This window comes from Lagenorhynchus albirostris, chromosome 9, assembly GCF_949774975.1.
Source record: "Lagenorhynchus albirostris chromosome 9, mLagAlb1.1, whole genome shotgun sequence".
NCBI classification, from domain to species: Eukaryota; Metazoa; Chordata; class Mammalia; order Artiodactyla; family Delphinidae; genus Lagenorhynchus; species Lagenorhynchus albirostris.
This window is the reverse complement of record NC_083103.1, coordinates 44,565,422-44,691,515: the sequence shown is the minus strand read 5'-3', so window position 1 is coordinate 44,691,515 and position 126,094 is coordinate 44,565,422. Positions and strand designations below refer to the sequence as shown.

The window sequence follows — 126,094 nt, the reverse complement described above, 5'->3', positions numbered from 1 at the left end:
CTGTGCTCCGCAACGGGAGAGGCCACAACAGTGAGAGGCCCGCGTACCACCAAAAAAAAAAAAAAAAAAGATGACACAAACAGATGGAGACATATACCATGCTCTTAGATTGGAAGAATCAGTATTGTGAAAATGACTATACTACCCAAAGCAATCCACAGATTCAATGCAATCCCTAATAAATTACCAAAGGCTTTTATTACAGAAGTAAAACAAAAAATCTTAATATTTATATGGAGACACAAAAGGCCCTGAATAGCCAAAGCAATCTTGAGGGAAAAAATGGAGCTGGAGGAATCAGACTCCCTGACTTCAGACTATACTACAAAGCTACACTAATCAAGACAATATGGTACTGGCACAAAAACAGAAATAGAGGTCAATGGAACTGGATAAAAAGCCCAGACATAAACCTATGCATCTATGGTCAACTAATCTATGACAAAGGATGCAAGAATATACAATGGAAAAAAGACAGTCTATTCAATAAGTGGTGCTGGGAAAACTGGACAGCTACATGTAAAAGAATGAAATTAGAACACTCCCTAACACCATACACAAAAATAAACTCAAAATGGATTAAAGACCTAAATGTAAGACCAGACACTATAAAACTCTTAGAGGAAAACAGAGGAAGAACACACTTTGACATAAATCACAGCAAGATCTTTTTTGACCCACCTCCTAGAGTAATGGAAATAAAAAATAATAATAAACAAATGGGATATAATGAATCTTCAAAGCCTTTGCATAGTGAAGGAAACTATAAACAAGACAAAAAGACAACCCTCAGAATGGGAGAAAATATTTGCAAACGAATCAACAGACAAAGGATTAATCTCCAAAATATATAAACAGCTCATGCAGCTCAATATTAAAAAACAAGGGCTTCCCTGGTGGCGCAGTGGTTGAGAGTCCGCCTGCCGATGCAGGGGACACGGGTTCATGCCCCGGTCCGGGAAGATCCCACATGCCGCGGAGCAGCTGGGCCCGTGAGCCATGGCCGCTGAGCCTGCACGTCCAGAGCCTGTGCTCCGCAACAGGAGAGGCCACAACAGTGAGAGGCCCGTGTACCGCAAAAACAAACAAACAAACAAACAAGACATACAGATGGCCAAGAGGCACATGAAATGCTGCTCAACATCACTAATTATTAGAGAAATGCAAATCAAAACTACAATGAGGTGACTTCCCTGGTGGCACAGTGGTTAAGAGTCTGCCTGCCAATGCAGGGGACATGGGTTCTAGCCCTGGTCCAGGAAGATCCCACATGCAGCAGAGCAACTAAGCCCGTGAGCCACAACTACTGAAGCCGGTGCGCCTATAGCCCATGCTCTGCAACAAGAGAAGCCACCGCAATGAGAAGCCCATGCACCGCAATGAAGAGTAGCCCCTGCTCACCGCAACTAGAGAAAGCCTGCACGCAGCAACGAAGACCCCACGCAGCCAAAAATTAATTAATTAATTAATTAATTAATTAAATTTAAAAAAATATCTACAATGAGGTATCACCTCACACTGGTTAGAGTGGGCATCATAAGAAAATCTACAAACAACAGATGCTGGAGAGGGTGTGGAGAAAAGGGAAGCCTCTTGCACTGTTGATGGGAATGTAAATTGATACAGCCACTATGGAGAACAGTATGGAGGTTCCTTAAAAAACTAAAAATAGAACTACCATACGACCCAGCAATCCCACTACTAGGCATATACCCTGAGTAAACCATAATTCAAAAAGAGTCATGTACCACAATGTTCACTGCAGCACTATTTACAATAGCCAGGACACGGAAACAACCTAAGTGTACATCAACAGATGAATGGATAGAGAAGATGTGGTACTTATATACAATGGAATTACTCATCCATAAAAAGGACTGAAATTGGGTCATTTGTAGAGACGTGGACGGACCTAGAGACTGTCATACAGAGTGAAGTAAGTCAGAAAGAGAAAACAAATATCGTATATTAACGCATGTATGTGGAATCTAGAAAAATGGTACAGATGAACCGGTTTGCAAGGCAGAAATAGAGACACAGATGTAGAGAACAAACGTATGGACACCAAGGGGGGAAAGCAGTGTGTGTGGGTGGGGAGGATGAACTGGGAGATTGGGATTGGCATATATGCACTAATATGCATAAAATAGATAACTAATAAGAATTTGCTCTATTAAAAATTATATTAAATTTTAAAAAAAGAAAGGAAAAAACATATCAAGGAAAGGATACATGAAGAATCCAGTTTCAAGGAAAATATGCCCCAAGAAACAAAAAAGTTTCCCACAAGTGCTTCATGCTTTGGAATAAATGAATGAGAGCCAAAGTCTATAAACCGAGCATTCAAATAGTACACATTGATGGGGTTCAGGACACACTACCCCAAAGTATGGCATCTTGGTGTACCGTATATTTTAAGAAGAAATTTGAGAAAATGATGGAAGCAAGCAGGTCACTCTGACCTTCCTCTGCCCTTCTCCCTTGAAAGAAGCATTAAAACCCTCAAGTGAGAGGAACATCCTTGTCTCCAAAGACAAAGTGACACCTGGAAGAATCTGAACAAGCAGGCCTTGTTAGATTTCCCCAAGTTTACTATAATTACCTCTTACTTCTTGACCTATCATATTCCTCCACGACTGTGTACTCTTGATCAAACCTAGCATAAAAAGACTCAGGTCTAACTGTCAAAAAAAAACCCCACATTTCAAAAAGACACATGCACCCCAACGTTTATTGCAGCACTATTTACAATAGCCAGGACATGGAAGTAACCTAAATGCCCATAGACAGACGAAAGGATAAAGAAGATGTGGTACATATACACAATGGAATATTACTCAGCCATAAAAAGAAACAAAATTGGGTCATTTGTAGAGCTGTGAAGGGACCTAGAGGCTGTCATACAGAGTGAAGTAAGTCAGAAAGAGAAAAACAAATATCGTACATTAACGCATATATGTGGAATCTAGAAAAATGGTACAGATAAACTGGTTTGCAAGGCAGAAATAGAGATGCAAATGTAGAGAACAAATGTATGGACACCAAGGTGGGAAAGCAGGGAGGGGCGGGTGGTGGTGGGATGAACTGAGAGATTGACATATATACACTAATATGTATAAAACAGATAACTAATAAGAACCTGCTGTATAAAATTAAAAATAAATAAATAAAAATTTTTTAAATGGGCAGAAGATTTGAATAGATATTTTTCCAAAGAAGACATACAAATGGCCAACAGACATATGAAAAGATGCCCAAAGGGCACAGGACCAGCTGCTATTTTTATATACTTTTTACAACTGAAGCTTGGGTTTTGGAAAACCTGGGAGGCTTTGGGGAAGAAGCTCAGGTTACGGGGATCAGGCCCGAGGATGGAATTCATGACTCTTGGACTCTGGCACCTGAATAAGGACAAACCGGAAAGACAAGGTAGCCCAGACACTTGCTGATCTGACCAAGGGGCCTGAGTATGGAACAGAATGAAGAAAGTGCCCAGTCAAAATGCACAACTAGGCAGGATCCATAACAGAACTGCTGGCTCCAGGCTACTTATCTGGAATTCCAGCTGTTGCCGACTTGGGCTTCCCTGTCCTCAGGTTCACCGCTAGAGATGCATCACCAACTTACTTTAGATCCATGCTGTTGAGGGACAATGAAACAATTGCTGCTTACCCCTTGGTCACTACACATGCCAATCAGAATCCACAGTGTGCACCTGCCATTGGGTCACTTCCTCTAGCACCTGCCCAGCTGGGGGCTTTGGGGAAGAAAGCAGGTAATCCTGGCCTCCAGCCCTCCTGCTTATCCTGCTGTAAGTAATCATTCATCCACTCTGACTCCTGACCCACCCAGACGTCTGAGGCCCCACCTCATCTCTCTCCTGGACTACTGCAGCAGCCTCCAGTTTGCCCTCCCTACCCCCAACTCCTACCACACAAATCCACTGCACAGAAAGCTACTCCATCAGTTTTCTTAAGGCGCAGTCAGGATCAGGTGCTCAAGCTGGTCTGAACCTCTTCAGTGTCATCCTCACTGCTTAGAGAATAAAGTCTAAATCCCTCAATGGGACATCAAGATCTTACACAATCCAGGCACAACTTTCCCTTCTCATTTCATTTCCCATTGTAGTCTCACATGGATCCCCACCCTGTGCTTGAGCCATATTTAAATTCTTGTTCTCCTATAATGTTCTGCATGTTCCAACCGTCCTATCTTTTCAGCCTACTCTTTCCCCTCTGAAGCCCTCCTTTGTCTCTGCACTCATTGAAATCCTAGCTATTCTTTACAGCTCATTCTTTTTTTTTAACATCTTTATTGGAGTATGATTGCTTTACAATGGTGTGTTAGTTTCTGCTTTATAACAAAGTGAATCAGCTATACATATACATATATCCCCATATCTCCTCCCTCTTGTGTCTCCCTCCCACCCTCCCTATCCCACCCCTCTAGGTGGTCACAGAGCACTGAGCTGATATCCCTGTGCTATGTGGCTGCTTCCCACTAGCTATCCATTTTACACATGGTAGTACATATAAGTCCATGCCACTCTCTCACTTTGCCCCAGCTTACCCTTCCCCCTTCCTGTGTCCTCAAATCCATTCTGCGTCTTCATTCCTGTCCTGTCCCTAGGTTCCTCATAACCACATATTTTATTTATTTTTTATTATTATTTTTTAAAATAAATTTATTTCTTTTATGTATTTATTTATGGCTGTGTTGGGTCTTCCTTGCTGCACGTGGGCTTTCTCTAGTGGTGGTGAGCGGGGACTACTCTTTGTTGTGGTGAGCAGGCTTCTAATTGCAGTGGCTTCTCGTGTTGTGGAGCACAGGCCCTAGGCACACGGGCTTCAGGAGTTATGGCACACGGGCTCAGTAGTTGTGGCTCGCGGGCTCTAGAGCACAGGCTCAGCAGTTGTGGCACACAGGCTTAGTTGCTTCGTGGCATGTGGGATCCTCCCAGACCAGGGCTCGAACCCATGTCCCCTGCACCGGCAGGCAGATTCCTAACCACTGCGCCACCAGGGAAGCCCCATAACCACATATTTTAGATTCCACTTCCTCCATAAAGCCTTCTTAGTTGGAAGTAACTTCTCATTTCTCTCTGCCTCTAAGTACTTGTCATCATCTAAGTAGCCATCCTTGTCGCTCTCTGCCTGTGTTTTCAGTTTAACCCTTATTTGAATGTCAACTCTTTGAGGGCAGTGCCATGTATTAAATTGCTAGCATGGTGTGTATATTCAATAAATATTTGCTGAAGCTGAACTTATCTAGAGGATGAAATTAGACAGGGAGTTCTGGGGCAGTTAATAGAAGAAAGAAAGAATAGAGATCCTGGCCCTGTGTCCTCACAAAGCCAGCACGCCCTCAAGAATGAGGCTGGGGAGGAAGTCTCAGTGCCCCTAGGCGTGGCCACATCCCAAGGGCTCACTACTGTCTCCAGCCACATAAATCCTGCCGCAGTGTTCAGAGACAGAGCCTTGACCTGGTGAGAAGCAGACACAACAACTGTCCGAACCCAGGTCACCTGGGTGTTAAGATGCTGAGACGTTAATGCCAGAAGCATGCAGCCCAGACTCAAGCACCCACGTTCGTGTGTCCTTCTCAGGGCATAATATGGCTCTCTTGGAGGAGGGGCAGGGAGAGTCAGCCATGATATTACATTGCGCTCCCGTGAACAGCATCAAGATGGCTTGAGGTGTGCAGAAGTGATAGAGGTCATGAAAAGGCTTCTGTTTCACTCTGCACAAGCCCTGACGTCTTTGGCTTTCAGCTTCCCCACTTCCTCTGGTCTGGCATAAAGAAGGCCCAGTTGTCAGCTCTGGGCACTGCTTGCACTCCTGCCCTCCCATAGGAACCCAGGTTTCCTACAGAACAGAGGGAGTCGTGAGCTGTCATCCCCTGAACTTCTCAGGGAACGAATTCCCGGAGATGTGGGAATTTGCCATGAGGCAGGAAGCTTCTTCCTAGTGACTTGGGTTGGAGGTAGGAGGAAAAGGAGGTGAACAGAGGATCTGGCCTTGGCCCTAGCCCTAGGGTTCCAGCATGCACAGCAGGCTCGGGGATAGCCTGTGTGACAATTGGGAGTCCGCCACCCGACCACCACTGCCACCACTGCTCAGGGAAAAGGGAAAAATAAAAACCTCTGTAAGATGAGCTCCTACACACAAACCTGGAGGCTTATGGGGCCCCACAAACCTGCCACTACCAGTGAGTGACTGATACAATAGGTATCTCAGTAGAACGCAGTTCACTTAGAAGGTTGAATGGTTACCATTGAATTCCACTAAAATCCCATCAGTTATCAGAGCTTTATAAGAGCTCCTGACAAATAATGATAACTTACTGTTATGGGTTGAAGTCCTAACCCCCAGTACCTCATAATGTGACCATATTAGAAATAGGATCGTTGCAGATGTAATTAGTTAAGATGAGGTCACTAGGGTGGGCCAGATTCAATGACTGGTGTCTTATAATGAGGGAAATATGGACAGATACACACACACACACACACACACAAAGGAGAGCACCATGTGAACAGGCACAGAAGATGGCCATCTACAACCAAGGAGAGAGGCCTGGAATAGATTCTTGCCAAACAGCACTCAGTAGGAACCAACACTGCAGACATCTTGATTCACACTTCTAGCCTCCAGATCTGTGAGACAACTTATTTCTGTTGTTTAATCCACTCAGTTCATGGTACTTTGTTATGACATTCCTAACAAATGAACACTCTTACCATTGAAAAATTCTCACTATAAGTCATGATCACTTATTTCAGTTAGCCCTAAAACAACCCAATGAGTCAGGTACTTTTATTTATACTCATTTTTCCAAACGAGGGCTCTGAGGCTATGAAAGGTTAAGAAATTTGCCCAAAGTATTAAGTTGTGGAGCCAAGATTTGAACTCTGCTGCCTGACTCTGAAATCCGTGTTCTTTTCTGCACCACCCACCACTGCCTCAGAAAGAAGGAAAGTCCTGATGAATAATTCTGTCGTGGGAACCAGGCCCACGTGAGCTCTGCCTGGTAGTCGTGCTCCCCATGTGGACACATTCAATTCATTGTTGTCAACACAATGGGCTTCCAGACATGCCACCGGGGTAGACAACACCTGGCAGCTCCCAGATGGCCATACAGGAGCCAGGGTGGATGACAGGCCAGCAAGGGCCGACAGGTGAGGCCCAGCTGACAGGATTTGGCAAGAGGGTGAGGCCAGTATTCATGGACCTGACAGGTTCAGTCATGGTTCTACAGGGTGGGTGGCACTGGGCACTAAGAGAAGCCAATGAGAATTCTGTGAAGGCAGGAAACAGATGGGCAGTTATTAGGAATTGAGCCTGAAAAGGAATAAGGACAAGACAGGGGCAGAAATGCAGGATCTGGGACCCACGGAGACCAAAGAGGCTGAAATTCAAGGCCAGAAGGTGGAGAGAGACTACAGGAGCCCCTCAAGGAAGATGCTGTCCAAGGTCAGAAGTAACTGGTCTCTGAGGATGATGCCCGTAGGTTTGACTTTGGTGAGAACAAGGTAGAGTTGAGAAGAGGCTTCTTGTCTAACTACTGGAGAAATAACTTATCTTGTGCAAATGAAGCAAATGGGGGAAATCCCGTGTAAGGCAGTTGCCCCAACTGCAGGCTTAGAGCCATCCTGGCTTTCATTTGGGGTTTCTCCACCCTACTCTGCCTGGTTCAAGTCCAAGGGTCATGAAAGGCCTTTAACAGCTCTGGACAGAACACGCCTTCCTCATTTCTCTCCTGATTCTGAGCCCTGACTTCCTACGAGATAGGGTCCTAACACTCCCAGCAGATGTGCCCCAGCCACTTCCCAAGTGTTTCCTAGCCACTATCAGCAAGCCACCATCGCTTCCCTGAGTGTCTGGGGTCTCAGATATGAGCTTATGGGCTTCGCCAGTTGGGACCAAGGCCAGCTTTCAGGAAGTTGGTGGCAGGGGACTTCCTTCCCTTCTGAGCTCTATTTACCCATCTTCACACCATTGCAGGACTTCCTCACCCTACCTTCTGTGGGACATGGATAAGCATTTTAAATGTCATTATTTGTATATTCTAATCTAATGTACATTTTGAAAAGGTAAAATTTTATAAGTAGCAGCATAATTCTTACAGCGCTTTGGGATAAGTTTAACAAACGATGTCACAAGAACCGTAGAGAAATTCTGCTTTTTGACCCAGTAATAGCACCCTTGCAATGGCATTCTAAGGAAACATTCAAGAGATGAGGAATATACTCATTCATGAATTTAGTAAGCTTGCTAAAGATGTGAGGGCATGTGAGGGATCACTATGCAGGGCACTCTATTCCATCTTGCCAGCAACCTCTGACTTCCTGCATTCCCCTCACCCCTTTTCATTTGTCCACCCAGATGACCTCTGAGGCTGCAAATCCCGCCCCCCCCATTCTAAAGAGCAACTCAGCTCTCCATAACACCTTCCCCAACACTCCCCCACCCAAACCCCCCCAAATGCTCCATTCAACACTCTCACTCCCCACTCCAGAGAAGGCAGTGAAAAGTGGTTATCCTTAGCATAGTTTTCCTCTTCCTCTCACATATACTATGGAAATTAGAAAGCTATTAGAAAAGAGAGAGGGTTAGCTCTGTATGTGCTGACATGAACAAAAGATGTTGATGATTTATCATCAAATGAAACAAACAGACAAGTTGCAGGGCCATATATACAGTGTGATACCTTTGTATCCATGAGGTCTGGCAGGCTCTGTGTCAATCTGTTAGCTGTAGTTTCTTTCCTGTGGGGAGGAAATGGGATTGAGGTTATAATGGAGAGCATTCACTTTCTTACTCCATATAAATATATTATTTGAACTTTGTTTATTTTACAATGAAAATGTATTGATTGTGCAAGTAAGAAAGAAGATGCAGGATTTCAGCATGGGGAAAGCAGGCCAAGGATTGGCAAGACCCTGCCCTCTTGGAGAAGCAAATTTTTACCCTCAGCTAGTTTGCTCATTTTTCCCCAACTGCCTCAGGAAGCTGAGAGAGAGTGGGCTCTCCTGTTGGAGGCATTGCTCAGAAAGCCAGGCTTAATGCTCTTCTATTACTGCTGGCTAACAACCCTTCTCCCTCAGCCTTTCCAGACCACTCACCCGCACGCAGTGCACCAGGGCTGTATGGGGCCCGGAAGACCACTCCTTGATAGGTTCTCCTTCCTCTGGTGAGAGCCATGCCAAAAAACCTGGGGTTCACCAGGACCACAAGCTCCTCTTCGACAAAGAGAGGTGAGGGGATTCTGAGTTGTCGATATCTCTTCTCACCCTTCTCGGCAGGATTAATCAGGCTTGGCCAAAACCAACCAGTAACACTGAATGAAAACAGAGAAGACAGAGAGCCTCAGTTCTATCTTGTCCACTGTGCCTCAACTCATAGGAAACAAAGGTAAGTCAACAAGCTGTGGTTTGTAACCACTTTAATGGATCAGGGGAAGTAAGAGCCTTGAATGTCCTCCCAGGTTGGATGGAAGTTTCCCTCCTGGGAGAAGAAAATTCCTGGCAAGTTAGTGCTGGTTGTTGGCAGGCCACCTCAGGTCCTTGCCTTGTGGCCCTCTCCATAGGGCTGCCTGAGTGTCCTCACAACATGGCAGCTGGATTCCCCAAGAGCCGGTGATCCAGGGGTGATCAGGCCACATCTTTTATGACCTAGACTCAGAAGTCACACATCATTTCTGCCACATTCTATTCATTAGAAACAAATTAGTAAGCCTAGCCCAGACTTAAGAGGAGGGGAATGAGGCTCCACTTTTTGAAGCAAGAAGAAAGAATTTGTGGGCATATTCTAAAACCACCACAGTCATTACCTATCAGCCCTTGTATAGCTTCAAGAGACACAAAAATGAGTCACACAAAATCCCTGCCGTCAACCGCAAATCAATCAATATGATACACCACATTAACAAATTGAAGAACAAAAACCATATGATCATTGCAATAGATTCAGAAAAGCTTTTGACAAAATGCAATATCCAGTTATGATAAAAACTCTCCACATAGTGGGTGTAGACAGAACATACCTCAACATAACAAAGGTTACATATGATAAGCATATCATATGGTCACATATGATAGGTCACATATGATAAGCATGTCATATGTGACCACATATGACAGTTAACATCATATTCAATGGTGAAAAGCTGAAAGCATTTCCACTAAGATCAGGAACCAGACAAGGATGCCCAGGCTCGCCACTTTTCTTTTTTAAATAAATCTATTTATTTATTTTTGGCTGTGTTGGGTCTTCATTTCTGTGCGAGGGCCTTCTCTAGTTGCAGTGAGTGGGGGCCACTCTTCATCACAGTGTGCAGGCCTCTCACTGTCGCGGCCTCTGTTGTTGTGGAGCACAGGCTCCAGACCCGCAGGCTCAGTAGCTGTGGCTCACGGGCCTAGTTGCTCCACGGCATGTGGGACCCTCCCAGACCAGGGCTCAAACCCGTGTCCCCTGCATTGGCAGGCAGACTCTCAACCACTACGCCGCCACGGAAGCCCTCGCCACTTTTATTCAACGAAGTATTGGAAGTCCTAGCCACAGCAATCAGACAAGAAAAAGAAATTTAAAAATCCAAATTGGAAAGGAAGAAGTAAAAGTGTCATTGTTTGCAGATGACGTGATACTATACTTAGAAAATCCTAAAGATGACACAAAAAAACTACTAGTGCTCATCAATGAATTCAGTAAGCTGGAGGATATAAAATTAATGTACAGAAATCTGCCACATTTACATATAGTAACAATGAACTATCAGAAGGAGAAATTAAGGAAACAATTCCATTTACAATTGCATTAAAAAGAATTAAATACCTAGGAATAGATCTAACAAAGGAGGTAAAAGACCTGTACTCAGAAAACTATAAGACACTGATAAAAGAAACTGAAGACTAACAAAAACAGATAGAAAGATATACTGTGTTCATGGATTGACAGAATTAATAGTGTTAAAATGACCATACTACCCTAGGCAATCTACAGATTCAATGCAATACCTATCAAAATACCAATGGCATTTTTCACAGAACTAGAATAAATAACTTTAAAATTTGTATGAAAACACAAAAGAGCAAGAGCAGCCAAAACAATCTCGAGAAAGAAGAACAGAGCTGGAGATATCCCTCCAGCTCAACACTGCTAATCATCAGGGAAATGCAAATCAAAACCACAGTGAGATATCACCTCACACCTGTCAGAATGGCCATCAGCAAAAAGACCACAAATAACAAATGTTGGCCAGGATGTGGTGAAAAGGGACCCCTTGTACACTGTTGGTGGGGATGTAAATTGGTACAGCCACTGTGCAAAACAGTATGGAGGTTCCTCAAAAAACTAAAAATAGAACTACCATATCATCCAGCAATTCTACTCCTGGGTATATCTCTGAAGAAAACGAAAACACTAATTCGAAAAGATGCATGCCCCCAATGTTCATAGCAGCATTATCTACAGCAGCCAAGATATGGAAGCCACCTAAGTGCCCATCAACAGATGACTGGATAGAGAAGATGTGGTATAAATATACATACAATGGAATATTATGCAGCCATAACAAAGAATAAAATTTTGACATTTGTCACAACATGGGTGGACCTGGAGTCTATGCTAAGTGAAATAAGTCACACGGAGAAAGACAAATACTCTATTTTCTCTCTTATACATGGAATCTAGAAAATAAAATGCATATAACAAAACAGAAGCTGAGGGCTTCCCTGGTGGCGCAGTGGTTGAGAGTCCGCCTGCCGATGCAGGGGACAAGGGTTCGTGCCCTGGTCCAGGAGGATCCCACATGTCCTGGAGTGGCTGGGCCCATGAGCCATGGCCGCTGAGCCTGTGCGTCCGGAGCCTGTGCTCCGCAACGGGAGAGGCCACAACAGTGAGAGGCCCGCGTACCGCAAAAAAAAAAAAAAAAAGCTTTACACAAAAATTTATAAAAAAAAACCCAGAAGCTGACTCACAGATATAGAGAACAAACTAGTGATTACAAATGCGGAGAGGGGAGGGAGGGGCAAGACAGGGGTAGTGGATTAAGAGGTACAAACCACTCTGTATAAAATAAATGTTACAAGGATATATTGTACAGCACAAGTAATATAGCCAATATTTTACAATAACTTTAAATGGAGTATAATCTATAAAAATTTTGAATCACTATGTTGTACATCTGAAACTAATATGAGATTGTAAATCAACTATACCACAATTAAAAAAAAAAATTCTCTGCCCTCAAAAAACTTTTCGGCTTGACTTCCCTGGTGGTCCAGTGGGTAAGACTCCGTGCTCCCAATGCAGGGGGCCCGGGTTCGATCCCTAGCTGGGGAACTAGATCCCAAATGCATGCTGCAACTAAAGATCCCGCGTGCCACAACGAAGATCCAGAGAAGTAAAAATAAATAAATATTTTTGAAAAAAAAAAGAAAGAAAGAAAAACCTTTTGGCTTAACAAAGCAGACTGACAAGTCATACTGGATTATATAAGCTGTGGGAACACAGAGGACAAAGTTTTCTCCTGGGGGAGGGAGGACAGTGGGAGAGGAGTCTCTGAAAGGAGGTAGAATCTGATGTGGGCCTTGAAGTGTGAGTAGGAATGTGTTAGATCAGGTGAACTGATGCTCAGCCCCCATTCCAACCTCCTTCTGGCGTTCCCTGCTCTGCAGGAGCTGCTAAGATAAAACTACATTTCCCAGACTTCTGTGCAGGTGACGCTCTGGAAAGGATTTAGGTTCCACTCTGTAAAACACACAAAAGCAAGATTTGGAGGGCAGGAATCAGGTGTGAGCCAAGCTCCCATCCCTTCTGCTATTTCTGCTGACGAGTCTGCCGTGGAGGTGTTTGCTTTTCCTACGGCACAGGTGGCAGCAGCCCCAGACACTGGCTCACGGGGATATCCTTTTGCTGTTGAGACTGTGGCTAGTGTGGCATAGTTCTGGAGTGGCAGCTATGTGCTTCCTGAGGGTAGAAAATGCTCAGGCCTTCCAGAACCTCGTCTAGAGTTGGAGTGGAAGGGCTCAGAGCACAGGGACAGCTTGCCTCAAACTCTCCCTCCTATGTCTACTCCTCCTGGCCCCCTTGACTTCAACTCTTTCATATCCTTAAATGAGTGAGAGGCCACCCCTTTGCAAGGACTCAGAGGTGATCTTACTTTGGCAAGTGGCAGGATCTTGGAGCCTTAACTACAACTGGGACTGAAGCCATTTCATTTTAACAACCAGTCGCTCCAAGTTAAAAACCATAAAATGCCAACAGAAACTTAAGCTGGCCCTCTACAGTCTTTTACTGTCTCCTTCACTGAACCCATCCACACATGCAAAGTTGTCAGCCAAATGGAAGTGTCGCTGGACTCATTTAAGGGATAAATGTGGGACCTTTAGAAAGTCTATAAGCCCAGCAGATGTCAGGAAGCCAGCAACTGATGTTTGCCTGTGGTTTCTGGGCTGTGTACCTGGGATGTGCAGGTTAGAACAGAGCTCATCTCCCCCCAGTCCTGGGCTGCAGAGACACTGACTTGTGATGGGGTTTTTATTGCTCTTGTTTTCAATCATTAATGTACCAACATCACGTGCCAGCTTCCACAGGGCTCTCATTCTCCAGCAGGCTCCCCATCCCTGCGCCCACATACACATACACATACACAGTGCTTCAGATACTTGGGAGACTGACCTTCCCGCATTCATTTGATAAATATTTATAGCTTAAGAAACAACAGGCTGGAAAGCCCACAACAGCCATCAATCCCACCCACAGTGGGACTTGCCTGGTGTCAGCCTGGCTTGTAAACCTCTCTGAGTGCAGGGCAAGGCGTCCTGAGCAAGAGGCAATAAATACACACTGCTTGGTTGAGCCCCTAATTGACAGAATCTTGAAACCAGAAACCAAGTCTAGGGTTCCTGCGTAGCCCGTGAGCCTTAGATGGGAAACAAGCATGAGGACGAGATGGATTTGACTTCTGAATGATGACTCTTTTTTGAATTGCAGTAAAGAGTCAGTGTCCAGATGTCCCCCCAAAGGCCTCCTTATGCAGCTTCTAAACATTTTCTAGATCCTGGACCCCTTTCAGAATGTGATTAAAGTTCTGGGTATTCTCCCCAGAAAAATACACACAGGCACATACACACAACACTGTGCATGTAATAACTTCAGAGACAGGCCTTCCAGAAGCTAAGAGTCTCACAGAGAAGGTAAACAAACAAACAAAAATGCACATGAATATGGAGGACAACATGACGGGCACTCTGAAGGATTGTGGCGCTAAAGTATTTTGAGAGTTCATGGGGGAGAGAGGTCAAGTTGTAAGGTAAAGAGTCAAGCATAACAAGAAGGAACCAATCCTGAATGCATTCCCACGTCCTCCAGACGTCCACCGAGGGCTTCTGTATCTTGATGTCCAAGTGAGGTGGCCTGGACTTCTGAATCCCGTGGACCAGAGAGTTCCACGTGCTCTCGAGCATTTCTGCTGGCTCCCAGTGGGGACCTCAGTCTCCTGGCCCTTCTACCTCTTGAAATTCTAGCTTCCTCACACACCACTTCTGTCCCCATATGACATCCCCCAACCCCAACACAAAATTCAGCCACTCCTTTGGCTTCCACGATAGAAAAATTCAATCCCACCAAGCATTTATACATACAGGTTTTACAAAATATGGGAGAATGGGTCCTGGGAAAGGGTCATATTATACAGCACCTGGACTTCTGCCATCACTGAGTCCCTCTGCCTTCTCTCCACACTTTTGTCTCTTTCCCCCTTCTTTTCAGAAGCAGCTTAAAGAGTTCCTGAGCCTTAGTGCCCGCTGACACCTAGGTCCGGGGTGAGGGTGGGGTGAGGGTTGGTGGGGAAGGAGAAGAACCCGCTCTCCAAGGACGGATCAAGGCATCCTTCCAAAGCACACACGCAGTGACTTCTCTAAGAGGAATTCAGCAATAAAAGTCTCTCCATCCCATTTGTATTGGTGAGTTGAAGAGAACAAAATCCACTCCAGCTAGATCAGGCAAGAAGGGATTTATGACAGGATATTAAGTGTCTTACAGAACTACTAGGAGAAATGTAGAAAAGACTTTAGGTTGAGCTTTCAGAAAAGCCTCCCAAAGAAGATCTGGGCCACCAGGGAAGCTGCTCGCTCCAAAACCACCAGTGCTCCTGCCACAAGGTCACCAGCAAAATGCATGATCCTGGCCTCCCAACATCCATGAGGCTAGAGACAGGACACCGGGATGCCTGCTCACGCCACCAGAGAGAGCTCAGTCAGTCCCTCAACTGCAATGCCAGCAGAAAGAGCAGGGGCAGCAGAAGTATGGCCTCTGCCTGGCTTCCACCCAGATCTCTTCTGCCTCATACGTTGAGGTCTGATCATCCATCCAAGGAAAGACATCCGAGAGTCCATTACAGCCAGGATCCACAGGGCCTGCCCAACAGGTGGGGACTCTGATCTGAGCACTCATCCTTGTAATGTGGGCCACACACACTTGTGTGCCCTTCTCCTTGCCCCCAGGCAGAGCCAGGACTGGAATGAGGCAACGGGGCTCCAGGGGCACAAAGTAGAAGGAGGCACTCCCTCTATGGCTCATGCAAGTGCAAGGTCAGCACCTGCAGTGAGTGTCTCCTTAAATATTTGTGCACTTGGTGCCTTGCCTGCCTCATCTTAGTTCCAGCCAGCTCCCAGGGGATACTAACCTGCACTCCTTCCCCAGCCTTGACAATCTGGAAACAGGTCCTGGCTGGACATCGTGGTGAGATTTCCTGCCACCTCCAGCTTGATTCCTAGGCCAGATGTCAGAGGGGGCACCAGGCTGTCTGAAAGCCAACATTTCTAGGCCCAGCTTCCCGAATCCAGGAGTCTTCAATAAACTGATTTATTTTGTACCTCTTAACCCCCACCCTTATCTTGCCCTTCCTACATATAACATAAATAAACTATAATGACATATTGTACAACACAAGGAATATAGCCAACATTTTACAATAACTATAAATGGAATATAACCTTTAAAAAGTGTGAATCAGGGACTTCCCTGGTGGCGCAGTGGTTAAGACTGCAAGCTCCCAATGGAGGGGGCCCAGTTTCGATCCCTGGTCTGGGAACTAGATCCCACATGCATGCCGCAACTAAGAAGTCCTCATGCCACAACTAAGAAGTCCACCTGCCACAACTAAGAGTCTGCATGCTGCAACTAAGAAGCCCGCTTGCCACAACGAAGATCCTGTGTGCTGCAACTAAGACCTGGCTCAGCCAAAATAAATTAAATAAATAAATAAATATTTTTAAAAATTGTGAATCACTATGTTGTATACCTGAAACTTACATAATATTGTACATCAACTATACCTCGGGACTTCCCTGGTGGCACAGTGGTTAAGAATCTGCCTGCCAATGCAGGGGACATAGGTTCGATCCCTGGTCCGGGAAGATTCTACCTGCTGTGGAGCAACTAAGCCCATGCGCCACAACTACTGAGCCCATGTGCCACAACTACTGAAACCCAAGCGCCTAGAGCCTGTGCTCCTCAACAACAGAAGCCACCGCAATGAGGAGCCTGTGCACCACAACAAAGAGTAGCCCCTGCTCACTGCAACTAGAGAAAGCCTGCACGCAGCAACGAAGACCCAACACAGCCAAAAATACATACATAAATAAATGTATTAAAAAAACTATACCTCAATTTTTAAAAAACTAAGTAGAAAATAAGCAGCTGTATTTAAATCCCTCTGTGCTGAAGTCTCATGAGGGATGCTACTCTTTTGTCTTATGGAGTAAGGAGTTCCTTCTCCTTTTTCACACCAATAGGCAATGAAAGAGGTAGAATATGGCTAAGCTCACCCCACTTTCCACCAACTTACTCCCAAAGGGATAAAAAGGAAGAAAAGCATTGTGGTAAGAATAAATAAATTAGACTATATTAAAATTTAAAACTTCTGTGCATCAAAGGACACAATCAACAGAGTGAAAAAGCAACCCACAGAATGGGAGAAAATATTTATAAATCATATACTATCTAATAAAGAGTTAATAACCAGAATATATAAAGAACTCATACAACTCAATGACAAAAAAAATAAACAACCTGATTTTAAAATGGGCAAAGGACTTGAGTAGATATTTATGCATAGAAGATACATAAATGGCCAACAATCACATGGAAAGAGGCTCAATATCACTAATCATTAGGGAAATGCAAATCAAAACCACAGTGAGACACCACCTCACACCCATTAGGATGGTTACCTTAAAAAAAAAACAAATAACAAAAAAGCCACCAGAGGGCTTCCCTGGTGGCGCAGTGGTTGAGAGTCCGCCTGCCAATGCAGGGGACACGGGTTCGTGCCCCGGTCCGGGAAGATCCCACATGCCGCGGAGCGGCTGGGCTCGTGAGCCATGGCCGCTGAGCCTGCGCGTCCGGAGCCTGTGCTCCACAACGGGAGAGCCCACAACAGTAAGAGGCCTGCGTACCGCAAAAAAAAAAAAAAAAAAAAAGCCACCAGAAAATAACACATGTTGGCAAGGATGTAGAGAAATTGGAAGCCTTGTGCACTGCTGGTAGGAAGGGGAAATGCTGCAGCCACTATGGAAAACAATATCATGGTTTCTCAAAAAATTACAAATAGAATTATTGTATGATCCAGCAACTCCATTTCTGAGTATATACACAAAAGAATTGAAAGCAGGGTCTTGAGGAGATATTTATACTGCCATGTTCATAGCAGCATTACTCACAGTAGCCCAAAGGTGGAAGCAACCCAAGTACCCATTGATGGATAAACAAAATATATACATACAGTGGAATATTATTCAGCCTTTAAAAGGTAGGAAATTCTGAACATGCTGCAACATGGATGAACCTTGAGAACACTAGGCTAAGTGACATATGCCAGTCACAAAAAAACAAATTGTTTGATTCCACTCACCTAATCAAATTCATAAAGACAGGAAGTAGAATGTTGATTCAGGGGCTAGGGGATGGGGAGAATGGAGAATTTAATGGGTATAGAGTTTCAGTTTTGCAAGATGAAAAGAATTCTGGAGATTTTTTTATACAACAATGTGAATGAACTTACCACTACTGAACTGTACACTTAAAAAGAGTTAAGATGGTAGATTTTATGTCATGTGTATCTTACCACAATTAAAACATTTTTAATTTAAAAAAAAAAGAAAAGCATTGTGCACGAGCTGCCTTTCTCTGCCTTCTCTTTATAACAGTGTTTGAGGATTACCATTTGGATGAGAAGGGGCCTTTAGAATACCTGCCCAAATCTGCAGGAGCGCTATGTGTTTAATATAGTATAACATCTGCCATTGGTGGCGGAGGGGGTGGGGCACCAGGCATTGTGCTCAGTACGGTACTTTACTTGTGGTTCCTTTTTCTTTTTTTAAAATTTTTATTTATTTACTTATTTATTTTTGGCTGTGTTCGGTCTTCATTGCTGAGTGCAGGCTTTCTCTAGTTGTGGCGAGCAGGGGCTACTCTTCATTGTGGTGCACGGACTTCTCATTGCGATGGCTTCTCTTGTTGTGGAGCAAGGGCCCTAGGCGCGCAGGCTTCAGTAGTTGTGGCACGTGGGCTCAGTAGTTGTGGCTCGTGGGCTCAGTAGCTGTGGCTTGCGGGCTCTAGATCACAGGCTCAGTAGTTGTGGTGTGTGGCACACGGGCTTAGTTGCTCTGAGGCATGTGGGATCTTCCTCGACCAGGGCTTGAACCCATGTCCCCTGCATTGGCAGGTGGATGCTTAACCACTGTGCCACCAGGGAAGCCCCATGGTTTCTTATTTAATCCACATGAAGACCCTAGGGGGTAGGTCTAATTATTAGGGATGAAACTCAGACTTCAACGGGTTAAAGTCACAGTCTGTGACTTACCAAGTCACAGAGCTAACACATCAGTGACCCTGAGACCTGACCCCAGGTCCAGTAGGGCTCCGAGGCTGGGTGGCCAGCACCACACCACACTGCCTCCCTGGCAGAGGCTGACTTTTCAAGGTCCATTTCAGGCTCCTTCCCAGCACGATCAGAACCCTGGTGTAAGAGGCTCTCTATCTTCCCCACTCCTACCACTGCCCCCATGAAATGTTAAATAAACGTACAAGGATAACTTTCCTCTTACCTCTTTGCAGCCGCCGCCCCAAGAGGCCCACCCAGACCAAATCACACACAGGAGGCGGCCAGCGGTATGGTAGGTGGTATGCTGCCCTGGAAGGGAGACCGACAGCTTTCCAGCCAAAGGGCCCTGGGTTGAAAGCCCAGTGCCACCGCTACGTAGCTGTTTGACACTGAGCACGTGACACCCTCTTTGAGCCTGATTCATTATCTGTAAAATGGGATAAGTGATCCTCACCTTGTAGGGTGGTTAAAGGGTTTAAATGAGTATGTATACAGTCCTTCCTCAGCATCCGCAGAGAATCAGTTCCAGGAGCTTCCTCGGACGCCAAAATCCACGCATGTTCAAGTCGCTTATATAAAATGGGTACAGTGGGCCCTCCGTATCCGTGGGTTTTTCATCCATGGATTCATCTAACCTAGTACTGAGCGGTTGGTTGAATCAGAAGCTGTGAAACCCATTTAGGTCTCTAATCCATTTTGAGTTTATTTTTGTGTATGGTGTTAGGGAGTGTTCTAATTTCATTCCTTTACATGTAGCTGTCCAGTTTTCCCAGCACCACTTATTGAAGAGACTGTCTTTTCTCCATTGTATATTCTTGCCTCCTTTGTCATAGATTATACCAAAGGTATAAGGCCAGACACTATAAAACTCCTAGAGGAAAACACAGGCAGAACACTCTGACATAAACCACAGCAAGATCTTTTTTGACCCACCTCCTAGAGTAATGAAAATAGAAACAAAAATAAACAAATGGGACCTAATTAAACTTAACAGCTTTCGCACAGCAAAGGAAACCATAAACAAGAAGAAAAGACAACCCTCAGAATGGGAGAAAATATTTGCAAATGAAGCAATTGACAAGGGATTAATCTCCAAAATATACAAACAGCTTATGCAGCTCAATATCAAAAAAACAGACAACTCAACCCAAAAATGGGAGGAAGACCTAAATAGACATTTCTCCAAAGAAGACACAGAGATGGACAAGAGGCACATGAAAAGATGCTCAACATCACTAATTATTAGAGAAATGCAAATCAAAACTACAAAGAGGTGTCACCTCACACTGGTCAGAATGGCTGTCATCAAAAAATCTACAAACAATAAATGCTGGATAGGGTGTGGAGAAGAGGGAACCCTCTTGCACTGTTTGTGGGAATGTAAATTGATACAGTCACTATGGAGAGCTGTACAGAAGTTCCTTAAAAAACTAAAAATAGAGCTACCATTCAACCCAGCAATCCCACTACTGGGCATACACCCTGAGAAAACCATAATTCAAAAAGAGTCAGGTACCACAATGTTCATTGCAGCTCTATTTACAATAGCCAGGATGTGGAAGCAACCTAAATGTCCATCAACAGAGAAGTGGAGAAAGAAGATGTGGTACATATATACAGTGGAATATTAGCCATAAAAAGGAACGAAATTGGGTCATTTGCAGAGATGTGGTTGGGCCTAGAGACTGACATACAGAGTGAAGTAAGTCAGAAAGAGAAAAACAAATATCATACATTAACTCATATATGTGGAATCTAGAAAAATGGTAGGTGATCTTATTTGCAAAGCAGAAATAGAGACACAGATGTAGAGAACAAATGTATGGAAGGAAGGGGGAAGGGGTGGGATGAATTGGGAGATTGGGATTGACATGTATACACTATTGATACTATGTATAAAATAGCTAACTAATGAGAAACTACTCATTAGTTATAGTAGTATAGCACAGGGAACTCTACTCAGTGCTCTGTGGTGACCTAAACGGGAAGGAAATCCAAAAAAGAGGGGATACATATATACATATAGCTGATTCACTTTGCTGTACAGCAGAAACTAACACAACATTGTAAAGCAACTATACTCCAATAAAAAATTCATTTAAAAAAAATAGAAGAAGCAGCTGCGAAACCCAGCAGATTCAGAGGGCCAACTGCGTATACAAAATCTGTGTTGTCAGCCAAGGTTGCCTGTCCTTTGAAATTCAAAAACACTGGCTTGAATCTTATTTCAGCCTCTGCCAGGGACAAGATCCATCTAGAGATTTATTCCTGCACAAATCGGAATTGTGTCACTTTCCTTCGAAGCCAAAGAGGCTTGGTTTTAAATACTATTTTCTTCTCTGTTATCCATGAAAATTTCCAAGAACTGTGCCGGGTCCATCATAATCACTTTGAGGACCAAGAGGTCAAAGGAGGGGTAGAAAGGAACAGTCCTCCTTCTTAAAGCAGAGCTGGACCCCTCCACAGATGACTTCCGGGAGGACTTGATCTGTTCTGAGGTTTTCTGATCTAAGAAACAGAAAACCCAACCTGAAGGCATTAAATACCAGGCAACTTATTTGTCCCCAAAGCCTAAAGTTCAGAGGCAGGGTGAGCTTCTAGCACTGGGCTGTTCAGAGGCTCCCAATGTTTAGCAGGCTACACCTCTGTTTGCCTGAGTCTCTCCCCTCCCCCTCTCACCCCCATCAGCTCTTTCCAAACTGGCCTCTTGGGGTAGCAGGAGGGCTCCTGGCAGCTTCCAGGGCGACATGCTTCCTCATTCACAGCTAATGGATCGATGTGGTCACATGCCCACTCCTATGCCAAGGGGGTTGATATTATGTTGATGACTTAGGTCAGTTGGAACCTACCCCAAAACCAAAAGTTGACTTGATCCTTGACTCAAACCACATTGTAGTTATACACGGTGGGATAGCTACTGGTGGGCAACCGTATTATCTGCTACAAAACCCTTTATCAGTGTGCGTGTGTGTCATCCTGTATGTGTGATATGCCAGTGTGTGTAAAGTATGAGTGTGCTATGTGTATGTGATGTGTCTGTGTGAGAATGTGTGTGAAATGTGTGTATATAAGTGTAGGTGTGCTTGGTAATCATTTTGCAATGTACACAGGTCAAATCATTACGCTGTGCACCTTAAACTTATACAGTGCTGGATGTCAATCATATCTCAATAAAACTGGAAAAATTTAAAAACCGTACTATACTATGTGATTGTGTGTATATGTGTGTATGTGAAATGTGTGTGTGTGCTGAGAAGAACAAGTGTCCAAATTAAGTGTCGCTTCTGTTTGGGGCCTTTCACTCTGATCTCTGCTGCTATCACCTTGATGGCCACTAGGGGCACTGTGCTCCCCTTTTAACCCTCTGGCCAATGTGTGTACAAAATGCTTTTCCCCTAAGCACAGATGAGAGGTTGGAAATTTTTAAAACAACTATACTAACAAAAACGAACAGAACGGAAATCAATTCAGAGAGCATAAGAAACATTCAAAGTTGTTTCTTACAACGTACATTGCGGAGCCAATAATTACCTCCTGTTTTCCGCAAAGCGCTGTCTGCCTTTGAGTCTTCCCAGCTCCTGGCTGTGACTTAGGGACACCGTCTCACTCCCTGCTTTGCAGAACAGTCTCCAGGAAACCTGTTCCCTCGCAGCCAAGGCCAAAACTCCCATCTGTGCTCACCATTTCACCTCAGGGCCCTTCCTCCCCACCCCCTCCTCTCTCCCTCCTTCCATCACTGTTCCAGGAGACTGCCCTTCCCAGCAGCAAGGGGCCCACAGTAAAACAGCTTCATTATACTCTGCAAGCTAAGAAGCAGCACGATCTAAACACAGAAAGGTGGCCTCATGCTCTCCATCAGCGCACTTTAGACTCCGACGAGAGACCAGAAGGTCACCTGCTCCCCAAGCCCTAGTCTGGTGCGGGTTCTAGCTGCCTGGCCTGCTGTCCAGCCCCTCCCCTTCCCCTTTCCCGTCCCTGTCCCCTTCCCTGCCCTCGCCTGGGCCCTGGCCAATCGGGCGGAACCAGTCCTGTGCAGCCCTCTACTGCCCTCTACTGGGGTTTTGCTTACACAGCCCTGGAGTTCACCAGCACCCCGGGACTATGGGACTCTCTTCCCCAACTCTTTCAGAGTCCCCCTTTGGTCTGGCCGCTGGAACATAACTCACCAATATTTTAACCCACCAATCGCTTCTCAGATGCTTAATTAATCTTTTTAAAGCTGTAAGGGATTTAAAACTCATTCCCCAGGGCCAGGGTGAAAATTGAAAGAACTTACTTTTTCATTCATTCATGATTCAAATGTTTATTGCATGCTGTTTGCTAGACTCCGTGCTGGCACTAAGGACACAAAAAGGAATAAGAAAGAAACTATCCCAAAAAGGAATAAATAAGATGCTGGGATAAAATATAACAAGGAGAAGCTACTTGGATGAAGAGGAAGCAACTCTTCCTCACTGCAACTTTTGTTCTCCTCCTGCCCATCTCCACGTAACAGCCAGAGTGACAATGTTATACACCGAGAAGTTGGAACATGTCACTTTCCTACTTCAAATCCATTAAGTGCTTCCATTTGTATTTAGGACAAAACCAAGCTGTCCCTACAAAATCTGGCCTATCTTTCCACTCCATCTTGTGTCCTTCTCTCCTGTGTTTTCATGTGCTCACCACACTTGTCTTTTTTTAGCTTCTGCAAATAAGCCAAGCTGTTTTCTGTCTCCCCACCTTTGGATATGCAGCTCCCTCTACCTCGAATGCTCCTACCTTCGTCTCCATGAAACTGGTTACTTCTTATTCTTCAAATGTCAGCCTAAATGTCACCCATCAGCAAGACCTTCTCTGTCTTCCCCATCCAAAACATGTCCACTTCTAGTTCTATCTGATATCAAAACATATTTTGAAACTTCAATTAATAAAGCAGTTTGATATGAGAAGAAATTAATGAAACCAAAGAAAAATAAGAAATAGACTCTAACGCACAAGGGAATTTACTGTAAAGGTGGAAAGATGAGATTTCAAATCATTGGGGAAAAGAGTAAATAAAATAAAAGTAAGTAGTGGTAGCACAACTAGTCAGTACCTACTGAGATAAGAACAAAGCTGAGTTCTTATTCTCACTCCTTACACCCAAGTCAATTCCAGATAGATCAAATATGAACTGTAAAAAATAAATCATAAAATATCTCTAAAAAGGGGGTTAACTAAATACTAATCTAAGAAAGTGGCTTTTCTGAGAAGGCTATGAAATCCAGAAGCTAGAAGGGGAAAAGTTAGTCAACTTGTCTAGGTAGCAATGTAACTTTGGTATGAAAAAAAAGGAAAACAACAACAAAAACTGAAACTTAAATGAAAGGCTAGGTTCCAAAACAGGGAAAACAAATTTAAAACATATTTGTCAAAGAGCTCTTTTCCTTAACCTAAATAGAACTGATATAAATGAATATATATATATATTTAAAAGCCCAACAGAAAAGTGTGCAAAGGATAGAAAGAGATCATAGAAAAGCAAATTCAAAGGATGATTAACATGCAGAAAGATGCTCTCACTCATGTATACTTAAAGAAATGTAAATCAAAATGGTAAGAAAACATTTTTTTTTCACTTATCAAACTGGTACAAGGCTTCTCTGATGCTGGCAGGGATGTGAAGAAATTAATCCTCTCATCCACTTTTGATGGGAGGGGGGTACAAATTGATGCAATTTCTTACTACAGGTAAATCTGATAAATACAAAAATTTAAAAGGCACATGTCTTTTCATATAGCAAAAAATATGGTTATACCTACAAAATTTCAGTCACATATGTACAGTTATCTTTCTAGCAGAATTTTTATAAAAGCAAAACCCAAAGTGCCCATTAAAAGTGAAATAAATTATCCATCATCTATGATTCCATACATAGAAAATCCCAAAGATGCCATGGAAAAACTACTAGAGCTCATAGATGAATTCTGTGAAGTTGCAGGATACAAAATTATTATATATAGAAACTGTTGCATGTCTATACTAACAATACACTATCAGAAAGAGAAATTAAGAAAACAGTCCCCTTTACAAACCCATCAAAAAGAATAAAATACCTAGGAATAAATCTAACCGAGGAGGTAAAAGAACTGTATTCAGAAAGCTATAAGACACTCATGAAAGAAATTGAAGATGACACCAACAGATGGAAAGATACACCATGTTCATGGATTGGAAGAATTAATATTGTTAAAATAACCACACTACCCAAGGCAATCTACAGATTCAGTGCAATCCACATCAAAATACCAATGGCATTTTTCACAAAACTAGAACAAATAATTTAAAAACTTGTATGGAAACACAAAAGAACCCAAATAGACAACAATCACAATCACCTTCACTTCAGACTATACTACACAGTCACAGTCATCAAAACTGTGTAGTACTGGCACAAAAGCAGACACAGAAATCAATGGAACAGAATAAAAAGTCCAGAAATAAACCCATGCACTTATGGTCAATTAATCTACAACAAAGGAGGCAAGAAGATACAATGAAGAAAAAACAGTCTCTTCAATAAGTGGTGCTGGGAAAACAGGACAGCTACATGGAAAAGAATGAAATTAGAACATTTTCTCACACCATATACAAAAATAAACTCAAAATAGGTTAAAGACCTAGGTGTAAGACTGGATACCATAAAACTCCCAGAGGAAAATATAGGCAGAACATTCTTTGACATAAATCATAGCAAGTTTTTTTGGATCTCTCTCCTAAGGCAAAGGAAACAAAAGCAAAAATAAACAAATGGGACCTAATTAAACTTAAAAGCTTTTGCACAGCAAAGGAAACCATCAACAAAATGAAAAGACAACCTATTGAATGAGAAAATATTTTCAAATAATATGACCAATAAGGAGTTACTATCCAAAGTATATAAATAGCTCATGCAACTCAATATAAAATAAATAAACCTGATTAAAAAATGGGCAGAAGAACTGAATAGACATTTTTCTAAAGAAGACCTACAGATGACCAAAGGCACATGAAAAGACACTCAACATTGCTAATCATCAGGGAAATGCAAATCAAAACCCCAATGAGATATCACTTCACACCTGTCAGAATGGCTATCATCAAAAACATTACAAATAAATGTTGGTGAGGGTGCAGAGGAAAGGAAACCCTCTTGCACTGTTGGTGGGAATATAAATTGGTACAGCCACTGTGGAAAACAGTATGGAGTTTCCTCAAAAAACTAAAAATAGAACTATCAAATCATCCAGCAATTCTACTCCTGGGTATATCTCCGAAGCAAATGAAAACACTAATTTGAAAAGATACATGCACCCATATGTTAAAAGCACCATTATTTGCAATAGCCAAGATATGGAAGCAACCTAAGTGCCCATCAACAGATGATTGGATAAAGAAGATGTGATACATATATACACACACACACATATACATACAATGGAATACTACTCAGCCATGAATAATAATGAAATTCTGCCATTTGCAACAACATGGATGGAACTGGAGGGTATTATTCTTAGTGAAATAAGTCACAAAGACAAATACTGTATGTTATCACTTACATGTGGAATCTAAAAGATACAACAAAGGAATGAATATAACAAAACAGTAACAGATTCACCAATATAGAGAACAAACTAGTGGTTATGAGTTGGGAGAAGGAAGGGGGGATGGGCAAGATAGGTGTAGAAGATTAAGAGGTACAAAATCCTATGTATAAAGTAAGTAAGCTAGAAAGATATATTGTACAGAACAGGAAATGTGGCTAATATTCTATAATAATTGTAAATGGGGTATAATCTATAAAATTTTTGAATCACTATGTTGTATACCTGAAACTAATATCAACTGTACCTCAATAAAAAATAAATAACATTTTAAAAAAATACATTATGGTACTGGCACAAAAACAGACACATAGACCGATGTAACAGAGTAAAGAGTCCAGAAATAAACCCACAACTTATGGTCAATTAATTACAACAAAGGAGGCAAGAATATACAACCGGCAAAAGATAGTCTCAATAAATGGTGCTGGGAAAACTGGACAACTACATGCAGAAGAATCAAACTGTGACTACTCTCTCACACCATACACTAAAACAAACTCAAAATGAATTAAAGACTTAAATATAAGCCCTGCAGTCATAAAACTTCTAGAAGAAAACCTAGGCAGTATGCTCTTTGACATTGGTCTTTGTAACTTTTTTGGATACGTCTCCTCAGGCAAGGGAAACAAAAGCAAAAATAAACAAATGGAACTATATCAAACTAAACAGCTTTTGCACAGTGAAGAAAACTATCAACAAAAGGAAAAGGCCACCTACAGAATGGGAGAATATATTTGCAAACTATTTGTCCAATAAGAGGTTAATATCCAAAATAGACAAAGAACTCACATAACTCTACATCAAAAAAACAAACAGCCGGATTTTTTAAAATGGGCAGAAAACCTGAATAGATGTTTTTCCAAGAAAGACATACAGATGGCCAACATGCACATGAAAAGATGCTCAGCATCACTAATCATCAGGGAAATCAAAGCAAAACCACAATGAGATGCTACCTCACATCTGTCAGAATGGCTATTATCAAAAAGATTACAAATAACAAATGTTGGTGAGCGTGTGGAGAAAAGTGAACTCTCTTGCACTGTTGGGAATGCAAATTGGTTCAGCTAATATGGAAAAGAATATGGAAAAAAATAGAACTACCATATGACCCAGCAGTTCCACTCCTGAGTATTTATCTGAAGAGAACAAAAACACTAATTCAAAAAAAAATGCACCTGTATGTTCATTGCAGCATTATTTACAATAGAAAAGATATGGAAGCAACCTAAGTGTCCATCAGTAGATGACTGGATAAAGAAGATGTGGCACGTATATAATGGAATACTACTCAGGCATTAAAAGGAATGAAATTTTGCCATTTGCAACAACATGGATGGACATGGAGGGTATTATGCTAAGTGAAATAAGTCAGACAGAGACATATACTGTATGGTTCCACTTATATGTGGAATCTAACAAAATAAAACAAATACACAAATATAACAAAGCAGAAACAGAGTTACAGATACAGAGAACAAACAGGTGGTTGCCAGAGGGGAGGAGTAGGAGAAAGAAAGAAATAGGTGAGAGAGATTAAGAGGTACAAACTTCCAGCTGCAAAATAAATGCCACAAGTATGAAATGTACTTGGCGGGAATATAGTCAATAACTATGTAATATCTTTGTATAGTGACATATTGTAACTAGACTTATTGTGGTGATCAGTGTGGAATATATAGAAATATTAAATCTCTAAGTTGTGTAACAGGAAATAACATAGTGTAGAAGTCAATTATGTATATGTATAACTGATTCATTTTGTTATAAAGCAGAAACTAACACACCATTGTAAAGCAATTATACTCCAATAAAGATGTAAAAAAAATTATACTTCAAAAACAAACAAACAAATTTTAAAACTCATAGAAAAAAAGATCAGATCTGTGGTTACCAGAGGCAAGGGTTGGACGGAGGGGGAATTGGATGAAGGCAGTCAAAAGGTACAAACCTCCAGTTATAAGGTAAGTAAGTACTAGGGATGTAATGTACAACATCGTAAATATAGTTAACACTGCTGTATGTTTTATATGAAAGTTGTTAAGAGAGTGAATCCTGAGTTCTCATCTCAAGAAAAAAAAGTGTTTTTTTCTATTTCTTTAATTTTGTATCTATATGAGATGATGGATGTTCCCTAAACTTATTGTGATAATCACTTCATGATATATGTAAATCAAATGATTATGCTGTACACCTTAAACTTACATAGCGCTGTATGTCACTTATCTCTATACAACTGGAAGAAAAAAATTATCTGTCATTTACATGATGCAATTATGTGCAGAGATTAGAGAGAATAAGGGTGATCTGGACATGCCAATGGGGAAAGACTTTTAATACATTATTGTTAATAATTTAATTTTAATTAACTTTATTAATTCTCTTTTATTCTTGAAAGCATGCTGTACAGGAAAATGATCCCCTTTGTATAATTTATAGCATTGACACATATATGGGTAAGTGTATTTTTTTTTCCTGGAAGGAATCACAGGTTTTGCTTTTTACCTTTGGAGAGAGAAAATGAGATGGGAAGGGAAGGAGTGAGATTTTCCCTTTTCATTTTGTACTTCTCTGGAGTAAAGTTAAAGGACTTGAAAACTTTTACCTTGGATTTATATTATATTTTAACATTTTTTTAAATTTGCCACTTAACTGTTTGTAATGAAATTATGGTCTCAGCTATGAATGCCCCTTTCAATATATGTTCTGTGATAAACAACAGAATTCCTTTAAGCGTGTCTCCTTTACAGTGAGCGAGATGTGAACACTTTCTTAATCGAATGCACTGGAGGGATGCTGCATTAGCAAGGGGCTTTCATGCCATTTTCCAGGGTTGGAGGGGTGGATGTGAGGACATAGGCTAGAGCCTGCCCCAGCCATGGCCAAGAGCGCTGTCCCTCTGTAACCCTGCTGCCTCGGCCTTCGTAGGATAACCTTTTCACAAAACTCAAAAACTTGAGGGACTTCCCTGGTGGTGCAGTGGTTAAGAATCTGTCTGCCAATGCAGGGGACACGGGTTTGAGCCCTTGTTTGGGAAGATCCCACATGCCACAGAGCGACTAAGCCCATGCGCCACAACTACTGAGCCTGCACTCTAGAGCCCGTGAGCCACAACTACTGAGCCCGTGTGCCACAACTACTGAAGCCCACACGCCTAGAGCCCATGCTCCACAACGAGAAGCCACCACAATGAAAAGCCCGCACACCACAACAAAGAGTAGCCCCTGCTCACCACAAATAGAGAAAGCCTGCAAGCAGCAATGAAGACCCAACCTAGCCAAAAATATAATTAATTAATTTAAAAAAAAAAAAAAAAACTTGAGCCTCAGGGCAGCCTACATTCTCTAAAGGGCTCCTGCCCAAGCCAGGGCCCCAGACCACCCACACTGATGGCCTGTGCCCTTTCCTGCATCCCAGAAGCTGGGCTATTGCTTGTCCAGTGACTCCAGAACAGCTCCAGTTTACCCAAATCAGCCAACTTCTCTGCTATCCCATGGTAGAACCACACTGCTATGGACTTACTTGTCTTCCCCCCAGAACTCATATATTAATTAAGTCCTAACCCCCAGTGCAATGGTATGTGGAGATGGGGCCTTTGGGAGGTAAATAGGGTTAGCTAAGGTCATGGGGGTGGGTCCCTTACGGTGCGATTAGTGCCTTGTCAGAAAGCTTGCTTTCCTCTCCCTCAGTGATGTGAGGACACAGCCAGAAGGTGGCAATCTGCAAGCAAGGAAGAAAGCCCTCACCAGGTAACCTAATCAGCAGGCGCCTTGATCTTGGATTTACCAGCCTCCAGAACTGTGAGATAAATTCCTGTTGTTTAAGCCTCCCAGTCTTGGTATTTTGTTATGGCAGCCCAAGCTGACAATTATACACACGTTCTCCAATGAAAGCTGAATTCCTCCTAAGGGATTGTCCTTCTTTGGGTATGCTCCCTCAGCCCTAGGGTACCAAAGTGTCTTTACATCATAGGGTTACTCATGTATCACAATTAATAACTCTTCATGTTATACTTCCTCTATTTAACCTCCTGTGTGATTTCTGTCTCCTGATTGGACCCAAACTGCTTCACCAATATTTTCTATCTTAGCACTTACTTATTTCATAGCACTTATCCTAATTTGTAATTTTTTAAATTTAATTACTTGTTGCTTGTGTGTCTCCCACTAGACCATACACTCCATGGTGACAAGGACCGTGTCTCTCTTCTGTATCTTTTTCAGTACATAGTCGGTACTTGGTAGACCCTTACTGACTAAGTGGAAAGCAGTAAAGCGTAGTGATTAAGAGCGTGGATTCTGGAGCCATACTCTGTGGGTTAAAATCCTGGCTCAGCCTCTTAAAAACTGTGACCTGGAGCAGAGTACTTAACTACGCTTCAGTTTCCCCATCTGTAAAATGGGGATAATAATGGTACCTACCTCATAGGACTCTTGTGAAAATTAAATTGGTTAATATACATAAAACTTCTAGAAGAGTTCCTGACACATAGAAAGTGCTGTATATACTATGTTATGTGAAGAAAGATCAAAGGACATGAAGGTAGTCTGGTGACTGGTGGAAGGATCATCATCTTCAAATATCTGAAGGACTATCATGTACAAGACCCAATTAGACAAAACTCCAACAGAAATGGAAAAGTATAGAAAAGAAGGTGGGCTAATAACAAAGCATTTGAAATGGCTTTAGCCGTCCTAAAGTGACCAGTCATTCTGGTTTGCCTGGCTCTGTGTAGGTTTTAAAACTCAAAGTCCTACCCTGGGAGACCACTTGGTCCCAGGCAAACCACATGGCTGATCACTCTAGCTGTCCCCAACAAGACTTTCTTCATGAAGTAGTGAGTGTCCCTTCCTGACAGATTTGAGCAAAAGCCAAAGGGCCATGGTTCAGGGATGTTAGAGAAATTATTCCCATGTGAGGAAGAAACTGGGACTAGAAGAACTTTAACCCAGGTAAAAAAGCATATTTTAACAGAGAAGTAACACGCATCTGGAGACAGGAAAACCCTAGTTCAATTCTGGCTCTGCCACTTACAAGCTGTGTGATCTTGGATAACTTAACTTCCTGAGCCTCAGTTCCTCCATCTATAAAATAGGAATAATCGTCCCTAACTTGTAAGGTTGTCATCTGGATCAGATATAATGGATGTAAAGTGATTTGCACAGTGTCTGACGTAATGTAAGTATTCAGAGGTCCAACTCTAGGATTCTCTAAGCCCAGGGTTTCTCAGCAGCGGTTCTCTAAGTGTGGTCCCTGGACCAAGAACACCAGCATCACCAGGAACTCATTAGAAATGCAAATTCTCCATCTCACCCCACACCTACTGAATCAGAAACTGGGATTGGGACCCAGAAATCTGAGTTTTAACTAGCTCTCCAGGTGATGCTTGTTACACTAAAGAGTTTGAAAAGCACTGCTGTAAGCAACAGTCCTGTCTCTGAAACAGAAGAATGGGAAATCTCTCCAAAACTTGAAAAGTTTTCCCTTTATCCCACCATAATATAAAATTATTTTAAAATAAGAATAGTGATGAAATGTTGATCCAAATGCCTTTTAAAATTACATATATATGTAAACAGGCTTCGTAAACAGGCTTCACTGGCAGGAGTCATCTACACTCTGGGGTAAATATTGATATTTCAGTATGACCGGGCCTTGGCATGCCCTCAGCGAAAAAGCACTGATAAATTGGCTTACTTTGGTTACACTGTGTAAACCACTAACTTGACCAATCATAAACTACACAGTTGAGTTGATTTCCCACACTCATAGAGGGGGTAAGTCGGTAGGATAGCTGGAAAAGAATTTCTTAAGTTGTTATAACATACTTCTTTAGGCGGAAAGTCACCCTGAGGGTAAGTAAAAAGAATTCTCACTGGAGTGCACATTAATTTCTTCTCTGCCCTAACAAGTCCCAGAATATAGTGGTATGTTTATCACATACACAAATCTGGACAAAGAATCAGGTAAAAATATTTTTAAACTGTTCTAAACTCATTTTATAAACAGACATCTTTTAATATACAAAATCTAAGATAACTCAGTCAAAATAATCCATCTTTCCTTGAATTTGAAATGCTTCTCATGATTTTTAGGGACGAATGAGAAGAACAATCTTCACTTTTCAAAGTTCTGAGAATATCTTCAAAATATTTATTTAAACACTCAAGCAGAAAGCGTCATCTACACAAAGCAATAGTATGCAAATTCCTTGTGTACGTTTGCTTTTGGAAGCAATATCCTTTGCTGTGTTTCCAACTGTGGCTTTTATCAAGCAATTCAAAATCTATTTATGTACTGAGAATTCTAGGCTCCTTACACTGTGAGAGGGGAGTATTCGAAAAATATTCTGACCTTGAGGAAAGTCAGAGGGGAGAAAAGACTGCATTCAAAAGAGGTATTTTAGGGACTTCCCTGGTGGTGCAGTGGTTAAGACTCTGAGCCCCCAATGCAGGGGGCCCAGGTTCGATCCTTGGTCAGGGAACTAGATCTCCCATGCATGCCACAACTAAGGAGCAGGCGAGCCTCAACTAAGAAGCCTGCCTGCCACAAGTGAGACCCAGCACAACCAAATAAATAAATAAAATATATTTTTTTAAATAGGTATTTTAGGGCTTCCCTGGTGGTGCAGTGGTTAAGAATCCACCTGCCAATGCAGAAGACACAGGTTCAAGCCCTGGTCCAGGAAGATCCCACATGCCACGGAGTAACTAAGCCCATGTGCCACAACTACTGAGCCTGCACTCTAGAGCCTGCGAGTCACAACTACTGAGCACTCGTGCCACAACTACTGAAGCCTGCGCACCGCAACGAAGAGTAGCCCATGCTCGCCGCATCTAGAGAAAGCCTGCGCGCAGCAACGAAGTCCCAACGCAGCCAAAAATAAATAATAATTAATAAAATAAATATTTTTTTTAAATCTTTAAAAAAAGAAAAGGTATTTTAGCTTGTTTCCCTGCTGATAGCAGTCTTGCAAACACGGTGAACGTTCCTAAAACCAGCCGGACTTTCTGCAAGAAGTGTGGCAGGCACCAACCCCACAAAGTCACACAGTATGAGAAGGTCAAGGGAAAGCGGCATTACGACAGGAAGCAGAGTGGCTATGGTGGCCAGACTAAGTCGATTTTCCAGAAAAAGGCTAAAACTACAAAGACAATTGTGCTGAGGCTTGCATGCGTTGAGCCCAACTGCAGATCTAAGAGAATGCTGGCTATCAAGAGGTGTAATAAGCACTTTGTGCTGGGAGGAGATAAAAAAAGAAAGGGCCAAGTGACCCAGTTCTGAGTTTATTTTGTTTTATTACGAAGACAATAAAAATTTGAGATTGTTTACTTTTAAAAAGAGGTATTTTAAATATACTGTGATATACGGACTTAGAGAACAGACTTGTGGTTGCCAAGGGGGAGGGGGTCGGGGGAGGGATGGAGTGGGAGGCTGGGATTAGCAGATGTAAGCTATTATATATAGAATGGATAAACAACAAGGTCCTACTGTACAGCACAGGGAACTATATTCAATATTCTGTGATAAACCATAATGGAAAAAATATTTTTAAAAATGTATATATATGTGTAACTGAATCACTTTGCTGTACAGAAGAAATTTTTTTTTACATCTTTATTGGAATATAATTGCTTCACAATGTTGTGTTAGTTTCTTCTGTATAACAAAGTGAATCAGCTATATGTATACATATATCCCCATATCCCCTCCCTCTTGCGCCTCCCTCCCACCCTCCCTATCCCACCCCTCTAGGTGTACAGCAGAAATTAGCACAACATTGTAAATCAACTATACTTCAATTTTTTTAAATGTAAAAAAAATAAATAAATAAGTATACTGTGATATATACTGTCTTCCAAACTGAATCTAGTTCAATGCCAAGCTATTTTTGGAGACAATAAGACGAACAGGCAACAGATTCTTGAATGATATTAACAAGGAAGGTTTCCTGGAGGAGATGGGACACGATAAAATAAAATTTATATTTTAAAGAAACATAAAATTCTTTCTGTCCATTTGGGCCTCCTCCCTCCCTCCCTAACATGCAGTGTGCATCTGCATCACACGTTAACCAGAGCTCCTCAAAGATGGGAATGCCTACTCGACACTAAACATCAATTTTTTTTCTTTCTTCTGATGCGAGCAACATAACTTCTCAGAAGATTCACATTTCTTCCCAACTCTGTAGGTGGTCATAGTGACTTAACAGCTCGATTTGTACATGTTTATCTGGACTATGTATCTTTGGTGAACTTTAGGTAAAATATCAGTGTACCATTTTGATGTATTTGTCTTGCAAACGTATTGCTATATGACTGTGCCTTCGACTTCTAACAGGTGGAACAGTTCTCAGAACTTCTGAGAGTCTGTCTCGTGGGTTATCATCCTCAGTTTGGCTTAAATAAAATCCTCTTTCTTCTTCTTAACTTGATTGCTAATTGAATATTTGTCGACAGACACATGATGGATGTCAAAGAATTCGTTAAGTTTTAATGCTGGGATGTATTCATTTGTCACTGGCCTTTAAAGAGTGTAATTCTTGCCATTAAGATTTTGCTTGAAACGCTTCCCACATTCTGCCTACTCAAATCCTACCCATCTTTCAAAGCCACTTCAAAGTCCATCTTCTCTCCTTCCTTCAACAAGGATCAATAATAAAATCCTTAAAATAAGAAGGGATCTTGTGCTTCCTACCTTTGGGGACAAAAAGAAAGAGAGGAAGTAAAGAGTTTGAGAGTGTGTGTCCTATCTGAAGTGAGCAAACTCCAAGGGATAGAGAGTTGGTTGCAGTTTCCAAAGTAAAGTCACATGAGTATTGGCCTATCACTTTACACCTCATCTTATTTCCATAACGGTCCCAGGAGACAGATATGACCACCCACCAGGGCCTCGCACCATTGGCAGATTACTGTATCCATGTCATAGGGCTGTTCTGAAGATTAAATGAGTTTTGGCAGGTAAAGTGCTGAAACAAGTAAACATTCAATACCTCTTAGTCACCATTATTTAATTCCTACTAGGGGAAGTAAGGACCAATCAATCAAAAGTATTAAGTAACTTGCCCAAACATGCCAGAGATACCACACACTTCGGGATAATTCCTGTGCTAATTTCTTGTCTTGGGAATTCCCAGACCAAGTGGGAAATGTCCAACACCCAACGTACCTGATATACAGACCCGTGGTTGCAACTTCTCTCTTTTTTTTGGCCGAGACGGGTGGCATGTGGGATGCTATTCCCCCGACCAGGAATCGAACCCGTGCCCCCTCCCTTGGAAGCGTGGAGTTTTAACCACTGGACCACCAGGGAAGTTCTCCCACCCCTCTCCCATCCGACTCGTCTCCCATCACCAGCTGCAACTTTTATATCCTGAGGCCAGACTGTTACCTGTATTGGTGGGATTTTTTTTCTTTAGGGATTGTTTTCCTTACCCCCTTTTACGTAGGGAATAGCCTTTTAAGGCTTCTAGCATGAACCCAAAGCCTCTAACTCTGTCCCTGTGAGAGCATTAAAACTCAATGCCCTGCAGTAATAGAAAACAGAATCCTGCTTGTACCCACCACTATCTGGGTAGTCTTAGTACAGGCTTCAATTTCTGTTATTCAGATTAGTAGATCTCTTAGCTATGTATCTATAAGGACATGCTATGCTACGCTGTTCTTGTTGTTTTTTAATTCAGCATATCTAGGTGTTTATAGCAGGAGAATTTTCTGGTTATTCTAATTCGCCAGAACTAAGATTTCTATCATAGTTTTTTTTTTTTACTGACAATCAAATTAGTTCTGTTAATCTTTACATTCCCAGTTCTTACCTAAGGGAGCATTTTATATAGTTTTAAATTCCTGAAAATAAGCTCATGTTTTAAAGATGAAAGTTTATCAAAAACCTAGAGGTGGGGCTTCCCTGGTGGCGCAGTGGTTGAGAGTCCGCCTGCCGATGCAGGGAACACGGGTTCGTGCCCCGGTCCGGGAAGGTCCCACATGCCGCGGAGCAGCTGGGCCCGTGAGCCATGGCCGCTGAGCCTGCGCGTCCGGAGCCTGTGCTCCGCAACGGGAGAGGCCACAACAGTGAGAGGCCCGCGTACCGCAAAAAAAAAAAAAAAAAACCTAGAGGTGGGGAAGGGATAAGGAAAAAAAAAAAAACACCTAGAAGAAACTATGACATAGATCATAAAACAACTGCCCAGAAAAATATAATGACAAATTATAAGCCTAAAATGTTTTACTAATGATCAGATGTCCTACTACTTCAGAAACAAGCCTTATTTTAATAAATGACAAGGTAAAGCACAATTTAAAAATTCACCTGCAAAGACTTATCCTATTGAAAGGCTCCTCCTAAAGTCGGAGAACCTGAGCCACAGGAGGAACCCTCCCATCGGACAGGCCCTCCCGCGGGGAAAGTTTCCGGGGCAGGGGGCGGGGCTGCCGGAAGTCGCCGGTCGCCGTCTGCTGTTCGTTGTTTGAGCTGCTGACGGGAAGGAGAAGCCCGAGCTTCGGCTGCGCCGCGGGGCGGCAGTCACGACCGGAGCCCGAGCCGCCGCTAGCCTCTGGACGAGCCAGAAGCCAGGAGCACCAGCTGCGGAGCGGCGGGGCCGAACGCCCGCTCGCCTTCTGATCTCGCCATGTCGCGGGGCTCCATTGAGATTCCCCTCCGGGACACTGACGAGGTAAGTGTAGAGAATGGGGGAGGGTGGGGACCTTGAACTTGGAGATCTCCCCCTCCCCCTTTCTCTCGACTTCGTTTCCGAAGCGAGAGCACCCTCTCCCCAGATCCAGCTACCCGGCCGAAGCTCCTATCACGTCTTTCCCCAGCCCCAGCGCCCTCCCAGGCTGGGAACATCAGGTCCGCGCAACCTCGAAGACACCCCGAGAAGAAGTTCTTGAAAGTTCCCCACCAACCTGTCCGTATTTGACAGTACTCTGCCCTTTTCCTAATTCAGGAGCGCAGGGGTGTGACAGTGCCTGATAAAATATAAGGCACCTCATAGATCGCAGAGGTGGGCGCAGATGTCACTGTGTTCTCTCTGCTACTCAAACTAAGTGTCTCTCCCTGGGAATATATAGGATGTCGCCCTTCCTCCCTTAGAAACTCGAGTATCATGGTGCACCACATCTGCCACACAAGGCTCCATCAACGAAATAGAGACCCCAAGATAATAACCGCTGCAGTGTGCTGATAGAATTAACCCCATTTCCCTTCCTGTCGCCTCTTTTATGGGTGGCCTATGGCTTGTCTGAGTAAAGTCCTCAAAATTGATGTTGTCTTATTCGATATCTCATACTCTTACTTTTGATTGAGGTACAATATTGAGATATGTTTCACTTACTGTAAAATCCAGTGGTTTTTAGTAGTGTAACCATCATCACTATCTAATTCCAGAACATTTTCCTACTGTTATTTTTGTGCCACATTCAGGAGTGTGTGTGACACAAATGATGCCTCCATGATTAGTGTGTACGGTGGCACTCAACTTTGCATTGCCTCTAGGACTGTGCTTCTCAAGTTGTCAGACTGGGACTTCCCTGGTGGCACAGTGGTTAAGAATCCATCTGCCAATGCAGGGGACACGGGTTCAAGCCCTGGTCCAGGAAGATCCCACATGCTGCGGAGCAACTAAGCCCGTGCGCCACAACTACTGAGCCTGCACTCTAGAGACCGTGAGCCACAGCTGCTGAAGCCCGCATGCCTAGAGCCTGTGCTCTAGGCACAAGAGAAGCCACCGCAAGGAGAAGCCCACGCACACCGCAATGAAGAGTAGACCCCGTTCCCCACATCTAGGGAAAGGCCGCGTGCAGCAACAAAAGACCCAATGCAGCCAAAAAAAAAAAAAAATTGTCAGACCGAGTCTTAGAGTCTGTGGCATGAGTCTCTGGGTGTTTATCTGTACTTTACCTGCATTATACGTTACGCAGGGTTTCCTTTTAGTTTTTTCAGTAAGAAAAGCTTTTGTAGCATTTTATAGTTCTAGTGATTTGAGGACAAATATCAGGGTTTGTTTGCTATGCTTTAATATTACCATATAACGTATTTGTCATATGCTCCTTAAACGTTTCTTAATGTATGCTTGTTCAGCCCTATTGAAAGTGAACACAAATCCTATGTATAACCATACTGATGTATCTTTAGGAAAGCAGCAGTCAAAGAAGAAATGTGAATTTTAAAAAGAAAAATAAGAGTTAAAACCTACATTTTGTATTTTAGGTCATTGAACTTGACTTCGATCAGTTACCGGAGGGAGATGAAGTTATCAGTATTCTGAAACAGGAACACACACAATTGCACATATGGATTGCTTTGGCGGTGAGTATTCATGTAACAAATATTTTTTATATGTTGACTGGAAAAAATACATGGTTCTGTTTTCAGTTACAGTAATAGCCAGCTTGGGTGAATGGTAGATAGTACCATGCATATGGAAGTTAATTGTATTAAAGGCAAGTTTACTAAGTGATGTGTTGGCCTCTGGTAAATTAGTATATGTTGGTGAAAGCAGAATTCATTTAAGTTAAAGAGTACTCTATATTGAGCATTTGATTATTTAGTGATTACTCAGTGAAGACTGGCTTATGGTTTGTAGATAAACTGAGAAAAAACGAGGTGCCACAATTTAAACAATCTAACACCCTCTACCCTCCCCAGCACCAGCTGCATAGTGATGTTTCTTTTTTGTGGGAACATTATAGTAAATGATTATGAATAAAATACAGTAAATACTTTGATCATTATTCCTAAGCAAGTTTGTCACAGGTCCCTTTCACATAAAGATATACAGGAGGCCTCTGACCTTGAAGAGTCAGAGAAGTAGATCCGGAATCGGGCTTGTGTCCAGTGCTCAAGCCTAAGTCTTTTTTTTTTTTTTTTTTTTAAGCCTAACTCTTAAAGAGTTTCTTAAGTATGGATTTACAGAGAGATACTTTCAGTGACAAGCAGTGCCCTCCTGACTTGAAGTGCTAAGTTTTCCTGGTCTTTGGAGAACAAGACATTAATGCTTGTCACATATTTTTTAAAACCAGAAGGGAACTTAGTATTTTTTTAGTACAAATGCCTCCTTTAACAGCACTTACATGAAAATTGAAGTCTTGGAGGGTTAGCATGGAACCTGTAGTAAAATAAATTCATAAAGCATTGTGGGCTGTAGGTTGTTACACTAGAAAGAATGTAGGCTTTGGGATTAGAGAGTCCTTTGTTCAAATTCCAACTCGGCTACTAACTAGACAAATGATCTACCTTCTGAGCCTATTTCCTCATCTAAAATAGGGGGTTGTTAGCACTCACCTTAAGGGTGGTTGTACAGATTAGAGATAATGTATATGAAGCTCCTGGCATTGTTTGTGGCCCACAGTAAGGGGTTAATAAATGGTGGATATTCCTTTTATTATTAATAAATGAAACAGATACCCAGGGAAGTTATTCAGCAGACCCAAAGTCACAGACAATTTTTGATGGATCTATAACTGGAACCCAAGTTTTCTGTTTGGAATTCTTTATACCCTCTCACTATTGCTTTCTCTCTTGGGCTCTGATTTAGTTTGAAATCAGCTATTGCTAGATAAGAAGATGGAAGCATTCGTAGTGATTATAATTTTTTAAACAGCTTTATTAGGTATAATTCATCTATAATAAACTGCATATATTTCATATGTACCATTTGAGAATTTTTAGCATATATGTACACCTGTGAAATCATCACCACAATCAAGATAATGAATATATCTATCACCCCTAAAACTTTCCTCCCACCTCTCCCTTGCCCCTCCACAGTGCCCAGGCAACCCCTGATCTGCTTTTTGTCACTAAAGATTAGTTTGAGATTTATCCATGTTGTAGCATGTACCCAATAGCTCCTTTTTACTGCCGAGCAGTAGCCGTTATACAGATAGACCACAGTTTGTCCATTCACCTTTTGCTCAACAATTTAGTTGTTTCCAGTTTGGGGCTATTACACATAAAGCTGCTATAAACATTTGTGTACAACTTTTTGTATTGACATATCCTCCAGTAATTCTAGTTTGATTCTTTACCTTATAGCTGGAATACTACAAGCAAGGAAAAACAGAAGAGTTTGTAAAGTTGTTGGAAGCAGCGCGTATAGATGGCAATTTGGACTATAGAGACCATGAAAAAGACCAGATGACTTGCTTGGATACATTGGCAGCCTATTATGTACAACAGGCTCGGAAGGAGAAGAATAAGGACAACAAGAAAGATCTTATTACACAGGCAACCCTATTGTATACGATGGCAGATAAAATTATTATGTATGATCAGGTAAATTAAATCAGATATCTTTGAATTTATGAAAGGGAAAAAAATACCGCATGAAAGTAAAATGTGTATAATAGGCAACAGATTTTCTTTCAGTTTTTCTTAAAATAACATAGTTGATAAGAATAGTCAAAAAGAAGGGTTCCTTAATAGAATAGAAATTTCTTTGGTCCTGATACTGTTGAAGTAATATGGGCAAATTTAGCATGTGAAACTTAACCACATGTTGAGTTGGTAATTCCAACATCCTCAGGTGAACTTCAAGCATATTTTAAGGAGTTTGAACTTTTCTTTTTGTCATCGTTCCTGGCACAGACAACTTGCATTTTGGGATAGTTCCTCAATTTGCAATTAAGAATTGCTTACTGGTAGTTTAAACACATTACAGTGATAAAGGAATTTGTGTGATGATCTGCTTCCTTCCTATATGGTTTTTATTTTCATGTTACACATTTGTGTTAAATTGTGGTTAGTCCTGGATAAAGTCAAGTCTAAGATGATGCATTACTTTTTCAGAACCATTTGTTGGGAAGAGCCTGCTTCTGCCTACTTGAAGGTGACAAAATGGATCAGGCTGATGCACAATTTCATTTCGTACTCAACCAGTCTCCAAATAATATTCCAGCCCTTCTTGGTAAGTCACTTTTGGCAACCATCTTAGGAATCTATATTTTTCATCTGTGCCTAGAATGTATTTCTTTGTTGATGACTCCTTAGTAACTGGGCTGGGCAGCAAAGTAGAAGAGCTTTACCTTATTAAAAATAAAACTATTACAATAGATCATTATTTCTGTTGAAATTACAGAAATAAGATGTATACCAGTTAAGCATAATTTGTTATACACTTCTAAAGCGTCAATAAACAATCTATTTGGACAACTCTAAGCTACTTTAATTATTTTATAACATTTAACATAATATAGTACCGTTCTATTTATAGGCATAGATTAATATACCTTCATGGAAAACAAGTTTAGATATGAAATCATTTTTGCTGTTTTCAAGTGTTTGTTACTGAAAGATATATTTGATTTAGGTGAGTTAGTAGAGAGCATATGAGACTTGTGTTCTTTAATAAGTGCATGTTTATTTTTAAAAATCATTACAGGTAAAGCTTGCATTTCATTCAACAAGAAGGATTACAGAGGAGCTCTCGCTTACTATAAGAAAGCCTTGCGAACTAACCCAGGATGTCCAGGTAAGAGAAAAACTGTAAGTCTAGGCTGTGTATGATCCAACTTAAAATATTGGTATTTGATTCAAAAGCTGCATAGTAGATCATAATATAATCTTTTTGCCCTATACTAGTTTTCTTTCCAAAATCTCATTCATTTAGCAAATTTTGAAGTCAAATGTAAAATGTTTCCAGAAGGAGAGGGTGTCAGTGTCAAATTCTGTTGTTAGGCCAAGTAAAATAGGGAATGAAAGTTGATCATTGGATTTGGCAGCATACAAATCATTAGTGACCTTGATAAAGCAGTTTTACTGGAATGGTGGAGGTGAGATACTCATTAGGGTGGAGTCAAAAGAGAAAAGGGAAGGAAGGGAATTGGGAGGCAGCAAATGTAGATCTCTCAAGGAGTTTTACTATCTAGGGAAGAGTAGGAATGAATTGACAACTGGAAAGGGAAATGGAATCAAGAGGGGATTTTTTTAAGATGCGAGAATATATATGGATGAGAATGATCTAGTTGAGAGGGAAAATTTGATGATGTGGGAAAAATAGGGCAGGGTTGCAGGAGCAGTGTCCTTAGATGAGAAGGGGTAGGAACTAGTGAGCAGTGGAGAGGTTATCCTTAGAAACATGGTTGTGTTTTGGCATGGCTTTGGAATTGGGAAGCATTTATAAGCATAGCTCTGCAGATGTGCATGTAGTCAGTCACTATATTTAAGACCTTAATGAAGCTTTTTGTTCTCTGTTTAAAAATTGCTCTTTAAAAATTAGATAATGAAGGTGCAGTGTAGCCAGGAGCATTGGAAGACAAGAAAAATACCACTATTATAGGTGTTCTGTTCTATGGTGAGAAAGGTATCCTTGATGAGGGGGTAAGTGTTGGGAGGTGTAAGGGGAGAGTGGTACGCTCTGACCTCCAGTGAAACCAAGTTTGTGATACACCCGAAGATTTTATAGTGTAGTTATACTGAAGTTAATTCTGCGATTTTGCAACTTGTAAATAGAGAATGTTTAAGCATTTAAAAAAATTTTAATCCTAAAAATGCCCTAGTTTGACAGACTGAATGACTTGATTTTATTTTTGTAGCGGAAGTTCGTTTAGGAATGGGCCATTGCTTTGTGAAACTTAACAAATTGGAGAAGGCTCGTCTGGCATTCAGCAGAGCCCTGGAACTCAATTCCAAATGTGTGGGAGCATTGGTGGGACTGGCTGTTCTAGAACTCAACAATAAAGAGGTATGTGAGTGAAAAAACTGTCTAGTTCCTGACTGATTTGTCAGGTGAGTAGTATTGAATTATATATTGAATTATATCTCAACAGAGCTGTTAAAAAATGCAATCTTTTGGAGTCTTTTCTGTTATTTGCCTTAGCAGTAAATCATTTAGGACAGTGATATCAAGTATATTTACTACATGCACCCAATTTCAAAGGGCAGGAAATGCTTTCCAGTGGCAGTGTTTCTGCAGTTAAGTTTGTTAAGAAAGCTAAATTCTAAAAGTTTACCTCACTATTTGAATTTATTTTTATTATTTTTTCTTTAATTTTTAAAGATTACTTTCCATTTGCAGTTATTACAAAATCTTACCTATATTCCCCATGTTGTACAGTACATCCTTGAGCCTATCTTACACCAGTAGTTTGTACCTCCCACTTTCCCACCCCTGTATTGCCCCTCCCCGCTTCCCCCCACTGGTAACCAGTAGTTTGTTCTCTATATCTGTGAAGCTACTTCTTTTTTGTTATATTCACTAGTTTGTTGTATTTTTTAGATTCCACATATAAGTGATATCATACATTATATATCTTTCTCTGACTTACTTCAGTTAGCGTAATGCCTTCCAGGTCCATCCATGTTGCTGCAAATGGCAAAATTTCATTCTTTTTTATGGCTGAGTAGTATTCCATTATATATATATATATACCATATCTTCTTTATCTATTCTTCTGTTAATGGATACTTAGGTTGTTTCCATTATCTTGGCAGTTTCCATATCTTGCTATGAACTTTGGGGTGCATGTATCATTTCGAATTAGTGTTTTTGTTTTTTTCAGATATATACCCAGGAGTGGAATTGCTGGGTCATATGGTAATTCTGTTTTTAGTTTTTTGAGAAACCTTCATACTGTTTCCCACAGTGGCTATGCCAATTTTCATTCTCACCATCACTGTTGGAAATTTTTTAATCCCTGATGAAAGTTAACTAAAACAAGAGCTATATTTTGCTATCTGAACTTAGATTTGTATAATCTTATTTCTTCAACTATAAAGGAAACTTTGAAAAAGTGCTATTTAAGTAATATTTCACTCAACCCTGCCATCATTGTTTTTCTTTTAGGCTGATTCCATCAAAAATGGTGTCCAACTTCTTTCCAGAGCCTATACTATTGATCCTAGCAACCCTATGGTATTGAACCACTTGGCAAATCACTTTTTCTTCAAAAAGGTAGGAGAAATCATTTATTAAAGTTGTTTAATTTTAAATCCTGATTTTTGTTTTTCTGTACTGCAGGTGATACTTTATCTTTTTAACTTGGAAAGAAATTTGAATCAAGAGTTTTTTTTCAAGTTAGAGTTTGGATTAGTATCTGGGAATACTAATTAGTATCTGGGTATGTTTGTTCATTCATTCATTCATTCATTTAATAATTATTGACCCTGTATACTGTACCCAACATTGCGATAGGGATGTGAAGTTCAGTAAGATGTGGTTTCTGCACTCAAGGAGTCATTTCATAGAAAACACAGATATGGGAACAAATGTAAATGTAAAAATAAAGGTCTCTGCTCTGCTGTGGTAAAGAAATGAAAGAGGAAGTGATTAAGGAGAGTTTTCATCACCAAGAATGAGAGAGCTCTTGAACTATGTTTTTAGAAGAAGGTCACTAGGTAGCTGAAAGAAGACAGGCACAGATCTATGAAATGGTCTTAGTAGTTTAGTAAGAGTGTATCATATGGTGAAATTTTTGCTTGTTTATTTTCACATGTTGATCATGATGTAATTTTTTAAGTTGCCACTAACTCTGTAGAAGCAGTGGCATTCTAGGTTTCTCAAATACTAAAAGAGTTTTTATATAGTTAGTAAGCATGAGTTTAATCAGTCATTTTTAAACCAGGTACTAAATTATACCCAGAACTTTAATTAAATAGCAGTTTAGGTAAGAGTTCACAAAACTGCATCAATCCTTATTAGTAATAGATGCTATGTTGCTGTTATTGTTGCTATAAATATGCATCGTATGCTTGTAAAATGCCAAGTACTGTTAATAGTGCATGCTATGAATTTATATGATATTCAAAATAGTCCTATGTGGTAGGTAATATTTTCCTCATTTTGTGGATGTATGGAAGCAAGAGTTAATAGCCTGAGGTCACACAGCTATTCACCATGATGCTTTACTCTCTCTGGCTGTAGAAGCATACCCCCCTTTCATAATGAATTATTAATTAAGCTTTATGCTATAGCTGTTCTAGTACTAAAAGACAACTACTTAAGGAGAGGATGGAAATGTATTTCATATGTAAATGAAGTGTTACTGTTTAAGATAAAACAGGTACACAAGTTAGTTTGGTTTTTACTGGCAAAACAGCAACAGCACAAAAACAGAGGATGGATGATTCTAAATATTTGAGGGCATATCTAGTAGTCAGTGCTCACAGCAGTTGGGACAGCTTCCTTGAACCAAATGAGAATAATTCAGTTTTTAATTTTCAATGCTAGTCACCCTTCCACTGCAGAAGATAAAGACTTGCTTCTACTGAGAACAATCAGTATATTCAGAACCTTAAAGATTACATAGGTGATGGACTTCCCTGGTGGCGCAGTGGTTGAGAGTCCGCCTGCCGATCCAGGGGACGCGGGATCGTGCCCCGGTCTGGGAGGATCCCACATGCTGAGCGGCTGGGCCTGTGGGCCATGGCCGCTGAGCCTGCACGTCCGGAGCCTGTGCTCCACGATGGGAGAGGCCACAGCAGCGAGAGGCCCGCGTACCGCAAAAAAAAAAAAAAAAAAAAGAAAAGATTACGTAGGTGAAATATGTAAATCAAGCCAGTATATTTGGGTGTTACTGAACACCTGATCTGTGATCAGCACTGTGCCAGGTGTCATGAGGTCATCTTGCACTGGATATATGTCTTTAAGGTTTACAGAGCATGTTTACATATGTTTTCTCAGTTTGTCATTACAACAGCCCTAGAAGGTAGGCAGGGTATTTCCATACTCTCATTCCAGTGAACAGTATATAAATTAAGCCAGAAGGCTGTGTCATGTAATTAAAAGTGTGGAGTTTGAATCACTTGGTTCAAATTCTGGCATCACCATTGTATATAGTTCTGTTGCTTTGCGCAAATAAACTAATAATTTCCCTAAACTTTAATTGCCTCACTTATAAAATAGTAATAATACCTACTGTATAGGATATGAGGGATGGTAGTTAGGATTAAATGTAATATGCATATTAAATACTTATCTAATGTGAAGCACTCAGTTCCTGATAAAAGCTGCAATCCCATTATTATTTCTAATGTTAAAAAAAAAAAATGTCGAAAGTGGTCATTGACCAAACAAAAACTCTACTTCAGACCAGATTTCTAGTCAAATGAATAAAACACATTCCTATTAAAACTGGAAAGTTGTTTCTACCCCTGATGTATGAACTCTGATTTTGAGACACTTGGGAGACTAATCCAAAGGAAAGTCAGGCCTAATAGAAAGGTCATGACCCATGCATTCAAATAGAGCTGAGTACAAGTCCAGGTGCTGGCACTTGCTACCCTCATGTGATAGAACATAGCCTTGGAGTCAGGAAAAAAACAACCGCCCAGTAAATCGAGATTCTGGCTTTTCACCTTAGATAACAAACTTTACTTCTTTAAGTGTCTATTTTCCCATCAATAAAATGGTAATAATGACACACTTTACAGGGAGGTTGATTAAGCTTAGAACTAATATAAGTATTATACCTAGCAGAGGGCTTTGGATATAATAGTTCTCAATAAATTGTAACTGCTTCCATTACTGTTAATAAAGGACTTAACCTCTCTTGGGTTTTCTCATCACAAAAATAGGGACTAATGCCTCAAAGGATTGTTGTGGGGATTAAATGAAGTAATAGTACTGGGGAAATGTTAAGTACTGTACAACTGTTAGTTCCCATCTTCCCTGAATTTATCAGCAAGGGGAATGAGGAAGATGATTTGTAATTCTGGATACAGTGCTGCTATTGTTCATTCAATGAACAAATTTTAAAAGTGAAATTTGGGGAAGCCTTATGACTGAGACTGGTAGAGTTGTTTGGGTTCACTCAGTTGAGTTTTGGATCTTCCTTGTTCAGGATTACAGTAAAGTCCAGCACTTGGCTCTCCATGCATTCCATAATACAGAAGTGGAGGCCATGCAAGCAGAGAGTTGCTATCAGTTGGCTAGATCATTCCACGTCCAGGTAAGTTAACTTTACACCCTCTCTAAATATCTAATTCTTTAATGGTTTTCCAAATCATTTAAAAACTTTTGTACATATTGTTGGCCTTGTTTTATTTCATTTTTTAGGAAGATTATGACCAAGCTTTCCAGTACTACTATCAAGCCACACAGTTTGCCTCATCCTCTTTTGTGCTGCCTTTTTTTGGTTTGGGACAAATGTACATTTATCGAGGTGACAAAGAGAATGCATCTCAGTGCTTTGAGAAAGTCTTGAAAGCTTATCCTAATAATTATGAAACTATGAAAATTCTTGGCTCTCTATATGCCGCCTCAGAAGACCAAGAAAAACGAGATATCGCCAAGGTATGTTTTAAAAATCTAAAAATTTTATTTTCTGTTAGCTATCTCTAGATGCGCATTCCTCATGTCTTGTTATTGCTGGTAGAAATATGATGGACACGGTTTTGTTAGCTGAGTTTGTTGTAGTCGAACTAACATTTGACTTATCAAACAGGATAGAGTAGCCACCACGTTTGAATGTCATACCCTAGAGTTGGAATGCTTTAGCTTAATGATCTCTTTCATCCCAGGGCCATTTGAAGAAGGTCACAGAACAGTATCCTGATGACGTTGAAGCTTGGATTGAGTTGGCACAAATCTTAGAACAGACCGATATACAGGTATTTAGCCATGTTTTCCATCTGCTACCTGATGTGTTTTTGGTAAGCCTAATGCAGTGTTTCTCTTCCTCTCATTTTCACTTACACTTTATTCTGTCCACCATGAAAATACAGGGTGCCCTGTCAGCCTATGGAACAGCGACACGGATCCTTCAGGAGAAAGTGCAGGCCGATGTCCCCCCAGAGATTCTGAATAACGTGGGTGCCCTCCATTTCAGGCTTGGAAATCTGGGAGAGGCAAAGGTAGGAATGTAAAAATATTCCCTTCTTTTATACTATCAAGTTCAATGCACACTTTTTCCTATGTATCAACCAAGTCTTTTAACAATGTAATTATCTTTTCTTTCTCCTAGAAATACTTTTTGGCATCATTGGATCGTGCAAAGGCAGAAGCTGAGCATGATGAACATTATTACAATGCCATTTCTGTTACAACATCATACAATTTAGCCAGGCTGTATGAGGCGATGTGTGAATTCCATGAAGCAGAAAAACTATATAAAAACATCTTACGGGAACATCCTAATTATGTTGACTGTAGGAATTTTAAACTTTTTTTGTGTGTATTAAAATGTCCACAACAGCAGCAAAAAATTTAGCCTGAAAAAAATCTTTCTTAGAACCAGTCGTAAACAGTTTTAGGAAATTCCCTTGCGGTCCAGTGGTTAGAACTCCATGCTTCCACTACAGGGAGCCTGGATTCGATCCCTGGTCAGGGAACTAAGATCCTGTAAGCCCCGCAGTGCAGCTGCGGTGCGACCAAAAAAAAAAGTTCAACAGTTTTGAAGGTTATATGCCTGCCCCCTTTTCTTCAAGGCAAATTTGTGGCCTTAAAAAAGAAAAAGAAAAAAAGATGCAGCTTCAGTTAAATTTATGCTAGAAACAAAAAGAAACAACTAAAAACCAGTTGGACCATATTTTATAGACTAGGCCATCTTCAGTGGGTCAGCTACCTTTATTAGGCTTTTAACAACTCCTTGGCATATTTGGTGATGGGTTTATCTTTATGATGGGTCCTGCTTTGAATTCATATAAACATTTTGCAATGTTTATAATAGAAAGAACAGTGCTTTTCCTGGAAATAATTATTACTAAAAATGTCCTACCTTGAGTTTTTACAACCTAGACAATGTGAAATTTGGTAGGTTTTTAACTAAAAATATTTTATGTGCTGTACTTCCCTTAAAAGAACCTAAAGCTATGAGGTTTTGACTCTGGTCAAATTAGGGGCTAGCAATTTGGCCCCTGTCGTACTGTTATGGATGCAAAAGTGATTTAAAATAAATAAGATTTTAGTTGAATGTCAGGCTAAATTTGAACTGAGTTGATAGGCAGTAGTAAGCCATTGTTGTTTCCTGGAGAGAGTGACAGTTTTTGGAGAAAATAACAACATTCGTATGGCACTTTTTTTATTTAAGTGGGAGAGCCGCAGTTAGAGCCCAGGTTTTCTAACTAGTAATCCCTAGTAGTCTGTGCGTTCACTGTAGTGCCATATGCCAAGCACAGTGCTGTGCATCGGAGAGAAATTGGAAACAGAACAATGCTAAGCTTTTAAAATAACTTAACTTGAGATGATGACTTGGTCCAGGGTGCTAGCCTGGGGAATGGAGTGGAAGAGATAATCTGAGATTTCAAGCAGGAAGACTTGATGGTGGCAGAGTTGCTCTTCAATTTATTAGGTTATTAATTAGCTATATTGATGCTTGATATAGTTTCACCTGTGGGACTTTTCTGTTCATTATTAATGTATTAATGGAAAACAATTGTTTCAAAAGTATGACTTTAAAATTATGATTCTACTTTATAGCTAATATTTTAAACATGAAAACTTGTATATTTTCAGGCTATCTGCGCCTAGGAGCCATGGCTAGAGATAAAGGAAATTTTTATGAGGCTTCAGATTGGTTTAAGGAAGCTCTTCAGATTAATCAGGTTGGTAATATTAACTCTTAGATTTGAAAAATAATTATTTCACCATTTCCCCCCAGTAAATCAATTTTTCCTTTTAATGGCTATCATATTTCTAGACTTGGCATCTCCCTGTTTTTTTCATTTACTTGTTAAAGATACTAAAGGGTATAGAAGTCATCTAAACGTTTTGATTGTGGCCCACGGTAAGAAATAGATTTCACACTACAGCCTAGTACATACACATGTGTGTATACAGACAACTGAAATCAAAGTTTTACAAATCATTTTGTGCTCTTTCCATAGGCAGTACATTGACATTTTTACTGTATTCCATTCTGTTGCATTTCTTATGGTGATAACTAAACACTAAATTGATGTTACAAGTCACTGATCCATCTCAACTCTCAGTTTGAAAAACTGATCCATCTCAACTCTCAGTTTGAAAAACACTGTTGTAAATGTAGCTTGTAAACCTCTCCAGTAATCAGCTGTTGTGGAAAGATGATTGATCTCTCTGAATCCAAATTACAGATTTTGCTTCTTTTTATACGTGTGTTTTTAGGATCATCCGGATGCTTGGTCTTTGATTGGTAATCTTCATTTGGCAAAACAAGAATGGGGTCCAGGCCAGAAGAAATTCGAGAGGATATTAAAACAACCAGCTACTCAGAGTGACACTTATTCTATGCTAGCCCTTGGCAACGTCTGGCTCCAAACTTTGCATCAGCCCACCCGAGACAGAGAAAAGGTAATCTTTTTTCATCTCTTTAAAACAAAATTGATACTTATTTGATTCTTGTTTGAATTTTTTTATAATGTTTGTATCTTTTTATAGGAAAAGCGTCATCAAGATCGTGCTCTGGCCATCTACAAACAAGTACTCAGAAATGATGCAAAGAATCTGTATGCTGCTAATGGCATAGGTAATTATACAGTTTGGATATCCATAATAATTTGTGAAATGAATGCTTTTGGAGGGATGTTTGCAGATCAGAATTTCTCTCTAGTTGTTTTTCTGGCTACAATTAGAAAATTCTAATTCTGTGAACCTTTTTATAACTTTAGGAGCTGTTTTGGCCCACAAAGGATATTTCCGTGAAGCTCGTGATGTATTTGCCCAAGTAAGAGAAGCAACGGCAGATATCAGTGATGTGTGGTTGAACCTAGCACACATCTACGTGGAACAAAAGCAATATATCAGCGCCGTTCAGATGGTAATGTCTTAGTTTTCAAGATATTTTTATTTTGTGTTCATTGTCGAGCACTTGTTTCCTTAACCATTCTGGTCCTGCCTTGGAGCTGGGTGCTATCTCTTACGACACTGTGTCTATTCAGAGGCTTATAATTATATATGGTTAAGGCCAGTCTTTGGTGTCCGGACAGAGATGTGAGTCCTGGTTCCACCTCTAATTGCATGTCTTGGACAAAGGACATCTTCTCTGAGCCAGTTTTCATATCTATAAAACAGAAATAATTGTACCTTAATCTCATAGAATTTTTTGAGCATCCAGAATGAAAAATACTTGGCACCGTACTTGGCACTAGTTTGCCTCGCATAGCAGTAAGTACCCAGAAGTTAGTGGGATTTAATATCCGTTTGCTTGTTTTACCCTCTTACTTCTCAGATGAGAGAACTGAGTTTCAGGAGGGTTAAATTACACTTAAAATGAAACTCCATGGGGATAAGTTTTCATGGTTGTAGAATTATTTTTTTTAATTTATTTATTTTTGGCTGCATTGGGTCTTTGTTGCTGTGCACAGGCTTTCTCTAGTTGCGGCAAGCGGAGGCTACTCTTCGTTGCAGTGTGTGGGCTTCTCGTTGCAGTGGCTTCTCTTGTTGCAGAGCACGGGCTCTAGGCGTGTGGGCTTCAGTAGCTGTGGCATGTGGGCTCAGTAGTTGTGGTGCACGGGCTCAGTTGCTCCGTGGCATGTGGAATCTTCCCGGATCCGAGCTCGAACCCATTTCCCCTGAATTGGCAGGCGGATTCTTAACCACTGCACCACCAGGAGAGCCTATGGCTATAGAATTTTATTATGCTTTTCATATTTGTTGATTACTTGAACTTGAAGTAAAAGAGTCATGCTTAGCATCTTTTGCATAGTAAAAAGTAAAAATGCTCTTATGGGGGAATTATTATGGTCAGAAAAAACAGGTTTCTGACCAAAGTTAGAAGACAGGCTCTGGACTTCCCTGGTGGCGCAGTGGTTAAGAATCTGCCTGCCAATTCAGGGAACACTGGTTCGAGCCCTGGTCTTAGAAGATCCCACACACCGCGGAGCAGCTAAGCCTGTGAGCCACAACTACTGAGCCTGCACCCTAGAGCCCGCGAGCCACAACTACTGAAGCCTGCATGCCTAGAGCCCACGCTCCACAACAAGAGAAGCCACCACAATGAGAAGCCCGCGCACTGCAACCAAGAGTTGCCCCCTCTTGCTACAACTAGAGAAAGCCCACGTGCAGCAAGGAAGACCCAGCACAGCCAAAAATAAATAAATTTATTTTTTTTAAAAAAAGAAGATAGGTTCTGGGAAGTGGTTAACCATTTTTCTAAAAAGGATGGGTATTATTGTATTCAGAATATTGGAAAGGTTCTGGTCACAGGGACTTACAGAACCCAGATTGCATATGGTAGTCTCAGAGGTTGTGTTTTTGGAGGTGGGCCTTCTTGATCTGCAAATTAATTTCTAGGTATATTCAGGGAAAAACCGTCTAACCATCTTCCACAAAAAAGAACTTACCTATGATAAGATGTGTTCCATGGTCAGAAAGTGATATGTTCACAGCAAAATTAATACCAGTATTGCTATATTGGTTTTACTAAGAAATTAACAGCAAGAACAGTGAGATTTATCATTCTCATTGCCAGTAGTTTCCACCAGTCCTAAAGAAAGGTGGTAGAGCACCTTAGGAGCCAGGTGTATGACTTCTAATAAGTTGTCAGTGAGCCTGTTCTAGATAGTATTGCTGAAGATACAAAAAAAAGACCTTCCAATCTGTTTAACCTTTCAGTGTTGGTCGAAATTTCAAATGGAAAAACTATTTCTAGTATGTAATTTTTCTTGCCAGGTTTTTATGTTGTGAAAAATGTATGCTGGTGAGTGTAAAATATCGTTCTCAAATTAGTCTCTGAAATTAACCATTCAAAAGACAAAATACCTTTTCACATAGCTTTAAAATCGCTTGAAATTTTGTCACAAAATGACAATATCATTTAATCCTTGTTGTGTTTTAATTAACGTTTTCTTTTATTGTAGTATGAAAACTGCCTCAGAAAGTTCTATAAGCACCAGAACACTGAAGTTGTGCTCTATTTGGCCCGGGCTCTCTTCAAGTGTGGCAAGTTACAGGAATGCAAACAGACTCTGCTGAAGGTAAAAAAGAGAACTCAATTCTATGCTGCATTGTATTTTTTATCCTGTTTTACGCATGCTTACACACCTAACACTCTATTTGACTAAATCCTTTTCATGTCATTATACCATATGAAAGATTTGCTTTGTTTTTGTTTATAGGCTAGACACGTGGCACCCAGTGATACAGTTCTTATGTTTAATGTGGCCTTGGTCCTGCAAAGATTAGCTACCTCTGTCCTGAAAGATGAAAAGAGTAATCTGAAGGAAGTACTCAATGCTGTGAAAGAACTGGAGCTTGCACACAGGTAAGATTTTGTAGGAACAACCTTTGAAATGCTTTGTTTCTTTAAACCCACATGGCTCAAAAGAGAATCATTCTCTATTAGAATCATTCCAGCCATTTTTAAGCCAAAGCAGACTGCTTCCGCCAGGTGGCACCCAACCGTAGCCAGGATCCTGATAGAATTGGATCATGTAGTCCGACCCCTAGAACTGGCTGGCTGGCTTTGCAAACTTGCCCTAGATTTTTCATTGACCTGTCAATAATATGACCCAGCATTTTACACACTAGAAATTTTTAGACTCCACTTACGCTGGTTTTACTTGTTATACTAGTGACTTTTTATGTGATATTAGTTTTACTTAAGCTGAGATTAAGACCTTTCCTCTTAAATATTGAATAAATTTATTCAGCTCAGCTCAAAATTTATGTAACCTTACAGTACTTATTTAGTAATTCAGTGTATGGTAAAATTAAAACCTGACATCTCTTCAGGTTTTGTCCAGCCTTATTTGAATTCTTGTTTAATTATTCTTTGCCTTGTCTAGTAGATTGTAAGTGCTTTCATGGCTTAAGCCTCCTAACCTCCATGCTGACATATTTAGTAAATTTGGTGTTTAGTAAATATTCATTGCTGGAATTGATTTTTGGTGGTTTGTGAATTTACTGATACCGTTAACTTTATCATCAAGAACTTACTAATATTGAGTGGTATATTGATGAGAGTCTTTTTTTAAGTGAGTTGTATATATATTTTTCCTATTGAGATAACAGCCCTTCATGAATACGTTCATTTAAGTATTAAGTATTCATTAAGTTTCAATCAGTATGTAAGCCTCCTCTCAGACTGTTTTTTTAAGAACAGATTAAAAATCTAAAGGGTGTATTTCATTAATTTTTTTTTAAGTAAAGTATTTTATTTTCTCATTCTATTTAGATATTTCAGTTACTTGAGTAAAGTTGGAGATAAAATGAGATTTGATTTGGCCCTTGCTGCTACAGAAGCCAGGTAATGTACTATTTATGGAAGGTGACTCTGGGTGAGGCAGTGATAGCAGTGTGGACTGGGAGAGTGACACAGTAGTGAATGGGTTTCTGACCTTCCAGAGGTCAGTCTTTCACACTCCTCTCTGGGACACTCCAACCTGGACCAAGGCTTTTTCCTAAGGGTCCTTTCAGGGAATATGGCAAAGTTCAAGTACTTAAGTTGTATGGGAAAATACTTTTCTATTTCACTAATGTCAGCTATGTAGTCAGAATCAAGACACGATTCCTGAATCTGTCACATGTAAAGATAGTGTCGGGAATCTTTTTAGCTGTGCTTTGGGAGGACGGTTATAATTTGCAAACTTAACATAGTTGACAGTATTGGCTTCTGAGAAACTAAGTTAATTTTCCTAATTAAGACTCCCTGGTGGTGCAGCAGTTAAGAATCCGCCTGCCAGTGCAGGGGACACAGGTTCGATCCCTGGTCTGGGAAGATCCCACATGCCGCGGAGCAACTAAGCCCATGTGCCACAACTACTGAGCCCGTGAGCCACAACTACTGAGCCCACATGCCACAGCTACTGAAGCCCACGTGCCTAGAGCCCATGTTCCACAAGAGAAACCACTGCAATGAGAAACCCGCGCACCACAACGAATAGTAGCCCCTGCTCGCCACAACTAGAGAAAGCCTGCGCACAGCAACGAAGACCCAAAGCAGCCAAAAAAATAAGATAAAATAAAAATTAAAAAAAAGAAAAGGGCTGAAGAATTAAAAAAAAAAAAAAAAGACTTCCCATAGGTATCACCTAATGATCCTGCTTCAAACTTTTAAATGTGTGTAAGGAATACAGATGCTCTGAGTTTTTTAATAAAAAGTATATTAGCTACATACATATTTCTCTAAATTTGGATTGTTCTAGGCAATGCTCTGACTTACTGAGCCAGGCCCAGTACCACGTGGCCAGGGCGCGCAAACAGGACGAAGAAGAAAGGGAATTGCGGGCCAAACAAGAACAAGAGAAAGAACTGTTAAGGCAGAAACTTCTCAAAGAACAGGTATGTATTGTGTTTACAGTTATACTAGAATTAAAGGTGTACATACATACACTTTGTATGTTAAAAAAGAAGTTCTTCTGATGGTAGCCATGATTTTTTTCTGTCATAAGAACATTGTGATGAGGTTTTTTCCTACTCTTTTTCCTCATAGGAAGAGAAACGTCTCAGAGAAAAAGAAGAGCAAAAGAAACTTTTGGAACAGCGGGCCCAGTACGTAGAGAAGACCAAAAATATTCTTATGTTTACTGGAGAGACTGAAGCAACAAAAGAAAAGAAAAGAGGTGGCAGTGGTGGACGGGTAAGATATGACTCCAGTTAGAAACGAAGCTAATTGGTTAAATTCACTCAGTCCTTAGTCCTGAGCTTTGGCTTCCTCCTTTGCTAAAAGTTAGTTTTCCAACAGAGACTGCTTTAAATGGTGTCCAGTATTTAGAAATGCATTTCACTGTTAGCTGAGTACAGTTTACCTTGTAGCAACTTTGTAGTTGATGATTTTTGCTATTTGAGGCATTCATCCCAATTAGAAGTTTTTAAAGTATGGGCCTCACCATGCGCTTCTTCCACGTGACTTAGAGCAGCGGTCCCCAACCTTTTTGGCAGCAGGGACCGGTTTCGTGGAAGACAATTTTTCCATGGATGGTGGCAGTGGGCAGGGGTTGGGGGGAGGTGTTGGTTCAGGCGGTAATGCGAGCGATGGGGAGCAGTGGGGAGCGGCAGATGAAGCTTCGCTCGCTCGCCCGCCGCTCACCTCCTGCTCTGCGGCCCGGTTCCTAACAGGCCACGGACCAGTACCGGGCCATGGCCCAGGGGTCGGAGACCTCTGACTTAGAGGACTGATGGGAAGTGGCCTCTTTCATACCTTAGCATTCCACCCACATTCCACCAGCCAGGAAAGCAATGACTGTGGTCTTGTTTGGGTTTCAGCGGTCCAAGAAGGGAGGAGAGTTTGATGAGTTTGTCAACGATGACACCGATGATGACCTGCCTATATCCAAAAAGAAGAAGAGAAGGAAGGGCAGTGGTAGTGAGCAAGAAGGCGAGGAGGAGGAGGGTGGCGAGAGAAAGAAGAAGAAGAGGAGAAGGTAGTGTCATGGAATAACCTTTTAAATCACCTGGGTTTTAAACCACCTCATGAAAGTGGCAAAAGACCTTTCACCTTCTGAATCTTAGGTTTAGAATCTGTGAACACCTTTTTATCACTTGATCCCCCCAGACAGGGAAGCCTTTCATTCCCCCATTTCCTACTTTAATCCTAAAATGGACCCCACTACCAAATTCCCGGCGTGCTTGGAGTCTCCACACATGTCCACAGCTTTCCTTCTGAGTGCTCCGAGTCAGTCAATAATTGCCTTTCTTATGACTGAAAATTGCAATATTTATTGGAAAATCTATGCAGTTTAGGATGAGAAACGTTAGTGTGTCCACACTGACTGTCCATCTTCGAAATCTTAGAAAAGCCACTGAGCTTCAGTTTCCTCTCTGTAAAGTAGCGATGGCCCACCTCCTGGTTTTACAGGATGTATAAAATGTGAATTTATGTGAAAGAAGGGCCTTTTAATCCTCCTAGTGCCATCCGCTGTTAGGATAAGTGGTGCCCTGCCCCCCTCTCACCTGGAAGTGCCCCTAAGCTGTCTGTTCCTCTCATGGTGCTTCTGTGTCCGGGAACCTCCAGTGTTAGCTAGACCTGTTCTTTCCAACCCATGTCTGGCTCTGCTTGTGGAATTCATTCAGACCTGTGGAATTGAAGCTGTGGCTGGATATTAGCAGGCCTGGGATGAGTAGTTGGAAGGGAAGAAAGAGGAGGGGAAGGAGGTTGAGTCTGGAGCCTGGGTCTTTTCTCACATCTTCTGTCACTCACCAAGGGCAAGATTCACGCTCATCTTAGATTAGTAAGAGGGCTTAAAAGTGACTCAGTTAGTCAGCAGACGTGGCATAAATACAGTTTTTGCAGACTCCCGAGCCATGTGCAGCAAGAGTAAGTTGTGGTCTCTGCCCTTGAGGGGTGTACAGTCTGCTCGAGGCCAGCCCCTGTAAAGAAGGGTGTTCAAAATGACTAATACTGTTTGAATGGCACAGAAGTCTTGGGTTTTATAGGCACGAGTGAACCTTGACAAACTTTCTCTTGGTGTTCACTATTTTAGACCTCCGAAGGGAGATGAAGGATCTGATGATGATGAAACAGAAAATGGCCCCAAATCGAAAAAGCGCCGTCTACCAAAAGCAGAGAAGAAGAAGGCAGTAAGTGTCCAGCTCTGTGGTTTTCATCCCCAGTAGGCATCAAAGACTGCAGTACTCTAGAATACATTCTTCCCCTGCAGTGTCTTCAAGCACAGACACTTGTTTTTGAAGTTTGTTGGTTGCAGTTTGATTGTATCAGTATCACTGCAGTGCAAACCCAATTTAACAAGACATCCTAACATAAAGAGTCTTGACTAATCTATTACGTTTGATCTTCTTTCTTCAGCCCAAGCCAGAACGTCTGCCTCCTTCAATGAAGGGAAAAATAAAATCCAAAGCCATAATATCATCAAGTGACGATTCATCTGATGAAGATAAACTGAAAATTGCTGATGAAGGGTAGGAATTTTTCACTTATGTTCTCCTAGTGAAGGATAACCAAGAGTGGTCACTGTGCCAAAGCGTCATCTCTGCAGCTTCTTAGAATCTTAGAGCAGGAAGAAGCCTGAGCACACATCTCATTCCAGTCTTGTCATTTTGTCCTACTAAATGTTTGTCCCTTAAAGAAGGAAACCTATTTTGAAATCTCATTTCTTCGTGAATATTAGCTGAAATTTTCTATCATTTTGCTACACTGCCATTGACTGGCTTAAAGTATTAAGAGTAGCCTGATCTTGGTCACAGGGAGAAAGGGACTTTCTTGACCATTTCCTCCCTTGTCAGGCAGGGATGACTCAGCACTGCCTGCTCTATGGAGGGCTTATCGTAGACTCCTCTAGCTCACAGCCTACTTGGTGAAACAATATTCTGTTTTACTTGTACTGAACTTGCCCCTCAAGCTCTGCATTTGGATTCCTAGACTAAGGCTCTTAATACCATACTATGCTGGGTTCTTCTGACGGCCATCATTTCATTCATCCATTCAACAGACATTTGAACATCCATGCTATGAGATAGCAAGCTGAGAGCTGGGGATGCAGAGGATAAAGACATCGACCCTGCCCCCAGGGAATTTGTACTTTCGAGACAGTGGAGAATGACAAATAAACCAAAACTACATTATAGTGGGAAAAGGGTTATCACTTATATTTTGCATTTATTGCTCTTCAGTGACCACATGTAATCTGGAGTTTAGGTAGTGGGGGGAACTACTGAGGTGTTTTTTTGTGGAAGAAAGGCTGTTTAAGTCTTAGAAGAAGAATAGAGAGTCCTAATCAACTGTACTTCAATTAAAAATAATAAGAATTTTTTAAAAAATAAAAGGAAGAGAGAGTCTTGGTTGGTTAGAGGTGAGGCAGGGGTGAGAGGTTAGCATGTCGAAGGGGCTAAGGGTCCTGGTGCAGGGCTGGTCTGGTAGGGTAAAGCGTCTGTAAAGATCTGCAGTTCCCTTTTTCTCTGAAGATGCTGGTTGACACAGATTTGGATTGCTTTTCCCTAAAACACTGTTTCACCCTTGCCCACAGTGTTACCCTGGTCCACTGATTACAGAGTGATGGTTAGACCTTCATGAAGTGTTTGCTTATTTGGCCAGATGGAATGGAGTGAATTAGATCCCGGGGCCCACTGGCCCTTAGCGTGTATATAGAATGAGTTATGTGATGTGTGTCTAGGTTTCTTCTTTCAGATGTAAGCACAAAGAGCCTTTCTTCGGTCTACAGGGATGTTTTCATTTCTAGGGAGAGTAGTATGTTTCACCTCCCTCACCCTTCTTAGACTGACCCTGTAGGATTTAATATTCCTTTCTTGGAATATCTGTTATGAAAACCAAAACTAAGGAATATGCCCGAGGAGAAGCATGTGCTCCTCTCCACAGCTCTGGTGGGGGAGCAGTTGTGACAGTGGTGAAGGGAATGTTCTTTCCTCCAAGAAGCCAAAATTCCCTGGGTGCCACTGCACCCCCAAGCATTAGCACAGGTCCCCTGCCCTTAACATCTGATAAGTAGAGGGGGAACTCTGGCAAAAGTACACAAACAAGCTGCAGAACCTTTTTATTTAGCCCCAGCTTCCTATGTTGAGTAGGTCTAGTCGTGGCGGAGGGCACCGGAGCAGAAGCAGATCCTGGGACAGAAAGGGTGACTTTGCTCCTCAGCGATCTTCTAGCACAGATGGCAGTGGCGCAGAGGAGCTTCCCTCCCAGCCAGCCTTGGGACAGAGTGCATTCTTCAGAGTCTCTGCAGCCCAGTGAGGTCCCAGGTTGCACCTCTGCCGCTGTGTATTGGTTTATAAAGATAAATAAATGTATCCCTTCCTTTTCATAATTTTACGTACGAAATTGAGAAATGCTTCATTCTGATGAAGGGTGCCTGGGATGACCAGTGCGGTCACCCTTCACTGTCTATGTTCTGTCTCAGAGCTAAAGTGCCTTATTCTTTTTAACTTTTTAATCCTCTCTTAATAACCCTATCACATTTACAAAAAAGCACACCAAAGGATATCACAAAACGAACACCTGTGTCAACAGCGATCCGGTCAAGACATCAAATGCCCTTCTTTTTTCAAGCGCATCCCCGGTTTGTCGAGGCTCCCTTGGCCAGAACCCTGGTCTAACGAGCGTTTGTCTTTGCCAGACATCCCCGCAACAGCGACAGCGACTCCGACGAGGGCCAGCGGCGGAAGACGGGCGCCTCCTCGGAGGAGAGCGACTCCGACGAGAACCAGAACAAGTCCGGCAGCGAGGCCGGCAGCCCCCGGCGGCCCCGGAGGCAGCACTCAGATGAGGACTCAGACAGCGACCAGCCGACCAGAAATCGCAGGCCCTCGGGCTCCGAACAGTCTGACAACGAATCCCTGCAGTCCGGGCGGAGCCGCTCGGGGGGCTCTGAGATGGACTCTCAGCCCGCGTCCCCCAGCGCCGAGTCGGACCACTACTCCGAGAGAGCATCTGACAACGAGGGGTCCGGCCGAGGCTCCGGCAGAGGCTCCGGCAATGAATCCGAACCCGAGGGATCCAACAACGAGGCCTCGGATCAGGGCTCAGAACGTGGTTCAGATGATAGCGACTAGGCTTTATTTCATGAATAAGCTTCATCTCCGCAGGAAACTTTTTTAATATATGAAAGCTGTGATAAAAACATTTCAGGTGTTTGGTCAAACAGTGGTGGATTTTTCTTAAGGCAATTTTTTTCTCCTATCCATTTGTACGTTACTATGTCCCAAAAGATGTTTCCCTTGCGAGAGTCCAATATTTGAGTCTCTTGAGAAAAAGGTGACTATTCTTTATTATGGTACAGTTCCACCTATCATATGTGAAAACCCCAGGAAGATAAACCCACATGCTGAACCATTCCTCCCGAGATTTGACTGAAACTGTGGCAGATGTCTCATCTTCTTTGTGTGTTAAGCAGCATATTATTAGGACTTTTATTGCAATCTTTTACCAAGTGGTGTGAGGAACTTGGTATTAATGTCTTTGTTCCATTTCAAGTTTAGATCAGGAATATTTTTATTTTCTGGAGGAAGAGGTATCTACTGTATAATTGCACCAAAGTACAAATGAAAGGAAGGTTTTCTTCAATAGTGTAATACTGCAGCCATGTAGATAAAACGACAAATATATCATTTGTTAGGTTGAGTAAGATGTGGAAAAATGCTTTTCTGTTAGTAGTATGCAAAGACCTACCTAAGCCACATAATAAAATTCTTTTACCAACTTTTATGTGTAACTTTGTGTCATTTTTTTTTTGCTCAGTACATTTGTATATGAAAATTTAGCATCTATAAAAATATGCAAATATTTGGAAGAAACTGAGCTAAGCTGGAGGTTGTTTACTCAAAAGTTTTGTAATTCATTTTTTTAACATCTTTATTGGATTATAATTGCTTTACAATGTTGTGTTAGTTTCTGCTTTATAACAAAGTGAATCAGTTCTATGTATATGTATATCCCCATATCCCCTCCCTCTTATGTCTCTCTCCCACCCTCCCTATCCCACCCCTCTAGGGGGTCACAAAGCACCGAGCTGCTCTCCCTGTGCTATGCAGCTGCTTCCCACTAGCTATCTATTTTACATTTGGTAGTGTATATATGTCCATGCTACTCTCTCACTTCGTCCCAGCTTACCCATCCCCCCTCCCCGTGTCCTCAAGTCCATTCTCTACGTCTGTGTCTTTATTCCTGTCCTGCCCCTAGGTTCTTCAGAACCTTTTTTTTTTTTAGATTCCATATACATGTGTTAGCATACGGTATTTGCGTTTCTCTTTCCGACTTACTTCACTCTGTATGACAGACTCTAGGTCCATCCACCTCACTACAAATAAATCAATTTCATTTCTTTCTATGGCTGAGTAATATTCCATTGTATATATGTGCCACATCTTCTTTATCCATTCTTCTGTCGATGGACACTTAGGTGGCTTCCATGTCCTGGCTATTGTAAACAGAGCTGCAATGAACATTGTGATACATGACTCTTTGAATTATAGTTTTCTCAGGGTATATGCCCAGTAGTGGGGTTGCTGGGTCATATGGTAGTTCTATTTTTAGTTTTTTAAGGAACCTCCATACTGTTCTCCATAGTGGCTGTATCAATTTACATTCCCACCAACAGTGGCAAGAGGGTTCCCTTTTCTCCACACCCTCTCCAGAATTTGTTGTTTGTATATTTTTTGATGATGGCCATTCTGATGGGTGTGAAATGATACCTCATTGTAGTTTTGATTTGCATTTCGCTAATGATTTGTGATGTTGAGCATCCTTTCATGTTTTTGTTGGCAATCTGTATATCTTCTTTGGAGAAATGTCTATTTAGGTCTTCTGCCCATTTTTGGATTGGGTTGTTTGTTTTTTTCATATTGAGCAGCTCATATTAAAGGAGATTAAGCCTTCATCAGTTGCTTCATTTACAAATATTTTCTCACATTCTGAGGGTTGTCTTTTCGTCTTGTTTATGTTTTCCTTTGCTGTGCAAAAGCTTTTAAGTTGCATTAGGTCCCATTTGTTTATTTTTGTTTCCATTTCTCTAGGAGGTGGGTCAAAAAGGATCTTGCTGTGATTTATGTCATAGAGTGTTCTGCCTATATTTTCCTCTAAGAGTTTGATAGTGTCCGGCCTTACATTTAGGTCTTTAATCCATTTTGAGTTTATCTTTGTGTATGGTGTTAGGGAGTGTTCTAATTTCATTCTTTAACATGTAGCTGTCCAGTTTTCCCAGCACCACTTATTGAAGAGGCTATCTTTTCTCCACTGTATGTTCTTGCCTCCTTTATCAAAGATAAGGTGACCATATGTGCATGGGTTTATCTCTGGGCTTTCTATCCTGTTCCATTGATCTATATTTCTGTTTTTGTGCCAATACCATACTGTCTTGATTTGTAGTAGCTTTGTAGTACAGTCTGAAGTCAGGGAGCCTGATTCCTCCAGCTCCGTTTTTCTTTCTCAATATTGCTTTGGCTATTCAGGGTCTTTTGTATTTCCATACAAATTGTGAAATTTTTTGTTGTAGTTCTGTGAAAAATGCCATTGGTAGTTTGATAGGGATTGCATTGAATCTGTAGATTGCTTTGGGTAGTATAGTCATGTTCACAATGTTGATTCTTTCAATCCAAGAACATGTTATATCTCTCCATCTATTGGTATCATCTCTCTTTTTTTGGTATCATCTTTAATTTCTTTCATCAATCTCTTATAGTTTTCTGCATACAGGTCTTTTGTCTCCTTTGGTAGGTTTATTCCTAGGTATTTTATTCTTTTTGTTGCAGTGGTAAACGGGAGTGTTTCCTTAATTTCTCTTTCAGATTTTTCATCATTAGTGTATAGGAATGCAAGAGATTTCTGTGCATTAATTTTGTATCCTTCTGCTCTACCAAATTCAATGATTAGTTCCAGTAGTTTTCTGGTAGCATCTTTAGGATTATGTCTGTATAGTATCATGTCACCTGCAAACAGTGACAGCTTTACTTCTTCTTTTCCGATTTGGATTCCTTTTATTTCTTTTTCTTCTCTGATTGCTGCGGCTAAAACTTCCAAAACTATGTTGAAGAATAATGGTGAGAGTGGACAACCTTGTCTTGTTCCTGATCTTAGAGGAAATGGTTTCAGTTTTCCACCATTGAGAACGATGTTGGCTGTGGGTTTGTCATATATGGCCTTTATTATGCTGAGGTAAGTTCCCTCTATGCCTACTTTCTGCAGGGTTTTTATCATAAATGGGTGTTGAATTTTGTCAAAAGTTTTTCTGTATCCATTGAGATGATCATATGGTTTTTCTCCTTCAGTTTGTTAATATGGTTTATCACATTGATTGATTTGCATATATTGAAGAATCCTTGCATTCTTGGGATAAACCCCACTTGATCATAGTGTATCGTCCTTTTAATGTGCTGCTGGATTCTGTTTGCTAGTATTTTGTTCAGGATTTTTGCATCTATATTCATCAGTGATATTGGCCTGTAGTTTTCTTTTTTTGTGACATCTTTAGTTTTGGTATCAGGGTGATCGTGGCCTCGTAGAATGAGTTTGGGAGTGTTCCTCCCTCGGCTATATTTTGGAAGAGTTTGAGAGGAGAGGTGTTAGCTCTTCTCTAAATGTTTGACAGAATTCACTTGTGAAGCCATCTGGTCCTGGGCTTTTGTTTGTTGGAAGACTTTTAATCACAGTTTCAATTTCAGTGCTTGGGATTGATCTGTTTATATTTTCTCTTTCTTCCTGGTTCAGTCTTGGCAGGTTGTGCCTTTCTAAGAATTTGTCCATTTCTTCCAGGTTGTCCATTTTATTGGCATATAGTTGCTTGTAGTAATCTCTCATGATCCTTTGTATTTCTGCAGTGTCAGTTGTTACTTCTCCTTTTTTCACTTCTAATTCTATTGATTTGAGTCTTCTCCCTTTTTTTCTTGATGAGTCTGGCTAATGGTTTATCAATTTTGTTTATCTTCTCAGCCAGCTTTTAGTTTTATTGATCTTTGCTATCATTTCCTTCATTTCTTTTTCATTTATTTCTGATCTGATCTTTATGATTTCTTTCCTTCTGCTAACTTTGGGGGTCTTTTATTCTTCTTTCTCTAGTTCCTTTAGGTGTAAGGTTAGGTTGATTATTTGAGATTTTTCTTGTTCCTTGAGGTAGGATTGTATTGCTATAAACTTTCCTCTTAGAACTGCTTTTGCTGCATCCCATAGGTTTTGGATCATCCTGTTTTCGTTGTCATTTGTGTCTAGGTATTTTTTTGATTTCCTCTTTGATTTCTTCAGTGATCTCTTATTTAGTATTGTATTGTTTAGCCTCCGTGTGTTTGTAAGATTTTTTCCTGTAATTGATATTTAGTCTCATAGCATTGTGGTTGGAAAAGATATTTGATATGATTTCAATTTTCTTAAATTTACCAAGGCTTGATTTGTGCCCCAAGATATGATCTATCCTGGAGAATATTCCATGAGCACTTGAGAAGAAAGTGTATTCTGTTGTTTTTGGATGGAATGTCCTATAAATATCAATTAAGTCAATCTTGTTTAATGTGTCATTTAAAGCTCGTGTTTCCTTATTTATTTGTATTTTGGATGATCTGTCCATTGGTGAAAGTGGGGTGTTAAAGTCCCCTACTATTATTGTGTTATTGTCAATTTCCCCTTTTATGGCTGTTAGCATTTGCCTTATGTATTGAGGTGCTCCTATGTTGGGTGCATAGATATTTACAATTGTTATATCTTCCTCCTGGATTGATCCTTTGATCATTATGTAGTGTCCTTCTTTGTCTCTTGTAATAGCCTTTATTTTAAAGTCTATTTTGCCTGATATGAGAATTGCTACTCCAGCTTTCTTTTGATTTCCATTTGCATGGAATATCTTTTTCCATCCCCTCACTTTCAGTCTGTATGTGTCCCTAGATCTGAAGTGGGTCTCTTGTAGACAGCATATATACAGGTCTTGTTTTTGTATCCATTCAGCCAGTCTGTGTCTTTTGGTTGGAGCACTTAATCCATTTACATTTAAGGTAGCTATCGATATGTATGTTCCTATTACCATTTTCTTAATTGTTTTGGGTTTGTTATTGTAGGTCTTTTCCTTCTCTTGTGTTTCCTACCTAGAGAAATTCCTTTAGCATTTGTTATAGAGCTGGTTTGGTGGTGCTGAATTCTCTTAGCTTTTGCTTGTCTGTAAAGGTTTTAATTTCTCTGTCAAATCTGAATGAGATCCTTGCTGGGTAGAGTAACCTTGGTTGTAGGTTTTTCCCTTTCATCACTTTATATGTCCTGCCACTCCCTTCTGGCTTGCAGAGTTTCTGCTGAAAGATCAGCTGTTAACCTTATGGGGATTCCCTTGTGTGTTATTTGTTGTTTTTCCCTTGCTGCTTTTAATATTTTTTCTTTGTATTTAATTTTTCAGTTTGATTAATACGTGTCTTGGCATGGTTCTCCTTGGGTTTATCCTGTATGGGACTCTCTGTGCTTCCTGGACTTGATTGACTATTTCCTTCCCCGTATTAGGGAAGTTTTCAACTATAATCTCTTCAAATATCTTCTCAGTCCCTTTCTTTTTCTCTTCTTCTTCTGAGACCCCTATAATTCGAATGTCGGTGCATTTATTGTTGTCCCAGAGGTCTCTGAGACTGTCCTCAATTCTTTTCATTCTTTTTTCTTTATTCTGCTCTGCAGTAGTTATTTCCATTATTTTATCTTCCAGGTCACTTATCCGTTCTTCTGCCTCAGTTATTCTGCTATTGATTCCTTCTAGAGAATTTTTAATTTCATTTATTGTGTTATTCATCATAGTTTGTTTGCTCTTTAGCCTTTCTAGGTCCTTGTTAAATGCTTCTTGTATTTTCTCCATTCTATCTCTAAGATTTTAGATCATCTTTACTATCATTACTCTGAATTCTTTTTCAGGTAGACTGCCTATTTCCTATTCATTTGTTTGGTCTGGTGTTTTTTTTTAATCTTGTGCCTTCATCTGCCCTGTGTTTCTCTGTCTTCTCATTTTGCTTAACTTACTGCAGTTGGGGTCTCCTTTTTACAGGCTGCAGGTTCATAGTTCCCATTGTTTTTGGTGTCTGCCCCCAGTGGCTAAGGTTGGCTCAGTGGGTTGTGTAGGCTTCCTGTTGGAGGGGACTGGTGCCTGTGTTCTGGTGGATGAGGCTGGATCTTGTCTTTCTGGTGGGCAGGACCGTGTCCGGTGGTGTGTTTTGGGGGTGTCTGTGACCTTATTATGATTTTAGGCAGCCTCTGCTGATGGGTGGGGTTGTGTTTCTGTCTTGCTAGTTGTTTGGCATAGGTTGTCCTGCACTGTAGCTTGCTGGTCATTGAGTGGAGCTGGGTCTTAGTGTTGAGATGGAGATCTCTGGGAGAGCTTTCACCGTTTGATATTACTTGGAGCTGGGAGGTCTCTGGTGGACCAATGTCCTGAACTCGGCTCTCCCACCTCAGAGGCACAGGCCTGACACCCAGCTGGAGCACCAAGACCCTGTTAGCCACACAGCTCAGAAGAAAAGGGAGAAAAAAAAGAAAGAGTGAGAGAGAGAGAGGGAGAGAGAGAGAGGGAGGGAGAGAGGAAGAAAAAATGAAGTTATTAAAATAAAATTTTTTTTAATTATTAAAAATTTTGGGCTTCCCTGGTGGCACAGTGGTTGAGAGTCCACCTGCTGATGCAGGGGACACGGGTTTGTGCCCCAGTCCGGGAAGATCCCACATGCCACAGAGTGGCTGGGCCCGTGAGCCATGGCCACTGAGCCTGCGCATCCAGAGCCTGTGCTCCGCAACGGGAGAGGCCACAACATTGAGGGGCCCGCGTACCTCAAAAAAAAAAAAAGACAGAACCCTAGGACAAATGGTAAAAGCAAAGCTATACAGACAAAATCACACAAAGAAGCAAACACATACACACTCACAAAAAGAGAAAAAGGAAATATATGTATATATATATATATATAAAGGAATAGAGCAACCAAATTAATAAATCTATCAATAATAATAAAGTCTAAATACTAAACTAAGATACACATAAAACCAGAAACAAATTAGATGCAGAACGCAAACCCCAAGTCTACAGTTGCTCCCAAAGTCCACCTCCTCCATTTGGGATGATTTGTTGTCTGTTCAGGTATTCCATAGATGCAGGGTACATCATGTTGATTGTGGAGATTTAACCCGCTGCTCCTGAGGCTCCTGGGAGAAATTTCCCTTTCTCTTCTTTGTTCACGCAGCTCCCGGGGTTCAGCTTTGGATTTGGCCCCGCCTCTGCATGTAGGTCGCCGGTGGGCATCTGTTCTTTGCTCAGACAGGACGGGGCAGCTGATTCGGGGGCTCTGGCTCACTCAGGCCAGGGGGAGGGAGGGGTACGGATGCAAGGCGAGCCTGTGGCGGCAGAGGCCGGCGTGACGTTGCACCAGCCTGAGGCCCGCCGTGTGTTCTCCCGGGGGATTTGTCCCTGGATCACAGGACCCTGGCAGTGGCGGGCTGCACAGGCTCCCCGGAAGGGGGGTGTGGATAGTGACCTGTGCTCGCACACAGGCTTTTCGGTGGCGGCAGCAGCCTTAGCGTCTCATGTCTGTCTCTGGGGTCCGTGCTGTTAGCCGCGGCTCACGCCCGTCTCTGGAGCTCCTTTAAGCGGTGCTCTGAATCCTCTCTCCTCGTGCAGCCCGAAACAATGGTCTCTTGCCTCTTAGGCAGGTCCAGACCTTTTCCCGGACTCCCTCCCGGCTAGCTGTGGTGCACTAGCCCCCTTCAGGCTGTGTTCACACAGCCAACCCCAGTCTTATCCCTGGGATCTGACTTCCGAAGGCCGAGCCTCAGATCCCAGCCCCGCCCACCCCGGCGGGTGAGCAGACAAGCCTCTCGGGCTGGTGAGTGCTGGTCGGCACCGATCCTGTGCGGGAATCTCTCCGCTTTGCCCGCCGCACCCCTGTTGCTGTGCTCTCCTCCGCGGCTTCGAAGCTCCCCCCTCCGCCACCCACAGTCTCCGCCCGCGAAGGGGCTTCCTAGTGTGTGGAAACCTTTCCTCCTTCACGGCTCCCTCCCACTGGTGCAGGTCCCGTCCCTATTCTTTTGTCTCTGTTTTTTCTTTTTTCTTTTGCCCTACCCAGGTACCTGGGGAGTTTCTTTCCTTTTGGGAAGTCTGAGGTCTCCTGCCAGCATTCAGTAGGTGTTCTGTAGGAGTTGTTCCACACGTAGATGTGTTTCTGATGTATTTGTGGGGAGGAAGGTGATCTCCACATCTTACTCCTCCACCATCTTGAAGGCCCCTCTCAAGCTTTGTAATTTTTTGTAGTTTTGTGGAGTGTTTTTAAGGATGCAAGAAACTATTCACAATAGCCAAGACATGGAAGCAACCTGAGTATCCATAAACAGATGAATGGATAAAGAAGATGTGGTATGTACATTCCATGGAATACTAGTCAGCCATAAAAAAGAATGAAATATTGCCATTTGCAGCAACACTGATAGACCTAGAGATTATCATACTAAGTGAAGTAAGTCAGACAGAGAAAGACAAATATCACAGGACACCACTTATGTGTGGAATCTAGAAAATAATACAAATGAATTTATTTACAAAACAGAAACAGACTCACAGACATAGAAAACAAACTTATGGTTACCAAAGGGAAAAGACAGGGAGGGATAAATTAAGAGTATGGGATTAACAGATACACACTACTATGTATAAAATAAACAACCAGGATTTACTGTATAGCATGGGGAACTATATTCAATATCCTGTAATAACCTATAGTGGAAAAGAATACATATATATATACACATATATACATAACTGAATCACTTTGCTGTACACCTGAAACTAACACAGTATTGTAAATCAACTATACTTCAATTAAAAAGAAAAACATAATGTTTAAAGATGCAAGAAAACTAAGGCACTACTATCTATTTTTATTTTTAATAACTTTGTGATTAACAACGTAAGGGTAATTATTTTATGTAGCACTGTACTGTTTGTAAAAGAACTGCAATTAGTTTAGTCAACAAGTATGAAATGCATTATATTAGACGTTGAGAACACAGAGGTGAAATGTCTTTCCTGTCCTCAAATGGAGTGATGTTTGCACAGGTTTTGGGAACGAAGGGAGAACAAAATCAAGGCAAGGTTTCCTGAAGGATGGGAGACTTGAGGTGACTCAAAGGACCCACCAAGTGGAAAGTTAAAGGAGGGTGTTCTCGGAGGGGAGAGCTGTATGTGCAGCTCCAGGAACTAGAATAACTAAGGAAGGCAGGGCAGATATCCCCCCGGGAAAGGTGAAGAGCCTGAAATTCAGAATCTAGTAAGGGTGAGGTTCAAACTAGAATCCAGGTCTTTTGTCTCCTCTCTCCCTACTTTTTCCAATATGTCACATGTAACTTGGGGTGACTTAGTTAATCCCCAAATGACAAATCCAACGACGTTAGTAATCATTTCCCAAACAGTGACTCACTTCAAGCAATAACTAAACCCAAGTCCATCGGTAGAAGTTCCCTTGGAGAGCTATTTATGGAGGGATTTAACCTAAGGAGGAGAGTGATTTCTCTAATGTTTCACTGCCCGCTTCAGGTTTTGCTATACTGGTGCTTTTGAGTACACATCCTCATTTGCACTTTTGAATCAGTTCCATCTTAATATGGATATTTCTCCCAGGCGAGCCATCAGATCAGCAGAACAGGAACATTCTCTGCCAGCCGCTTTGCTGATATCAGAAGCCACAGTGCAGTTTCTTCAGGTGCAGCTCCTTCTGGCCACATTTTGGAGCCTGGATATAACAGAAAGGACTGAGGAGCAGGGAATGCCTCTGAGGATGGGAAAGGCCCTTCTGACAAAGGACACTTGACTGACCTGTTGCCTTTGCTGTGCTGACACTGTCTTCGGGGACCCAGAGCATTTCCATTACCTGGAGCCTGTGTGTCAGAATCAGCCTTCCTTTTTTTTTTTTTTTTTTTTTTGCGGTATGCGGGCCTCTCACTGTTGTAGCCTCTCCCGTTGCGGAGCACAGGCTCCGGACGCGCAGGCTCAGCGGCCATGGCTCACGGGCCCAGCCGCTCCGCAGCACGTGAGATCTTCCCGGACCGGGGCATGAACCCGTGTCCCCTGCATCGGCAGGCGGACTCTAAACCACTGCGCCACCAGGGAAGCCCCCTTCCTTTTTTTTTGTTGTTTTTTTTGGAGGTGTAATTGATATATACCATCATACTAGTTTCAGGTGTACAACACAATGATTTGAAATTTGTATATATATTGCAAAATGATCACCATATTAATCTAATTAACGTCTGTCATCTTATTTACAAAAATGGAAACAGTATGGACGTTCCTCAAATAATTAAAAATAGAACTTCCGTGTGATCCAGGAATTCCACTTCTGGGTATTTATCAGAAGAAAATGAAAACTAATTTAAAAAGATATATGTCCCCCCTATGTTGTATATTGTAAATGTCCTATATTGTAAATATGCAGCATTATTTACAATAGCCAAAACATGAAAACAACCTAAGTGTTCATCAATAGGTGAATGGATAAAGAAGATGTGATTATACACACACACACACACACACACACACACACACACACACTGGAATACTACTCAGCCATAAAAAGAAGAAAATCTTGCTGTTTGCAATGACTTGGATGGACCTTGATGGCATTATGCTAAGTGAAATAAGTCAGAGAAAAATACCATATGATCATTTATACGTAGAATCTAAAAAACAAAACCAAACAAACCTAACCCCATAGACACAGAGAACAGATTGGGGTTGTCAGAGGCAGGGGGTGGTGGAGTGTGGGTGAAAGGGTAAAAGGGGTCAAAAGGTACAAACTTGCAGTTATAAAATAAATAAGACATGGGATGTAATGTACAGCATGGTGACTATAGTTAATACTGTAATGCATGTTTGAAAGCTGCTGAAAGAGGAGATCTTAAAAGTTCTCATCACAAGAAAAAAAAATTTTTTGTAACGATGTATGGTGACAGATAAACTTTATCGCTTAACCCGGCCCTAGCTCTGGGTTGTCTCTCAAACCGTTGTGCTTGTCCAAGCAGCCTATTTTATTTTTAATAGCTCCTAGTAGCTGAGGGAGTGCTGACACCTGTCAGTGTCCCAGGGGAGAGGATTTCAATCAGCACCTGGATTAAGGCTGATTGGAAGCCAGACTCTCAGGCAGCAGCAATGATGATACACTAATAGGCCTCTTTCACAAAAAGGCTGAATTCCTGGGTCTGTTGGCCGTGAGGGTGGGAGGTATTTCAGATTCAGGTAAGCTGGGCCAAGGCAGAGGGAAAACACAAAGATGGCGTCCACCGGCCTCTGTTCCCTGAGCGGGTCCTTGAAGTGTGTCTGCCCCTCAGGCCACAGCTACTGGACAAGCAAATAGGCCTCTTTCAACAGAAAGACAGGGTAAGTTTCAATCTGCTGTCTGTGCTGCCTGGGGGTTCGGATGTCTGCCAACAACTGTTTCTCTGATTGTTACAATCCCGTGGGCCCAGGGAACTCAAGGCCCCCCTGGCCTCCAGAGCTAGGCAATGGAGGGGCGTCCCCTGGGCTACAGCTGTAAAAACTGGGTCACCAGATGTAAAACCCGGGGCACCGGCCGAGTGTAGCAGCTCCCCTCCAGGAGATCCCAGCTCTGGAAGGCAGCAGGGGAGGAGAGATGGCGCCCAGCTGGAGCCAGGTAGGGGGGAGTTGCAAGGATGGTGCCCACTGAAAAAATTTTTTTGATTTTTTAAAAAGAAAGATTTTGGGGCTTCCCTGGTGGCGCAGTGGTTGAGAGTCCGCCTGCCGATGCAGGGGACGCGGGTTCGTGCCGCGGTCCGGTAAGATCCCACATGCCGCAGAGCGGCTGGGCCCGTGAGCCATGGCCGCCGAGCCTGCGCGTCCGGAGCCTGTGCTCCGCAACGGGAGAGGCCGCAACAGTAAGAGGCCCGCGTACCGCAAAAAAAAAAAAAAAAAAAAAAAGAAATATTTTTTTAAAGATAAAAGAGATTTAAAAAAAGAAAAAGATAGTGCCTGCTGGCTTTAGCAAGGCAGAAGGAGCGCGGAAGGAAACCACAGGCCTCCGTCCGGACCAGCAGGCCGGGGCCCCTCAGTCCGATGCTTTAAAATTAGCAGATGAACCTCTTTCACCTCAAGGCTGGGCACTTTGCAAAGGCTGCCCTGCCCTGGGTCCTGGGTGCGCGAGTCCGTGTGAGCTCTTCTGGAGACGTTTCTCGGTTTGCCAGGGCCCCACGGGTCTTTGGAGCGTGAGCCGGTGGTTTTCAAAACTAGATGTTTCGGGGGCTCGTCTCGGGAGCAGGTCTTGAAAGGTGGCGTGCACAACGTGGGATTCAAGCCGTCTGCTCCTCAGGGAGCAGCTCTGGCTTTGGGGTCCGTTCCCATTGTGCCCATTGTGGGTTGGGGGCTTCATAACAAATTGGTGTTTCAGCCTTTCCTACCCACTTTAATGTGGTTTTTTTCTCATGTACCCAGTAGGAAGGAGTTGTTCTGCTAGTTTTTAGGGGTTTTTTTTTCAGAGAAAATTGTTCCCTATGTAGCTGTAGATTCAGCATGTCTGTGGGAGGAGGTGAATTCAGGATCTTTCTGTGTCCCCTCCTTGAACTGGAACCTTCGCCTTCCGTTTCTTAGTGGACTTGGTGTTAGCAGAAGGCAGCAGGGAATAGCTGGTGAAGAGCAGAGATACTGGAGTCCAGGAGTCCTGGAATCTCCCCTTTTGCCACTAACAAGCCGTGGGACCTGAGGCAAGCTACTTACCTAGTTAGGCCACTTTCTAACACGAGCCATTTCTCCTACCCTGTATGTTTTGAAAGCCTCAGTTGGATCTGTCACAATTAGAGAATGCTATTTGCCCTGGCTTTGATGTTAATTCAGAACCAGACCAAGTTCCACAACCATAATTCTAGCTGTTAAGCTTTAAAATAAATTTTGCTTAAATTGTGGCAAGAAAAACCACTTTGTTATTCTGACTTGAAACTCACTTCCTCCACTGGAGTTGCTTATGTTTATAACATGAAGTTTCCTAATTGGGCAACTATTCTAATATAGCAGAAGACTATAGCTAACTCGTTGGATTGTTGGGAGGATTATGAAGGCAGATTCAGTGATGAGCCTGTGATCAATTCCCAGTAACGTCCTCCCTATGATCAAATTAGTTCCGAATGTCTGACGGTATTCGTCAAACTTACGGATCCTTGTTCAGACCAAGTGGGGCTGGGTCAGTTACCCTTTCATAGGTCATCCTTTTAAAAATGCTTCTTCCTAGTTCCTGTTGAGAAAAATATTTTTAAGTATCCTTTGTTTTGATTCCACTAATGAATAGTTTCTTCCCTGGGAGAGTAAGTAGCCAATAGAGGCAAGAAAGACCATTTAAAAGAGATAAGAATCAACTCCTAATACTAGAATTTGGAGTGTAGGGCAGCACAGCCTTTTCCTAAAGGTAGTTTTGATGCTCTGGTCATTTGGGTAAGTTAGAGCAGTGCAGGTCAGTTGTGATGCTCGCAGTATAACATCAGGGGCACAGGAAAGGGTTTATGTTACAGGCTAATCCAGTTCATCTAGATCTCAGTGCGCCCACTGATTTGGGTGGAGTAGATGAACAGATTGCAGCCTGTCCTCAGAGTCTTACTTTGCACCAAGCGCCGGCAATAGGAAGGCTGCCCTGGCCTCTAGCCTGACTGTCACCCCCACTGGTGTGACAAAATGCTTCACTTTTCAGCCTCAGTATCCCTACCTATAAAATAAGATTGAGATCCTTCTAAGTTATATGTTCCAGGGTCATTGCCGAGAATTTTAAACAGACTGTCTAGTCTTTGTCAACTGCATTAGTAACTTGAGGTCTTTCTGTGTCGAGTGACTGGAAACATTTTTTCATCAATACAGATATTTTTTGCTTATGAAATATATGTATTTGCTCTTTTTGCTTATTTATTCTGCTTACTACAGCAAAAAAATGTTTTTGTAACATTTTTCATTTTGAAAATATTGAGTTTGGGAAAATATCTTAACTTTTTATTCATCTCCCTTGACATAGCTGATCAATTCTAGATTGCCTGTGGCAACACTCCCGGAGCAAATCTGCATTTGTTTTTTTTTATGTAGTCCACAGCTAAGTAGCAAAGATGACAATTTTAGGTAAAAGACGTCAGGGCTGGATTTTTCAAGCCTCTTATCCAGAGGTCACTAAATTTGTGAATTCACCTTCTTGTCAATTCTATCTCCTAAGTAGAACTCTAATCCAGTGCGTTCCCCAGAATGTTTTCCATGAAACATCAGTCCCAAAAGATATTCTTTGAAAAATAAATTCCATAGCCAGATAGGTTAGGAAAATGCTGTGTCCTATTGCAATTAGGATGCTTTTAGTGACAAGTCACAGAAAACACTGTTTCAAACCGATTTAACAGTAAGGAAAATTTATTGTATCCTGTGCTGGACATCTGGGATTTGGGGAAAGGAAGGTACAGTTCAATCAGAAGACTCAGTATTGTCAAAGACTCAGCTTCATTCGTTACTTTTATCATGAACACAGAGAATATGTGATGTAATAAAATATGAAAACAATGCAAGACCTACCACAGGCTTCCTGTGTGCCCTTTCTCTGTTGCTGCCCTCTCCATTCCCACATACGATACCTTTGAGTGAGGTATTAACCCTCTTGTGATGATTCAGGGTCATAATTTGAATACTGGTTATTGTTGCGTGTTCCTATAGAAAGTGAGGTGTGTCAGGCTCCTTAGCTCTGCCCTGAACGACCCCAGACTGTTGATTGAAAGGATCTATTCATATGTCCCCACCAGACAGTGAACTCAAGGACCAGGATTATATCTTTTTCATCTCTTTTCCAAGGGCCCAGCATAAGACAACAAGAAGTAGGTGCTCATTTATATTTTGTTCTTAAAATCACATTTCTTATCTAAAAACGGAGGTTGCAGGAAAAGATTGGACTCTCTGCTCTGAGGTATCCGCTGACTCCATCCTTCTCTCCTACAATGGATTTTGGCAAATTTGTTTTGTTGGAGCCATGTTTACACTTGGACTGTCAATGCAGCCATTTGGTCCGAGCCCAGATGCCCCTTCCCAGACACGGCAGCCATCAGCAAGTGCCCTGCCAGACTCTCCACATGGTTGTAAATTGCAGTTGTAACGTTGCAGTTGTAACGTTGCAGTTTCTTAGAAACCTTCAATACGGCCCACCAGATTTTGGTCTCATTTTGACAATTGTGAAGGCACCAAATATTAGTCAAACTACCGAAAGATGACCCCTCTGAGCATAAGCCTAATAAATGAACCTGTGGGTTGGTTTTTAGTCCCAGACAGACTGGATTCCTCTAAGTGGGGTGGAGTGTCTTTGACAGCATCTTCTCCGGAGAGAGCTCAATGCCAAAACCTTTGTTCTCTCCTGGACTGTTTTGTTCTTTGAAACAATGCTGCTTTGATTTCTCCAGTGGGAGCCAGGGCTCCAATTTCCTTGACTGGAAAGAAGTGGAGACTTCATTTCCTGCCACAGCCCGCTGCCAGGCTGTCCTGACCTGCATGTATGCGCCGTGCCTGCCTGCAGACACGTTCCTTGCTTCTCTCTCTTCCGGCTGCCCCCAGTGTTCGTGGCAGCGAAGCAATGCAAAGGAGCACTCTTGGGCCAAGGAGGTGGGAGAAGGCAGCACCACCATATTCCTTGGTCGTGAGCACTTAAAGGAGGGACGAATGCTGGGACTGGCTTAATGGATGTTCAAACCTTGCTTCAGCACCTGCAACCCTCTTATCGGTCTAGTCTGAACTTTCTGGCATTGGAGCCATCAGCATCCCTCTTTTTCATGGTTCATAGAAATTGCAGAAGTCAGATTTCCACTCTTCTGATTCCAGGAAGACTCAGGGACTCTTCATGCTGCAATCTCACATTGCATAGAGCTGATCTTGTGCAAAACCCCTATTCAAAGCAGCTTTGAAGCTCTCAGTTGTCATATGAGCTGACAGTGTAATCCCAGGGACAGTTGTGCTATGGCCAGTGGCCCTCTGTTCCCTGTGGTGCGGACAGCAAGTGACTTATAGTTATTTAGCCCCAGGGAATGGGGTCTGAGAATGGAGAGAGGGTTTGGCTTTTGGAAAGAGCTGGGATCTTTTAATTTTTTTTAACTATTATTTTATTTTATTTATTATTTATTTTGGTTGTGCCAGGTCTTAGTTGTGGCAGGCAGGCTCCTTAGTTGAGGCTCATGGGCTCCTCAGTTATGGCATGCGAACTCTTATTTACGGCATGCGTGTGGGATCTAGTTCCCTAACCAGGGATCAAACCCAGGCACCCTGCATTGGCAGGCGGATTCTTAACCACTGCGCCACCAGGGAAGTCCCAGAAAGAGCTAGGACCTTTGATCCATAGTAAAAGGAGGAGAGTCACGTGGGGACAATTGTTGGCAAGTCGGTAGTTTCAATGGTAGGAAGAGATGGGGGAATAGAATTGCTTCTCAATGAAGTAGAAGCTGAGTCCCAGGCCACCACAGCTGGGGACACAGTACAATCCTTGGTGGTCAGCAAGGGGGGCTGTATTAGGTTGTATATCAAGGCTCATCAAACTTTAATGGGATTCTGATCCAGTAGGTCTGGAGTAAGACCAGTTATTCTGCGATTCTAATAAGTTCCCAGGTGATACTAGTCCAAAGACTATACTTGGAGTAGCAAGGTTGTATATCATTACAAATGTGCTCAGAACACCCACAGTTATTTTTCATTGGGGCTGAAAAGCCTGGCAAGGCAATTTCACCAGCTAGGGCTGGGGTGTGGAGAGACAGTGAGGGGAGAGTCAGATAAGGCTTAGGGAAGGAGGAGAAGCTGTGAGATGGTTATCTTGAAGAACAGGGAAGTCAACATACTGGGGAGGTAGTGACGTCTGATGGCACAAACTTCAAAGGATCTGGGTGTTCGGAAGAAAGGGCAGACGTGGCTGGAAAGCGTTGGTGGGAAGCAAGGTGGACACTGGCCCACCCGAGGCCATTGGCGTGAAAGGAAGGACAGCAGGGGAAGTGACGGCATCAGGGGACAGCTGGGTTTCCTTCAGAACAAGGTGGCAGGAATGTTCAGAGAGAGATTGGGGATACAGGGACATTTGCTGGTGATGGACTGTGGGACCCAGAGGGTATGGAGGAAGGGCTTCAGAGAGCAGGGGCAGGGAATTGGCATAGATTAGCAGGTGTATGGAGACGTTCGGGGGCGGGGGGTCCAGGGTGGATGACAGGGGGCACTTAGCCTTCTGCTGGCCTGAGGAGGGAGGGAGGCCCAGTGGGAAGATATGTAACCAGTTCGGGCTGCAGGGAGTGGGGCCGAGGGGGTAGCGGCTCCGGCAGCTCTGGTAACACATAGGTCCTTTTGGGGGCGGCACGTAAGAACTACAGGAGCAACGTTGCTCCTGGCACCCGAGTTACAAGTGCTCAACTGCGTCACATTAGGACATTTGGCCTTTCCATTTGTCCAGTAGGTGGGGTATTTTCCATCTCCATTTAACATATGGATTGTGGGATCTTAGTTCCCCGACAAGGGATCGAACCTCTGCCCCCTGCAGTGGAAGCATGGAGTCTTAACCACTGGACTGGGAAGTCCCTAGCATACAGAATTTTCAAGTGATCCTTAAAATGGCTTGTTTACAACTTCTGCTAACTCTTTAGATTGTGTGATAGTGTCCCCAGGAATAATGATTAAATCTGTGTTAAATTTCTTTGTGCTTTCTGGCACAGCTTCATGACATCTGCGAAGACCTGATTTCCAAATAAGGTCACATTGGCAGCTACCGAGAGTTAGGAAGTCAGCATATCTTTTGAGGGGGACACAACAACCTATTACAGGGGGATCTGGAGGCTGACTCCTCCTCACTTCAGGTCCTGTGACCCTCACATACTCACTAGCTCTGCGCACCCCCAGGAAGGAGGGGCTCACTGTCGCTGGGACGGGTCTCTTTCTTTCTTTCCCCCTCTCTGTCCCCTCAACATGCAGTTGTGCACGTGGTGGTGAGGGCTGGCTCTCGAGATGCAGTGCAGGGTCCAAATCACGATGCTGTGACTTAAAACTTTCGAAAGAGCATGAAGAAAGTTGCTCCTAAACGCTGGCTGAATAAATGAAAGATCTTGGGTGAGGTGCTTAACTTCTCTGAGCCTCAGTTTCCTCATCAATGAAATACAGATGGTAAAGTACCTGCCTCAGGGAGCTTGGGAAGATGAAATGGAATGATTAATGTACCTGGTCCAGCCTGGCATATACTAAATGCCCAAGAAATGTTAGCTAGAATAATCATAGTAATAAGCCACAGCATAGCACTGGATAGTGTTAATGCATTATTAATATCATTAATAAATAATAATAGTAATCCTCCAAAGACAGTCCATTCCACTTAGAAAAAATACCGAAGTTATTACCATGTCCTACTAGTTCCACGTGTCGCCCCTGCCCCTTTCCAGCCTCAGGCCCCTACTCTACTCAGTCACACTGACCCCTGCATTGACCCTCAGGCACTCCACCTGTGTTCCCACCTCAAGGCCATTGGTTTTGCGCCCCCTCTTCCTGCAGATATCTGCAGAGTTCACTCCCTCACTTTATTTAGGTCTTTGCTCAGAGGTCACGTCCTCATAATACCCTATTTCAAGTAGCATTTACATCATTCTTGTTCTGTTTATTTCTCTATGTAGAGCACTTTTTACTACTGACATTATACATGTGTTTGTTCTCTTTCTCTCCAATCACCTGGAATGTTTGCTTCATAAGAAGACTTTGTCTCATTCACTGTTATATCCCCAGCACTGGAATAGTGCCTGGCACATAGCTTGGACTCAATAAATATTTATGAGACGAATGGATTTGGAGAGCAATCCCACACCTGTCCAACGCTGTTTTCCATTACCTATCTGTCTCCTCACAACAACCCTAGAAAGTGGACAAACCAAGGATTATTTCACAGATAAGGCAAATGAAGCCCAGAGAGGCAAAGTGATTGACCTAAGCTCATGGAACTAATTAATGGGGGACCTGGGATGCAGTCTCTGGTATGTGACTCTGTACGTCCCGGGCAGACGTGAACAGCCCTCAAGGACTCACTGCTTATCAGTCACAGCGTTGCATCGTTGAGGCCAAAATTTTCACTGCCTCTTCTCCCATTGATGAGCCTGCCCAATAGGTCTTGGCCTTTCCTGTGGAACAAGGATACAATATCCTGCCAAGGGGGTCTTTCTCCTGGGATCCCAGCAGAGGGCGCTATAGAGACAGCATCCTGATGGGTGGCCTTGCTCTATCCCATTCTCCAGGTGATGTAGGCTCAGAGGACAGCCTGTGGGTCTGGACAGCCTGTGTGGCTTCAGTGTCCTGCTTCTGCTCCTCTCTGCTCTGAGTTGAGAAGTTCCCTTGGCGAGAGCCCTGGCTTTCCTTGGAGGATGCTCCTTGGAAGTCTCAGAATCTATTGAGGTAAATGATTCCCTGTCCTCCTGGCCCCACTGCACCGCTGCTATCCTCCAGCAGAAGATGAAAGATGCCCCCTCATTTGGAAGTGGACTCTGTCCTGGTGTAGAGTGGAAGGGAGATGGGAGCCCTGCAGAGCCAGGAGAAAGGCACCTGTGCCTGGAAAGCCCTCCCTCAAACGTTTGCTGGGAAAGCAACTCTTCCTTGAAGTCTCAACTTCTCCAGGATGTTTCCTCCTCTCCCCTCAGGTGGCCCCTTTCTCCCATCTCAGTGTGTCCACTGCCTGCTCTATGGCCACAAGGGTCTGCTCCTGTCTGCTCCCCCTCTGGACAGTGGGCTCCCTGGGGGGAGAGATGGCATCTTAACTCATGCTGTGTCCCAACCCCTAGCGCGAGGCTGGCACAGATGAGGAACTCACTTTTGCATGTACAAATAATGTAATGTGGGGAACTGGGTGCTTTGTAATTAGACTGGAAGCATTGGGAAATGGTAAGGCTGGGCAGCCACTAAGGAGAAAAAGTCAAGTCCCTTCAACAAGGATTTTTTGATAAATACCGTTTTTAGTTTCTGTCTAGTGGGTACAGATAGGTATGAAAATTATTAAAATGTAGTGTATAGACTCTAGTCTCTCACTCAGAGTTACCATGAAGTCAACGAAGCTTATGTTTCAAGGCCATTTTCTTACATAGGACTCCTCTGGGCCCGGAACGCAATTTTGTCTTCTTTTAAGAGCCACAACTTCCCCCCACATCCCCAACTGCATAAAATTTGAGTTTCTCAAAACCTAGATTCATGTCGCATTCAATACCTATTTACTGCTCCCTAATATGTGCCCAGCACTGTGCTAGGCACTGGGAATAGAGCAATGAATGAGACAGTCCCCACCCTCCTCTTGGAGGAGTAGAAAGTGGAAAGACAAGCATTAAGCAGTTGGTCACAATGCAGTGTAGTAAGTGCTAGGTGGGGAAGTGGGGTACAGAGTGGACTCACAGTGGACAGTGATCGTTTTCTTCCCTAGCTGTCCACCCAAATCCCTCCCAAAGTTCCTTCCCCCCCCCCCACACTATATAGCTGGGAGTCAGGGCCTGCTTGACACAAGAGGGGCCCCAAAACCCAGACGCTTGATCCACTAAAGGAAACCAAGGCAACAAGGGGTGGACACATGATTCAAGCTGTCAACTGTGGGCTTCTGTGTCACTGGGCAATTTGTTCAGATACTGGCAGGGAACACTCTGGAGTCTGATGTGGGTGGTTTTATAGCACTGCAGTGAAGAAATAGGAAGTAAATGGCTTGAAGAGCTATAATGGAAGTAAGATGGATAACACATGGTGATTGGCTAAAAAGGGGGTAAAGAATGACTTGGGTTTTTGGCTTGGATGGGGTATCATTCAGAGCCAGAAGAGGAAATGTTGGTTTGAAGGAAAGAGTTCAGCGTTGGACATGTTGAGTTTGAAGTGCTTGTGTTACACTCAGATAAAACGTCCAGAAGCTGGTGGGATGCACAAGTTTGACGTTTTGGAAAGAGGTGTGAACTCAAGATACAGATGTCATCAGCACACAGGTGGTAAGTGGAGCTACAGGAGTGACAGTGTTGAGAGAGGAAAGCAGAACAGTAACATTCATGAACCAGGCAACAACAGAGGGCTGTAAAAGGAGACCAAGGAGAAGCCTGAGAGGAAAACAAACGAAATAGGAGAAAGAGGAGTCAACTGTTGAATGCTTTTGATAGGTCAAGTAGGAAGACTGAGAAATGCCCACTGGACTGAGCTGGCGATTGGAAGCTCAGGCTGGAAGCAGTTCTCATGGCGAGAAGTCTTGGAAAATCTGCTAAGGTCGTTCACATATACATCGGAGGACTACTGTGTGAGCCTCTCTGCTAGTAACTTTCCACGTACCACCTTATTTAGTTCTCATGGCAACCCTTAAACATTAGCCCCGTTTTCAAAAGAAATCAACTCAGAAATGAAATATCTTGCCTAAGATCACATTGCTAATAAGTGACAGGAATGAACCCTAGATCTACAGCTTAAGTCCAAGTTCTTTCCATTCCTCCTTTCTTCTATGTCCAGATCCTGCCATGTAGGATCATTTGCTAATTTGTGATTTGGTTTAACAAATACTTGAGTGCTTATGCATGCTAGGCACCAAGTTCTGGGGATCCAGCAGTGAATGAGACAGTCAAAAATGTCATGCTCCGCACATTCTGGAGGGAGTCAACTGCAAATACGCAGCACGTCACGTAACACTGGTAGTTGTGGAGATACCTACAGCAGGAAAGAGATGAAGGATGTGCTCAGCATTACATTTAAAATACGGTAGACAGGTGTGGCCCTTACTAATAAAGGTGGTATCTGAGCCAAGACTTGACAGGGGAAGAGAGCCAGTCATCCTGTTTTCCAGAGGGCAGCAGGAACAGAAAACCTCCAGTGCTTGGCATGTCCCAGGAACCTCAAAAGAGGCCAGGGTGGTGGGAACAGAATGAGCAAGAGCCAGTGGCAGGAAACAATCCGAGAAACAGGGTGCGGGTAGAGGCAGGGAGAAGGGGAGACTAGATCAGACCTAGGGCTGTGTAGATCAATTTTAAGTATTTCCACTTAAAAATCTAGGTTGAAAGTCATTTTGGTGCATTTTGTCCTCAGCGAGTTTTGTTTTGAAGGATTCCTCTTCCTCTGGCTGCTGTGTTGGAGACTAAAAGGAGAGCAAGGGCCAAGCAGAGAATCCAGTTTGGGGTGGTGTGGTATCTAGGTGAGAAATGAGAGCCACAGCTGAAGAGGTGAGTTGTCCAATTTCTAATGTTTTGAAGGAAGAATTAACAAGATTTGATAACTGGACATTGGGTTTGACATCAGGCATTTGCCATTAGAGACTTAAGAAGGAACAGAGAGGAAGAAGGAAAACTAAGAGGTGTCCTGAAAAGAAGTCTCAAGGAGTGATTTACTGTCAAATGCTTCCTAGATGAGCAAAACATACTGGGTAACAGGCAGCACTGGAGTTACTGGTGATCTTAAGTTTTGGTGTAGGAGTGAAGTGCAGCCTGTTTGGGGGGGTGGGGAAAGAGCTGGCAAAATGAAGGCAACCCCGTTTTGCTGTATTTTAAGGAAAAGCCAACGTCGGCGGTAAGATGTAGAATCTTTTTTTTTTTTTAATTAATGTATTTACTTATTGGCTGTGTTGGGTCTTTGTTTCTGTGCGAGGGCTTTCTCTAGTTGTGGCAAGTGGGGGTCACTCTTCATCGCGGTGCGCGGGCCTCTCACTATCACGGCCTCTCGTTGCGGAGCACAGGCTCCAGACGCACAGGCTCAGTAGTTGTAATGCACAGGCTTAGTTGCTCCGCGGCATGTGGTAACTTCCCAGACCAGGGCTTGGGTAACTTCCCAGACCAGGGCTTGAACCCATGTCCCCTGCATTGGCAGGCAGATTCTCAACCACTGCGCCACCAGGGAAGCCCGAAGATGCGGAATCTTATCTTTAAGATACGTCACTGTAGACTTAGTGTAGACAGTGTGCTGATACTAAAAGCATTATGTCCTTCATACAAGGCACATGCCCAGTACATCCAAATATTGTCATTCCATAGTATGGTAGGTTGTAAAACACCCTGTTCAGTGTTTTTTGAACAAGATGGGAGTGGGGAGGTGTTGCTCTTTAAGGGGCATCTGAGTTGTTCTTGAAGCACTGGTTGGGGGGACACAGGTCTGACTTCTGACAAGCCGCCACACACCACGTCGAACTCTGGGACTTCCTTTGGCCCAATTCTCTAGCTGAATTGGGAGAATTCTGGCTGTAAACTGAAGCCAAGGCCCACCTCTCTAACAAAAGAGGCCACACTTGCTGGGTTAAAAATCAGTTTCCCCCTTGCGGAGGGTTGGGCAGAGCGCCAGGAATGCCATTTATTTCTACAGCCTAGTAAAGTCAGCTTGATATTCTATCTAAAGTTAATTTACACAAGTCTCCACTTAGCTTTAATTTCATGGTATTTACAATATCCACCAAAAGCTATGAATCATGTTAGAATGAAGAGGTCTGCTAGGGCAAAGGGAGAGCTAGCTTCTGACGCCAAGAGGACACAAATACTGGTTTTACCTACCACCCCTCTCAGAATAAGCAGGTGCAACACTGAAGACAAAGGTTCTATTAATCAGATTTAGCAGTATGGTGTATTACTGTCTGCCTAGAGGCTCCCCCCAAACTAAGTACAGGTTGCTCTTAGAAGCTAAGACGAGCAACCAGGACTCCAGCAACACTTTCAAGAGCCCCTACCCAAGCCAAAGCCTGCCTAGGACTGTCACATTCCTAGAGCTGGTTAACAAGGGCAATTTGAGCAAATGCTTATTAAGTGGTTTCTGAAAATATATTTTAAACCTCCATGCAGGGCTTCAGTTGGATTAAGGAGCCAGTTTTACTGGGCTACTCTGGGGTTTCAAGGGGGAACCTTCCTTGAAACAGAACAATTACAATTACTGAGAATGATGATAGGATTGTTACACTTGTCTTGACCATGAGGGTGATGAACCTCTCAGTTCACCACATAGTTCAGTATGGTGACGAAAAGATAAATGTCACCAAGTTTGTCGTTATGCATTAGCAACGTCCCTTTGAAGTCGTAAGACTTGTGATTCTCAGCACTGCCCTTGATTACAGGAACCGTATATTGGTTACTTCCAGTAACATGACCTAAAGAGGAATAACCACCTTGAATTTTCTGTCTAATCAGAAAATTGTGAATTTCTGATTATGAATTAGAAGTTCCTAAGACAGACCTATCTCAAAACAAAACCTATCAGTTCTTCATAAATTTGTAGGTGCTACTTAAAGTCACACAACTATATCAAGTATCACAATGTTTATTGATAGATACAAGTATATAAAATCAGGGCATGAACATGACTTGATAAATTAAGTAGACTTAATTTCAATACTATAATAAGAGGGACCAATTCAAATTCTCACCATTTGTTTCACACCCACAAAGACCACTTCAAGGGCATTTACGATCTCTCAAAACTGATCAGTTTTGTGCAAGTAAACCATGTTTCTTTTAAAAAGACTTGTGCACTTGCCCAGGCTCAAGGATATTAAAATCTAGCACATAAAGCCCATTACTAGAGGTAGAAATACAGGCAATATACTATTACGGCAACAACCATCAATTACAGTTAAGAATTTTTCTGTAACAACCAAATGGATAATCAAATATTGCAACAACTCAAGTATTACTGAGCAAAGTGCATTTCTACAGTATTCAGTGTTGCTATTCAGTTTTCTAACTTAAAACAGCCTATGATAACTGGCAGCAAAGAAGGTCCTTGCAATAGACTGCCTCTGCTTGAGAACTTATGATGTAATTATTGCATGCTGCTAATATACTATCTAAACATTAAAGATACTCCTAAAATATTTGATGGTAGACTATGATTAAGACATTACACTACAAAAAAACCTTATGCAGAAGGAAATCCTAACTGACGTGCTTCTGCTTTAAATATTGTGAAAACATTACAGCGGAATGAATTTTCGCAGTGGTTAGGTCAAATGCAGTTACATCATAGCAACAGTATGTTTTGCACAATTTAAGGCTTTGGCTGGTTCTTTTAGTCAGCTTCTTCCTCTGATTCTTCTTCTTCAGCAGTTTCTAGCCAGGTTAGCCACTGATTCACCTGTAAATTTGTAATTTAATGAAATAAGTAGTACTTACAGACAGAATAGCAGAATTTTTTATTCCAGATCGAACAAACAACCTACCTAAGGACAAAAGTTTTAGACAGTACCACACATTTTGTAATTGCAAACCGTCTTCAGAACCTACATTTGTGTATTAGCTGTTAAGTTATTTTAAAGAATGGCTTAAGGACAGGAATAAAGACCCAGACGTAGAGAATGGACTTGAGGACACAGAGAGTGGGAAGGGTAAGCTGGGATGAAGTGAGAGAGTAGAACTGACGTATATACACTACCAAACGTAAAATAGCTAGCTAGTGGGAAGGAGCCGCATAGCACAGGGAGATTGGCTTGGTGCTTTGTGTCCACCTAGAGGGGTGGGATAAGGAGGGTGGGAGGGAGACACAAGAGGGAGGGGATATGGGGATATACGTATACATATAGCTAATTCACTTTGTTATACAGCAGAAACTAACACAACACTGTAAAGCAATTATATTCCAATAAAGATGTTTAAAAAAAATGGCTTATTATTTGGATTTGGGATTACAAGCTGCTTAGGAACCGTCAACTTGGGTGTCGTTCTTTGACACCACTCCATTACACTTCAGGACTGTTTTAATATGGGACAGTGGCTCCTCCCAAACTTAAATACATAAGCAATGCGGTGTGTGTGTGTGGCGGGGGTGGAAAGGCACACAGGACAACAAAGAAGATTCTGAGCAGTAGATCTCCAGCCCCACCCCGGACCTGTAGGATCAGATTCCCCAAGGACAAGACTGCGGACAAATGCTGTGAGGATAATCCTCATGAAACTAGTTCCTGAACCTTAGGAATAAAGATACCATAGACCAGCATTTCTCAAAGCCTGGCCCCTAGAAAAATAGTATGAGAATCACCTGGGGTGTGTAACACACACAAGCCTACTAAATCAGAATGTCTAGGATCAGACCTGGAACTTCCTTTTAAATTACTTTCCAGATGATTAACGTATGCTGTGGAATCCCCTGACATACAAGTTCTTCCCCATGGCTAGAATTCTACTCCACTAAGTAAGATAAAAAATCATGGTATGAGAAATCAGAAACAATCTCATGTTTACTGACAGTTAAAAAAATGGCTCAGGGGCTTCCCTGGTGGCACAGTGGTTGAGAGTCCGCCTGCTGATGCAGGGGACACGGGTTCATTCCCTGGTCCGGGAAGATCCCACATGCCGCAGAGCAGCTGGGCCCGTGAGCCATGGCCACTGAGCCTGCACGTCCAGAGCCTGTGCTCCGCAACGGGAGAGGCCACAACAGTGAGGCCCGCGTACCGCAAAAAAAAAAAAAAAAAAGTCTCAATCCAATCGTGTACAATCACCCTATCTTTATAAGTAGCTTTACTTCTAAAAAATGTTAGCCACCTCTAATCTAACAGCTTAGACACTACTAGGATTGAAGCCTTTTATTTCATAGCTTTACTTCATTTTGCTTACTGCCTGCTTTACCACAGCTTTTTTTTTTTTTTCTTTGCGGTACACGCGGGCCTCTCACTGTTGTGGTCTCTCCCGTCGCGGAGCACAGGCTCCGGATGCGCAGGCCCAGTGGCCATGGCTCACGGGCCCAGCCGCTCCGCGGCATGTGGGATCCTCCCGGACCAGGGCACGAACTCGTGTCCCCTGCATCAGCAGGCAGACTCTCAACCACTGCGCCACCAGGGAAGCCCTACCACAGCTTTTAATAGTGAAGAATCACATGTATGTACAAATTACCAGGACTATTTTGCTTGTATTTCAATTTTAAAAGGCTTATTATAAAACAATACCAACTGGAAAAAGCAAACCAAATTTCTCTCAAGATTTACCTGGAACAAAGCCTTGCCTTTCCCTGGAAACTCTTGGGTTATGTCTTCTTTCCAAGCCAAGAAAGCTTCTTCTTCAATAATCTCCATGTCATAGAAGTGAACAAAAAAGCGGAGTAACATGCCTAAAAGACAAAATGTAACCCCATTATTTAGTGTGCTATTGAAGAATTGCCCCTCACTCATCATTCTTCTGATGTTGGTCCTCTCACCTTTTGGGAAGTTGCTATTGTAGCAGTGCACCTGAAGAGCATAGAGGGCACTGACTTGTAGATCAACGTGATCATGAAGGAATTTCTGCATTACTGGCTTGAAGGAAAGAAGCAGTTGTTTTTCCTGCTCTAACTGTTCTTTGGAAGGAGCAGAGGAAGAATCTGTTTCATCACTGGGTGGGTTTACTTCACTAGAAATGTACTGTAAGAAGCTGCACAGAAAGAGGTCTTGTTAGAACCTCAAAGTGAATTTTCTAGCTCAAGAAACAGACAATTCTTAGTCCCTTGCCTTGTAGACTTTTTTCTAGGAAACAAAACACAGGTTTACTCTCTACTAAATGTAGAAAACCACAACTCTGTTATCTTACCTAGTCATTAAGATGTTCACAAATCCTTTATCTACATGAAGTTTGGGAGAGATGTTATCTTTAATCCACTTATATATGGTTTGAGGAGATGGATCCAACTTTATTTGCTTTAACAGTTCCTTCTCCAATTTGAGGAGTGGGAATAAGAAACTCAGTCCCTTTCCTTCCAAGATCTCCAACATGCGGTCCTTATTCTGATCAATTTCTGAAGAGACAAAGCCATTCCCATCATCAGGTAGTTCATTTTACCTATGTTGGTCTAGAAAACTGCTCTACAAATGATTTTCCAAATGCACAAGATTCATGTAAAATAATAAGGAACTAACCTAGCAAAGGAAACCCAGTATTTGGACCAAATGAAAATAGTTAAATCATAATAACCCCTTCTTTTTATAAAGACAAAGTCTGTCTGTGGGAATGCTTATTGTTATCTGGACAGGATAATCACACTGACCTATATAAATTCACTCAGGGTACTAAGGAATCCCCAGATTTAGTATTAAAAATAAACAAAAAAAATCCCCAGCATTCTCTTACCTGGGAGCATTTTCTGCATATTGACCTTGCTTTGTTGGAAAAGCTCTGTTAACCATTCTCGATCTTGTAATTTAGCTAATTGCTGAAGACAAAGTAAGAAGAGAGGAAAATGGGTGCCACTTTCCAGTGGTTGAGCTAGTTCTGAAATGCTCACCAGCTCCGAAATAATAGCACGAGCTGCAAACTGTGCTAAATATGATTTCACCAAGGGGATGTCAACCTCCAGTTTGGGGCACTGGTCCAATACATTCAGGAAAGCCTTAGAAGGAATATATAACAGTCAGTTTTATTAGTTTCCAAATTTGAAAGGCAAGAGTTCTTATGGAATCCGGAAAGTATTCTACCTGCATGAAGTTGTCACTTGTGGCTATCCCCTCCTGTTTGAGTAAACTGATCAAAGAACTTGCTTTTTCTTTATCTTCATCACTTCTGTCTAGTGACAGGATGATTACTTTGCTTAACATCTCGGGGAGAAAGTGTTTAGGAGCCCTCATCTCTCTTACACCATTGACAGCTTCGTTTGCATTTCCACTATTCAGATACTCGGTTACAACAGTTTCCTGAAAAGAACAAAGTCCAAATATCTTTAGAGTTTTCCTATCTCAAATACACTCCATGAACCAGACTATGGGATTATTTGAGACTTACGGTCAATTTAAGCAGTTCTTCCTTTGACGGTGGTGGCTTTTTACTGGTCTTGGCAGGCTTTTCCTGAATAAGTGGTGGATTAGTTTTGAGACCAAGCTGAGGTGTCTAAAAAACAGCAAAATGGTAGATATGAATGTTTAATATTTTTTATTACTAAAAAGGAGCTTATGAAGTTAAGAGAGAAGACATTAAAAAGCAGCCTTCAGACATCTTCAGAAAGTACTGGAATGACAGAAAACACTGTCATGCTACAGTGCATACCTGTCCCAGAGGTGGTGTTTGAGTGCGCGGTGGTTGTGCACTGGGAGGAATCATAGTTATCTGGGGCTGAAGCTTTGGCACTTGATTTTTATTCATTAGGAAAGACTGAGCAGGCCTCAGGCTAATCTAGAATTGCGAACAAATCAGAACAGATATCCAAGTTAACAAGCAGTTAGCTAACATATTGAATGCAACACTCCAACATCCTAAAGTTAATTCAGCATACACAAGCATGATAGAATCTATGGCAGAAATTTAAGTATCTTAAATAACTAAACAGGTTACTCCATGTTATTAGGTTTAATTTCTGGCAAGAAAACTAAAGATCTGATGCACACAAAAATAAAATACTGTTATAAATCTTATACCAGAATTCTCGAAGGATTAGCATCACTAAAATATTAAAACCCAGAAAATTTAATTAAAAGTTTAGAAAACATTTTACTTTATTCTAAGTCATTCTATTTGCTGGGAAGTCACAATAAAAATCTCATCAACCATTTTCCTTGCTCTAACTGAAGACTTTTAAGACATTTGCCCTCATATCTCATAATCTTCACTCATAGGATGCTGGACATCCAAAGAAAGAAAAAATAGTACAGAAAAGAGAGAAAGAAGGTAAAGGATTCCAGCATTAAGTCCTCTTAATAACGCGTCTTTTTATAATCATCGGGCAATAGATTTCTGAATCGACAAACTATGGTATATAAGTAACATAGGCAAGTGTACCTCATCTGCATTAAGCTGTCCTTTCTTAGAAAACCGAGGTGGCATATCCTTCGACTGTCCTTGCAGCTGGGATAAGAGTCCCTGACTCTGGTTATGGTAGAGCTGGCTTAGCCCCTATTTCAGAAAGAGAGAAAGAAAGTCTAGATAAAAAGGGGTCCACAAATTATGGTAATCAAGTACCAAAGGGATGAGGCCAAGCCATAGAAAAGCTTAACTGAATTTGCCCAGAGAAAGTAAAAGGTGAAACAGGAAGAATAAATATCTAACCTAACTTACATAAAGCGATGTGACTTTACTAATACTTTACTAATCTCAAGGATAAGCATTTTACCCAGTTTGAAATAACTGTCACACATATAAATTTGGTTTAGAAAAACACACATTGTTTTTCGGTTTCCTAGACCTGAAATATCTGTCCTTTTAAAAAAGCAAATCTATTCATATACATTCCAAGATTTAATACCTGTTGCCTAAACATCCTTACATGTTTTCTTACCTGGCTTTTCATAAACTTGCCTCCCATCTCCCCAAACTGCGATTGTGTGGGAGGCATGATGTGTCCCCCATGGCCATTGAAGAGTTGATTTGAACGATGACGCCCCATGGTGGGTGAAAATCTATCCTGGATAACTCCTGGACCAGTACCAATTCCACTACCTTAAAATACAGACATGAAGAACTCTTTACTATTAAAATGTTAAAACTCAGTTTTTAATGTAACCAAACCACTATTTTGTTCAAAATCACCTGGCATTTGTCCAAACATATCAGCAAGTCCTCCAAGTGGGTCCCTATCCATTTTCATCCTGGGTGGCATGAACGGTCCCTCCAGAAAGAAGTCACTTCTCATCCCTTGAGCCATAGGAGCAGGAATAAACACTCCTAGATCCTTCAGAAATAAAGTGAATAAACACTTATTTCTGAACACGGTTTTACATAAAACTAAACAACTTCTATTGGGAAAACTAGAAATACTTCCCTGGACTATAAAGAGTGCTATTTATATAATTTCTATAAACAACTTCTTCTCTCAAAAGGGCATACAAGACACCATAAACATTAAGCTCTACTGGTAAGATGAGACAGTCTCAAAAAGTTTAAGATCGTCTTAGTGCTATTATAAACTTAAAACCCACTTGATTAAAAACAAAGCAAAACTTACTTTTACTGCATCTTGACGGATTTGATTGATCGTCTTTGGTCCATTGTCAAGAAAAGCCTTGCGAGGAACCCAATGGTGTTCTCTCAACTCTACGGTATCCTTTAATATAAAGAGTTTTATTAAGTATTATTTTAATATTCCTAAACAGAAAGTCAGCATACCTAAAGAAACCAGTTTTACCTGCAGCAGGAAACGAATCCTCGCTGGCAATTCCTTACTTAACATCAAGGAGCACATTCGGGCAAAGTACTGATCCATTAAGGACTGAAAGAAAAAAAAAAACCACTTTTAGAAGAAAACGCTAAAGGCAAATGTATACTATTTAAGGCTTCTAAGTATTATCAAGGTTAATGACTAATAGCTATCTATATCACAAAAATAGGTTTGATTTGAATAATATCAAGACAAGCTTACACTGTTTCTGTCAGCAACACACATACCTTGGCTCGTTCATGGTCTAACCTAGGTCCCACTGTCCTCATTATCTGACAGAGGCACTCCAAATCCTCTCCCATATCTTTGAGTTGGACTCTCTTCTTTTTTTCCAAAAGCTACCAAAAGAAACAAATGTCACATGTTTATAAATCCTTCTTGGGGGGCTTCCCTGGTGGCGCAGTGGTTAAGAATCCGCCTGCCAATGCAGGGGACAAGGGTTCGAGCCCTGGTCTGGGAAGATCCCACATGCCGCGGAGCAACTAAGCCCATGCGCCACAACTACTGAGCTTGCGCTCTAGAACCCTAAAGCCACAACTACTGAAGCCCAAGTGCCTAGAGCGTGTGGTCTGCAACAAGAGAAGCCACCGCAATGAAAAGCCTGCACACCTCTATGAAGAGTAGCCCCTGCTCACCCCAACTAGAGAAAGCCCGCACACAGCAACAAAGACCCGACACAGCCAAAAATAAATAAATAAAATAATTAAAAAAATAAAAATAAATCCTTCTTGGTTTAGATGTAGCACTTTCCCTTAAGTTTGCATTGACTCATAGTTCCTACAGTGTCTAGTATAGAACTCTTTATCTGGTTTCTGTTGAAGACATCCCTCCAAACTGAGCAACTTACACATAGGTAGGCAATCAGTTCTACCCCTACCTCGCAAAACATACTGCATATTTACAACATTTAAATAACAATTTTGCTGGCAATCTAAAATATTTAGCCTACCAATACTCTCAAATGGCAAAGTTATAAATTATAATTGACCCATTTCCCCCAAATAACGATGTACCCAGTGATTAATATAAGCTTACATTCCCACTCATACTTACTGTTTTGATGCACTTATGAAGGATAGATTCATGAATAAGATCAAGCTTTCCAAGTTCTCCAATGAATTTGATGTTCCCCAACATCTTGATCTTAGCAATGGCTCTCTGTTCCTCCTCCTCAGGGAGGAGGGGATTTTCACGCTTATCATAGACTGAAATAAAGAAAGAATAAAGTCAACATTCAGAATTAAGTTGAACATATACAGTACTACATAGTACCAAACAAATTCTCACCATCAACATTTCTGGTTCGGTTTTCAAATTCATCTTGTAATTTGGAAATTAGGAGGCGTCTGAATGTCTATTGGAAACAAAAGACGCTTTTGTCAGGGCTTGCTAATGAAACCTTTCAGATCAACTTTAAATAAGCAAGCAAACACTACCACTTACTGTGCTTTGCTTCTGTCCTGGCTGACCCTCTGCTGCTGGGCCATCAAAGTTTGGTGCATCTTCTGCCAATCGCAGACATAGCTGAGCATACAGTGAGCTATACTTTGGCTCTTCTAGGGCTTTGTCCACAATCTGAAATAAATGACTTTTTAAAACTAAATATGACAACTCTTGAAAAAAACCTTTCTTTATAACTTAATACTTCCTTGTAGTCTTAAGGATCTTGAATCTCACAAATTTCTGACAAATTCTCTATGCCTCATCCGTAACCTGGGAATAAGAACATCTCTCTTGTGTAAGGCTTACTGTGTACGCTAAATCAGGTGAGGCATGTAAGGTGCTTTAGTACACAGCCTAGAAAAATATAAGCACTTACATTTTGTAAGCTATTGCAGTGTACCAAAGAAGTCTAATTACACAGATCTCATATTAGCAAAACCCTCCCCCCTCAGGAGTTGAAATTATCTTGGAAAAACTATAAACAGATGCTAGAATCACATCAACTATCATAAAACTCATTTCCAAAACCAAAATATGGCATTTTTCACGTAAGGAAAAACAAAGCAAAACCCCCCTTAATAGCCTAATAACCCAATTAACCCTGCAACACAACACATACAATTTAAAATGACCTCTTAAGTCTGATACCATTAAAAGTTAGTGCTTTTCTTAAAAAAAAAAAAAAACCCCACCAGTGTGCAGAGATACATACATCTAATGTGTAACTCACACCTCAGTTTTAAGCAATAATGCAAATGTAAAAAACAACAACACACACACACACACCCCAACCTGGGTTAAATCTTTTCCTCTCCCTTTCGGTTATTAAGCCAACTTATTTAACTTACCAGCAGTATGACCCCTTTAAGGATGAGTTTAGACTCTACACCCACATTGAGGAGCTCAAGGCATAGCTTGTCAAACTTCTCAGGAGTAAGCTTATTTAGTATGCTAGGAAAAGAGGATTCAGACTAGGTATCAGCCAACACACAAGGAATTATTTAGTTGAAAAATCGCCTTTAAATTATGTTCATTTTTTTCCCCATCACTTTCCCCTTTAATATCAAGACATGTTCTTCTTAACCCATCTAACCAAAGTTGAAATAAACCTGTTATTTAAAATGTATCTACCTAATTGGAGGGTCCCCAGCTGTTGGACAAGAAACTCATCCTCAAAACCAAGGCTAGATCCAGGAGCTAAAACCGTTATGTTCTGTGCATCACTAGGTACACAGCAGGCATAGGAAATGTCAGCACAATGGGCTTGTGCATTTTAACCCAATGACTGAAAGCAACTAACTGAGCCCCAAAACACTGATGTGTCAATTTTCAGCTTAAAACTGTCAACACTGGCATTCATTAAAATAGACTTAGGGCATGAACATTGCCTTCTAAGTAATATAGCACACACACAAAAGAAACACAGTTAATCCATTTCTTCCCTCCTTTTATTTAAAGGACAAAACAGCCCCAATAAACTTACCCTCTTACTTTCCTGAAGATTGCATCATGTCGTTCTTTTTCATTTGCGGAGTTGTTTGCTGCGGAGTTGTCATCTCGTCTAGTGCTTCGTGCAGGAATCCATTTCTGAGCGTTTTGCCCTGGGGTTTTCCCCAGGAACTCGCTAGTAAAAAATTAGGAAAATAAAGATTAAGACAACTTGAAACATAGCATCCACTCACATATCAAATGTCATACAGATCAGAAATCCTTCTAAACAGAAAAAACAGTTTAGGTTTTTCTCAACTTCCCTTACAACTAAGCAACTCACAATCAGTGGTTCTCAAACAATATTGCATATCAGAATCACCTGAAGGGCTTGTTAAACGATTCCTAGGCCCACCCCAGTTTCTGCTTTAGTGGATCTGGGGTAAGGCCCGATAATTTGCATTTCTAAGCTCCCAGGTGATGCCAGTGTTGCTGGTCCAGGAGCCACACCACAAGAACTAACATCTTCTAATGTTTCATGACCATGTTATACGCATACAGATTTACTACCACAGTTTAGTAATGGACAATAATGGCTGGCTTCAGAAACAACATCAGTGAAAGTAATCCGAAGTGTAACAGGATAAAATAGCAGTTGAGAATATCAACTCATATTAGATGGTTTGGCTAAGAAATAATTAAGAACTGATATTCTAATTTTAGGACATGTAACAGAAATCATACCCGTTAAGATAGGATTCCTGATGCCTTATTAACTATGCTGTAATGCATTAGAAACATCATTAACCTAAATCTGTTATTTACAGAAGTCATTCTTTTCACATGTTTACTATACCTGTTGCCAGCAGTCTTGGGATAGTGCTGAGGTGCACCCCTACTTCCTCCTCCGCCCGAAGAAGCACTATTTAACAGAAAAACTTTTTAAAAAAAAAAAGTATACCCCAAGTATATTTCACTCAAAAAAGATAAAGGATCTCTTTAATTATTCTGCATTTCAGTAATGACACCACAGATGAAGACTGAACTTAGGCCCAATGGAAACCCAAGTAATTAATTACATTTATTCTTCAGATAGTAAATAGAAAACAATGACAATTTTAGGGCTTTAAAAAAAATGTACACTGCACATTATAAATTAAACCTGCAGCACAATTAAATCAGAATTACTTGGTGTGGTTATTCGTTTGGTTTTGTGATTAGTCTTGTCACAATAATTGCCAAAATAAATCTACACATACCTGAAACGAGAAGCACCCCCTTCTGCAATCGCACTCTCCACTTTGGCGGCTTGACAACGAAGAATCTTCAAAAGAATAATATTAATGGATGGGGTGGGGAGGGAAGGGGATGGGAGAAATGAAAAACCTAGAATGAGAAAGAGTACCAAAATTAGACACTATCATACAAATCTGTAAACCCGCTTCAATTACAATTTATTTCAGAGCCTGACACTGCAGTTGATTGACCTTACACTGCATTGCAGATCTCATAAGACTAAAATAGAATGTACTCGAAACACAAATGGACAATAAAATTTTATTTTGTTTACCACCTGGAAATTCTCGTGTTCAAGAACGCAAGGAAGTGCCTACATAGAAATGTAAGAACCTCTCAAATGCTAAGAACCAATCCTTAAGAAAGCCACATTCTACCTCCTTTACAGCTGGGCACTGAGATCAGTAATAGACAATCTAACTCTTAACAAGACGGGCACGTCCTGGGAAAACAGTTTTAAGTTTTCACTGCCTCAACAACGAACTACACTACACTAAGGGGTAACTGAAGACGGCTTTCCCCACTGTTCACTCTTAACTGGGCGCACAGGGCCCGTCAGAAGACCGGGACCACAACATGGCAGCAGGAACCTCCGCCCCATTTTTTCCTTTCCTGGGAACAAAAGAGCAGTGGATTCCTCCCACCCAGGCCCGAGTTAGGGAAGTGCTTCCGACAGCCTCTCGCGAAGCCGCCGTGGGCAAGCCTCGGGGAGGAGTGGAGGCCGCCCCCGCGGCCCGGCTCTTTGTTCTCAGGCAGGAAGGCGGCCGCCTTCCCACCCGCCGCCTGCAGCGGCCCCCTCCCACCCATAAATCCCCGAGGAACTGACAGCCGCCTCGCTGCTCCCTCCCCACCCGACAAAAACTCAAAAACCCTCGCTTCCCTCCCCTCTCCCGTCGCAGGCAGGGCTCGCCAGGCAGGCCCTTCGCTTCTCCACCAAGGGCAGCCCGGCCGCTCCCCGCCGGCCCCGGGCCTCATACACCTCCTCCCCGCCGGGAGGCCGGGCTCCGGGACTCCTCCGCCTCGGCTGGTCCCGCGCCAACGGCCGGGCCCTCCCCGCCGGCCCGCGTCCCTCCCCCCCAGCTCGCACCGCCCCGCCACGCTCTCCCCGTCGGAGCACACCCGCGCCCGGGCTCCGACTCCACGGGGGACGGCCACCGACAACCACAAAGACGTCCGGGGGCCGCCAAGTTCCTTCTACCCCGTCAGCAACGGGAAGGGAGAACAAAGGGGAAGAATTTTCAGGTGCCCAAAGCGCGGAGGAAACACTAGAAAGGGGTCGCCCCGCCCGGTTCCGCCTGCGACCGCCATTTTGTACCGCTCGAGAAGAAGCGGGCAGGGGCGGCGGCCATCTTAGAGCGCTTCACTCGGCGGCGGCGCCGGCGGCAGCGGCTCCACTCACCTTCCCCGAGAACTCAGCAGCTGCCGCTGCAGCTGCCTCCTCAGGATCCGGTCGTCGGGGACGGGCGGGGAAGGGAGGGGGAGGGGAACGGAAAACAAAAAAGGGGGAGGGAAGGGGGAGGAAGGAGTCGGGACTGGCTTGAAACTCTCAGCTCAAAACAGTCGCTGCTGCAGCCACCGCCCGATTCTCGCCGCCACCTCCATAGAGCTCCGACTCGCTGCTGGCGCTGAGGCGTGTCTGAACCCGAACTTATCACTCTAGGGCAGCCGAACCCACCAGAGCCGCCCCGAATGGCTCCTTTGCCACCCAATCAGCGACCCGGCTTCTGTCTGCCGCCAATCAGCGCAGGGCGGCGGGGAGGAGCCACAGGGCCAAGCTCGGTTGCGGCGCAGCCCCTCCGCAGTGCGCAAAGCCATATTCGCGAAGGCTCTGAGGCCAGGCCAGTGGCGTAAGGGGAACTGAGCATCGTCGGGTTGCTGCCCATTTGCGTAAAGTCCTAGAGCCCTTTGAGTCTGCGTTGGTGTGGCTGCCTTGTCTTCCTCCTGTCTCTTTGTTCCTGGAGCCTGTATCCCATGCTCGAGATATACAGCCCCCCAGCCCCTCTACCTCGTTTTCTCACCGGGAATGTGGGAAGGAAGCTCGCCCTTCCACCCGACCCTGTCCTTGGCGTGTGCGAGCTCTGCTTTTCCTAGCGCCCCCGAGGAGCCGAGATTGCCCCTCGCAGGCTGGGCCTCCCTGGGACGGGCCTGTAGGGCTAAGGCCTGGCGCCCCCGCGGCGCTGCGCCGGGAATCGTTGGTCTCCAGGTGCTCGGCTTCGGCAGCCTTTAGGTCGGGGAGCCGGGAGAGTAGAGTTCAGGAGAAAAGACGATTCATCTCCAAGAGTTAAAAGAGCTTCATTCAGTTCCCTATTGATTCCACCCCCTGCTGAGTGAATGAGAAAGGGATGAAAGGAAGGGGTTTATTGTCTTTGTACCTCACTAAAGAAGCAGCTTTTCCCAAAGGAATGTCCTGCCAGCGGTCACGGAGGAAGACCTAGAATATACCAGAATTCTTTGGAAGAAGTGTTTGCGGAGGGCGGGAGTCTGGAGGATTTCAATTGCCAGCTCCTGATTTGTTTGTTTTTTAAGCACTTTGAAGACTGACAGCCGTATATTTATTTCCATTTTACAGAAGGTCCATCCTAACAAATAGGATTAGGCTTTTCAAAGCCGGCAGGTTGCACTATTTATACTTCTCGGCTAATATTTTAAGGGAGAGTTGCAGTAAAATGAAGTATTCCATCGTATGCGACATTTTAGCTATACAAAAATGGAGTCATATTTCCATATACTTAACAGAAATGTCTCCATCTTCATCTTGAATATAGTTCTTGATATAATGTGTAATCTAAAGGAAGAAACTGTGTGTGTGTGGAGGGGTGTTTTAACGTGGATGACGTTTAAAGAAAGTGTCCAACAAAGGGCAGGATTTCCAAGGATTCAAACCTGTTTGACATGTCAACAGCTTTGGGGTTGAAAGTACCTACTCCTCAATACGATTTTCAACCGAGGTGCCAGTTTTTCCTAGGACATTTACACCTGATTGTTGAAGGGTGTGGTGGGCCCTGAAGGTTTCTAACACAATTCCAGGATCTTTAGCTCTTTGCCAGTGTATTAGGCTGATCATTCCCCCTCATTATTATATTTTTCTAAAATTATTGCTATCAAGTCAAGTTCACTTGAACTTTAACAACTGAAAAGATATTCTCACCCTTGGAGTTAGTTACATGTAAAAAAAATTTTTTTAAAAAAGGAAACTATTTTTAGGAAAGGCAAAAATTGTGTTTCAAATACAAGAAGTACAACTTTGTAATTTCAGGACCCTTTTAGCTTCAAAAATAACAGCAGAATAATATTTTAAAATAATTTCTGTAGGGCTTTACAGTTTGCAAAGAAGCTTTCATATATATGTGATATTTTGACATAACTGGCTTACATTCTTCATGATTGATAATACATTAATCTGATAGAAAGAATAGCGTTCAAAAACTATTCTAGGTTAGACTTCAAAGAGAGTATTTACTGAATCATAAAACCTGGATGGTCTTCTAATTGAGGAACTTGAAACTCAATAATTAAAAATAAAAGAGGTTTTATATAATTTTTGCTAATTGTGAACCCCCTATGCTATGGGCTTTGCAGGTATGAGTGTATGTGAGAAATTGGGCTAAGAGCAATAAAGTAGAAATACGGATAAAACACAATCTTTCAATTACTTTTCAATCAGTGGGCGGCGCAGATATTCACATTTTGAAATATTTCCATCACATCATGGATGTATGAAAATTCAAGTCATCTGGAATTTAGCTTTTAGTTTATAGAAAATTGAATTTTAAATACACCCACTTCAATCTGCTCATTTTAACACTTACATTTTATGTCAGTTTTCTAAGGATTGTGAAGCTCTTAGAGTACTGACTGACTTGTTAACTTATAGATATTTGCATTAGTTTAATTAATAATGTCAAATGCTGGTTATTATCTTCTCTGTGCTTAAGGGTTCCCCAATCATACATCTCCAGCCCAGATCTCTTACTGTCTTCAATTCTGAGTTTCTAACAGCCTATTTATCAGAGATACAAACTTGCAGCCATATTTAGTCTAGGCCATACAGTAGTTTTAAACATTTGAATTAGTTGACATTGAAATTTTAGGAGATTTTACATACAAATCTAGATTTCCATCTTTTCATGAAAAATCTTAAAATATGGCAATACTGGGCCTGAAATTCCAAAAGGGCAACATTCAAGTATAGCTGAGTAGTGACTGCCTCATCTAGATGTTTTCTCTTCATTCCACCATAGTGAAATCTGACTTTATTCACTCATTTATGTTCCTGTGTGGCCTCTATAGCCATTTTTCTTTTTTTGTTGTTATTTATTCAAATTCAACAGACTCAGTATTAACTGACCATCTTCCTATTACAAGGAAAAGGAGCAGACCAGCTAGTTCAAATATCTTCTCTACCACTTACTGTGTGACTTTGGGCAAGTTTAACTACTCTCTCTTCTTAGTTTCTGAATCTATAAAATGGGAATAACTGTATTTACAGAGTTGTTGTAAAGATTAAATGAGATAATATATATAAAGCCCATAGCATAGTCCCTGATGTAGTAATTACTTAATGTCAGTTACTTTATTGTCAATAATATTGATTATCCAACTGCTTCACAACTATTTTAGTTTTGCCAAGGATTCCACTATTCTTCTATACTAGAAACTTTGATCAGGTATAACATTCAATTTATTATTGAGTCCCAGTGTTACTTCCCTCTAAATCATCTTCTTCCTACATACATCTGCTTTCCTACAGTGTCATTGCTTGCATGCTAATGTAGGCCTTAGTAACTGTTCCTCCTGAATTATTGAAAAATTCTGGTTGTTCTATAGTCTTTTCCCTCTATGCTGTATACTCATATTAGTCTTCCTTAAAACACTTTTTTCCCCAGCATATTACTACCATGCTTAAAAGAATCTTAGTGCTTCACTACTTTCTATATCAGTTTGATCTCAACCTCGGCTGCACAGTAGAATCACCTGGGGGAACCTTTTAAAACTCTCCATGCCTTGGCTGCATCCAAGACCAGATAAGTCCGAATCTCTCAGAGTCGGATCCAGCATCAACAGCTTTTAAAGCTCTCCAAGTAACTCTAATGTGCAGTGAAGTTTTGAGAAACACTGTAGCAGTTCAGAGTATTATAGAAATGATAACATTTACTGCTGAAAAAAAACCTAGGAAAAGAAAACTGGACTCTGGAAACAGTAAAAGACTTTGCCCAAGTAGGGAAACAGGTATTAGAACCCAGGGATCCCATTTCATATGGCTTTGCCTGGCTTTCAGACCCTTCATCTGCTGGCCCTACCCTACCTCTTCTATTGGCCTTGTTTTTCACCACTCCCAGACACCCAGTGGTCTCTCACAGAGCCAGTTAGGCTGGTGTTGCTGCCTCCAAAAATTCATTCCCACTAGCGCTCCATTGCTTGCAATTTTGAGGCCATCCTTGTTTATCCCCTTTACTATTTCATTTCTGAAGCACCGATATGAGTATTTAAGTACCCTGCTCAAAAACCTCAGGGGGTCTCCCCTAAGAGAATAACATAGGGACCCCTTAGTTTGGCATAAGAGACCCTTTGTAATCTGGTTTCAGACTACTTCCCTGTTTCTAGACACATCCCTTCTCCATTTTTTGTTATTCATAATCTAGTTCTACAGTACTCAAATTTTGCTCCGTTATAACATCCATGTTCTATAACATATGACCAAAATTTGGTGGTCTTTTTCTACTTGGCAGAAAAAAATAAGGCTAATGAGTTAATCTACTAATGGCTAGGCAAGGAGCTTGGGCTTAATCCCTGTTTTCAAAGAGCTCACAATCTAGATGAAGAAAAGATATATACACCAATTACATACAAGGGCAGGAAAGGGTAGAATCAATGCTAAACTGAACAACCAAGAAAAAATGCTGTAAGGTTTCATAAAGGGATAATAGGGGATGAGGCTGGGGCCATCCTTCCTTGAATGCCAGAATGATGATTTAGGACTGACTATATGGGCAAAGAAAGTTCTTGAGCTGATCAGACCTCTAGTTTTGGTTTAAAGTTGATCAGTTGTAATTGATCAGAGTGCTGTTTTAGGGAAATTAACCTTGTGGCTTATGTAGAATGGATTGAAAGGCAAATCTGGAGATAGGGAGGTCAGTTAGAAGGCTATGTACTGCAGTATTTTTATGGGGCTTACTTTTATCTCCCTTCCAAAATTGTAAGGCCATTGAAATGGGGAACACTTCTCTTGCACTTCGAATAGAGTTCTTTGCACATAGCAGGAGCTGAGAAAATATTTGTGCATATTATCTTTTTGACATTTATTCATTCCTTTTTCTCTTGGCTTCCATGACTTTACACTTTCCAGGATTTCCTCCTACCTCATTGGCTCCTTCACCAATTCAGCTGTCTCTGCTGGCTTCTCCTCCTCTGCTTGACCTCTAAATATTAAAGTATCCAAGAATTTATTCTGGGCCTTATCTTCCCTCTGAGTACTTTCTCCCTAGGTAATTCATCTGTCCTATGACTGTAAATACCATTCATATGATGATGATTTCCAAATTCATATCTTCATCTCTGATTCATTCCCACCCCGCCCCATGCAAGCTATAGATATATATATCAAATTGCCTACTGAAATTTCCCCTTGGATATATAATAGGCATTTCAAATTTAACATGTTCAGAATAGTTTTCCCCATTGATCACCATCTGCCAGTTGCTAAGGCCCCAAACCTATGAATCATTCTTAATTCCTCTGTCTCTCATCTCCTGTATCTAATTCATCAGAAATTCTATTGGCTATATCTCCAAAATATATCTTAAGTTGGTCCACTTCTCTTGATCTACCTTGCTGTCACTTGAATCTAACCACCTTTATCTCTAGTCTGGATTACTTCAATAGCCCCCTAACTGGTCTCTCAACTTCATCTCTCACTCTCCACTATGTTTTCTACCCACAAGCCTGTCATCTTTTAAAAATGTCAATCAGATAACACCACTTGTGCTTAAAGCCCTTGATCATGGATATACATTACATCCACAGTAAGATCCAAACTCTCATTGTGGCCTGCAAAGCCTTACATGATCCAGCCCTTGACTATCACTCTGACCTTGTCTCCTACCATATTCCTCCTTGACCTCTCTGCTTTAGTCACACTGGCCTTTTTTCTTCTATTCTTCAGACATACCCAGTTCATGCAAAGCTTTGTACTCCTCGAACATGCAAAGGCTATGGCTACTTATTTTTCAACTTCCACTGCTCCCAAATTTCTTATTCCAGTTTTTTACATGGCTGGCTCTTTTTCAAAATTTAGGTCTCAGCTTTATGAGCTTATGGTCACCTTTGTAGAAAAGCCTTCCCTGATCGCCCTATGTAATGTTTCCTCTTCCAGGCACTCTATCACATGACTCCACTTATTTTTTTCATAGTCCTTGTCACTATCTGAAATGATTTTTTCCATTCTTTCTTGTGTATTATCTGCTTACCACATTAGGAGGTAAGCTCAATGACAGCAGGTAACTTGTCTGTCATGTTCACTGTACTTTAGATACAGTACTTAGAATAGTTCCTGACATATAATAGGCAGAATAGTTCCTGACATATAATAGGCATCAATAAATATTTATTGAATACAAGAATATACATTCTCTCATTTGAGTCTCAGTACAAGTCATGTGGGGTAAGCAGGGAAGTGTCATTTCCCCAATTTTACAGATAGGGAAATTGAAAGAGGTAATAATTACTTTTCCAAAATAATTGTTCGTGTGTGGCAGAATCTCATACTTTCCCAAGTGCACCAAGATCCCTCCTATAGCAACATGAGTAACCATAATGGGGATATTCCTTTTTTTTTTTTTATCACTTTTGCATGCAATGTATAAGGTGCTTGCCTTAGTTTCTTATGGCTACCATAACAAATTGTCCCAAAGTAGGTGGCTTAAAACAACAGAAATTAATTTTCTCACAGTTCTGTAGGTCTGAAGTCCAAAATCAGTATGTCGGAAAGGCTGTACTTCCTATGGAGGCTCTAGAGGAGAATCCATCTCTTGCCTCTTCCAGCTTCTTGTGGCTGTTGGCATTCCTTGGCTTAGGACTACATTTCTCTCTGCTCTGTCTTGGCATTACCTTCTTCTCTGTGAGTCACAAAACTCCCTCTGATTCTCTCTTATGAGGATGCGAGTGATTGCACTCAGATAATTCAGGAGGAACTCCTTCTCTTGAGATCCTTAATTATATTTTTGCCATATAAGATAATATTCACAAGTTTCAGGGATTAGGACATGGGCATTTCTTTTGGGGGCTACCATTCAGCCCACTTCAGTGCTCATAACATTTTAGTGCAAAGCTAAATTCTTGGACTTCTATTTCACAGGTCAGTCTTTACTTGGATCATCGTTCATTCATTTAATGAATATTTAGTGAGCACACAATACATGCTTTTACAATACTAGAAGTTGGGTATACATCAATAAACAGTTCTAAGCACTTTATGCTTTGGGTAAGAAAGGGTGCCATTAATAATTACATTGGGACAGTGGGCATAAACCAGGACTATACCAGGTAAAGACATGTGATCGTCTTGCTTATGATGCATACTGTTAGGACAACAGAATGAAATAAACCAAGATCCTGCCTGTTAGTATTTTTCCCTTTGCCGTTTTTTTTCCTAAGTCAAACATAGTGTTTATAAAGTTCTTAAATGGATAGATAGCAGCATGACTGCTCTCATTGAACTTCATCAATATGGATACCTCTTATACCTTTGGGTATAGGACTTGTAAGCTGGAAGTGGGAGGCCCATTTCAGGGCAAAATTTTCTTTATCAGATGGGCCAGAGACACACCTGAGCCTTAAGTAGAGGAGGATAACTGATGCTTTCAGTTCACTGCATTTCATAATTTTTTTAGAAAAAATAAATTTAGAGAATGGGTAATGTTCATCTGCAAGAAACACTGCTGGCAGGTGATCAAGATTACTAGCAGTTGGGAATTCCCTGGCGCTCCAGTGGTTAGGACTCGGTGCTTTCACTGTGGTGGCCTGGGTTCAATCCCTGGTCGGGGAGCTAAGATCCCACAAGCCTCGAGGCGCGGCCAAAAAAAAAAAAAGATTACTAGTAGTGGCAACTTAGATGATATAGTCTTCATGTGCAATTCCTAGTATTCCTTTCTTTCCAAAGTAAAAAAGCATATGTGAATGCAAGTTACTAAGAAAGCTATTATAGGTATAATATTGCATCCACTCTAATTTATTAAATAAGAAAATAATTTGCAAACTTTGGTACTTTATATAGTTTTTATTAGTGACAATACTAATTTCAGTACATCTTACAACTAATGTGACCAAAAAGTGTGCTAAAACAATGCAGTTAAAGAATCATTGTTCTTGAAAATGTAAATTATAGAACTGAAAATAGATACTTCAGTGCCATAAACCAAGTATTTAATCATGTTTTGGAGGGCAGTAAGTACACATGTCCAGAGCATCGATACTTATATACACTTGATAATAATTTGTAAAGTGCTCAGGTTTACTCTTTAAACAATGTTTTCATTGCAGGAGAAATATTCTTATTTCCATTTCACAAATGAGGAAACTGAGATTTGGAGAAGCTAACTGACTTGTGCATGTCTATTTTCTTTAAACTTTTATTCCAGTGGTTTTTCTTTACTTTATGCTTCATCTCTTAATAGAATATATAGTTTTCAGAATTACAATAATGTATGGTACTTGTTTAATGCCACTAAACCATTTACCTGAGTCTGAATAATATAATCAAATCAGCTGTGATGATTAATTTTTTTACTTTAACTTGCCAAGGCCACAGTGCCCAGATATATGGTTGAACATTCTGGATGTTTCTGTGAAGGTGTTTTTGGATGAGATTAACATTTAAATTGGTGGACTTTGTAAAGCAGATTACTCTCCATAATGTGGGTAGGCCTCACCCAATCAGTTGAAAGTCTTAATAGAACAAAGACTGATCTCCTTGAAACAAGAAATTCTGCCAGTAGATTGCCTTTGGACTCAAACTGCAGCTCTTCCCTGAGTCTCTCCCTCACCCTCTCTCTCTATAATTAGGAAACTATTGTGGTCAGGCTGAGTTGTCTTCTTAAGAGAAGCTGAAATTAATCCCATTCTCTCACTACCTTTGGAAAGTTGATGATTAATTTTAAAAGCTGGTCAAATTTTTAATTGGCAGTATAGGTATGCAAGACATTTAAACACTCAGTTACTAGGGTGTGAGTTTAAAAATCCAGGGGATGGGTTATTTCTGCTGTTGCTCTGAGAACCGGCATATATATTTATATGTACTGGAGTGAAATTATGGTTCTGGATCATCTACTAACTTGTTCGAAAACTTAAGCTAGTTACTTATTTCGTATATAGGAATTATTGAATTTTCCTACAGATGTGCTATATGAATACATGTTTCTCTCTTTTTTAAAATAAATTTATTTTATTTATTTATTTTTGGCTGTGTTGAGTCTTCGTTGCTGTGCGCGGGCTTTCTCTAGTTGTGGCGAGCGGGGGCTACTCTTTGTTGCGGTGCGCAAGCTTTTCATTGCGGTGGCTTCTCTTGTTGTGGAGCACGGGCTCCAGGCGTGTGGGCTTCAGTAGTTGTGATACGTGGGCTCAGTAGTTGTGGCTTGCAGGCTCTAGAGTGCAGGCACAGTAGTTGTGGCGCACGGCTTAGTTGCTCCGCACCATGTGGGATCTTCCCGGACCAGCGCTTGAACCTGTGTCCCCTGCATCGGCAGGTGGATTCTTAACCACTATGCCACCAGGGAAGCCCCATATGTTTCTCTTTATAAATCTTATTTGAGTTTCTCTGATGAAAGAAGGATCAATAATGATAAGAACCAAGTATGAGGATGATGACAATAATCATAATGATAGTAATAATGTTTCAAAGCTTTGCAGCACTGTTTTTCTGAGAAGTCCAAAGCACTTTCCCATTTCAGATCATGATATCTTTGAGGGGGGATGGTAAAGGGTAGGTAGTAGTATCACAATTCTACAGATGATGTGACTGAAGTACTCCGAGATCTATATTTAGGGTCTTGCCCTTGAAGTTGCACAAAACGGTCTAGAAACCAGGAGACCCAGTTCCCTGCCCAAGTACTTTCCCTTTCCTTCTTTTAAATTTGGTTGCCTCCTATGGTCCCTGAACTGGGAATTAAAATACAGAAGAGTGTTCATTTTTACCCACCAAACTATAAATTCATTATATGTGATTGCTCTGGTTTACATAAAAATTGCCCAAATTGTAGTAGCCATTCTATCAATAATTTTGGTAGGATGATTTGTGTGCTTCTAAAGATGATTGAAATATTGAGACTTCCCTGGTGGTCCAGTGGTTAAGACTCCGTGCTTCCCCTGTAGGGGGCGCGGGTTCAATCCCTGGTTGAGGAAATAAGATCCCGCATGCCACTAGGCGTGGCCAAAACAAAAAAATTATTGAAATATTAATGACTTACTAAAAATAATATATTCGCATTGGTTGAATAATGATTTGCTTTATAGAGAGAAAATAGTAAGCCAATTCTAAAAGGGAAAGAAAGGACTTCCCTAGGGGTCCAGTGGCTAAGACTCTGTGCTCCCAGTGCTGGGGGCCCAGGTTCGATCCCTGGTCAGGAGACTAGTCCCACATGCCGCGACTAAAAGGTCCCGCATGCTGCAATGTAGATCCTGCGTGCCACAACTAAGACCCAGCACAGCCAAATATATAAATATAAATAAATACATAAATAAACATTAAAAAATAGAAAAAATAAAAGGGAAAGAAATTTGAAGATGGTGTGGTAGACCTATACATAACAAAATGAATTTTGGTTGCTATTGCACCAAATACTTACCTTTCCTTGGCCATAAATACACTGTTCTCTGGTTGACAGTTACAATCTATTGTGGCTGATTGGATAAAGGGTGGAGAGAGAGAACATTTGTGAATCACCAAGGAACTCAAAACTGAAAGCAAAGATATCATGGTGAACCAGCGCTGATCCACAGTTACCCAGTACTGTCTCAGGGACTTTAATCTTTGTCCCAGAGCACTGCACATCTCCATTTCACATTCCCACCGCTGAGCTCAGAACCTGTCCATGACTCCTCGCCTCCCTTAGAAGAGAGAGTCTCTATCAGAGTACACAAATCAACAAAATGTCTTGGTTTTGGGTGAAGAATGATAAACCAGAACAAAGGATTGTTCTTTACTTTTAGTTAATTCACTGTATCTTTTTTTTTTCTCTCAAGCATCATTTATACTAGAACTTCATATTTTGTTTTAGAAAAGTTCTTGTTATCTTCTGGACAGAACATTTTAAAAGTTTTGTCTCCTTTCTGCATTCTTTCACTATGGTTGCAAGCCAGAGATAAAATTCAGCTGGATTTGGGAAACAATTGCTAAGAAAGAGACTTAGATAAGTATATACTATGTAGTCAAACGTAAATTCACTCATACCTTTCTGATTACAGCTCACCTTTCCACATCTCACTAGAGCCAAAGGACAAACACACATATACTAACAGACAACCAAATCAAAACCAGAGGGGGGAAAAAAGGACCAGAGTCATTTCAAGGTCCAAAGTTATGATTTCTGAAAACCTGGAGAACCAAGAATTGGGAAAAGACATAGAGTATTATTTATTTTTAATTATAGGAAAATAGGAAAAGATATAATTTTGACAGTCCCTGGCAAAATTAAGAGAGAGACAAGGAAGATCATTATCTATGAACATGATCTATGTTTCCTCAGAGAAAACAGATTGTAGGATAATATTAGAAGTCAAAGGGTAAACATTCTTTCTTGGATTCAAGAGTCAATGGTGACAACCGTGAATGACTATCTATTCCTTTGCCATCGTTACCATCTATAGACCAAAAGCAGCTCATGAGAAACAAAGCCAGCATTAGTTTCTGCTCCATCTCTATGTTCTTCCTAGGTCAGTGGCTGGCACACTGTGGTCATTCAAGAAACGTTTGCTGAATTGTTAGTTTGGTAGCAGTAATGTGGACCTCTCCCCAGTAAGGTCATGGGCCGATTTAAAGTAATAATCATCAACAAACACTAAGGGCTTACTCTGTTGCAAAGTATGTTCTAAATGTTTTAAGTGTGCACCCAACTTTAGGAGGTGGTTGATACTATTCTCTCTTTCACAGACAAGGAAGCTGAAGCATACAGAAATGAATATGTGGCAGAACCGGGATTTGAGACTAGGCTGTATGGGTTCTAGAGCCTAAACTATACCATCCCCTAATTCTGCCTCAGGTCGGGACTTCCCTGGTGGTCCAGTGGTTAAGAATCCGACTTCCAATGCAGGGCACTCGGGTTCAATCCCTGGCTGGAGAACTAAGATCCCACATGCCACAGGGTAACTAAGCCCGTGCGCCACAACTAGAGAGAAGCCTGCACGCTGCAATGAAGAGCCCAAGCGCTGCAATGAAAGATTCCGCAACGAATATCCTGCATTCCACAACTAAGACCCAACACAGCCAAATAAATAAATAAATATTAAAAAAAAATACTGCCTCAGGTCAATGAGGAAAGAGCCCCGGGGTAACTCCATGGTAAATTAAACCAGAGCTGGATACCTTCCTGACCTAAGAACCAAGAAGAGGAAGTGTGCCACTAGGCTGGGGAATTACTCTAGATATCAGGAGTTGGCTGATACTAAGCCCTGGGAATGAGGAAGGACCTCTGCTAGCTTATATAGTGGGACAAATACCCTCACTCATACCAACAGCTTGGTTAGTGTATAGGGGAGCAGTGGATTTCAGAAGATCTTGACTCCTTGTCTGAGCACCTTTGTATTGTGCAGAAATTGCAAAATGAAATCTCTCTCTCTCAAACTGCAAAATCACAAAATGAGAGAGAGAGATATCAAAAGCCAAGGACAAAAACTGGCCCAGGTCAAACTGGAGGGGCAGATGGATCCAGAAGGCCAAGATTCAGAAGTTGATGAATCCAATCCACTACATGCTGTGATGGCAGCATGTTGAATTCAGGGAGTTTTAAAGCTTCCCCTTAACTCCACCCCTCAAATTCTGCTCCCCAAAAGCCTTGTCCCTTTTGATCAGAGGAACAGTATAAATACTAACAAGTAACATTGAACATGTTTAAAAAAAATAATCTCTCTCTAACCAATCCTTTATGATAGGAAAATCTAGAAGGGGAGGTGATATATGAAATTTAGCTTGACTTGGAGTTTTTAATTTTATGCAGCATAACAATCTTTCCAAGGGAGACAATTAGGAAGAAATGGCCCTGTGGAAACAAGAATAGTGCATGATTTTTGTTCCTCATTGACTGAAGAGGACTGCCATCACCCTTGATCCAATTGCTGCATGTAGATGCACAGGATCTACAGGTAGATGCACAGATAAACTGCTGATAGGTACCAGGTGAAAAAGAAGGGCAGCACTTCATCCAAAAAAGAGCCCAGTATCAATTCATGTACAATTTTCCCCGGGGCTTACATGTCTAAGACTTCAAGGAAGGAAGGGGACAAAAGAAGTGAATGGCACCTAGGAGTCACTCTAGGTGAGTGGCACCCTCAAGTAGGCTGGGGTACAAATCTCATGAGCCTGGGCATCAATCAACCTGTGTTAGAACAGGAGGCTATACTTTCTAAATTTGAATTTTCCTTTTTGTAGTTTCTTTAGTGAACTTCCTTTTGAAATCCAGTGTGTCTTAATAAAACTCACTTTGAAAACAAAATTGTCAAATGCACTAACAACAAGGGAAATTACCTGCTATGTGTCAGACATTGTGCTAAGCTGCTATGGATATAATAATGAAGAAGGCAGAAATGGTCTCTGTCTTCACGTATCTAAAAGCCTTTTGGTGAAGAAAGACACTAAAAAATTCAAATGTGATATGTTATAAAAGAGGAAGTACAAATTGCTATGGGTATTAGTGAAGGGAACAATTATGCATAAGCAGAAGAGAAATTCTCAGAGGAAAGAAATCAGAGGAAAAGCCAAGATAAAAACCAAGAACTCTCATGAATGGGTGGGAATAGATGGAGATCCATAAAGCCAAGGAGATTTTATTTGCTTAACTTCAAGTAGGTTAAATATTTCAATTAGATAAGGACCCTCTTCTTCTTTCTGGACCTTTGTCCAGAGAGTGGGGTTATTCTGAAAGATTGGTCTGAATTCAGGCTCTTTAATTTTTTTAATAGATTTATTAAAACTGGGAAATCAGGCTATCGTCCTGAAGAGCTTATAGCCTGTTTGGAGAGACAATGTACAAACACAGAAGAAATAAAAGAAGGCTGTTAGAAGACTGTAAATGAATAAAGCCTTATAGAAGGCAGAGGAAGAAGTTGCTATGGGCAGGAATGATAAGGGATGACATCATGATAAAGATGTCCTATTTCAGAACTTCCTGGTGAGTTATGACACTCCAAGACAAGGTTTAGGGTATAAGACTGGGGACTAAAGTCAGACCAGGATTTATCAACCTTGACACTATTGACATTTTGGGTCAGATAATTCTTTGTTGTAGGAGGCTGTCCTGTGCATTATAGGATGTTTAGCAGCATCCCTGGCCTGTGCCCACTAGATCCAGCAGCAAAATTCCCCCCAGCTATGACAACCAAGAATGTCTTGTGGCATTATCAAATGTCCCCTGGGAGGCAAAAAATCACCCAGTTGAAAACCACTGCATTAGACCCTGCCACCATGTTGAGCCTGGCTGATGGCAAAGGGAGGTTCGGCAATATAGGGGAGATTCACTATCTAAAAATGGGCCGATCTACAGTTATGATGAGATAAAAAGTGGGCATCCAAATTGTACATTCTGGTATCTAGAAGGGAGGTCTTGGACTCCAGAATGCCAGATAAAAGCTTCCCTTTCAGAATGAGACATATGGGGTGAGTTGTCCTTGAGACTCAATGTCCAATGATCAGGACTAGATAGCTATTTCTGGGCCAATTGAACGGGGAAGATAATTCCATACTAAGTCTCACTCAAAGGGAAGATAAAAATCTACTCAAACAAGTATCTATGAGGGATCTAAGACACAGTTATGTCAATACATAGGAGATGAGCCAGTCAAGCCGTGAAGAGTGGGGTAGGTAGAAACAGATATAAAACTTCACTTCCTTTAGCTTTGGGCTTATCCATGGGTATTAGGAAGATGGACTAGATAACTCTTATGTTCCTTCCAACTCCAGAGTTACATGTAAGAGGTAAGAGAAAACATTTTAATAGTATTACATACTACTTCTGAAGTGTGTACTATATGCCAGGTACTTTATTACATTATCTCACTTAATCCTTATGACAATTCTGTGAGGTAAGTATTACTATTGTCATTGTAAATTCAAACACAAATTTGTCTGATCTCCAAAACCTTGATCCTTCCAATTACCATGCTGTATTCCAAGTGTCATAGGAGAGGAAATGATGTGAAGGAAATTTCAGTTTCAGTAAGGGGTAAAGGTGGAGGAAATGAGTAGACTCTGCCTGAAAGAGGGATTGTGTAAGGACAAGTCTTTACTCAGACATACAAAGCTTCTTAGCAAATATTTCATAAAATTTGTAAAGTAGTATTGTATTTAATTGTGAGATTATGTTTAAGGGAGGCACTGATGAAGGCTGGGTATCCGAAATATGAATAACATTTAATCTGTATTCTTAAAGAACTCTCAATCTAATATAGCAGACGCAACTAACAATTCTACAGATTAATAATATTTGATGTACACAATATGCTATGAAGCTGGACAGCTAATAAGTGACATTTCTCAGACTCTTTTTCAGTTAGGATTCCAGATGTGATTCTGTTCGATGCATCTTGTGAGAAATGAATACAGAACTGAGCCATGTGAGGAGAGAGGAAAAATACATCGGGTCTAATTTGCTTGTACAGATTTGGCAGAGGCGATGTGTATGATTCTGGAGCTAGCAATTTCCTAAAACAGCAGCAGCGGCAGCGGCGAAGGTAATACAGTTCTGTGGTGATAATCAATGGCAACTGTCTCCTACAGCAATGATAGTGGGAACATTTCTAACCACAGTAGAAACAGAGCGCTTGTGAGGGCTGGAAGTTGTTCCAAGGAGCTGGACCTAGAGCTTGCCCCTCCAGTCCTTTCAGTGATTTTGTAAGCACTCAATTCCTTGTTTAGACCTCTTTTTGCCTGTACTAGACTGGATTCTGTATTATGCAACTGAACACTGACTGATGCAGTAATAAGAAAAGTTGTAAACAATTGAATTTCAAGAAAATGGGAATGTGAGGAGAGTTATATGAACTGGATGTATCTGAAGGCAGTGAGGATCTGGTTACTATTAGTGGACACTGTTAGTCCATGACACATAATGGAGAAACAGCTATTTAAAGTATCATCTACGGGGACTACCCTGGCGGTCTGGTGGTTTAGACTCCGAGCTTCCACTGCAGGGGGTGCAGGTTCGATCCTGGTCGAGGAACTAAGACCCCACATGCTGCACAGTGCAGCCAAAAAAAAAAAAAAAATTCAACTATGGATTGCTAAGTTACTAAAATGTAAGTCAGAGACCATCTCTGCCATCGCATGGAGAGTCTCTCTGGGAATAAAGACAACAGAGGAAGGCAGAGCCAAGAGATGGCAAGGGATGGATTCTTATTGACATGATTTGAGTCCCTGGATTCAGGTCTATCCATAGACTTTTCAGTTACATGAGAAAATATATTCCATTTTTGCTTAAAAAAAGTTATCATCTTGGGTCATCTGGAATGAAGCGCCTATTAAAGGCAAGGCTTTGGTGGACCATCTGGCTGCTGCGTTAGACCATTATGGAAGATTCAAGGAATACAAGGGCAGGGACAGTGTAGGCTGCTTCTAACTGTGCTAGAAAAGTTAAAGAAAATTATAGGCTCAAGATTTCAAATTTTTAGCTCAGGGCATGTTTAGAAAACCAGGGGTTTTCTATGATTGTCCTAAAAACATCCCTTATCTCTTATATAGATACAGGTCTAACACACCAAAAATTAGAAGCAGAATGTTTTTCAGTAAAATGCTGCTTTATGACAGAGGTAGAATTAACAACCTCACTTGATCTCTGATGTGGAAGTTAGGGTACTGACTAGAAAAGTGTGGTATTCCAAAAATGGTGTCCTGTGTTGCCAAACTCCGCTAAGTGTCCCTTGCCTGAAGAGGCAGCTCCCTTCTTCCCCTGATGAGGCTGGTCTTACCTTTCTTGAAACCCAATAGAGACCTTATGGTAACCAGTCTCCTCCTACAATGAACAGGCTGACCTTGTAACCTATAGGATATTGCAGAAATGATGGTGTGTGACTTCTGAGACTAGGTCATAAGAGATATTGCATTTTCCTCTTTGTTCTCTCTTAGATATGGGGAAAGCTAGATGTTATGTCGTGAGGACACTCACGCAGCACTATAGAGAAGTCCACATGGTGAGGAACTGAGGTTTCCTGCCAACAACCAGCATTAACTTGCCAGGTAGTGAGTGAGCCATCTTGAGAGAAGATCCTTCAGATAACTGGGGCCTCATCTGACATCTTGACACCAACCTCATGAGAGAACTTGAGACAGAACCATCTGGCTATGCCATTTCCAGTTTCCTAACCTAGAGAAACTGTGTGAAATGCTTGTAATTTTCAGTTGCTAAATTTTAGGAAATTTGTTTACAGTAATAGATAATGTAGACCTCATCTTGCACAGGGATATCAATTCTCCTTCTTTTCTACCCTGTGTCTTCTCACTAACTCCAAACCTATAAACGGAGTCAGAACCTAGCATGCTCTAGGGGACCAATTACAAAGTAAATCTAGGAAGAGAAAGATTACATTCAAGAAGAATGGCAAGATTTTGCTAAGTTGCATTAGCAAAAAGCTGGGGAATATGTGTAGGAATAGATTATAAGGGTTCAGGACCAAGGAAAGAAGAATTTATTGATCTGAGAACACTTACCAGAGATTTTGGAGTCAAAGTACTAGTTTGGGTATCTAGGAGTGGTTCTAGTTATGCTTAGTTGGTTAATTGAAAACTAGACTCGACTGGTGACTGAAACTAAATAAAGTTGGGTTGCCATAAATTTCTTGATATAATGTTGAAGACAAGCTCCAAAGTTTTGAGAAGAAAGCAACGTTGAAGAGGGTTGTTATTTGTATGAGATCACAGCCCCTGTATCCCCAAAAGAGCTTAGAGCACACATTCTCTTCACCGGAAGTGTCAAGAAATACTTTGTTGAGAACAGCATTAGCATCCCTGAACATTACGGTAATGGCTGTCCTCTAGGGATAAATGTTCCATGTGTTGCCATTGAAATGCCATTGAGGGACTTCCCTCATGGTCCAGTTGGTAAGACTCCGTGCTCCCAATGCAGGGGGCCTGGGTTCGATCCCTGGTTGGGGAACTAGATCCCACATGCATGCCGCAACTAAGAGCCCGCATGCCACAACTAAGATACCACATGCCACATCTAAGACCCGGTGCAGCCAAGATAAATAAATAAATAAATATTAAAAAAAAAAAGGAGAAATGCCATTTGGGCTTTCTATTTTCAATGATGGTAAGAGATCCTGAGATAGCAGAGGTGAGGTAGCAGAACATAACCACCATAAACACAGTGGGCACACTTACAATACAAAGTAGTAACAGAGTGGTAACTGAAAGCATCAATCTACAGAGATCTTTGGTGATGGTTAACTGATCATAGAATTTCTGGTACCAAAATAGATGAGTAGCTCCCTAAGGACTTAAATATTTGTGTAACTGAAAAACTCTAGGCTGGGAAAATAGAGGCCTGACTAGAGACACCATAAGAGTAACAGCCCTCACCCATCTCCTAGTCCTGGGAAATTCACAGACCCAGAGGCCTCTGAATACAGAGTATGCTAGGTACCCTCTGAGAAAGGACTTTGTCATAACATCAAAAGTATGATGTGTAGGGCTTCCCTGGTGGTGCAGTGGTTGAGAGTCCGCCTGCCGATGCAGGGGACACGGGTTCGTGCCCTGGTCCGGGAGGTTCCCACATGCCGCGGAGCGGCTGGGCCCGTGAGCCACGGCCGCTGAGCCTGTGCGTCCGGAGCCTGTGCTCCACAACAGGAGAGGCCACAACAGTGAGAGGCCTGCGCACCGCAAAAAAAAAAAAAAAAAAAAAGTATGATGTGTAGATCTTTCTCCTACTCTTCCCCCAAAGGGATATACAGCTATTTGCTAGAGTAAAATTGTGCACGAGGGTTGAGGGAAGGAGAGAACCATCTTACCTTTAAGGGATTATTGAACAATTAATCCCTGGTGATCCAGAATACTATGCACACAGACCTCACTGGTTTTACTGTATATCCCCATCATCCAGTGGCGGCTGGCCTTTAGAACTCTTCAGTGGTCTTTGGAAGACTCAGTTCCAGCACCAAAAGGGAGGGGGACACTCTGCAAAGTTAGGTTGCTGTCCTATAGCAGAGATTAGCAAATTACAGTCGGAGGGCCAAACCGGGCCCACACCCTGTTTTTGTACAGCCTTTAAGAATAGCTTTTATACTTTTTAAGTGTTGTAAACAAAATCAAAGAATATGTGACAGATCCCATAAGTGGCCCTTAAAGCTAAAGCCTGGAATATTTACTATCTGGCCTTTCACAGGAAAAAGTTTGCCAACTCTTGTCCCACAGCATTATGTATTGTGAAGTAGCAACCAACAGAGTGCTATTTCTCCCTTGTCTACAGTACGCGAGCTGGGGAGCCCAGGAGTGAGATAGACAACTCCCACTATTATTACTTGCTAATTCACTCACAAAATGTCTTGTTTTCTATTCCCACGACTTTGAGCTTTGCCCATTTAAAGGCCCAAGGAAGGAACGTTCTCCCGAGAAAACCCAATCATGGTTCCACTTAATTGGAAGTTTATACTACTAATTAATTATTTTGGGCTCTTTTTGACATTGAAATAATAGGGGGGGGGAAAAAAGAGATTACAGCATAGGCTGGGATGATTTATTCTTGCTATAAAGGGGAAATATGATCACTACAACATAATGGGAGCAAGGATGAGAATGTCTCAAACCCAGGGGATGCTTTGGGTCGCTTTCTAGTATTGCCATATACAGTGGTAAAAGTCAATAGGAGACTACAGCAATCCAATTCAAACAGAACCACCAAGGACTCATTCCTCAGGAATGAAGATCACATCATATGAAAATTTCAACCAGCTATGGATGCTGGCAAAATGAATATGGAATAGATGATGATGGAAGGATGTTGTAAACAGAACCTCAAGACCAGTTGTAGAAATGAGAACGTAGTAGTAATCCACCTCCTTTGTTCTGTTTTATATATATCTATTTATGTTAATCATTCCCACTGACTTACTTTCTCTCCTAGTTTATATAAAGTACATTTCTTGTTTAATTGTATTGTACTAATGTTAATTTATTAATTTTTATAATTGTACAATGGTTATTATATAAGATGTTAACATTATAGGAAGCTAAGTGAAAGGCATTTGTACCATTTTTGCAACTTTTCGGTAAGCCTAAATTTATTTCAAAATAAAAAGCTAAATAAAGCAAATTATCACGAAAACATATAGAATATATAACGTAGAAATACATATAATAAAGTGATGAAATTTCAGGTGCAACCTGGCAAAAATAAGACGCACTTACATAATGTTTGATTTCTTTATTTTTTTAATACATTAAGTGGCATTAAACATTTCTTCTAAACTACACCAGTCATACCAGGAATTTTTCGCTATTATTTTTTTAGTTATTGCTGCCCTACAATTTTCTGTTACCTCTTCTTTGGAATTATGAGAGAGATACTGAAATCTCTGTATTTATCTTGCATGTTTCTTAAATCACCTCTCCGGACGCGCAGGCTCAGCGGCCATGGCTCATGGGCCCAGCCGCTCTGCGCCATGTGGGATCTTCCCGGACCGGGGCACGAACCCGTGTCCCCTGCATCGGCAGGCGGACTCTCAACCACTGCGCCACCAGGGAAGCCCTTATATCTTTGTTCTTTTGAAATAATTCTTCAGCTTATTCTTTCATTTTGCTATTCATCAGAGTCTATTTACTGTTTAGACTGTCTTTTAATTTTTCAACCATCTTTAAAACTAGCTCTTTTTCATGAAAGTTAGATGCAATACTCTCTCATATTCTTCTGGGGATACTCCATATAAATATTAAATTTAAAAAAATACATGAGAGGGACTTCCTTGGTGGTCCAGTGGCTAAGACTCCGTGCTCCCAATGCAGGGGGCCCGGGTTCGATCCCTCGTCAAGGAACTAGATCCCACATGCCGCAACTAAGAGTTTGCATGCCGCAACTAAGAATTTGCATGCCACAACTAAGAGTTCGCATGCCACAACTAAAGATCCCGCATGCCACAACGAAGATATCGCACTTGACAATGAAGATCCCGTGTGCTGCAACTAAGACCCGGCACAGACAAATAAATAAATATTAAAAAAAAATACATGAGAACAATGCTTGATACCACACCTAGTATGCACTAGATAAATATTAACAATTATTGTTTCCAAGATCCTCTGTTTATTCTAATAACTACTTGCTTGGGTGTTAGTTCTTTTGTTTGTTGACTGGTGTCACCCTTTCATGGTATTGGTCTTCCTTGGGTATTTGGTTGTTCTTGATTTTGTTCTCACCTTGGTATTCCTTGTTCTCTGTGCCTGAGGTAGTTTCAGTTTATCACAGTTTGCTCTGATGATTGTGAGGAAGGGATAAAATGTAATCTTGGACGGTGCATACCAGTGGCTGATAATTCTGTTTGTGAAATGAGGTTTCCTTTCCTGGATGTAGCCACCTGAAGTACTGCCTGACTTATCTGCCCCAAGTTTCCAGAGTCACTGTGACAGTCTAGTGTAAAATATCATTTCAGGATAACTTTAGCTTTGAAAAGTGAATGGACTGAGAAGCCAACCCAACCAGAGGTTTCAAGTTCCATTTCCCAGTTACCCTTTATGGTTGTTCTAGGACATTGTGCCTTTCCCCCAGCCCACCCCCCAACTCCTTGTATCATTTACCTCTGACATTGAAGTCTTTGACTCTTGCTCTGCCATTCTGATCCCATCTGCCCTCTGACTTTCAGGGAATCCCCCAAGTTCCAAATCTGTTTATAATCCTAGGCCATGGTTTTTTTTTTTTTTTTTTAATAACTCTGTGTCCTGGTCACCTGGTAAACTCAGATTCATGCTTTTCATGTTTCAAGACTCAAACTGTTTTTGACTCTTTGAATCATACTTCTTTAACCATATTTCTTTTCTGAACTTAAGAGCTCCTTGTATACACTTTTATTGTTATTTACAAATGTCTATGTCCTTTCCCATGACTCTCTGAATAAATTAACAATTGAAAGATACTCTCTCCAAAGGTCTATTAGTAACCCTAGTGTGCCCACAAGATTATTTTCCTTAGATAGTATTGCTGAGAGGTAACTTACACTTTGCAGGTTTTTTTAAATAATGAAAAATCTTATATCACTAATTTGGAGTTTATGGTACCGTGGAGCACGAATGAAAAACAGTTTAACTTGTCCTAGCTATGAAAAAAATGATTAGAATGAAAAATCCTAGGAAGAACAATTAGGATGGAGATGACTTTTTCTATCCTAGAGAACAGATTTTTAACACTTTAGAACCACTTCTAGACTAGTTTATGCTAACCCTATAATTATTCCTATATATTCATTGGGAGAAGAGTAGTAGATGGAAACCCTGTGGGCTCTGTAATCAGGCAGATGTGATTTGGAATCTCAGGTTTGCTACTTATTACCTTTGTGAAACTAGATAAGCAACTTGAACACTCTGAGCCTGTAGAAGGCAGCCTTCTAAAATGGCTCAAGGTGATCTTTCCCTCCTGGTATTCATGCCTTTGTGTAATATTCTCTCCTCTTGAATATGGGCTGGATCTAGTAACTTGCATTTTAAAAATTTTATTTATTTATTTATTTTTAATAATCAACAGAAATTTATTTCGCACAGTTCTGGAGGCTGGGAAGTCCAAGATCAAGGTGCCAGCAGATTCGGTGGCTGGTGAAAGCCTGCATCCTGGTTCACTAGTGACTTGCTTTAATGAACAGAACACAAGAAAAGTGATGGAATAACACTTCCAAAATAGGTTATAAAAGTCTGTGACTGCTGCGTTACTGGCACTCTCTCATTTGCTCACTTCGATGATGCCAGCTGGCATGTTGTAAGCAGCACTATAGAGAGGTCCACGTGTCATGGAGCTGAGGGCAGCCTCCCACTCAGTCCAGCAGCCTGTGAAAAACTGAATCTTGGCAACAGGAGTGAGCTTGGAAGTGGCTCCTTCCCCAGTGGAGCCTTGAAATGACTGTAGCCCTGGCCAATACCTTCATTGCAGCCGTGGGAGACACTGAAGCAGAGTCTGGAGCTAAACTGCGCCTGGATTCCTGACCTACAGAAACTGTGAGGAAATACATGTTTTTTACAGCCAATAAATTGTTATTCAACAGATAATACTGATGTCATACCTCACAGAGATATAATTAAAAAATGAATTAAAAACACCTGGCATCGTGTGTATGTGTGTGTGTGTGTGTATACACACACACACACACACACACAAAATGCCAGATGTAAGGATCTCTACCAGGCAATGTTTTGTTATAGCATTGTTGGTTATAGCATTAGTATAATGGTTTTTAATAATGCTATAGTTTTACAATGACTTTTGATACATATCTTATTTGACTCTCAGAGCAGGGATATAAGTAAAACTGTGGTGTAATAAGAAAGGTATGTGGTCTTAGTCCTGGGTTTCTGGCACAGAGCCATCCAAAGAAAACTCGGAGTTTCCTGAGTGATAGGAGCGCCTTTTGTCTTTCAGTAGGAGTCTCTTTTGAGCACTCTTGAGTTTATGCTAATGAGGTGACTTAGGGTGGGGCTCCTAGATAACCACGGGATGGGGCTGGTCACCAGAAAGACTAAGTGATTGGAGGGTTGGAACTTTCACACCCACCCACTGACATCTGGGAAGGGTAAGGTCGGGGAGGGCTACAGATTAAGCTCTATAGAAACTCTTGAACCACAGGAGTTGAGCTTCTGGGTTGGTGAGCACGTGGGCATGTGGGGAGAGTGGCCTGCTAGGGGGAGAGCGTGCGAGGGTGAGCTTGGAAACTCCGCACTCCCTCCTCTATATACCTTACTTACCCTATGCATCTCTTCCATTTGGCTGTTCCTGAGTTATAGACTTTTATAACAAACCAGTAAATTTGAGTAAATGTTTCTCTGAGTTCTGTCAGCCACTCTAGTAAATTGAACAGGAAGAGGGGGTCATGGGAACCTCCAATTTAACCTGTACCTGCTATTGGTGTCTGAAGGAGGGTTGGTGGGGACTCTTGTTGGACTGAGCCCTTAACCTGTAGGATCTGACACTATCTCCAGGTAAACAGTGTCAGAATTGAATTAAATTGTAGGACTCCTCAGTCAGTGTCTGCTGAGAATTGGAAAACTGCTTGGTGGTGTTGTAAAAAACACATATTAGAAAAACAGAGACTAAAATATTATTCCTCTTTTACAGAGGAAGAAACTGAGCTTCAAGAGAATTTAAGTGACTTGTCTAAGGTTCTACAACTAGAACGTGTCAGAGCTGAGATTCAAACCTAGCCTTTCCCCATCATTACCATCTCGACATCTAACACTTAACGAACAACTCTTAGGTGTCAGACATTATTCTAGGTCCTGAAAATACAGAGGTAGATAAGAAAGTCAAGGTCTCTGCCCCCATGGAGTTTACATTCCGCTTTATGCAATTGGAAATGAAAATTAAAATGTTTCATTATTTAAATCTTTCCTATGTTTATTTTGGAGTAGTGTGTTTTCAATATTTTATGACTTGGAAATGCAATGTTTCCTTTATCATCAACTTTGTCCTGATTTGAGTAAATTTCACTAGCAGTGATGTAATACAAAGCAGAGGCATGGTTGTGTGTTTCAGTATTTGATTGGCTAAGTACTAGATAAATCCTCCATACCTACACCAAACAATTCTTCACTGATTTTCATAAGTTTGTGTCTTGAACTTCAGGGCTTTGTTTCATAAGCTCTATTCATTTCTCATGTTTTGGCCTAAAGTTTAGTTGATGAAAGTCTGCTTTTTTCCTTGAATACAAAATTAAGCAAAAATAGAATAGGTACAGTTTATTGGTGTTGCACAATTTAAGGAGTGACGGACTTATCTGATGTTTGCAGGAACACTGAGACTATCCTAATTGGTAGTCAATATATTGTGAAATCATTAAGACTCAGAACTTCAAGCCCATAACAGACTATAGCTCTTTATTGTATCTGACTGGACACTGAAGCCTTGAGAGTAGCTTGTTTTCTAGAACAAGTACACAGTTTGACTGTCAGAAAGAAAACTGTTTCCAAAGCCTTCCTGAAAAGGGATGTTATATTGGCTTAGTTCCTGATGACAGCTGTCTGGTTGATTCATGGTGCTTTGATCGACCATATGTGTATTTAAAAGCTGGGAGGGCTACGTGAAAAGTGAGTTGCTGTTAAAGTGGATGCATTCTAGAGCGATTCTCACTGCTGCCTCTTGAAATAGGTGCTTCGTTGAGAAAGAAAATGGTGTATGAATGTTTCTGAGTGTATCTGGGAGCCTTTTAAAGACTCCAGAAGTACTTGATGATTGACAATACAATGTACCATGACTTTTTACTTTACTTTTCATTTATACATGTAGAATAGTAAAAATAACATTTTGCATTTTAAAACCCCTCTCTAAACCCAAAGTACTTCGTGTTAGGCACTTAATTCTTCCATAGCTGTAACACGGTTATACAACCTACCTCAGAATTAACTGCCTAAGACCCACAAAGTGCTCTAGAAATGGATATCCAGAGTGACTTTTAAAATATTGTTTTAGTAGCATGGAGAAAAGCCCTGGACTAAAATCTTACTCTGTCATCCCAGGCCAACCCCAATGCTGTACCATTCAGACCAGAGTTCTCTTTACATTATTTTGGGAAGAGAGGTAGGGGCTACTTTATATGAAGTCTTGAAATCATTAAAAATTAAGTTAACAAATAGTTCCAACAGTGAAATCCTAAGGATGAGTGAGTCTCTTTTGCTTCTCTACCCTCTAAGAATTCTGGGATCCTCTTCCTTGAGGGACAGGGGAAGGATAGGAAAGAGTTACGACACCAACAAGGACATGATTTAGCAGCCAACTTGAAGAGTTACTAGATAAGGCTTGGAGACTCAACATTCATCCCTTCATTCAATAAAAACATAATGAAAGCCAAATATGGGTATTTTTATACATCATAAGTCTTTGATTAATGCACTATTATTTCCTTATAAGAAAAAATAATCAAAAGATAATCACCATTATATTTTGCATGCCCTCAAATTTAGATAGTTGTCAAGTTTGTGCCACAAAACAGTGCCATAAGGAGTATAGCATGGTGCTTTATGGGATAAAAAGAGGCCCAATATATGTTCCCTCCTTTTAAGAGTGGAGATGGAGACTCTTTCAATTAACATGTACATTTTCCAAAGTGGGGTCTCTAAGGTTCTGGGTCTTCTCAGAAGTATATGAAGGTCCCAGTGTCATCCAAACTCTGAGCTCTTCAAAAGAAAGGGTGGATATCATGTACTAATGGATTTAAAATACCCCAGGTATAGTCCTCAATGCCCTCACACATTTACAAATACCCCTTGGAGATGGTATCCTAATCCCCACCCCCTTCTCCCCTGTGAGGACCACAATGCCTTCCCATTGTACTTGAAATAAAATCCAAACTCCTTATATTGGCCTCTAATACTCTAAATAATTTGGTTTCTTCCTACCTCTTTGACAATTTTTACCACACGCACAGTGACATGTGTGCATTACTCCAGATGTTTAATCTTCCTATTCCTCAAACACACCAAGCTCTTTCTGTATACGGGTGTTTGCACTTGCCTTCTCTCCATCTGGAGTATTCTTTCCCCAATCTTCAACTGACTGGCTCCCTCTTATCACTCAGGTTTTGGCTGAAATGTCACTTTCTCAAAGAGACTATCTCAGATTAACTCAGTTAACATTCTCCTTCATTAACCTATTTACTTAATAGTGCTCAATAGTTTGTCTTTCCCACTAGAATGTAAATTCTTGAGAGTAATGACACCTTTACTCCCTTTTCTTAGTGTTGCTGTGGATTCAGTCTAACTTTGATATTTCTTTCAGCATGTCTGTGGACTTTTAGGAAGGTAAGAGTCAAATGTAGGCATTTAGATCATCACCTTACACCTGAAGTCCCAGCTTGTTTGGGGAAGGGTTTATTTTGCTCAAAGGTATTTGTCAAGAAAGCCTTGTGAACTGCGATGTAACAGATTTTGCCTTGTCAACACATAACTCTTCTGAGAAGTTAAAACAATCTTGTAGGGAACTTGTTTACAATTTTGACAGAAAACAGCTTTGAAGATAGAGGACCACTCAAATTATTTCTGGCTGATCATTTCCCCTACAAAGCATATGACTTATTAAACATAAAAAATTTTTTAAAATCCCATCACATTTATCAGGGTCTTTGACAAGTTAAAGGAAAAATGAATAGATTTGTTTTCAAGGTTAATTTCTAATTTGAATTACACACCCGATTCATAACTAGGCCAGCCTAAACTAATACGTAAAATCCATTTATTACCAAGTTGTCCCACGAAGAGAAATGGCATTTTTGATAATATCTAATAATGTCAATACATGTGCTGATTTAGTTTCTGGTCTATAAAATATTACCAGTGGCAGAGTTTTGAGTGATAGCACTATGGTAGATGGCAGAATAACCAGAGATCAGACTATTTCAGTTTGGGCTGGGACTCATCATTGCAGCTAAGTTTACCAGTAAATTCTAGTTTTATATTGCTTTCCCTTTAGACCACTATATTAGTTAAGATGATTTTGTCTATGGTAATAGAAAATCCAATGTAAAGGGTCTTAAACAATAGTTTTATTGGCCTGGGCAACAAAAAAATTAAAGGCAGGAATGTGATCAAGTTTGGTTCAGTCAGGGCTCTGGTTTAATTTCTAATTTTTTGGTTGTGCCCGCCCCTATGTATTGGCTTTATCCCCATGCTGGTAGCTAAAGAGTTGCAGCGATTCCAGGCCTCCCAAGTACACAGGATATTTATCTCTTCATTAAGAGTGAGGAAGCAACTTTTGTCAAAGCCCCTGTAATACTGCTCTTGCTTTTCACTTGCCTGTATTGGGTCACATGCTATTCCTGGGCCAGTTACTGTGGCCAGAGCAATACTATGCCTTAACAGGCTTACAGCCAGGTTCCTTGAACAATTTTTGTAAGGGCAATGGCATTACACTCACTGGTGCTTTTCAAACAGTGGATCAGGACCTAAGAATGGGTCATACAATTAATCTTTGAGTTTTCATCATTAAAAAAATTAAATATATTTGGGATTACATTGCACATACAAAGGATTAGTACTGTTCTATGAAACTCTGGTGCTCACACATGCCCACACCTAGATTATATTGTAAAACCTGTTTGCTATGTGAATTGGGGTCAAAAAACTATCTTAGACAAAACAAGTCCACTCCTGAAGCTGGAGACAGATCAGCTTTTACTTAAGTATATGGATTATGTAGGGGAAAAGTGGATACCTGAAAGAAAATCAGGGTACAACTTGGGAGAGGAAAATAGATGCTGGGGATTAATCAATAATTTCCACTGTAACCTGCCTGACGCTTGAGTTATGCCTTCAACTATACTAGATTCCAACACAGTCATAAACAAACATATTTTAGTTTTTCCAATGTACATTTCCCTTCCAAAAAAGCACTTCATTCCTTTCATCCAGTAAGTATCCACGATGGGGCAATTTATAAATTTTATCATTTGGTTGTTGGAAAACATTATGGTACAAGACTAATGTAAAAAGCTTGACTTATGGGAATTCCCTGGCGGTCCTGTGGTTAGGACTCTGTGCTTCCATCACAGGGGGCACAGGTTCGATCCCTGGTTGGGGAACTAAGATCCTGCAAGCCACGAGGCACAGCCAAAAAAAAAAAAAAGCTTGTCTTAACCATGTCCTACTGTCTAGCACAAGGAACTATAGTCAAGATCCTGTGATAAACCATAATAGAAAAGAATTTGGAAAAGAATGTATATATATGTATAACTGAGTCATTTTGCTATACAGCATAAATTGATACAACATTGTAAATCAACTATA

At 41.5% G+C, this 126,094-nt stretch overlaps 4 protein-coding genes and 1 non-coding gene across 7 annotated transcripts in view; 2 read left to right on the top strand and 3 right to left on the bottom strand.

The window, feature by feature from the left end:
• Positions 1–7,373: 7,373 nt before the first annotated feature.
• LOC132526486 (large ribosomal subunit protein eL42-like) lies at positions 7,374–33,783 on the top strand. Its single transcript, XM_060160840.1, has 3 exons — positions 7,374–7,472; positions 9,135–9,256; positions 33,468–33,783. The coding sequence occupies exons 1-3, from the start codon at positions 7,374–7,376 to the stop codon at positions 33,781–33,783; spliced, it is 537 nt and encodes a 178-aa protein (XP_060016823.1).
• Positions 33,784–36,981: 3,198 nt separating this feature from the next.
• CTR9 (CTR9 homolog, Paf1/RNA polymerase II complex component) lies at positions 36,982–61,461 on the top strand. 3 transcript variants are annotated; one of them, XM_060159665.1, is made up of 25 exons: positions 36,982–37,171; positions 38,707–38,805; positions 40,534–40,773; positions 41,287–41,404; positions 41,879–41,968; positions 43,032–43,180; positions 44,282–44,389; positions 47,277–47,384; positions 47,492–47,728; positions 47,956–48,045; positions 48,160–48,288; positions 48,399–48,582; positions 49,889–49,977; positions 50,519–50,704; positions 50,792–50,879; positions 51,022–51,170; positions 53,212–53,328; positions 53,470–53,615; positions 54,528–54,599; positions 55,498–55,633; positions 55,785–55,931; positions 56,558–56,715; positions 57,775–57,871; positions 58,098–58,210; positions 60,379–61,461. In XM_060159665.1, the coding sequence occupies exons 1-25, from the start codon at positions 37,127–37,129 to the stop codon at positions 60,812–60,814; spliced, it is 3,531 nt and encodes a 1,176-aa protein (XP_060015648.1). In that variant the 5' UTR covers positions 36,982–37,126; the 3' UTR covers positions 60,815–61,461. The 3 variants fall into 3 exon arrangements, with proteins under 3 accessions (XP_060015648.1, XP_060015650.1, XP_060015647.1); XM_060159667.1 differs by lacking the exon at positions 60,379–61,461 and adding an exon at positions 60,232–60,372; XM_060159664.1 differs by having other exon boundaries at positions 47,956–48,288.
• Positions 61,462–84,971: 23,510 nt separating this feature from the next.
• Positions 84,972–97,752, bottom strand: EIF4G2 (eukaryotic translation initiation factor 4 gamma 2). Its single transcript, XM_060160839.1, has 23 exons — positions 97,613–97,752; positions 97,337–97,469; positions 95,901–95,965; positions 95,498–95,563; positions 94,697–94,837; positions 94,062–94,164; positions 93,214–93,345; positions 93,058–93,124; positions 92,824–92,975; positions 91,998–92,108; positions 91,738–91,821; positions 91,558–91,656; positions 91,143–91,284; positions 90,892–91,052; positions 90,396–90,509; positions 89,667–89,792; positions 89,406–89,510; positions 89,102–89,317; positions 88,758–89,016; positions 88,221–88,425; positions 87,853–88,064; positions 87,644–87,765; positions 84,972–85,800 (listed from the first exon to the last, which is right to left on the bottom strand). The coding sequence occupies exons 1-23, from the start codon at positions 97,750–97,752 to the stop codon at positions 85,735–85,737; spliced, it is 3,021 nt and encodes a 1,006-aa protein (XP_060016822.1). The 3' UTR covers positions 84,972–85,734.
• Positions 90,201–90,343, bottom strand: LOC132526626 (small nucleolar RNA SNORD97). The gene has a single exon (XR_009542618.1). It is a non-coding gene; the product is annotated as a small nucleolar RNA SNORD97 (small nucleolar RNA).
• Positions 97,753–117,536: 19,784 nt separating the features above from the next.
• Positions 117,537–126,094, bottom strand: part of ZBED5 (zinc finger BED-type containing 5) — a 19,215-nt gene continuing 10,657 nt past the window's right edge. The window contains exon 3 of the transcript XR_009542428.1: positions 117,537–120,320. The gene's annotated coding sequence lies outside the window, so the exon portion shown is untranslated. The remainder of the gene's footprint in view (positions 120,321–126,094) is intronic.

Bases quoted from the DNA above. Each gene is read 5' to 3' on its own strand.
- LOC132526486 (XM_060160840.1), top strand. From the start codon at position 7,374: ATGCAGGATCTGGGACCCACGGAGACCAAAGAGGCTGAAATTCAAGGC. The intron at 7,473-9,134 runs GTCAGAAGTAAC...ACCCGCACGCAG, and splicing joins CAAGGAAGATGCTGTCCAAG to TGCACCAGGGCTGTATGGGG. The intron at 9,257-33,467 runs GTGAGGGGATTC...TGCTGATAGCAG, and splicing joins CTCCTCTTCGACAAAGAGAG to TCTTGCAAACACGGTGAACG.
- EIF4G2 (XM_060160839.1), bottom strand. From the start codon at position 97,752: ATGGCTTTGCGCACTGCGGAGGGGCTGCGCCGCAACCGAGCTTGGCCC. The intron at 89,793-90,395 runs GTACACTTGCCT...TCGCAATTCTAG, and splicing joins GACAGCTTAATGCAGATGAG to ATTAGCCTGAGGCCTGCTCA. The intron at 89,318-89,405 runs GTAAGTCTCAAA...TGTTCTTTTCAG, and splicing joins AAGAACTGCTTAAATTGACC to GAAACTGTTGTAACCGAGTA.
- CTR9 (XM_060159664.1), top strand. From the start codon at position 37,127: ATGTCGCGGGGCTCCATTGAGATTCCCCTCCGGGACACTGACGAG. The intron at 41,969-43,031 runs GTAAGAGAAAAA...TTATTTTTGTAG, and splicing joins AACTAACCCAGGATGTCCAG to CGGAAGTTCGTTTAGGAATG. The intron at 50,705-50,791 runs GTAATCTTTTTT...ATCTTTTTATAG, and splicing joins CCACCCGAGACAGAGAAAAG to GAAAAGCGTCATCAAGATCG.